Source organism: Atractosteus spatula, chromosome 5, assembly GCF_055471065.1.
Source record: "Atractosteus spatula isolate fAtrSpa1 chromosome 5, fAtrSpa1.hap1, whole genome shotgun sequence".
In the NCBI taxonomy this organism is placed as follows: Eukaryota; Metazoa; Chordata; class Actinopteri; order Semionotiformes; family Lepisosteidae; genus Atractosteus; species Atractosteus spatula.
Genome location: NC_142710.1, coordinates 51,524,535 through 51,668,713, shown reverse-complemented (window position 1 = coordinate 51,668,713; position 144,179 = coordinate 51,524,535). Strand labels below are relative to the sequence as shown.

The 144,179-nt window shown below is 36.4% G+C and overlaps 1 protein-coding gene across 1 annotated transcript; it reads right to left on the bottom strand.

The window, feature by feature from the left end:
- Positions 1–39,708: 39,708 nt before the first annotated feature.
- On the bottom strand, positions 39,709–142,322 carry srgap3 (SLIT-ROBO Rho GTPase activating protein 3). Its single transcript, XM_088917175.1, has 22 exons — positions 142,030–142,322; positions 106,316–106,511; positions 96,413–96,575; positions 84,128–84,190; positions 76,923–77,108; positions 73,719–73,847; positions 70,080–70,301; positions 69,443–69,544; positions 68,397–68,594; positions 67,828–67,912; positions 65,328–65,355; positions 63,250–63,352; positions 61,666–61,726; positions 60,418–60,495; positions 59,052–59,186; positions 58,009–58,114; positions 56,777–57,004; positions 56,059–56,138; positions 51,960–52,140; positions 50,434–50,583; positions 48,663–48,990; positions 39,709–47,426 (listed from the first exon to the last, which is right to left on the bottom strand). The coding sequence occupies exons 1-22, from the start codon at positions 142,094–142,096 to the stop codon at positions 47,010–47,012; spliced, it is 3,306 nt and encodes a 1,101-aa protein (XP_088773301.1). The 5' UTR covers positions 142,097–142,322; the 3' UTR covers positions 39,709–47,009.
- Positions 142,323–144,179: the final 1,857 nt, after the last annotated feature.

Here is a 144,179-nt window from a genome sequence, read left to right as displayed (position 1 = left end):
TGTTTTGCAGGAATCCTAACCCTAACCCTAGCTATGGGTTTGCAAGTTAGGGTTAGGGTTCAGAATTTCCTCAAAGAATTAATGCAACCCTTTGCACTCAATTGAGTGCAAAATATACTTCACTGAAACAAAATATTGGTCACAAATGGTTAAGCAAGCCCACCACACTAATGAGAACGTACCAACAAGAGTAAAATACGATATTTGGACAAGTATTCCTATATTGGAAATGTTGTTTTGGAAGGTGATCTCAATGAGCGTGCTTTCAGGCTTAACTGGTGTAAGAGTCAGCAAAACCCCAAGAATCTAGGCTTTATTTGACAATAAGCATGTGCACTCAATGCCAGGGGTAAGATTTTGAATGGTATTTCAAGTTTTTTTCAAACCTTTGCCGTAGTGCAATCAAGGCAAAATTCCCATTCTAAGCAATGCAGTGCAGCTAAAGATGCAAGAAAATAATTCTGCAGATATCATTGAAACAACACTCTTCCTACATATCATTTCTGCCCTAAAACACAGCCATGCCATCAAAAAGTATCTATGTTTTGCAGGAATCCTAACCCTAACCCTAGCTATGGGTTTGCAAGTTAGGGTTAGGGTTCAGAATTTCCTCAAAGAATTAATGCAACCCTTTGCACTCAATTGAGTGCAAAATATACTTCACTGAAACAAAATATTGGTCACAAATGGTTAAGCAAGCCCACCACACTAATGAGAACGTACCAACAAGAGTAAAATTCGATATTTGGACAAGTATTCCTATATTGGAAATGTTGTTTTGGAAGGTGATCTCAATGAGCGTGCTTTCAGGCTTAACTGGTGTAAGAGTCAGCAAAACCCCAAGAATCTGGGCTTTATTTGACAATATGCATGTGCATTCAATGCCAGGGGTAAGATTTTGAAAGGTATTTTCAGTTTTTTTCAAACCTTTGCCGTAGTGCACTCAAGGCAAAATTCCCATTCTAAGCAATGCAGTGCAGCTAAAGATGCAAGAAAAAAATTCTGCAGATATCATTGAAACAACCCTCTTCCTACATATCATTTCTGCCCTAAAACACAGCCATGCCATCAAAAAGTATCTATGTTTTGCAGGAATCCTAACCCTAACCCTAGCTATGGGTTTGCAAATTAGGGTTAGGGTTCAGAATTTCCACAAAGAATTAATGCAACCCTTTGCACTCAATTGAGTGCAAAATATATTTCACAGAAACAAAATATTGGTCACAAATGGTTAAGCAAGCCCACCACACTAATGAGAACGTACCAACAAGAGTAAAATTCTATTTTTGGACAAGTATTCCTATATTGGAAATGTTGTTTTGGAAGGTGATCTCAATGAGCATGCTTTCAGGCTTAACTGGTGTAAGAGTCAGCAAAACCCCAAGAATCTGGGCTTTATTTCAAAATATGCATGTGCATTCAATGCCAGGGGTAAGATTTTGAAAGGTATTTTCAGTTTTTTTCAAACCTTTGCCTTAGTGCACTCAAGGCAAAATTCCCATTCTAAGCAATGCAGTGCAGCTAAAGATGCAAGAAAAAAATTCTGCAGATATCATTGCAACAACACTCTTCCTACATATCATTGCTGCCCTAAATCACAGCCATGCCATCAAAAAGTATCTATGTTTTGCAGGAATCCTAACCCTAACCCTAGCTATGGGTTTGCAAGTTAGGGTTAGGGTTCAGAATTTCCTCAAAGAATTAATGCAACCCTTTGAACTCAATTGAGTGCAAAATATACTTCACTGAAACAAAATATTGGTCACAAATGGTTAAGCAAGCCCACCACACTAATGAGAACGTACCAACAAGAGTAAAATTCGATATTTGGACAAGTATTCCTATATTGGAAATGTTGTTTTGGAAGGTGATCTCAATGAGCGTGCTTTCAGGCTTAACTGGTGTAAGAGTCAGCAAAACCCCAAGAATCTGGGCTTTATTTGACAATATGCATGTGCACTCAATACCAGGGGTAAGATTTTGAAAGGTATTTTCAGTTTTTTTCAAACCTTTGCCGTAGTGCAATCAAGGCAAAATTCCCATTCTAAGCAATGCAGTGCAGCTAAAGATGCAAGAAAAAAATTCTGCAGATATCATTGAAACAACGCTCTTCCTACATATCATTTCTGCCCTAAAACACAGCCATGCCATCAAAAAGTATCTATGTTTTGCAGGAATCCTAACCCTAACCCTAGCTATGGGTTTGCAAGTTAGGGTTAGGGTTCAGAATTACCTCAAAGAATTAATGCAACCCTTTGCACTCAATTGAGTGCAAAATATACTTCACTGAAACAAAATATTGGTCACAAATGGTTAAGCAAGCCCACCACACTAATGAGAACGTACCAACAAGAGTAAAATTTGATATTTGGACAAGTATTCCTATATTGGAAATGTTGTTTTGGAAGGTGATCTCAATGAGCGTGCTTTCAGGCTTAACTGGTGTAAGAGTCAGCAAAACCCCAAGAATCTGGGCTTTATTTGACAATATGCATGTGCATTCAATGCCAGGGGTAAGATTTTGAAAGGTATTTTCAGTTTTTTTCAAACCTTTGCGTTAGTGCACTCAAGGCAAAATTCCCATTCTAAGCAATGCAGTGCAGCTAAAGATGCAAGAAAAAAATTCTGCAGATATCATTGAAACAACACTCTTCCTACATATCATTTCTGCCCTAAAACACAGCCATGCCATCAAAAAGTATCTATGTTTTGCAGGAATCCTAACCCTAACCCTAGCTATGGGTTTGCAAGTTAGGGTTAGGGTTCAGAATTTCCTCAAAGAATTAATGCAACCCTTTGCACTCAATTGAGTGCAAAATATACTTCACTGAAACAAAATATTGGTCACAAATGGTTAAGCAAGCCCACCACACTAATGAGAACGTACCAACAAGAGTAAAATTCGATATTTGGACAAGTATTCCTACTGTATATTGGAAATGTTGTTTTGGAAGGTGATCTCAATGAGCATGCTTTCAGGCTTAACTGGTGTAAGAGTCAGCAAAACCCCAAGAATCTGGGCTTTATTTCACAATATGCATGTGCATTCAATGCCAGGGGTAAGATTTTGAAAGGTATTTTCAGTGTTTTTCAAACCTTTGCCGTAGTGCAATCAAGGCAAAATTCCCATTCTAAGCAATGCAGTGCAGCTAAAAATGCAAGAAAAAAATTCTGCTGATATCATTGAAACAACATTTTTCCTACATATCATTTCTGCCCTAAACCACAGCCATGCCATCAAAAAGTATCTATGTTTTGCAGGAATCCTAACCCTAACCCTAGCTATGGGTTTGCAAGTTAGGGTTAGGGTTCAGAATTTCCTCAAAGAATTAATGCAACCCTTTGCACTCAATTGAGTGCAAAATATACTTCACTGAAACAAAATATTGGTCACAAATGGTTAAGCAAGCCCACCACACTAATGAGAACGTACCAACAAGAGTAAAATTCGATATTTGGACAAGTATTCCTACTGTATATTGGAAATGTTGTTTTGGAAGGTGATCTCAATGAGCGTGCTTTCAGGCTTAACTGGTGTAAGAGTCAGCAAAACCCCAAGAATCTAGGCTTTATTTGACAATAAGCATGTGCACTCAATGCCAGGGGTAAGATTTTGAATGGTATTTCAAGTTTTTTTCAAACCTTTGCCGTAGTGCAATCAAGGCAAAATTCCCATTCTAAGCAATGCAGTGCAGCTAAAGATGCAAGAAAATAATTCTGCAGATATCATTGAAACAACACTCTTCCTACATATCATTTCTGCCCTAAAACACAGCCATGCCATCAAAAAGTATCTATGTTTTGCAGGAATCCTAACCCTAACCCTAGCTATGGGTTTGCAAGTTAGGGTTAGGGTTCAGAATTTCCTCAAAGAATTAATGCAACCCTTTGCACTCAATTGAGTGCAAAATATACTTCACTGAAACAAAATATTGGTCACAAATGGTTAAGCAAGCCCACCACACTAATGAGAACGTACCAACAAGAGTAAAATTCGATATTTGGACAAGTATTCCTATATTGGAAATGTTGTTTTGGAAGGTGATCTCAATGAGCGTGCTTTCAGGCTTAACTGGTGTAAGAGTCAGCAAAACCCCAAGAATCTGGGCTTTATTTGACAATATGCATGTGCATTCAATGCCAGGGGTAAGATTTTGAAAGGTATTTTCAGTTTTTTTCAAACCTTTGCCGTAGTGCACTCAAGGCAAAATTCCCATTCTAAGCAATGCAGTGCAGCTAAAGATGCAAGAAAAAAATTCTGCAGATATCATTGAAACAACCCTCTTCCTACATATCATTTCTGCCCTAAAACACAGCCATGCCATCAAAAAGTATCTATGTTTTGCAGGAATCCTAACCCTAACCCTAGCTATGGGTTTGCAAATTAGGGTTAGGGTTCAGAATTTCCACAAAGAATTAATGCAACCCTTTGCACTCAATTGAGTGCAAAATATATTTCACAGAAACAAAATATTGGTCACAAATGGTTAAGCAAGCCCACCACACTAATGAGAACGTACCAACAAGAGTAAAATTCTATTTTTGGACAAGTATTCCTATATTGGAAATGTTGTTTTGGAAGGTGATCTCAATGAGCATGCTTTCAGGCTTAACTGGTGTAAGAGTCAGCAAAACCCCAAGAATCTGGGCTTTATTTCAAAATATGCATGTGCATTCAATGCCAGGGGTAAGATTTTGAAAGGTATTTTCAGTTTTTTTCAAACCTTTGCCTTAGTGCACTCAAGGCAAAATTCCCATTCTAAGCAATGCAGTGCAGCTAAAGATGCAAGAAAAAAATTCTGCAGATATCATTGCAACAACACTCTTCCTACATATCATTGCTGCCCTAAATCACAGCCATGCCATCAAAAAGTATCTATGTTTTGCAGGAATCCTAACCCTAACCCTAGCTATGGGTTTGCAAGTTAGGGTTAGGGTTCAGAATTTCCTCAAAGAATTAATGCAACCCTTTGAACTCAATTGAGTGCAAAATATACTTCACTGAAACAAAATATTGGTCACAAATGGTTAAGCAAGCCCACCACACTAATGAGAACGTACCAACAAGAGTAAAATTCGATATTTGGACAAGTATTCCTATATTGGAAATGTTGTTTTGGAAGGTGATCTCAATGAGCGTGCTTTCAGGCTTAACTGGTGTAAGAGTCAGCAAAACCCCAAGAATCTGGGCTTTATTTGACAATATGCATGTGCACTCAATACCAGGGGTAAGATTTTGAAAGGTATTTTCAGTTTTTTTCAAACCTTTGCCGTAGTGCAATCAAGGCAAAATTCCCATTCTAAGCAATGCAGTGCAGCTAAAGATGCAAGAAAAAAATTCTGCAGATATCATTGAAACAACGCTCTTCCTACATATCATTTCTGCCCTAAAACACAGCCATGCCATCAAAAAGTATCTATGTTTTGCAGGAATCCTAACCCTAACCCTAGCTATGGGTTTGCAAGTTAGGGTTAGGGTTCAGAATTACCTCAAAGAATTAATGCAACCCTTTGCACTCAATTGAGTGCAAAATATACTTCACTGAAACAAAATATTGGTCACAAATGGTTAAGCAAGCCCACCACACTAATGAGAACGTACCAACAAGAGTAAAATTTGATATTTGGACAAGTATTCCTATATTGGAAATGTTGTTTTGGAAGGTGATCTCAATGAGCGTGCTTTCAGGCTTAACTGGTGTAAGAGTCAGCAAAACCCCAAGAATCTGGGCTTTATTTGACAATATGCATGTGCATTCAATGCCAGGGGTAAGATTTTGAAAGGTATTTTCAGTTTTTTTCAAACCTTTGCGTTAGTGCACTCAAGGCAAAATTCCCATTCTAAGCAATGCAGTGCAGCTAAAGATGCAAGAAAAAAATTCTGCAGATATCATTGAAACAACACTCTTCCTACATATCATTTCTGCCCTAAAACACAGCCATGCCATCAAAAAGTATCTATGTTTTGCAGGAATCCTAACCCTAACCCTAGCTATGGGTTTGCAAGTTAGGGTTAGGGTTCAGAATTTCCTCAAAGAATTAATGCAACCCTTTGCACTCAATTGAGTGCAAAATATACTTCACTGAAACAAAATATTGGTCACAAATGGTTAAGCAAGCCCACCACACTAATGAGAACGTACCAACAAGAGTAAAATTCGATATTTGGACAAGTATTCCTACTGTATATTGGAAATGTTGTTTTGGAAGGTGATCTCAATGAGCATGCTTTCAGGCTTAACTGGTGTAAGAGTCAGCAAAACCCCAAGAATCTGGGCTTTATTTCACAATATGCATGTGCATTCAATGCCAGGGGTAAGATTTTGAAAGGTATTTTCAGTGTTTTTCAAACCTTTGCCGTAGTGCAATCAAGGCAAAATTCCCATTCTAAGCAATGCAGTGCAGCTAAAAATGCAAGAAAAAAATTCTGCTGATATCATTGAAACAACATTTTTCCTACATATCATTTCTGCCCTAAACCACAGCCATGCCATCAAAAAGTATCTATGTTTTGCAGGAATCCTAACCCTAACCCTAGCTATGGGTTTGCAAGTTAGGGTTAGGGTTCAGAATTTCCTCAAAGAATTAATGCAACCCTTTGCACTCAATTGAGTGCAAAATATACTTCACTGAAACAAAATATTGGTCACAAATGGTTAAGCAAGCCCACCACACTAATGAGAACGTACCAACAAGAGTAAAATTCGATATTTGGACAAGTATTCCTATATTGGAAATGTTGTTTTGGAAGGTGATCTCAATGAGCGTGCTTTCAGGCTTAACTGGTGTAAGAGTCAGCAAAACCCCAAGAATCTGGGCTTTATTTGACAATATGCATGTGCACTCAATACCAGGGGTAAGATTTTGAAAGGTATTTTCAGTTTTTTTCAAAACTTTGCCGTAGTGCACTCAAGGCAAAATTCCCATTCTAAGCAATGCAGTGCAGCTAAAGATGCAAGAAAAAAATTCTGCAGATATCATTGAAACAACACTCTTCCTACATATCATTTCTGCCCTAAAACACAGCCATGCCATCAAAAAGTATCTATGTTTTGCAGGAATCCTAACCCTAACCCTAGCTATGGGTTTGCAAGTTAGGGTTAGGGTTCAGAATTACCTCAAAGAATTAATGCAACCCTTTGCACTCAATTGAGTGCAAAATATACTTCACTGAAACAAAATATTGGTCACAAATGGTTAAGCAAGCCCACCACACTAATGAGAACGTACCAACAAGAGTAAAATTTGATATTTGGACAAGTATTCCTATATTGGAAATGTTGTTTTGGAAGGTGATCTCAATGAGCGTGCTTTCAGGCTTAACTGGTGTAAGAGTCAGCAAAACCCCAAGAATCTGGGCTTTATTTCACAATATGCATGTGCATTCAATGCCAGGGGTAAGATTTTGAAAGGTATTTTCAGTGTTTTTCAAACCTTTGCCTTAGTGCACTCAAGGCAAAATTCCCATTCTAAGCAATGCAGTGCAGCTAAAAATGCAAGAAAAAAATTCTGCTGATATCATTGAAACAACATTTTTCCTACATATCATTTCTGCCCTAAACCACAGCCATGCCATCAAAAAGTATCTATGTTTTGCAGGAATCCTAACCCTAACCCTAGCTATGGGTTTGCAAGTTAGGGTTAGGGTTCAGAATTTCCTCAAAGAATTAATGCAACCCTTTGCACTCAATTGAGTGCAAAATATACTTCACTGAAACAAAATATTGGTCACAAATGGTTAAGCAAGCCCACCACACTAATGAGAACGTACCAACAAGAGTAAAATTCGATATTTGGACAAGTATTCCTATATTGGAAATGTTGTTTTGGAAGGTGATCTCAATGAGCGTGCTTTCAGGCTTAACTGGTGTAAGAGTCAGCAAAACCCCAAGAATCTGGGCTTTATTTGACAATATGCATGTGCACTCAATACCAGGGGTAAGATTTTGAAAGGTATTTTCAGTTTTTTTCAAAACTTTGCCGTAGTGCACTCAAGGCAAAATTCCCATTCTAAGCAATGCAGTGCAGCTAAAGATGCAAGAAAAAAATTCTGCAGATATCATTGAAACAACACTCTTCCTACATATCATTTCTGCCCTAAAACACAGCCATGCCATCAAAAAGTATCTATGTTTTGCAGGAATCCTAACCCTAACCCTAGCTATGGGTTTGCAAGTTAGGGTTAGGGTTCAGAATTACATCAAAGAATTAATGCAACCCTTTGCACTCAATTGAGTGCAAAATATACTTCACTGAAACAAAATATTGGTCACAAATGGTTAAGCAAGCCCACCACACTAATGAGAACGTACCAACAAGAGTAAAATTTGATATTTGGACAAGTATTCCTATATTGGAAATGTTGTTTTGGAAGGTGATCTCAATGAGCGTGCTTTCAGGCTTAACTGGTGTAAGAGTCAGCAAAACCCCAAGAATCTGGGCTTTATTTGATAATTTGCATGTGCACTCAATGCCAGGGGTAAGATTTTGAAAGGTATTTTCAGTTTTTTTCAAACCTTTGCCGTAGTGCACTCAAGGCAAAATTCCCATTCTAAGCAATGCAGTGCAGCTAATGATGCAAGAAAAAAATTCTGCAGATATCATTGAAACAACACTCTTCCTACATATCATTTCTGCCCTAAAACACAGCCATGCCATCAAAAAGTATCTATGTTTTGCAGGAATCCTAACCCTAACCCTAGCTATGGGTTTGCAAGTTAGGGTTAGGGTTCAGAATTTCCTCAAAGAATTAATGCAACCCTTTACACTCAATTGAGTGCAAAATATACTTCACTGAAACAAAATATTGGTCACAAATACTTAAGCAAGCCCACCACACTAATGAGAACGTACCAACAAGAGTAAAATTTGATATTTGGACAAGTATTCCTATATTGGAAATGTTGTTTTGGAAGGTGATCTCAATGAGCGTGCTTTCAGGCTTAACTGGTGTAAGAGTCAGCAACACCCCAAGAATCTGGGCTTTATTTGACAATATGCATGTGCATTCAATGCCAGGGGTAAGATTTTGAAAGGTATTTTCAGTTTTTTTCAAACCTTTGCCTTAGTGCACTCAAGGCAAAATTCCCATTCTAAGCAATGCAGTGCAGCTAAAAATGCAAGAAAAAAATTCTGCAGATATCATTGAAACAACACTTTTCCTACATATCATTTCTGCCCTAAAACACAGCCATGCCATCAAAAAGTATCTATGTTTTGCAGGAACCCTAACCCTAACCCTAGCTATGGGTTTGCAAGTTAGGGTTAGGGTTCAGAATTTCCTCAGAGAATTAATGCAACCCTTTGCACTCAATTGAGTGCAAAATATACTTCACTGAAACAAAATATTGGTCACAAATGGTTAAGCAAGCCCACCACACTAATGAGAACGTACCAACAAGAGTAAAATTCGATATTTGGACAAGTATTCCTACTGTATATTGGAAATGTTGTTTTGGAAGGTGATCTCAATGAGCGTGCTTTCAGGCTTAACTGGTATAAGAGTCAGCAACACCCCAAGAATCTGGGCTTTATTTGACAATATGCATGTGCATTGAATGCCAGGGGTAAGATTTTGAAAGGTATTTTCAGTTTTTTTCAAACCTTTGCCTTAGTGCACTCAAGGCAAAATTCCCATTCTAAGCAATGCAGTGCAGCTAAAAATGCAAGAAAAAAATTCTGCAGATATCATTGAAACAACACTTTTCCTACATATCATTTCTGCCCTAAAACACAGCCATGCCATCAAAAAGTATCTATGTTTTGCAGGAACCCTAACCCTAACCCTAGCTATGGGTTTGCAAGTTAGGGTTAGGGTTCAGAATTTCCTCAGAGAATTAATGCAACCCTTTGCACTCAATTGAGTGCAAAATATACTTCACTGAAACAAAATATTTGTCACAAATGGTTAAGCAAGCCCACCACACTAATGAGAATGTACCAACAAGAGTAAAATTTGATATTTGAACAAGTATTCCTATATTGGAAATGTTGTTTTGGAAGGTGATCTCAATGAGCGTGCTTTCAGGCTTAACTGGTGTAAGAGTCAGCAAAACCCCAAGAATCTGGGCTTTATTTGACAATATGCATGTGCATTCAATGCCAGGGGTAAGATTTTGAAACGTATTTTCAGTTTTTTTCAAACCTTTACCTTAGTGCACTCAAGGCAAAATTCCCATTCTAAGCAATGCAGTGCAGCTAAAAATGCAAGAAAAAAATTCTGCAGATATCATTGAAACAACAATTTTCCTACATATCATTTCTGCCCTAAAACACAGCCATGCCATCAAGAGGTATCTATGTCTTGCAGGAATCCTAACCCTAACCCTAGCTATGGGTTTGCAAGTTAGGGTTAGGGTTCAGAATTTCCTCAAAGAATTAATGCAACCCTTTGCACTCAATTGAGTGCAAAATATACTTCACTGAAACAAAATATTGGTCACAAATGGTTAAGCAAGCCCACCACACTAATGAGAACGTACCAACAAGAGTAAAATTCGATATTTGGACAAGTATTCCTATATTGTAAATGTTGTTTTGGAAGGTGATCTCAATGAGCGTGCTTTCAGGCTTAACTGGTGTAAGAGTCAGCAAAATCCCAAGAATCTGGGCTTTATTTGACAATATGCATGTGCATTCAATGCCAGGGGTAAGATTTTGAAAGGTATTTTCAGTTTTTTTCAAACCTTTGCCGTAGTGCACTCAAGGCAAAATTCCCATTCTAAGCAATGCAGTGCAACTAAAAATGCAAGAAAGTAATTCTGCAGATATCAGTGAAACAACACTTTTCCTACATATCATTTCTGCCCTAAAACACAGCCATGCCATCAAAAAGTATCTATGTTTTGCAGGAATCCTAACCCTAACCCTAGCTATGGGTTTGCAAGTTAGGGTTAGGGTTCAGAATTTCCTCAAAGAATTAATGCAACCCTTTGCACTCAATTGAGTGCAAAATATACTTCACTGAAACAAAATATTGGTCACAAATGGTTAAGCAAGCCCACCACACTAATGAGAATGTACCAACAAGAGTAAAATTTGATATTTGGACAAGTATTCCTATATTGGAAATGTTGTTTTGGAAGGTGATCTCAATGAGCGTGCTTTCAGGCTTAACTGGTGTAAGAGTAAGCAAAACCCCAAGAATCTGGGCTTTATTTGATAATATGCATGTGCATTCAGTGCCAGGGGTAAGATTTTGAAAGGTATTTTCAGTTTTTTTCAAACCTTTCCCGTAGTGCACTCAAGGCAAAATTCCCATTCTAAGCAATGCAGTGCAGCTAAAAATGCAAGAAAAAAATTCTGCAGATATCATTGAAACAACACTTTTCCTACATATCATTTCTGCCCTAAAACACAGCCATGCCATCAAGAGGTATCTATGTCTTGCAGGAATCCTAACCCTAACCCTAGCTATGGGTTTGCAAGTTAGGGTTAGGGTTCAGAATTTCCTCAAAGAATTAATGCAACCCTTTGCACTCAATTGAGTGCAAAATATACTTCACTGAAACAAAATATTTGTCACAAATGGTTAAGCAAGCCCACCACACTAATGAGAATGTACCAACAAGAGTAAAATTTGATATTTGGACAAGTATTCCTATATTGGAAATGTTGTTTTGGAAGGTGATCTCAATGAGCGTGCTTTCAGGCTTAACTGGTGTAAGAGTCAGCAAAACCCCAAGAATCTGGGCTTTATTTGACAATATGCATGTGCATTCAATGCCAGGGGTAAGATTTTGAAAGGAATTTTCAGTTTTTTTCAAACCTTTACCTTAGTGCACTCAAGGCAAAATTCCCATTCTAAGCAATACAGTGCAGCTAAAAATGCAAGAAAAAAATTCTGCAGATATCATTGAAACAACACTTTTCCTACATATCATTTCTGCCCTAAAACACAGCCATGCCATCAAGAGGTATCTATGTCTTGCAGGAATCCTAACCCTAACCCTAGCTATGGGTTTGCAAGTTAGGGTTAGGGTTCAGAATTTCCTCAAAGAATTAATGCAACCCTTTGCACTCAATTGAGTGCAAAATATACTTCACTGAAACAAAATATTGGTCACAAATGGTTAAGCAAGCCCACCACACTAATGAGAACGTACCAACAAGAGTAAAATTTGATATTTGGACAAGTATTCCTATATTGTAAATGTTGTTTTGGAAGGTGATCTCAATGAGCGTGCTTTCAGGCTTAACTGGTGTAAGAGTCAGCAAAATCCCAAGAATCTGGGCTTTATTTGACAATATGCATGTGCATTCAATGCCAGGGGTAAGATTTTGAAAGGTATTTTCAGTTTTTTTCAAACCTTTGCCGTAGTGCACTCAAGGCAAAATTCCCATTCTAAGCAATGCAGTGCAGCTAAAAATGCAAGAAAGTAATTCTGCAGATATCAGTGAAACAACACTTTTCCTACATATCATTTCTGCCCTAAAACACAGCCATGCCATCAAAAAGTATCTATGTTTTGCAGGAATCCTAACCCTAACCCTAGCTATGGGTTTGCAAGTTAGGGTTAGGGTTCAGAATTTCCTCAAAGAATTAATGCAACCCTTTGCACTCAATTGAGTGCAAAATATACTTCACTGAAACAAAATATTGGTCACAAATGGTTAAGCAAGCCCACCACACTAATGAGAATGTACCAACAAGAGTAAAATTTGATATTTGGACAAGTATTCCTATATTGGAAATGTTGTTTTGGAAGGTGATCTCAATGAGCGTGCTTTCAGGCTTAACTGGTGTAAGAGTAAGCAAAACCCCAAGAATCTGGGCTTTATTTGATAATATGCATGTGCATTCAGTGCCAGGGGTAAGATTTTGAAAGGTATTTTCAGTTTTTTTCAAACCTTTCCCGTAGTGCACTCAAGGCAAAATTCCCATTCTAAGCAATGCAGTGCAGCTAAAAATGCAAGAAAAAAATTCTGCAGATATCATTGAAACAACACTTTTCCTACATATCATTTCTGCCCTAAAACACAGCCATGCCATCAAGAGGTATCTATGTCTTGCAGGAATCCTAACCCTAACCCTAGCTATGAGTTTGCAAGTTAGGGTTAGGGTTCAGAATTTCCTCAAAGAATTAATGCAACCCTTTGCACTCAATTGAGTGCAAAATATACTTCACTGAAACAAAATATTGGTCACAAATGGTTAAGCAAGCCCACCACACTAATGAGAACGTACCAACAAGAGTAAAATTCGATATTTGGACAAGTATTCCTAATGTATATTGGAAATGTTGTTTTGGAAGGTGATCTCAATGAGCGTGCTTTCAGGCTTAACTGGTGTAAGAGTCAGCAAAACCCCAAGAATCTGGGCTTTATTTGACAATATGCATGTGCATTCAATGCCAGGGGTAAGATTTTGAAAGGTATTTTCAGTTTTTTTCAAACCTTTGCCGTAGTGCACTCAAGGCAAAATTCCCATTCTAAGCAATGCAGTGCAGATAAAGATGCAAGAAAAAAATTCTGCAGATATCATTGAAACAACCCTCTTCCTACATATCATTTCTGCCCTAAAACACAGCCATGCCATCAAAAAGTATCTATGTTTTGCAGGAATCCTAACCCTAACCCTAGCTATGGGTTTGCAAGTTAGGGTTAGGGTTCAGAATTTCCTCAAAGAATTAATGCAACCCTTTGCACTCAATTGAGTGCAAAATATACTTCACTGAAACAAAATATTTGTCACAAATGGTTAAGCAAGCCCACCACACTAATGAGAATGTACCAACAAGAGTAAAATTTGATATTTGGACAAGTATTCCTATATTGGAAATGTTGTTTTGGAAGGTGATCTCAATGAGCGTGCTTTCAGGCTTAACTGGTGTAAGAGTCAGCAAAACCCCAAGAATCTGGGCTTTATTTGACAATATGCATGTGCATTCAATGCCAGGGGTAAGATTTTGAAAGGAATTTTCAGTTTTTTTCAAACCTTTACCTTAGTGCACTCAAGGCAAAATTCCCATTCTAAGCAATACAGTGCAGCTAGAAATGCAAGAAAAAAATTCTGCAGATATCATTGAAACAACACTTTTCCTACATATCATTTCTGCCCTAAAACACAGCCATGCAATCAAAAAGTATCTATGTTTTACAGGAATCCTAACCCTAACCCTAGCTATGGGTTTGCAAGTTAGGGTTAGGGTTCAGAATTTCCTCAAAGAATTAATGCAACCCTTTGCACTCAATTGAGTGCAAAATATACTTCACTGAAACAAAATATTGGTCACAAATGGTTAAGCAAGCCCACCACACTAATGAGAACGTACCAACAAGAGTAAAATTCGATATTTGGACAAGTATTCCTATATTGGAAATGTTGTTTTGGAAGGTGATCTCAATGAGCGTGCTTTCAGGCTTAACTGGTGTAAGAGTCAGCAAAACCCCAAGAATCTGGGCTTTATTTGATAATATGCATGTGCATTCAATGCCAGGGGTAAGATTTTGAAAGGTATTTTCAGTTTTTTTCAAACCTTTCCCGTAGTGCACTCAAGGCAAAATTCCCATTCTAAGCAATGCAGTGCAGCTAAAAATGCAAGAAAAAAATTCTGCAGATATCATTGAAACAACACTTTTCCTACATATCATTTCTGCCCTAAAACACAGCCATGCCATCAAGAGGTATCTATGTCTTGCAGGAATCCTAACCCTAACCCTAGCTATGGGTTTGCAAGTTAGGGTTAGGGTTCAGAATTTCCTCAAAGAATTAATGCAACCCTTTGCACTCAATTGAGTGCAAAATATACTTCACTGAAACAAAATATTGGTCACAAATGGTTAAGCAAGCCCACCACACTAATGAGAACGTACCAACAAGAGTAAAATTCGATATTTGGACAAGTATTCCTATATTGGAAATGTTGTTTTGGAAGGTGATCTCAATGAGCATGGTTTCAGGTTTAACTGGTGTAAGAGTCAGGAAACCCCCAAGAATCTGGGCTTTATTTGATAATATACATGTGCATTCAATGCCAGAGGTAAGATTTTGAAAGGTATTTTCAGTTTTTTTCAAACCTTTGCCTTAGTGCACTCAAGGCAAAATTCCCATTCTAAGCAATGCAGTGCAGCTAAAAATGCAAGAAAAAAATTCTGCAGATATCATTGAAACAACACTTTTCCTACATATCATTTCTGCCCTAAAACACAGCCATGCCATCAAAGGTTTCTACTTTTTTCAGGAATCCTAACCTCAGATATTGTTTTGTAATGTTTGGGTTAGGGCTCAGAATTCCTTCAAAGAATTAATGCAACCTTCCGCTCATTTGAGTGCCAGATATACTTCACTGAAGCAATATATTTGGCAGAAATATTTAAGCAAGCACACCAAACTAAATAGAATGTTCCAACATGGGTAAAATTGTATTTTTGGACAAATATTGTAGTATTGGAAATGTTGTGTTGGATGGTGATCTCGATGAGCATTGTTTCAGGCTTAACTGGTGTCAGAGTCAGCAAAACCCCAAGAATCTGGGCTTTATTTCCATAATATGCATGTGCATTCAATGCCAAAGGAAAGATTTTGAAACATGTTATCTGTTTTTTTTTTAAAAGTTACTTTATGGCGATTTTGGCAACATTCCATTTTTGAGCAATACAGTGTAGCAATATATGGAAGAAAAATATTCCTAAGATATCACTGAAATGACACTTTTCCTAAATATCATTTCTGCCCTAAAACACAGCCAAGGCATCAAAACATTTCTATGTTTTGCAGGAATCCTAACCCTAGCTATGGGTTTGTGCTTGGTTAGTGTTAGGGTTAGGGCTCACAATTTCTTTAAAGAATTAATGCAACCTTTCACTCATTTTATTGCAAAATGTATTTCACTGAAACATGTTATTGTCAGAAATGCTTAAACAAGCACACCAAACTATCAGATTGTCAGCTTACACTGCTGCAAATTATCAAAGAAACCCAGAAAATTTCTGCTATCTTTTAGTTTATTCTTATGTTGATTACATATGCTACAAACATTTGTTTAAATAATATGTTATTTAATATTTATATATTATTTAATATTATATCTTATTTTTTAATTTAGAAATTATTTACAAGAACAGAGTAAATGGCAAACAATTTAACAGGGGAATGCAATTCTGCCAGTTTTTTTACCTCAATGCAAACACGATCCACTGAAATCAAGTTTAAGAAAAACATAGCTTTCATATGACGATTGTTCCATGTCAGTTAGAAAGTAGAATCCAGGCAAATCACAAACTGTGTAAGACTTCTGCTGTTGTTTCAAGGGGAGAAGCAGGGGATAGTAAAGTAGAGAGAAGTTGCACCCGGACTGCACGGGGACCTTAAGTGGTCCGTTTGGCTTGGCTGACTCGGCAGCATGAAAACATAAACACCCCTGACTCGCTGAGAGTCACTTGAGAGGCGCTGCCTCACGACCAGGCGATGCCCTCAGGGGACAGAAAGGAAAAGATAATCCCTTGACTTGCTGAGTGTCGTTTGAGAGGCGCTGCCTTACAACCAAGCTATGTCCTTAGGGGACAGAAAGGAGGAGATAGCCCCTCGACTCGCTGAGTGACGCGTGAGAGGCACTGCCTCACAACTGGGAACAAATCCCTCAAGGGGAAAGAAAAGGACCACTGACTGGAGGAATCACTCGGTGCTGCCCGAGGGATTGAGAATGAAGACAAAGCTGCTTAAGAAGGAAGCAAAAGAAGTCCCCCAACTTGCTGAGAGTCGCTTTTGAGGCGGTGCCTCGTAAACGGGCTAGGCCCTCAGGGGACCGAGGGGAGGAAAATTATTAAGTTAGAGCTGTCAAGAATAAAGTGGCCTCTGGCTCACGGTACCTCAACCTCCCCAGAGGGGATCAAGGTGGCACTGCCATCCTGAGGTCGGGGAAGTGAGCTTCACTGACACCCCAGAGGGAATCTGGATGCAAAAGCAACACAAACGAAAGAAGAGGAGGAGGGAATTAAAAACTTTAGATGTGTGCGTTAGCATGGTTAGGGTTTAAATAGGAAAGAAAAAATTGAATGATAGAGGAAGGAGCAGAGCACCTTCTCCCCTTGAACCTTCACCTAATGGTTTCCATTTCAATCACAGCCTCCTGTAAAGTGTTATATAACTGTTAAATGATCTAGAAGTTACAGTACACTTCAAGATTTTGCTTCACGATTTTACAAATTTTTTTTTTATAAGGGAACAGCTGGGCAAGAAGGCATTAATGTAAGTTTTAGAGGCACCTTTCAATTTGCAGATGATTAAGAAACAGATTAATTTTCTTTCTGTCCACTTTAGTTCTGAGAGGGAATTTAAAGCAAGAAACGAATGTGGCACTCCAGGATCAGGGCTACTTTTTCCTGCCTTACTCAGCCCTATACTAGGTATTGCTCAGCCAGTGGTGGGCTACTGCTAGGGGAATCCCTGTTACAGCTGTCTAATGACATAACCGTATTTTGAACTTGGGACTTCAGGATCACAGAGGTTGACCTTTGCTTGGAGCTTCAGTAGATGCTTACATCATTGATTTTGTTGATAGTTTCAAATCTAGAAGTAAGTCACCATGAATAAAGGCATCCACTAAATGATAATACTGATATTCTTTGAACATGCAGAAATCACAAAGCCTTGGATTTAAAACTTTAACAGTGTTTACAGAAAGCCGAATTAAAAAATATTCTGCTTAAACTATCTGGAATTTTCCATAAGAAAAAAAATGTGGGAAACTTATTTTAAAATTATTTTGCAGCTGCATTTAATATTAAGATGATACCCGTGAAATCTGTGAATATTACTAGCACTCATTTTGATTACAGAGGAAACTCATGAAAATGCATTCTACATGTGAAACCGTATATCCTCTGAAAATCCCTTTGGGTTCATAGCTGTTTTATATAAAAAATGGCCCAGGGATGTTAGTCACAGAGTTCTCATCTTTAATCTAAAAAAGGGTCATTACACTAGATGAGATTGAAGTGATTCCAACCATGTGCTATTGCCAGTATAAGGGAGATGCCAAGCATGGATAAAAATCAAGGTAAATCGCTCAATGTACATACAGTATTCAAGGGGACATTTATCTAGTTCTCTTGTACTAATTATAGGAACCAACTGACAACTGTCTCAGTGTTCTGAATCACGTTTCTCAGTTAATTCAATAGATGCAATATCAATATCACAAGGAGTTAATTAACATTCATACTGATGTACATATAGGCATACCTAATTGTGCTTTGTGGGGAAATTCTAATGAAATAAAATCTCAATTTTAGGATACGGTTTTGGTCATAGTGATGAGAAAATGTTTAAAAGCTATTATACTGTATTTTCTGACATTACTTCAAGAACATTGCCTGAAAATGTTGTAACTATTAGTTTTCCCAACCTAAATGCAATTAAACTGCCAAACTGGAAGCTGACTAGAATAATCGCCTCACCTGCAAGGACATTTGCTTTAATTACTCCTCGTACTGTGAATACTGTTGTTATAATCAATCAATAAAACGTTAAATTAGTCAATACAAAACAAGAGCAAAGATAGAAAAAAAGGTATAGAATAGTGAATGGCAATAAGAACAAACCTGAATCAGTCAACCCAAGCCAGAATCATGATCTTAAACATAAACAAATAATTATCTCAGATTCAATTCTTTCTTTGAAAAAGAAAATGTAACAGACTCGATTAAATCAGTTATAATACTTCAAACAGTATAATCTTTCTTAAGTCAACTTCTATTAAGGCATATCCATTAAACAGTTATTTTTCCTAAAAAATGAATCTCAAAACTGTCCAATACTTCATCGTTTATAAAGATCAGATTAAAACCTGCTAAGTATAAAACAACAAATGTAAAGGTTTTAACACAATTATGTAATCCTTCCAGCACAGTAGAATCACATGCCAGGCTTTGCTTAATTGGCTGTCTGCATTGAGAATATCATGGGAAGTGATCTACTTGTTTCAAGTTAATCGGAAAGAATTTTGAAAAGAACTAATATGGAAAGCTTGTGAACTGTAAAAGAAATTCAGAGAAAAATCAAGAAAGCTGATCTGGTAGAATGGTCCAGAGTTGAGATGTTTTCAAACTATGACCTATCAGAGAACAAACAAAAAATGCCACTAAAGCCACTGAAGAGAACTTCCTTTAATATGATAATAATAATAATAATAATAATAATAATAATAATAATAATAATAATAACTTTTGCTTATAAAGTGCCTTTCCAAACCCAAGGATGCTACACATAGTGGTAAAGGAAGAAAATACAATATAAAGCAAAAGAAAAAAACAATTTAATAAAGTTTAGGGCATTCAGACACAGACCCTCATATTAAGGTAACACTTGAAGAGAGTCAAAGAATTTGTCTCTGACAGAGACAGAGGAATGATATTCCATACCAATGGAGCAGTGACAGAAAAGGCATGGTCACAAAATTATTTAGTCCTGGGTACAGTAAGCAAAGGAGCAGCCACAATTGAGCCTTTGGGAGGAAGTGGTAAACATGTAGGAGTTCAAAAATGTACTGTTTCCAGTGCATTAAATGGATCCAGACCATTTAAAGCCTTAAATGACAGGAACAAGATCTTATATTGATGATGTGACTATATACAGTAGGTAACCAAAGTAATGATAGAAGTGATCTGCTGTCAGGGTCTGGTGTGGGTTAGAAGTCTAGCTGGAGAAATCTGGACATACTGCAACTTATTGAAAAGAGTATTAGGGAACCCAAAGAGTTGCAGAAATCTAGTTGTGATGTTATAAAAGCATGAATTAAACAATCAGCATCAGACATTCATAGAAATTACCTAATGCGGGCAATATTTCTAGAGTGAAAAAAATTTCACATGTGGCTCAAAAGACAGGAGACAATTAAGTAAGACTCCCAGATGCCCGACTACAGTTGACACATACAGTACTGTACTTAGGGAAGCCATCCAATATTACTGTGAAGCTCTGTTTTGTTGCCCACCAGTAAAATGTCTATTTTGTCAATATTTAGCTTCAAGAAATTTGATGTCAACCAGAGCTTGATGTCACACAGGCAAGAGATAAGTGATGGGGGCGGGAGATCAGAGGGAGAAGAGGTTTTATCGTACAGTAAATCTGAGTCTCATTTCATAGCAATGACACAGACCATGTTTGCATATAATCTGACTGAGAGTAAATGTATACATAATAAAAAACAATAGGCCCAAGACTGAACCATGCAGCATACTGTAATGTGGGGCCATGTAAAACAAAATGTTTCCTGACAGTCAGATGTGAGTGGAACTAGTTAAAAACAATGCCATTGATAGACAAGAATGTTTGCAAGCGATTGAGCAATACTGAATGATTTACTGTATTGAGAGCAATTAAATGCATTGCTATGGCTAACAGTTACCAGGACTATGCAAGAAATCACTACATTAAAGAAAGCAGATTGTACAAATAAGAATTTAGACATATTTTTGAGGTTTCAGATCTTATTTGCACATGTGAGCAAATCCATGTCTAAACATGATCTTACAGTAAGTGTCTGCTTTCAATGATGTAGTGATGACCTCAAATCCCTTTTCTGTAACTGTTGAAAAGCATACTGTTTCCATTTCCTTAAGAATTTACACCTGGAATGAAAGTAACAAATTGAAATGTTCTCCCTATTTACTCCCTGTCACCACATCCAGCTGGGCATCTTATGGTGTTCTTTAGCTATTCACCCTTATTCTTCAGACAACTTGGTATAAATTACCACCAATGCCTATACAGTGCAATGTACAATGACAAAATAAGGTCTGTTATATATGGACTATCTGTGCTTAACTGTTTTTTAAAAAAAATATAACTTGGAATGCTTTATAGATGTACAGTTAAAGAGGTTTTGCTCAACTTTCTCCAATGACTCAAATTAATGAGCACATTTTTAAAATTTAAGTAAACAAACTTTCTTGCAATGGGTTATAAACCAGATCATAAAACATTGTTCACTAGGATTAACAATACCCGGGAATTAAGTGTACTGAAAGGATTATGGAATGTTTAGTGAAAATCTTGCTTAACCCACTTGGCTGAGGGCTGACCTCCTGGCCTCATGATTAGGAGGGTAGAACCCCCATGCAGAGTGAGGAGTGACTAAGTGACTAATTACTGACGAGTCTGATAGAACTCGGTTGATGTCATCCCTCCTGAACTTTCGTTACAAACTCCATATAATTCCGTGGACTGTGTGGCAAAGTTGAGTGGAAAGCTATTTAGTAAGACCATGTAGACTGGAAATATTAAACATCTGTTTTACAGTTTATGGATTATAGCTAAAGAGGTTTTAGCTGACTGAACTATGAGACCTGAACGTTTCAAAAATTCACTGGGGTTTATATAAACATACTGATGTGCAAAATAAACTTAGAAATATACAAACAAGAGGATACATACAATAGAAAAGAATTTTAAACTTGAGAAAGGGCTGTGGGAGCATGAATTAAGCTATGCAATCATTTTGATAAAGCCAATGCTCTGGCTTCTTTTGACAAATATCATCACCAGATCAAATAAGTTACTGCTAAACAGGCTTTGTTATCACACCTTTACTGCCCTACCAATTGTCAAGAACAATGTAACAATCAATGTAGCACATTTTCTCCATACATACTTCTATCCGGTCAGTTAAGGGTAAAATGGCATTCATTGGTGAATAATATGCTCTTCAGTGTTCTTTCCTTCCATCTAAGATGGGCAGCCTCTAAGTAGATTCTGATCTGCAGGTTATCTCTCCTTGGAATGCTCTAGACACTGCAGTCTGTGTACGTTTACACAGGTGGATCAGATTGGTCCTGGGCCAGTGTTGCGTGTTTCTGCCCGCCTCTCACAGAGCAGGTTTCTAATTTCTGAAGAGTAGTCTGTTGGAAAAGGACCTCTCCAAGCTCACTTGGAGACTGACCACAATTAAAGCAGAGAGGCGATCCTTGCTTTTTGAATTGCTATTTATAGAGATTCCTAATATGTATGCCAAACACTCAGCACCTGCTGTTTTTATTAAATCACCTAAGCTCAGTATTTGTATTTCAAGTACCAGTACTAATCAAACAAATTAATGGACCTACTGTATATGCTCTGTATGTTAAATACAAATAGAAATACGTGCTGAATGGCAATTTGATGTCTAACTTATACAGGTGTGTTTTCATTGTAAATCAGTATATACAGTATGGTGAAGAGAGTACATAACATTATATACAGTACAATATATATATAGTACTATATAGTATATTATGTTGATAACTCATATAGTATATTAATATATTATATAGTATATTAAGTAGATAATATATACAGTGTATATTAAGTTATCAACTTAAATACGGGAACACAATATCTTTACCAAAGGTATCTGTTAATTAAGTGTAATGATTATTTAAATTAACTCAACTTGTTAATTGAGTGAACTAATTGAGTATTGCTTTCATATTTTCAGCTGTGTAGTTGTATTGTTGGCATTTTACAGAGTAGATTGGAACCTTTTTTCAAACCTCTCGGAATTAATGTTCTTTTCTGATATCACCATTGCATCATACATAGTTTTGAACAACAGGTTTACTATGCTGTGGTTACATCTATAAACCTTGTGAACTAAATAAACATTTCCTTTTCTTTTTCATATAAATACTGTATATACTAGTTTTTAGAGTAACTTGCCCTGCAGTGTACTAATAAATCTGAAACTATACAAAAGTCCAAAAAGAATGCCAGTGTACAGACTGTATTTAATTAAGAAACACATAGGATGAGTAGGAAAATCTAAAAACTAAGGACCGACAGTACCATTCTGATACTGTAAGTACTGCTTAAAAAGAAAGTGAATGATAACACTATGATATACAGAGAACTGAAAGCATATGGAATGATTCCAGTTTCAGTCAGTGGACACAAACACTAAATACGGTATTGTTTCAGACTGTTTTCTTTTTTGTGATATACAGGTATCACAAGCAATGTCAAAACACAGTACATGTGCAGAGCTGTAGTTATGCAAGACAGTTGGCAGAGCAGTCACCCCAAATCTGTTTCTGTTTTAGGTTGCTGCAGGGAAAAAGATAACTTAATTTTTTCACATGACCCTAGAATGACACCATGGCTCCCTGCCTGCATCCTTCAAGGAGAGCATCTTAATGATCACCTTGGCATGATGGATCTTCATTTTAATGAGATGAGCACTCTAGTTAGCGGACACTGCTATCAGTACAAGGAATCTTTTTGAATTATAGTTGGGTACTGGAGTTTCAACATTTGGCTTTAATAGGACTTCCTATCACAAAAAGGAAAATAAATAGTGTAGACTGAAGTAATCTTTTTTCATTTCTGCACTTGCTTACATAGTTGAAATTTATTGTTCTTTTCCTCTCAGCAATATTTTTTACCAAAACATAATATAATAACCGCCAGAAGTATGAAGTTCCTCCGGTGTCAGTTACTGCTGCAACATGAGCAATATTAACTCTAGATAGGACTCCAGATATTCAGATGTCCATGGAGATATAGGACCACTCAACTAATGCATGATGTGGAATGGAGATTCAGCTCCTTCTTGTGGCCTGAAATGTACATTTCCTGTTGGAGTCTGTGCATGTGCCAACTACTGTCCTTAACAATAATACTTTGATGCTATCTTACCCACCCCGATCCCTCATCCCTCAAGAACTATTGCCTTGCCTCCCCTCTCCTCTTTTTCTTTAAAACCCTCTAGCAGGTGGTGCACCAAAAGCCCTCCAATTTCCTCTTGCAACACTCACTCACTCCAGTCTATTTTTTTGTCAACATAGTTGACAGATGCTAGAGGTCCACTCTGTTTCTGATGCCCTTCACTAATTTGTGCTGCCTTCATTTTCTCTGTCTTAATCCTTCTTGATCTCTTTACTCTTTTCTACCATCAACATTTACTAACCTAGTTATTTCTGGCACTGCTCACATCCAGGTCTCCTCCTACCCCACATACCACTCATGCTAAATCTCTTGGTGAGGCTTGCTCTCTGCTCCTCACTCTCTCTCCACTGGTGTCTCCGAAAGTTCTGTTCTCTCACCCAGGGACCTCTCATCTCTTCCCAAGGCTTTACTGTGCTTTGTAGGCTGATTATGCTGAAATCTTCTGCTTTTTTCCTCCCACTGATATTCCGGTATCCTGCTGTATCTCTGCCTATCTCACTGCCTTCCTACTGAATGAAATCCCTACATTTTAAATTTAATGTCACACATACAGTACCTCCTAATTATGCAGCTCTTCTTGTCTTTTCACTTCCTAATTTTTCTCCTAATACACCATTACACCAGTCTCTCCACTGGCTCCCTTTTGCTATAAGATTTAGTTCTCACCTGCTGTCTCAGTCACTCTGCTTCTGCCTATAGTATCTCCAGTCTCTTATTCCTCCTTACAGCACTCTTACTCTCTCTGCTCCGTTTATTCAACCAGATTTTCTGTATCCTCTGTTTTCCCACTTCCACAGCTCTTTTATTCTCAGTGGAATGATCTACCAACAAAAATCAGAACTTCTTAATCCTTGACCAACTTTTGGCACTGGCTCAAGATTAATCTGTTTAGACATCATCTTTGATCTCTCAGTTCTCCTTTACATGCTTCAATAACTCTTACATTCTATTGCACTGATGTGTTTAATTCATAAACTGGTCATGTAACTTAATAATTGCACTTAATTACATATAAACATGGAATAAACAGCAAGGGAGTGTTAAATTTGTACCATTTTAACTATACTGTTATAAAATTAAAAAATGTTAATTGCACAGCAATTGTCTTACTCCTAAAATTTATCAATTTAATTACTGTAACTTTCCATAGAGTATCTCACAGGCAAAGGCCAAGTCTATTTTACAATCCTCAGATAAGGCGGTACATACCATAAGTTGGACTTTCATGCTATTTTGGATGCTAATGTGCAACATACAGTGCCAAATTGGTCCAAACACAGTTCAGCAGAGAGGATGGCAACAGAGTTAGGCTGGAGACAGCTTCGCAATGACAGAGGGTTTATTGTCCTCTTAGTTACAAAGGTGTGATATTCACCAGGGAGAGTTAAAGGAAGAGAGAAAGGTGGAGAGAAAAGGGGAGTGCAGTTTCCCATAGCATGCCATGCAGCACAAAGAGGGTGAGCGTTAAGGGTGTCCCCCTTTTATAGGGTACAGCGGGGCAGGAAAGCTGCCACACACAAGGTCATGGGGCAAAGGTCAATAACCCGGGGGGCACCGGAACACTACATAGGCCCCCTCTCTGATTTCCCATCCTCAGGAACACTTGGAAATCCTGGAGATGGGCAGGTCGGTGCTTCCTGCAGATGGAGTGGCGCTAAATGAGCTGTTGGTCTGGTTTGGGAGATACTGTAGCTGGAATTCGGGCTGCTGGATACCGGTTGAAGGGAAAGACCTTGGAATCCTTGGAAACTTGGAATCAGTGTGCTCACAGGAAAGGGTTGAGGGGCAGCTCTCGTCTGTTCTTCTGGAACCTTCTTGGAGGTACAAGCATCACAGAATCAGGCTTGACTGTCTTAGGACTCTCCTCTGTAGATGGCTCTGGCTCGTTTGGGGGACCTGGGCTAGGACAGCAGGAAAAGACTGTTGGACATGTGCTCTGAGGGGGCCAGCTGATCCTGTTGCAGGATCTCCAACAGGCCCCTCTGGGATAGATAATTTGTAGGCCATCTCTCCCACTCACTCCATCACTTCACAGGGCCCCACTCATTTAACTCTAAGCTTTGGATAGCAGTCTCAGACTTAATGAGGTCCCTAGACCCTGTTCTTGGGGACTGTACAGTCAGTCCTTCTTCCTCACATTGTAGTGGTGCCTGAATTGCTGTTCTGCTTCATGGGTCTGCTTTACCAAGAACTGGTGTGCCACCTCCAGGCAATGTTGCAGCACCCTCAGTCATTGGCAGTTGGTCTGGTGGGGTGTCAAATGCCATCTCTGTGGGGTCTGCACCAGTCCTTCTGGTGTTGGCTCACCACGAGGGACAGTTGTTTTCCTAACATCTTCATAAAGTACTTTACTAAACCGTTTTCTTGGGGATGCAGTGGTGGTCAGAGTTTTCTTGATCCCTAGCACTGACACATAGTAGGAAACACTGTGGACTCGAAGTTCCTGGCTCGGTTTATGTGTATCTCTTCAGAGACTCCAAACTGACTGAAGAAGCCTTCTATCAGGACATTGCACACAGTCTTGGCTTTCTGGTCTGGCAGGGCATGTGTCCTAGGCAGACACCCAAGAATGTCTACAGCCACTCACTCCATCAGTGTACTTACAGGAAAGGGTTGAAGGGCTGCTCTTGACTGTTCCGTTTGGCCCTTCCTTGCGATGCAAGCATCACATCGGTGACAGAAGTCTTCTACATCTCCCCAGATGTACCCCCAGTAAAAGGCCACTTGGAAATGCTGGAGTATCTTGTTGACACCAAAGTGGCCCACACCCGGTGGCCTGTGGCAGGTCCTCAAGATCTGGGGTCTCTCCCAACATTGAGTGTATCCAGTGCAGAACTCCTTACTCAAGACATGGACCTAAGACCCGACCAGTGTACCCAAAGGGCCTCACTGGACAACGGTTATCCTGCCAGCTCTTCCCAGGCAGGGAGGTCTTAACCCACTATAGGATAAGTTGGAGCTCGGGTTCATTTTCTTGACACTTATCCCAGTCTGGGGTGAAGCCTGTTAGTTGGATCTGACAGCTCATAGTCAATGGGGATTTCACTATCATTTTGACTCCTTTGACTGTGCACAGTGCAAGTCAAGTCATCTGCGGCACAGGGTCGTCGAGACAGGGCATGAACTTTTTTACGATGCTGGGTTAGTGCTGAACCATAGACTGGGAGGCCTAGACTTTGGCAATCTGACCTTTGGGCTCCTTAAAAGACAGAAGCCAAAGAAGGGCAGCATAGTCCGTGCGGAGGATGAAGGGAAGGCTGCAGATATGTTATGGAAGAATTCTAATGCATTCACGACAGCCAGGAAATCTAAGCAGGTCACACAGTAATTGCGTTCCATGGGTGTCAGTTTCAGGCTGTAGTACTTTATGATTCTCTCTCCCTCATCTGTGTTCTGCGACAGTACGGCTCCCAGTTGTGCATGACTGGCATCTGTGTTGAGGACAAACTGTAGCTTGAGGTTTGGGTTGGCTAGAACTGGAGTGTCCTAGAACATTTTGACAGGCGGGGCATGTACTGTATCTTAGGATGCTGTTTATAGATGACAGCTCGGCCTTCAACACAATTGTTCCCACCAAACTGGTCCCAAAACACAGGAAACTGGGCTTATCCAACACTATCTGCAACTGGATTTCCTGACAGGCAGACCTCAGGTGGCGAAAAGTAGCAACCTTGGGAGCTCCCCAAGGCTGCTGTCTCAGTCCCAGGCTATACTCCTTGTTCACCTACAACTGTACAGCCACCTTACAGCAACAACCACATTATTAAGTTTGCAGATGACACCACTATTATTGGGCTGATCAAAAATAATGATGAGTCTGCACGCAGGAGTGAGGTGGAACATCTTACAAGATCATGCCTTGACAACAATCTGGCCCTGAATGTCAGTGAGACAAAATAACTCATTGAGGACTTCAGGAGACCCAGAGGGAGTCACGCCCCAATCAGCATTAATGGCACAGCAGTTGCTCCAAGTCATCGACCTGCAGATCTCCACCAACTTGGCATGGTCTCGCAACACTGTAGCCTGTCTGAAAAAGGCACAACAGCACCTGCACTTTCTGCGGTGCTTAAAGAAATGCAGTATGGGGAAGCAGTTCATCATGAACATTTACCGCAACACCATAGACAGTGTCCTCACTGGTGGCATCACTGTGTGGTACAGCAATACTACAATGCATGACAGAGGTGCACTACAAAGGGTTGTGGTAATGGCACAGAGGATTATACTATGTGATTTACAGTACCATCAGTCGGTGAGATTCACTCCATCTGCTGTTCCAATAAAGCCCAATCCACCATTCAGGATCCCAACCATCCCGACCACAAACTGTTCTCACCCCTGCGCTATGGCAAGTGGTTCCACAATTTTAAAGCAAGGACCACTAGACTCAAAAACAGCTTCTATTCCACTTCAGTACACATCATCAACAGCTAATTGCCTCAGACTCAATACACATCTGCACTATGCACTTTTTGCATGGTCTACCATGGTTTTTTTTCTCACTACTACATATTTATTTTCCACAAAATATGTATTGTTCCTGTTGTTATTATTGATTATGTTTGTAATGTACTGTCTACATTGTGTGGTATTGTACATTGTACTGTGTATGTCCCAAGAGATCAGCTTGATTAAGAATTCTAATGTGCGTGTACATATGGCAATAAACTACTCTACTCTCTCTACTCTATTATGTGTCAAAGGCATCCTGCCTAGCCTCAGTCCATTTAAACTTTACACCTGTTCAGATGAGCTACAATAAAATTTTCTTAGGAAAATGTATACATAAATGTGAGTGAAAGAGTTAAACTGGTCTTTTTAAACAGAACATTTGACATAACTCTTGCTAAAACTCACAATGACACATTTTAATTGAATCTTTCTATCACATATTGCATGTTAAAAATGATTCTCTTATGCCCTGATTACATTATTCGATGGGAATTACCATTTTGTTGTAATAATTAAGTCTTAAATTCTTCAGATGCTTCATTACTTTATGACTGTATTGTGAATGTGTGATGAATGGTAAATTATTATTAGGTAAATTACAAAGGAGTTCTCCAGTGATCAATAAATATAACAGGTCCTAAGCAATAATTTTTTAATGAGATAAAGTACTTTTTTAGAGCACTGGTGCTTCCTTTAAAACTGGAATATTCTTTTGTAGAGACTTCTGTAATTTAGGAAATTAAAGACTTCAGTGCTTTATTTTTTTATTTTTGTCTTGGACCTTTTGCTAAGTAGGTGATTGATGAAGGTACTAATGGCTGATGTAGCTTTAACCTTGCTCCACTCTGTCTGGGAACACACACCAACCCCAGATGTTGTTTGCAACCCTGGGTTATCAAATGTTCACCTGCTTGTACGCTCCAGCAGGCAATGTCCTTCATTTAGATTCAATTTAAAGAATTAACGCATCCTGACTACCAATTTCAGATAACACTCCCTCACTGAACACGCTAAACAACAGAATAGATGTTCTTACTGTTAACCCCTTACCGCCCAGATATTTTTTATAGTTTTAGTATTTCAAGCTTTGAGGAGGAACGGACCATACACTGTATATACAGTATATCTTTGTATCTTTGTATTTTTAGTAAGCACATGTTAAAGTTAAGTCATATCACTGATTGAGCACTGTAGTGCTAATGTAACGATAGCAATTGCAGAGACATTTTATAACCTGAGATATAAGTCCTGCTTTACATATTAAAGTACAGTACATGTGCTTTTTATAATAGCACACCATATATGTACATTAGGTTTGAGGTTCTCCCTGTGCATTTCCTACAAATAATTAACTGCTCATTTTGAGTGAAATGGTCTCTATAGCATACAGTATATGTAATATTAATAGTGCCAGGTGTTTTATTCCAGATCCACAAGGCATATTTTTTAATAATGCTTCAACCAAAGAGTGGTATTTGAAGAATCAGTCTGAAAAGACTGAAATAAGTCAGAGTGCTACTGGAGATTCAGCAGCATTAAGCAATGAGTAATGCTCAAGGCTACGACAACCCTTCTATCAGTCCAGAATACAGAGCAGGAAACGCCTGAAATTTGTTTAAGTGGAAAAAATAGGGGAATTCAGGCCAAAATATTCAATTATCCCCAAACAGTGTACCCCCTTTAATATGTAAAACATAAAAAGCACAAAAAAGATTGGCAGCCATTTTTTTATATTGCAAAAAGGCAAAAATGTCCTTTTCTAAACTGCCAATAATATTTTACTCAGTTTACATGGTTGAAAGCGTGGTTTATGGCCATTAATTGAAATTCAGTTGAAAAAGCACTGCCTGACAGGATTATTAAAATAAACAGGAAATTATGGGTTAATGATACAGTATATGAAAAGTATGTACGGTGATTCCAGACCAAAATATGAATGGCCTGGTGAATTTTAAATCTCCTTTCTCTTCACTGTCAGTAACCAATGTCATAATCCACCCATATTCTATTTGCTTTATCCAATAAAGGGCTGCAGGGGAACCAGAACTTATCCCGACAAGAAACTGGCACAAAGCAGGATATATCCTGAACAGGATGTCAGTCCTTCACAGGGCACACACAGACACAGAGACACATATTCATATTTCCTAGAAGCCAATTAACCTATATTTATAATACTTGTACTTTTCATAATTAAATTCTTTTTAATCTCTCACCACATGTATCACCAAGGTTGAAATTCTTAAAAAACCTTTATACTTGGTCAAGCAGGAAAGGTTTTGAAATCCATGTGTACAAGTTTTCTTCAACATTTGCATATTATTTTCAGGTCGCTGCATGGCTAAGTCAACTGGGGAAAGTGCCAGACACTGACATTGCTTTATCTGTTGTCACGCCCTTGAATTCTCAGCAAGAACTGCAGCTCTGAATGCATCCCTGTATCCCTGAATCCTTTGATAGAAAAAATGACATACCGTGCCAAGCAGAAAAACAAGGAAACCAAAAACTGCAGTAAGTGAAACTATTTACTTTTGTAGTTGTCAAAAGGGTTTATGAAGGTAGTAAGCCAAGTAAAGTAAATATAACCAAATATAAAACAAAAACTTACCACGCACATGTGTGAGTCAATGTGTATCACACCCAGGTGCAAATCCAATAACGGCAGGAGCCATATCTAAGAGCTCCTTGTCCCAAATAAAACTTTAATTCAGCTTCAGAGTTGTCACATGCTGCAGTACATTCTTCAGTGTTCATCACTGTAAAAACAACAAAAAAAACAATATAGTTAATATTACTGGCATTATTATATGGTATCAGCATGTTGAGTTCTCTGGATGCATTAAACAGTGCTGTGTATTACTCCACCACTGACATTTTGTAATGTTTAGAGCTATATAATGTTTCCATCAAGATAAGACATTTTGAAGTCCATTGTTTACCTAATGCAGAATCCTATAAAACAGGATACCTCTTTTAAAGAATATTTACAGCAAAGCAATACTCAGGTAATAGTGCCTTACAAAGTGAAGATTTACAGTAATAAAAATTTAATGTCACTTGTTTCCTACCTAAAATAACATATCAATAAACATTTATTAACAAAACTTATCATAAGCTGCTGAGGTTACACAACAGGGTGATGTATAGCACAAAATGCTTGGAATTTACTGAACAGAAATCCAGAGTATACTGTTATTGTCCTAGTTCAATTTTATTTTTCCTTATACAGACATATTTGGAAATTCAGATTTTATGTCAGTCATTATGTTGCAAAACAACAATTTGTAGAGCATAATGAAAACTGATTCTGATTTATGCTGCAATACATGGGTTCCTACAACATATACAGTACAATACCTCTTTCTTTTGTTGCATTCATGCCTTACTGCAGCTATTACCAAGTTTCGTGTGTGTTTTTACAAGGTGCCCTGGTCCCTGAGCACACATCCCTACTTCCCACTGGCTATGTTGAAACAGCTGAGTGTGTGCATCAGAATGCCTGTCCTTATTTATCTTACATTTTAAAAGAGTCATAATAAAAATGCCAACAGGAGTCTGCACTTCATTCTCTACTTTTACAAGTGAAGCACAAAATGTTGCTGAATTGGAAAAAAACATTAGTACTAAATTCTGACTTTTCCAGCCAGAAAAAAGAGACTGTTTTTTTTTGTAGCCCATGGTCTCGTAATTTGGCCCATGTTATGTCACAGAGTTTGATTCCAAAGAAAATGAAAATTAATTAATATCAATAAATGAGGAAAGAAATTGTAAAAATGGACAGGAAAAGCAACTTTCAGGGTAACACTGTCCTTAATATTCATTGTACTAATAACACAACATTGTGTTACACAGCTAACAAAGAACAAAGATGAAGACAAAAGCTAGCCCATGTACATGGTGCTATTAGATAACTGACTGTCTTCTGGGTGATTTGTTAAATTTGCATTCAAAGTGTTCAGCAAGTACCAGCTTAAAAAGTCAAAAACACCATAGTTTTATTATTATTGTTGTATTTAAACACATTAACTGGAAAGAAACAATATGTTTCCATTTAATCTTTATAATGATGGATTAGAGAACTGCACTCTCTAACTGTACATAAGATGTCTGCATTAAAAGGTGATTGGCTGTACTTTGTGCCTGATAGCTCCCAACTCCAGATCAGCTGCGACAGTCTCTTTCTTCTTTGAATACAGATGAAAGCTCTGCAATATTTTACTTATAGTACAACAAATTATTTATCTGGCTTCCTCGGGAGTTTATTGATGAAGCACAGTTAATCCTATTGCTTATTTGCATACTTTTGTCAGATTCTCAAAGGTCTATGGTGATCTCTTTGGAAATGTAATGTAGGATGAAATTAAAAACTCATTGTTATCACAGTGCATTTTTAGCTTTTGAAATGTTTTTTTTTTCTTTGTCATACCAATAGGGGATTAGTTACAACAAGAACAGCTGGAGATTAGAGAAAAAACATATGTAATTTGATTTTTATAGTATGTTGTGTACTTTTAATAAAACAGAAAGCTCTTGTTTTTTAGCTCGCTAAATAAGGACCAACAATCTATTGTAGCATTAGTATTATAATTTATGTTATAACAAATAATGTGGTTCATTTGTTCATATATGACAAAAGTATATTCTATTACATCCAATACAGTTCTGTAACTAGTGTGATTTAATGGTGATTATAATATATCCTTAATGCTTTTTTGTACATTTTTAGATCTATATTCATCAGATGTATTCATACCTCTGATGAAATAGGAACAATTGTTGAATCTAACACCTTTTTGAAGCATTCATTATGAAGAAATTAAAGGCTACTGGCAAGTTTATCTTGCCACCACAGGCTGTGATTTGAGATGCAACTGTAAATTCTAAAACAACAGCTGGAATATGTGTATCTCCAGATCACAAACTGCCTGCATGAATGTGGATGCAATGACGAAACCTTGAAAACACAAAAACCGAACCACAAAAAGAGGTGACTCAAACTTGTCAAACATCATTTGAATGATAATTGAAATAATGTCCAATGACCAGATGGAAACAGATGAAATTCATATTAAGAAAACACTCATGCCCATTATCAAATATTGTAGGGGGGGTCTATTATGTTTTGGGTTGTTTTGCAGTCCTCTTTGATCCCCAGTCAAAAATCATGAACGTGAGCACGTAACAGGACATTTTGGCCAGACGCTTCTTTTTATTTATGCCAAGAAGTTCTAGCTTGGCCAAAACTGGATATTTGCAGCATGATAATGACCCAAGCATGAACTCACATCAGCAAAAAAAATGGTTATCTGCAAACAAAATAAATATTTTCAACAATCTCAATCTCCAGACCTTACCTGCTTAGTGCTCACCTGTGGTCTCTTTTTTCACTGTGTCCTCGACTCTCAGATGCAGTGTGGTTTGGTGATTGTTCACTGTAGACATAGGGGATAGCTTGCTTTTGTTGCTGTTTGGTGTCCACATTATACTGTATAGTGATTTGTTTTGCCTCTCCCAACAAGTGGTGGCCATGTGTTCCATTTTTTGGAACTGTAAATTTCACATATGCAGTGTACAGGGACAAGTACTTTACATACAGTATGTGTATTCTACATCTGTATAAGACCCTGAATTAGGCTATCTGAAAAGTCAGACCTTACAGTAGTTTGCTTGTCCTTAGTTTGCTGCTGTAAAACCTTTGCCAGTCTCTATTCTTGCAGTGCCAAACTGAAAAAAAACTGTATCTTTGCATATTTCTGTCAGTGTTACCTGCAGCTTCTCCATCACTGCTTTTTGCATTTTTCTTAGTTTGTTTTTGTATTTTTATAATATCATGTCATACATGAGTTTAGCAAATACTTTTAGCATTTTCTTATTTGCCAAAAACATTACTTCTTAAACCTCACTTTTGCAATCATAAGCTTCAGAAAACATTTAACCTAATAACATTAAAAATGTACTGTACATAACCTCGATTGTTTACTCTGCAGAATACAAAGAATATTTTTAAATTAACCTATATGTAATTAACTTTTATTACAACACTTAAAAACTTAAAAATATACCTCCTTGTGCTGTGAACATACAACACACTGCATACTATACACACTGTAATGTAAGAGGTTCAAAACAGCAATATTAATATTTATGTCAGATTAGAACTTAATAGAGCTAATTGTAACTCTGAATACAGTAAGCACTGTGTCCTTGTTCCCTTCGTTGTGTGTAGAACTTAATGCAGCCATAACCTCTGTGCACTGGAAATGGTGACTGGGAGATCTGCTGTTTCCAAGCCCCACTGTGACGTTACAGATCAATAGATATGTTCTAGCCATTGGTTTGAGGATGAGCGGCCGAAACCCATTCATCAAACAGAGAAGGCCAGAAAGACACAATAAACAGCGCTGACATTTGGAACGTGAAAAAAGTAATGATGTGCACACACTTTTGCTTAAGCTGAATATAGTATTTCTAATCAAAACTTAAGTGCTCAAGCCGGACTACTTCCTATTTAAAGGGTGAAAGAAGCTACAGCAAATATCAACAAAACCTAAAAGAAAAACCAAATTGTTGATATATTGATAGCATAAAATATTCACTTCCATTAGTCAGTAAGAATAGGTCCTTTTCCAAGACAACGTATCTCGGAACAAACATTTCTGTTTTGATTGAAATAACATTTTTTCATATTGGTTAGAAAAGTTGCACTTTGGTGCTATGAGATTATTAATAAAACCTGGGATTCTCTAAACACTGCCAGAGTTGTTTAGGTCAAGTACACCCTTGTAGATCTTTATTAAAAAATAATTTCAAAATTATTTTCAAAATTCTGACTGCAATCTAGATCATTCTGTATTATCTATTTTTATATTAAGCATAATATGATCATATTAACATGTATGACTAACCTTTCTACCAGTAACCTTCTGTACTGTATGTACAGTATAGGATGAGGGGATTACTCTAAAACCATTTGCTTCATGAAAGGGGTTTTGCTTATTGCAATAATGTTTCTTAACTCATCATCCCATCCTTTTCTTCTTGAGTTATCACACACACGAACACAAGTACACTTCAGGCACACTGTTGTTGACTATCAGTGCAGTAATGACCCTTTTCATCTCATCATGTTCAAGTGTTTTCTGGCTTCAGGTTGAAGAAATATCAGCTGCCTCCTTTTTCAGCTCCATTGCTCCAAGAGGTCATCCTTCACTCTTATTACTTTAGAATGGATGCTGCTGGATTTGTTTCTTTGCCTGAAAGGCCACTCAGATCCTCAAAAGGAACAAACTGTATTCTTTGCAGTTCACTGTGGGCTTGCTAACGCACCCATGTCCTTAAGAGAGTGGCACAGTCTTTGATCTTAGCCTCTTTAAATCAGCAGCTGGGTTTTTACCCCAATAACACATTTTCTTTCTATGGAAACTGACGATCTCCATATGTTCCTTGATTTAGTGGTGCAAATTGAACACTCTTTGCAGTTAACAAAGATGCTGTTGGCACCTTGACACTTTAAAGGAGGAGAGGAACTCACAACATGATTTCTCTGCCAGACATAAGAGTCTGTAATAATGTGGGGGATTGTTGTTTTCTCTGAATATCAGTGACCAGAAAAGCAAGATATTGATAACCTGTCAAGTAATTGCTGTGGGTTTATACATACAATATGTCAGTATTATTAATATTGGTGCATATTATATTGGATTACGTAATGCAATGAGTTGTGTGCACACACTAACTATAAACATGTGAATTTCAAGTTCAGGAGATGAACCACTAATTGATCTTGATCATTACAGTTTTCTACCAATGCAAAACCAAGATCTAGCTCCTTTTTGATTCCCCGTTCCCCTTTTTTTCAGGGCCACACATTTTCATTACATTTTCCTACTTTGCTTCCTTTCACGGTAGAAACAGCCAGCTGGGCCAAAGTGTTATGAAGTTCTTTACAAATAAATTACTCTAGCAAAGCAGATATTAGTTGCGTTAAAACCACCTTTGAACTGCAGAACCCCTTGAGAAAACATTCACATTTTGTATCGGGTGGCCTTTACCCTTGAGGCTCTTCATCCTAGCAGTAATGTAATCACATTTTACCACACCTTAGCAAAAATACATAAACCAGTATTCACACTGCTGGAAGAATCGCAGAAACGAATACTGTGATGCATTTTGTTTAGAACATTTAGAAAGCTTGGCTTTCACGAAAAACAAAACATTACCAGTACGATCTTTTACCTTCTCTGTAGGACACCACGTTATTAGACCCGCACCTAGCTCTGTGAAGAAGTGTCGTACCTACTGTATGCAGGTTTTATTCTCCACTAGTTTCAACCCACCAATTTGCTTGGATAACATGTTAGAGGAATTTAACCCAGGGCCCCAGTGCTATGAGGCAGCTGTGCTAAACAGACCCACAGTGCTATCCTATACCCCATATTAAGCAGCCATATCACCCTGCAACTCACAACTGGCAACCCACGATAGCTACGCAGGTGTGAGCCTAGCCAGTACCTGGATTGGAGACCTCCTGGGAAAAACTGAGGTTGCTGCTGGAAGTGGTTAGCGGGGCCAGTAGGGGGCACTCATCTTGAGGTCTGTTTGGATCCTAATGCCCCAGTATAGTGACAGAGACACTATCCTTGGGATGAGACATAAAACTGAGGTCCCGACGCTCTGTGGCCATTAAAAATCCCAGGGTGTCTCTCAAAAAGAGTAGGGGTGTTACTCCCCCCTGCTAGCTGATGTGTGGTGAGTATACTGTGAGCACAATGGCTGCCGTCACATTATTCAGGTGGATGCTGCACATTGGTGGTGGTAGAGGGGAGTCCCCATTACCTGTAAAGCGCTTTTGAGTGGAATGTCCAGAAAAGCGCTATATAAGTGTAAGAAATTGCATTATACAGAAACACATTGATTATAACAGAACTGACAATTTATTCAAAGAGCAGTAATTACCTGCATGTCCCACTCTGGAAAACATATTGTAGTAGTGACCAACAACAGTATGTGATATTTCCATGTGCACAAAATGAAAATCCATTTCCGTGTACATTGTTTTGTCAGTAATTTTTGTTTGTACTGATGTGGTTGGGTTGCCACCTTGTGGTTGAAATGGAACTGCATTTGTTTTTCTAAACAAACCTTTTGTTTTAATCGTTTGGATCTAATTCTCAAACTGACTTATTCAGCAACATTAAGTTAATCAAATCTCATGCTAAAATACATACCGTAATTATAGCTAGACGGCAATTTAATTAGTTTGCTCATTTCTGATGGAGACCTCTTTTCTGTGTGTTCTCTTATTGTGAACTTTGAAGCAATACCCCCCAGGAGAATGTAACAATTCAATTACTCTTAAATCTTGGTTAAATTAACTGTCATTTAAACTTAAGACCTTTTCTCTTTCCCTTCTTTAGTATGAAAATACTTCAAGCACTTATATTCTGGGGACCTCTTTTGTACCACCCATGTTGAAACACCTCACAAACAGAATATACTGTCAACAGTTTTGTTTGTTTGCAAGCATTGACAAGCACTCTTTTACTTGTGACATCACACATCTGCTTACTACAAAAAACAGTTGTAGCACAACAAAGAAACCTCTTCATCACAAAATATTACTTGCAGTTATCCACAACACTTACTGTAGGTCAATGGTTTCAACCAAAGGTCTTCATGGAAGTCCTCATACTGCACAGGGGGCCCCCACAAACAACGTGAAACTTCAACCCAGTTGAGTAGTAGAATAGTCAACTATTTCACAGTGAGTTTCATTCAACAACACTTATGGCAAATCTGGTGATATACAAGTCTGTTACGATTAGCACTATAATAGTGATATTGTTTACAATATTTCCAGTCTATAATATGGCTACTTCATGTGGACATCCTTACTGAAAATTCTTTAAAACAGTGTTCTCCAGCTAGAAAAGATAAAAAATCCTGGGAACTCCTGCCTACCCATCTCTCGTTATGAATAAAAAAATGCTGCCACCTCCTGGCACTGTGCTGCTTAAAAATAGAACATCTCTCAAAATTAAAAAAAATATATATTTGCTTAGAGAACTGAACATTTAATTCAAACTGATTAAAATTCAAAAATGAATAACACCCTGCCAACGTTGCAGTACTATATTTTATAAACAAGCAGAATAAAATTACTATTTTGATCATAGATCTAGGTCATAGAGTCTTAGGTGAAATATTAAAAACACTGCAATTTGCCTGTATTTCTCTTTAGCTTGACCTTCTATTTGAAAGCAGCATGGAAGTAAACATGCTTCTCGTGCCATTTATACATAATTAAAATAACACATTGCAGACCTCAGTTTTATTTGCTACACAGCATTCCTTGTATTAAAAATGAAAAAAAATGTCCTTTAGGAAGCAAGGAACAATAAACCTTTTAAATATTCACTTAGAGCTTTACAAAAGCATGAGGAGTCATTTTGTCTGCTTTCATGAGCCCAATCTCATGGTTCGCTCTGTTAAAGCAATGACAGTGATCGCATTCAATAATGTGGGCATGGATAACAAGCCAATAGGTTTAACCTCATATTTAATCACAGACGGAAGTATGCAGGAGGAGGGTACATGGGCTATCCTGGCCTATTTTCAGTGAGGACATACAGTACACAATTACGCAATGAAAGCCATCACATTGAAGAGCAGGTTTAGCATAGAAAAGAAAAACACTGCTGATTTTCTAGGAATTTAGTGATGGTTTGGGCTTCAACGTGCATTGAAGTGTATATACAAGCCCCTATTAATTTGACTGACATACAGTATTCTTGACTATTTAGCAAGAAGGATATATTGGGACACTAGGAAATGTATACTATTCCCTTTCCTATTGTAGAAAACAACAACTGCACTGGGGACAAACTGTTTGGCAGCATTTGAGACGAGTGATGTTTTGCTTTCAGAGATTACTTTTAATCTTCCTGAGAGATAGCAGGCATGGCTTAAGAAAAACAGATTCAGACAGGAGGAGCTGCCAGGCCTCTCTGGAGCATAAGCAAGCTATCCTTATCAGCAACTTGCAAACCACAGAGACAATGTGATAGTCTGACACTAAAAAAATATGCCTTTGCTGTCTTTTGATGAAGCTACTTGATTGAGATTGGAAACCCCTTTGCTATGAAGTGTAAAGAGTGTACAGTACCTATTACTAGCCACACACATACTGTACATTACTGAAGAAATGAGAGTTATTGCTGTTTTAAAGAAGCTGTTTTTTTTACAAAAATGCAGTGTATAATTTTACCTACCATAATATACACCCCTTACTAAAACATCATTTTGTACATAGATCCTCATGGTTGAATATTGAAATGTGGTTAATTTTAAGCAGCAAAATCTAATCACACCTGAAGAAGGCTCCACAGCCGAAACGTTATGTTTCTTTTCAGCATGGAATAAACCTTTACTTGTTCCTTTGCAGTCTACACATGCTGATGCAGCTACCTACTTGAAGATCTAATCTTTACAGGCTGACTTAAGTCTGTATACTGTGTTTATAAGAACATAAATACGAAGCCATAGTAAGAAATGTAGAATCAACATGGGTAATTCGCAGGCATCTGGATGAAGGATAAATTATAGAAAATACTCCAGGAAAAAATTAAGCTATATTTATTTGGACATTAGGATTCTCAACATCCAACCAATGGCTTGGTGTACATTACATTACAGAAGATTCAGACACTCATTAATGAATCTCATTAGACATTACAGGAAAGAATATAATTAAATGTAACATCCAACATCATAGAAGGTCAGCCAATTATTTTCCTATATAAAAATCTGGCTGTGCCAGGCAAGAGCTGATGACAAGCTTATAACAGTAGCCAAGAAGTATTCTCTCATATCCTTTAAATACAATACTCCTAATTTATTATACATTCCTTAAATTAACGCACACCCTAAAGGTTACTTATAATTAAGAGAAGAAAAGTGCACTACTTCCTGTTACAGTTCTAGAAGACATTTTTAAAACAAGCCCACTGTGCATACAATACTGCAAAGCATCACCTTGGTAGAATGTAAATGTGGAAAGCAGAAGTCACACTAGGTTACCATTTTAAAAGCAGGCAGCTCATTTGATGAAAAAAAGTCTTAAAAGGGAAATCAATTTGTTCTGAATGGTGGACACAGCATGTATCAGAGACCTTTAATACTGGAAAAAAAGAACGTAATATATTTCCTATAACTTTGCCTTTTATACATAATGAGAGAGCTGCAGCGCTCCTCTTCTGATCAAATTAATATCCACATATACTTAACAAGAACTCCAGAGAGGAGTTTTTAAAACATGTTCATATGCGTTTATCCCCTTACCGGAGTAAAACATCTCAAGGCAAGAAAAAATGTTGATTGGCAGTTATACCAGAAAGCAAAAGGTTTGAAAAGACACATATTTGTCATTGATGTGATATTTATGCATAACATTGATGTTCACAATGATCTTTTGAATAGGAGAGATCTTTAAAGTGGGGCAGTAGTTCTGCATTATGCTCTGTATTAGATGTTCCTTCCTGACTTCAGCCATTTGCACTGGCAAGCAGAGAATGAATGCATACCAACATGGTTCATTACGTAACAGCATTGAAAGACTTATCCTTCAGCTGATGCATGAATAATGGCAGACTCTATAAAGATCCTGAAGCAAGACAAATCAGAGGAAGACAAAGAAAATCCATCAGCGACCACAGCATTCAAACATTACTGATCATGTAAACTGTAGTTTTAAAAAAGTAAGCTATTTTACGTTTGTTAAAAACTCATCTTGTGCACAAAATGCACTTTAAAAAAATACTTCTCAAAAAATTAAAAAGGCAATAAATTAGCAAAATACTACAGTAACAATGAATGTTAATAATACAGCATAATAAGGTTAAGTTTTTATATATCAAGAACAAAACATCCTGTGCTTTTTGTTTTACGCATTACTATTTTACATAACGTGCTTGCTGTTGGATTGTAGATACAAGAAAGAAAACAGCTTTTGTTTCTCATTTAATGACTGGAAATGGGCTTCAAGATTGTGATTCCTTTCATACCTATTAAAATTCTTACTCTTGGTTTATGGTGGCACTTTAAATATTAACAATGTGTGAAAAAATCACATTTAGAAAACCCTCACATACACGAGCCATGAGAAACTGCTCCTCTTAAAGGTTTTGCTCATTAATTTCTTTATTTGTGCTAGAAAGCTAGAGAGCTGTAATATTTATATTTGCCATTAGACAGCCACTATGATCTACTTAGCGACTCACTGAAAGCTACAATCAAAACATCAACCTAGAAATCTTAAAACACAGAATAAGATCCTTTTTAAGATATGCTCTATTCTCCCCAATCCCAAATCAAGGCTTCAAATGGTCGCCCTCGATATACCTAAGCTTACACTGCTTAGTAATACTCCTTCAAAACTGCCTTCTGATTGCATCACACAATAGATTTACCACAATTCTTTGATATTCATGAGGAACAAGAACATTTTAGGATTATATCACATAATATCTGATTAAAGTTCTTATACATATAGGGGAAGGCATCAATTACTCACACATTTTATTTTCTCTAACTCTATGGTGAGGAACATTCAGAAGTATACCATACAGTATGTTGTTTAATACACATATTTCATATTTGCTTGTCCCATATGAAACAATGATATATTCTAATTTTAAAAATGCATATCTGGTAGTTTCAAGATATGTGCAAGACAGTTTTGCTGCTCATCTGGGAAAGATCAATGTTGTGCTTTATTTTGTTGTGTTGTACCAATTTGCATGGTGCTGTAAGATTTTAAATTTCAACACATTTTTTCAACTCTATTTGTCTAATCCAAATTTCACATGAAAAAATCATTCTAGAGATGTCAGCTCACTGGAGGATTACTGGGACATACTGAGACTTTGTGTGGGAAATCTAGAGCCCATCTTAATCTTTTCACAAAAGAACTAACAGCTTTGCAGCACAAAGCTTACATGCAGGTTTCTACCAATTACCTACTGTAGATGTTTATTGACAGTGGGTCTACAGCTCAATTCTGTGATCTAATCAAACAGTAATCCTCTCACCAGCAAAAGTAAAATACACATAACTTTTAATATGTCAATAGAAAATAGTGGCTCCAAGGAATCCAGACTCCTACTGTACCTGCATCAAAATTAGTAATAATAATATGATCCTGATCCTGACAGCCATGTACAACCATACAGACTTGTTATAACAGCACTCAAAATGCAAATGTGAACAATTTCTGCTATATATCTTGATTTAATGTCAATTTACTATTCATTTGGAATGAATTTTAAATGTGAAAGTTTGCATTTTTTCAGTTGTACTTTTAAGATGTTAAATGAAAAAGTATATAACCGTATTGCTCAGTGATCATAGTAGGCATTATAGCACCAACCTCTTAGCTATTAGCAAATACAGTATATGTAGGCTATGTTAAGGTAAAAAAAAGATTTAAAAATAGGTCTGCCAAAGGTGGAAAAGCACATGAATTGAATTGAGCAATACCTGAACAGCAACTTTCGGATGACGAACTCCAGTTTTAATCCCAGCTTTTTTCCAGTCATCATAATGTAATGCTGAAGGACAGAATATGGGCCTCTAATAGAATCTGAAAATAAACTACTGCTGAATGAGCAATTTTTGAAATTCATTTAAAATTGGACAGCAATGTTGTCAGTTCTGACAGTAAGCTTTCAATGGATTCTGTTTGCACAGCTTCTCAAAAGCAAGGTTAAGGTACTTTGTGCGTGTTGAAACAGAAAGGCACCACAAACAGTCTGCGTCCATTGTTACATCAATAACATATTCACTTGCTCAAGAACTGAAGCACCTTCACATACTAATTAATGAGCACCCATAATGCTGTAAAATGGTGGCGTGAAGAAGGAAAGACGCTTTCAAACAAGTGTGAAAACTTCTTAATGACGTAAGTTCTTCAAAAGTGACATTTCGAGCTACGTGTCTGATCTAATTCTGATTCCCATTAGAACTATGCAATATCCCACGCTGAACGTTAAAGATATAATAATTGATGTCAGAGAGGAATTTGTTTGCAACACCTTGCATACAGGCAGTGAGGAGGATTGGTAAAGAAAGCATAACACTGGAATGTTAATTCATAAGCATTGTTTCATCATTACATCAAGCCTTTTAATCACTAAGTGCAAATTAATGGCATTGACTAGAATCTGTTAGATTTTGGGTTATTACTACAGTTAAAGAAAACAGGTGTAACAGTACTTTCCAGCATATTTTGCAGTAATACAAGCAATACATAAAGTTGACTAGAACAGGCAAGAAGCTGTTAGTAGATGGCAAAAACATCTTGTTTCACCAAACATTCACAAAATAATTTAAAAAAAAGTGGCACTTAAATAAGCATTAAACACAATGAGATATGAATCTTGTAAAGCTCTGGGGATATACTCTATGTGGAATATCTAACTTCATTTGTTTCTGTTCTTCATGCTAAACCTGATATGAATACAGACTGGTTCTAGGTCAAATGAACAACTGTGTAAATCGAATGTGTGCAGGAATAGAGGGGTCTCTAACCCTGGTCCCGGAGAGTGAAAATCCAGCAGGTTTTATTAAATCACTTTGTAAAGGCTGGGAACAATTTCCTTTTGACTCCTTCAGCAAGTGATTTATACAATTAAGCCATTTAGAGAACATTTAAAATGAAAATCAAAAACCTGTCACTCATAAGGACCACGGCTGGCCTTTCCTGACCTAACTGAACCAATTTACTAAATTGACCACAACTCATGTTTCAAGTCTTTAAGTCCTTTGTAAGGATAATGTGTAAGACCTGCTGAATTGTGGCTCTCCAGCATTAGGGTTGGCCACCCTAATCGTATACTAAAGAAGGTTTCTGAGCCCATTATGATTTAGCCCTTAATTTCTGTGGCAGAAACCCTAACAATAACTGAACCAGACACTTGTAAAAACAGACTTTTATAATCAAATTAGGGCAGAGCAAAGTGTTTTCAATGGGCCTATCACACAGCGTTACAGCTGCCACAAATCAACTCTGTCATATGTTATACACTGCTTTGCAAATGTCTTTTACCTTATCTGAGATACAATCTGTGGATACAGTGTACGTACACTGGGAGCTTCAAAGTTTCCTCAAAGACTCCACTAGTGTTGTTTATCAGTATACTAAATTTGGTAATAATGCAACTCAGTTTTGGTTTAGAAGAGATGAAGCTTGTGTTTTGGCATTCTTTTATTCACATTAATCAGAATCTCAAATACCCGATTACAACAAATATATAATAATAGCCATTTATCACTATACTGTACATTAGCAGCCAATAAGAAGTGTTGCAGCAGCTCATTCAAAACTACTGAATGTGTGAGCCCTCCGGTCCACTCTACTGCAGTACTTTGATACAAACCTCTTGATTACTTTATTGATCCTACTAATTTTCAAATAAATACTTAAAGAGCTTATTATATCAACATTAGATAATGTACTGGATTATAAGCCAAAGAGTAAGTACAGTAGCAGTGGGATCTATCACTAACGTAATCTAACTGACACACTATTATGTTCTAAAAAAATACCAGTCTATCCCAGTATTTTAACTGAAACAATGATTGTCTAAAACATCAGTAGCACTGATGTTTAATTTTCAATCATCATTTCACTGTGTTTCTGCATAAAAAAGGAAAAAATGACTAGTGAAAACAACAGAACATTGCAAAATGTCTAAAACTTTTGCACAGCAGTGTATTAATTCCCCTTCTAATTCCAGATCTGCAAGTTTTATGGCACCTGATCAGTACATGCACGGAATTTTGCTTTCCTTTAAAAAAATGAAATATTCAGTGTGAATTTTTTTTCCCTTACTTTGTTGCCAAAGCAATTGCAAAGTGTTCAAAAAGGTAGGCAATGCTTTTTTTGGGTGTATCTTAGAACTTTAAAAGGATCTAGCAAGTGACCCTAAATGGTCAAAAAGAAAGATTAGTGAAAGATACATTTCTTAAAAAGGACCTCTCGGCAGGTAAAACTGAAAGTTTAATTTCCACCAGTTGCAGCCCATGGAAAAAGACAAGATAAGATCACTTTATTTGCCATTTACAATTTCTTGCATTAGGAATTTGTCTTTTTCGCATACCCCAGCTTGCTCCCTATCAGACTCACAGAGACACAGACAGGGAGAGAAGCTTGGGGTCAGAGCGCAGGGTCAGCCATTTATGCAGCGCCCTTGGAGCAGGTGGGATTAAAGGCCTTGCTCAGGGGTCCAACAGAGTAGGATTCCATTGCCGGCCATGGGATTTGAACCAGCAACCTTCCAGCCACAGGTGCAGGTCCTTAGCCACAGTGCCACCTCTCCACCCAGGAAAGAAAATTTATGAATTTCACAAACCTGTGAAATACTTGGAAGCCTAGGCTTTAAAATGCATCAACAAAAGAAAGTATAAGACACCACCCTAGACAATGTTAGCTAGATTGTAATGCCTCCTTTATTTAGGGTATTGATATATTTTCTAGTCCTTGTGACTTTTTTCTCTTTTACAGAGATTTCCAATTCTCACCAACTGTGGGGATGACAATTCACCTGGACAGTGTTTCCAATAGTGTATAGACTACAAAAAAAATGTAATTCCTATTTCATGACTGATGAAATATATGAACTTGAAGTTACAAATATTGCCACGGTCAGGTAATAATTAATTAATAATATTAATGCTTAAATCTATGTTAAGTTTAACTTGAATAAAAATAATATAAATAACTAGTATAAATAAATGGTCTTTTGTCAGCGAAAGTTTAAGGTATGTTTTGCAAATACGTATTTTTAAATCTAAAAATACTGATCTTTGTTTTATCCATTAATTCTAAGTGCATCAAAACAAGAATATAATATATTCAAAATGCAGTTATTTGTCCAAATAGCAGAATATGAGGTTTTCTTTGTCGTGTGGTTCATGCTCCATGCAGAAACAAAAGTTAAAAAAAGAGAAAAAAAGAAACATGAACTCAGACCCATTTTGTTTAAATGTACACTATTTTTTGTATGACAAAATGCCATTCTCATCTCCTTGCCTGTTCAGTCTTGGCCTGTACAAGGTAAACACTTCCAAAAATTAAACTACTCATCAATATTATACAAGTTAAACTACATATCTTACCACAGGTTTCTGACTAATAGTTTGTATTTTGGCTTCTGGTTTGTATGATATCTGCATGTTTTATACTCATGCAGTTTTGCTATTCTGTCACTTGAATGTTTATCCCTTATGCCACAAACCAAAGGATTACCTCTTGTTTCTATGTACAACTCAAAAGCTGATACTGGTAAGCATGAAGCTCAACCTTTGAGACAAAGTCCTTAACATGTTTTCATAATCCAGTCTGAGATGGAAGTCAGATCCCAAGGATGCTTCTTATCTCTGCAAAGAAGGCTGACTGAGCAAGATAATGTGGTCAATCATCTAACTGACCAGGGCAGAACATGAAATAATGCCAGACTCATTTGTATTGCTTCATCTGCAGTACATGAAAAATGACCAGCCAAAGAAAATGTAAATTTCTGAGTTAAAATTACAACTAAAATGTGTAACGTATTTTCATACTTGTGCTCCATTGTCATTACACTGCATTACATGTTAATATTCAAAAAGTGTCAAATGGAGCTGTATCTGGTTTATTAGTTTGAAATGGATGTTAGATCTTGGACTTTAGAGCTGGTTATTGTGATAATTAAGGTTCAGTTCAGGTGCCTAGAGTCCAAGAGAAAGCAAAAAAAATAATAAAACTTGCTCAGCTTCTGAGCTACCACTGCTTGACAAAAATCACAGCCTTGAACAGACATTTATTTACCCTCGGCCACCTCACCCTACTGTGATCCGGTGTGATGCTATTCTCCAGCTACATTGTGCCAGATTTATCTGAGGAATTATTGGGAAATAGCTTTTCCGTGGGAGTGACGGCTGGGCTGCCCATGCCGGAACTGCTGCTGCTGCTGGAGCGGTGCTGGACCACGGGCCTGACGGGCCTCATGGGAGGCGGCCTAAGCTGGGCTCCAGCCAGCCTGGCAGAGAGTGCTGGCTTGAAGGTGGTCATCATCTCGGTCGTAGAGCTGGTACTGCGGCGCATGGCCGCGTCAGGGTCGCGGATCATGATGGTGTGCAGGGGGCTTGCGGGCTCCGAGTTCACAGAGCCCATCTGCGGGTTCTTCATGGGCTCCAAGGTGTCCAGAACAACATCGGGAGCTTGTTTAGCAGTGTTCTGTCTCTCTAGCTCCCGAAGCTCATTCAGTGCAGTGCTCATGGTCTTTTCAATGTCCTGAGAAGACAGAGATCTCAAAAGTTTCGAACAAAACTTAAAGCACCATTTAATGGGAGAAAGAAGCAATCTGGTACAGGTCTGGCATTCAGAGAGGGAACAACAGCTTGGCCATGAGAATGAGGCAACTAGAAACCTTAGCAAATGAAAAGATCCAAGGACCGAGGAAGATACAAATGGGAAATAATAGCTTTTTACTTGCATTTATACTTAGTAGAGCAAGGTCAGATTATTTCAGTCAAACCTTACATCACTGAATTCCATTTATAGCACCGCTTGCATGTTTTAGAGGAAATTACCAGAGTGTTAGCTTCATTTTACAATTGAAAATTACTCTTCATTACATAAATGAATGTAATCTAGAGAGAACAACTGCATGTTTTGGTTTCAACTTACAGCACTGACCTTGTACCTGCTGGGAGGGATCAAGGAAGAGAAGACTCTTCCAACCCATTTTCCAACAGAATCACTTATCTACTGACATGTGGCAAGTTCTGTAGTGACATCCAGAAGGGTCAATGCCAACTGGAAGAGTGGACAGTTCCACTTGACATTTCAATGGGTTTGCAGACACTTACAAAGTATTATGGGCCACCGTTTCATTGGTATTGAAGAAGAGTACTGGCTGACTAAGTGTAAGAAATTAAATTAATTTTACTTCTACGGATATATATTTACCATGAGTATGAGTTTACTCTGACATTTCTATTTAAAAAGTGGCATTACCCATTTGCACCAATCCCCCTACTCAAACAATTGACTGACAGGCACCATTTCTCTTCAAAAGAGGGAAACTGTGATCTTCAAGTGAAAACTAAGTTACCAAATGAAGATCAGCATAGAGAAAGATGCTTTAAAATAAACTGCTTTCATTACAAAACAATTCTAAACTATTTTTAATGTTTAAAAGCTATAAAAAAATCAAGGGCTATAATTCCCTTTAAGCAGTTTGCTCTGTACACTACTACTTTTCAGTTCACTAAATGCTACAAATATGGCCACTATTAAATCACTACTACAGTATGTTTGCAGCTCAATTAATTTTTAAGTCTGTTATTTATCATGACGTCACTTCAACCTGTAACTGTTACCTTTTTTAGAAACAGCAGTATTAGTTTTGGAGTCAAACAAAAGAAGGAGTGTGCAAATCCTGTCAAGTGAATGATGTAATTCCTTGTTCTTAACTGAAATAAACAGGCCTGGTCTACTTGAATGAACACACGTGTCTCTCATTACCTCTGCCAGGGCCTCTGCTTCCAGTGACTTGTGGTCTCCCAGGCTGCTGTGTCGCGTGGAGCTAGGCACTGGCCTCAGGGGATGGCCTTCGGGCAAGGTCTTCCTGTCAGGGTAATTGATGCTGCCGACGCTACCGAATGTGGCCAGTCTCCGTTTCTCAGGGCTCTCCACACGGCCCCTATTTACCGATATCTTGTGGGGGCTGCTTGGGCAGGCCGCAGCTCTAGGGGGAGTATCAATGACTGGACCACTCCCTCTGGGGGGGCTGTGGGAGTCAGTACCACTTCTGCGTCGAGGGATAGCAGCCCCATCAGATCTTAAACGCACCCTGTGGACATGAATGAACAAGGCACACTGGTATTTCACAGTGGTGATCTCAGATCTTTCTGAACCTCAAGCAGGTACAGTACACTAAATCTGTATATTGAGCTGGAAAAACCAAAGTGGAAACACTAAGTTATTCCCATAAATCTGGATCCTTGAATGATGAATTATGCCCCTTGCCTTTACCCCGAATGCAGAAGGCTTATTTATTAATGCCCCTTGGAGAGTCCTTAATGTACTGTTAATTTCCCATTAAGCCCAATGAGGTCCCTATGGAAAGACATAGAGGCTGCTTCCAAATCAAGCTGCACAGGAATGCAGTGGCCTTGATGTGTGCTGGTAAAGTTTCTGTTTCAGGGAACCAGGATTCTAACAGTCTAAACATTTTCTTTCAAGCATGTAATGCTACCACCACGCATGGTTCTGTGTACAAATGCACTTACTACGTATCACAAAGAAAGGTCCTATTTTTAGGCCCAGGTCTAGGATCTACAGTAGGCAGCTGAGGTTGTCTCCCCTGAGGATTCAGCCAGTAGCACAGGTCTTGAAATTCTGCACAGGCACGGAGTTGGCACTCACAAGATCCTGGAGTTGCAGCCATTCTTCATGAATGCAGCAGTACCCCTGTTGGAGTGTTTAATGAGCCCACCAACACTGAGCAGCCTGGCAATAAGGAAGGCCAGTCTCTACAATTCATCTGGATAGGAGCCAATTCATTTAGAGAGGATGTGGCCCTGGCATTTAAAACTATAACAAACATATTATGGTGAAAAGTGAGTCAAGGATGCACTAATACAGTACTGCATCCATGCATTTTCACAAGGTTGGTGGTTTAATATAAAGCCAAATGGTAACATTCAATTTATAGGAGATGCACTAATAAGCAAAACACTAGCACATCCAATGAGCAGGCCAAATTGGAATAAAAAAGGGATCCTTGAGGTCTATTGAGGCAAACTAAGCCATATAATGACAAGGCTTATAATAACAAGCCTTATCACCTGCAAAGCTGCACAATGGTGAGCAGCTTGAACATTTTTGGCTAAGAATCAGAATCACCCAAAGTCCAGAAATGTCCCAGGATCAGAGTGTAGACTCTCTGGGCTAAGGTGAAGCATATTTCATTTCTAAAAAATATTAATGAGGACTAAAAAAGGAAAGAGAAAATTCCACAATGAGAAAAAGAGATCTCAAAATCCACACATGATTTAAAAATGTAAATTTACAAATCAATATTCCTTTCATACTTGAACACTTTGCCATAGATTACAGCATACGATAATAGAAAGCTAAATAAAATGTGAAAAAAATATTTTTAGGTTTATCTCAGTTAACCATTTGTCAACTGAGATAAAACGCAAAATATATTCTTCAATCTCACTGACAGACATCAATGAGAACAAAGGAAAAAAGAACCAAGTCCTATACCAAAGTAATGTGTACACACCTGCCCATTACTCCACCAAAGCTGTAGTCTGGAGAGTGCTCGCAGGGAGACTGGATGTCATTCTTTGACGAAGCCTTGTCATCTAAAAGGGGCCCGCTGCTTGCTTCACTGTCTGCCTTTTGGCTGAGACTGTCAGAGAATGCATCATCCCTGTATACACATTATAGAGAGGGACAAGCAATTGTCAGGTTGGAGCACTCACATCCCAGACAATTCATCTCAATTCATTTTAGAGGAAAGTTAATACAAGAAAATATGTCCATCACGTGCTAATTTGACATCTGATTTCTATATTCACTGAGAAAGCTGCAAAACATTACATTTATGAGTAGCAAAGTTGCTCCACTATTTTACCAATTAAAGTAAATGCTCCTACTACAGATAAACCACAGTAAAATTAGATGATGAATTATCTTGAAATAAAGCTGTTCGTGATACAGTACATGTCCTGCACATAGGAAGACCAACAAAATGAATGCAATTACAAATGACATCAAATCTATTGCTCTCATTTGTTGCATAGCACTTATTTTATTTTTTTATGCAGGAAACTGATATAATACGATTTTCAAAAGATATTAAATTTAGCCTGAAAATTCTTAAGTTGTCATGATGGTCTTGTGCCAAAGCATGCTGGATCTGCATCTACATTTTTTTCTGCTGGCTTACAAATCATTAATCAAAAAAGTAAAGGCATAATTAAAAACCTTCAAATTGTTCAAGATGTTTATAAGACCTTGTCCTTGGAACCATTACAATTATTTTATTGATAATTCAAAAGCATTAGAAATGTAACAGACAAGGACTGGAGCCAATAGGATCTGTTGAATTTGATTGCCTTCTCAGTATGTAAATATATGCAAGAATTCTTTAGTTTTATTTCCTCATGAATAATGATGAGGTAGTCATCTGCACAGTCAAATGTCAGTGATTTTATTTCCACATCGCCCTAATTAGCAGGAACACATAAACCTGTTTTAATAACATTATCACCAGCAACACATCGGCATCACTGCAATGCTAATGAAATGGTGCAAATTAAGCAAAGCTGAAACAGATTTTACTTAGTGTATAATTATGCTGTCTTTTACATGACACTGCAGACATTGTACAAAGCAATGGGAAAACAAATTAAGACAAAAATACCTATAAATACATAGACACGCGTGGATAAAGATAAAATCAATGCCAGCCTTAATATTATTTTAAATAAATACCTACCAATTCCAAAAATGTCAACTGGTCTTAAATTAGACAAAATAGATGGGGTTTTAATATTGGACTACCAGCAGGTTTAGGCTGAGTAAGCAAAAAAATGCCTTTATAGCTGCAAAGAGAGAATCTTTTCTAAGCCATCAATTAGGCATCAACAACTATAATTAAAAATGATACATTTCCTTTAAAAAAATGTACCAGTGGCTTTAAGTTTTCATCTTAACCTTAGGTTCACCAGCCTGGCACATGCACCTTACTCAGGAAGAAAGGCTGAGTATCTTAAACGCATCAGACAATAAACACCAGCTTACATGTCTTGTACCACAATGTACTGGTGAGGTATCAAACCGTCCACTCCATTGTGACGTCCTTCCCACCAGTCCTCTGAAGCCCTGTGATACAGCAACAGGGAGGCACCTTTTTTGAAGGACAGCTCCCGGGGCGACCGGCCAATGTAATCAAACTTGGCAATTGCTTCAATCTGTTCCACTTCTGGAAAGAAGGTGGACAAGTTAAAAGTTAGAAAAATACGGGTATATGTTTGCTTTTATTTCCCATTTGAAACACAAACAAAAAATGGTCATTGGAAAATTCCAGTCCAACATACCTAGTTTTTACTGTGACATAAAACTAAGGAATTACCAAGATCAACATTTGCCTTTCAAATGGCATCTGAAAGAACTGTCACTTTTTTATTTTATTCCATATAAAATAAAATAAGAAATCTTCAAACTTTTAATGTATACTACAAAGGAATACAATACAAAGGAAGGGTAACCTGAAGATGCTGGAAGAGGATAATACTAAACAATGTTTTTTTACATGGAGTTTGCAGTCTATATATTTTCTCAGTGTAAAGTTGGTTTGGAACAGCAGAGGATCTGAGAAGCCGGGTTCCCTTTCAGTTTAATTGCTTTTTTTATAACAGTTGCAAGAAGAGCATCCCAGACGATTCTAGTATCACAGAAAAACATGTAGAGGACTGAATATCATTAACACCATTAATATACAGTGCCCAGCACATGGGAGGATTAATTAACAGAGGAGTTTTCAATTTCTCCAATCATTATTTGGATAATGCTGTGAAGTGGTCCTTGAAGGTATGATGTTTCAATCCATTCTTCTCCAGTTGTATCTTTTTGTGAAATATTAATGAAAGCTACAGATTACTTAGACTCCCGATGGAAAAACAGACGACACAGCTGCTGTATGTCGATCCCATTTCAAGCTCGAGTTCCCATAACTACATACAGGAAATACTGGACTCCCCTTACATCCAGCAGAGAAAGGCAACTGGATATTGTGAACTAAAGGCACTTTATTGCTTTAATTACAAACTAAATATCTTATCACATCCCACAAAATGAATATTTTATTTTGGGTGTGTGAACATCTAAAGACATTGTGGTTAATGTGATCAGAAAAATCCCATTTTTTTATGATCTAGGAAAATGCAGAGAAAAACAGTTTTTTTTTGTAGAAAATCTATCTAGAACATCAAACACAGAGGCGCATACACAAAACCTAGGCATAACAAGACAAAACACCTTAAGTCTAAATTTCCAAAATTTCCCTTTGAGTCTTTTAAATATTCTGCAATTATCCTTGAGAACAAATCTCAGCAAAACTACAGGGCTCACTTCTTTTTTTCTGTGGTCAAGCACACATCCATGAATCTGTGAAAAGATTTGGAAAACTAGCAGATGCAACTACACAGCAATGTCCATAGACACAGGACACTCCTCATCTAACACTATGTTCTCATAGCAGCTACCTTTTTCCGAAACAGGACAGTGATGTGGCCTGCACTGTCAATGAAATATTCATGCTTCAATGTTTTCAATTAATCAGTTGTAAGGGTCAAGGGGGTAAGCAGATGTATAAAATAAAACTGCTCTCTGCAGAGTATCTTTTAGTCAACCGGAAAGCGCAATCATTTCTATTAAGGCCTCCAGTGAGGGGTGAAATTGCCTAAATAGTAGGAAACAAAATGCAGCCTCGTTTCACTCTTAACCTAACTGCATCAATATTTAGTAACACACAGGCAATGTCATGTTTAAATAAAAATAAAAATAAACTAGCTACCATATAAAAGATGGGAGTGACAAAACTCGTTTTTTTTAAAAGAAATTAGTTTTAACACTTCTGTTTATTTTCTTCTTTTGAAACTATTCTCATGTACAAAAAGACAACAAGTTCACCTAGGAATGTCTGTTTCACCAGTTCCATTGTATCTCCATATCAAAAAATAATAAAATGTTACAATGATTAAGGAAAAACTGTAACTTTTAAATGGCTAGTGTTCAACATATAGTATAAGCAAAAGTAAAACTACCACATAAACGTGTATATCACATAAACAATTACAAATGTTTATGTGATAACCCTGATTTAGAAATATTTAAAAGTCACACTAGCAAGTAAACTATGGTTGAAATAATGACAAAAATTGAAGCTTGAATGAGTTAATATGCAATTTAAACAATGTAATGAGGTCTGAGTCTGCTCTCTGCTCAGCCATATTAGTTTCTCCAGTTTCAAAATGTGGATCCAATTAACGTTTGTCATGAAGAGCCTGATAAATGAAACCCCATATATGACCCGTAAATTCTTGTGACACTAGCCCACTTCTAAAGATCTCAATACATATGAAACAAAACACACTGCACACTTTCTACATACATTATGCATTTACAGCCAAGTATTCTGCATGTATTGCAGGCATTTTTAGACACTCTACATAATTCAATAGTATTGCTTTTGTTGCTGTAGTCAAGTGTGGTTAATATTCAAATAACACTGTCAGAGCATTCAGAAGAAAATGAAATGAATACAAAAAGGAAACTCAGACTGGGGAATGTATTGTTCACCTAAAACAACACAGAGCTGTGGAACACTTGGGACTAAATTCGAGGAAGATCCTGCCAACAGCCTGCACAAACACTGCCTTTTGTTCCAAATAGGGATTTGGTTATTTGTTATCTTGAAGCGCTAAACTACATTTAATCACATTATGTCTTTACATTTGTCTTTACATTAACAATTCTAAATTGCTGAGGGTAAAAGAACATGCGTATTTCATACACTACTGCTCTTCATATATCTGAGTGAGTAATCATACCATTAAATTATAGCTCATTACTTAATTTTCTTCTGCTGTAGTCAATTCAGTGTGAATCCATTCATACCCCAACCCACCCATTACCCAATACCCATTACCAGAAAGCCAGATACCATGTATGATACTGCATTGCAGAATTTAAGTTGACTTTTAAACCACAACATCTAATGAAGGGAATAGTTTACTCTTTTCACACTCACCTTTGTTGCTATTTTTTCAGTAAACTGTATTATAGCTATTACTGAAGATCCAGGATAAAACAGTTTTGCACAGAAGCACTCTCTCTTCCTACTGCTCCCTGTTGTCCCTACAGTACAATGCTTACTTAATAAATCACATACTATCAATATCCATTGAACTTGAATGTGAGCTAATGGGCATATCCACATGTGTTTTAAATTATGCTTTAAACAGACACAGTTGCAGGATTTGTTACTGTCCTCCCAAAATAGCTTTGCTGTGCCCTTTACAGAATGTGGGTCACATTCAAGAGAAGATGAGGTATTGCATTTGGCGGAGTCCCTTACTTTGCTGATTCCTCTTTTTTCACAGGAAACTGTGGTATTATGTGTTTTTTTTTTACATTTTTATAGGAAGACACCACAACTGATTAAAACAGACATTTAATTTCTATGCCATTCACCATAATTATCGGGTTACAATTAAGTACTGAAACTCTTCACAAATCCTGAGAATAAAGATTCTTAGGACTGCCAACTTATTTCCACTTATCCTGGGAGATAAATATGTTCAGTGACGTTTTAATAACTGAGGGTTATGAAAATGAAATAGCACGATTTTGATTAAAAAATGAAATTGCACCATTTATTTATCATAAAATACACAGCGAATACTCACTCTCAAAGTAATTCGGCAAAGATTTGGTTTAAACTCCACATGTATGATTCTTGTCACTATTCTAGTAGTTGTGCAGTGACTAAGAGAAGCAATTTGTTTTATTAGGTGCAATATGGTTAAGTGGACAGCAGAAGGCACTGTCCTTAAATGCTTAAATGAGCTGATGGTAAGTTGCTCATTACACATCTAAGAAAGACTGCAGAGAAACCAGAAATGCAGGACCTTTCCCATGAACAAGAAATTGGAATCATATTATATTAGCAAATATGTAAATAAAATCAATACCCTTTAGAAATAAAACCTTGAAACATTCTATAAGAAAACACAAAAATATAAAAATATATACTTTTATACAGGAATTGCAAGAGTACTGAATAGCCTTGTGATATCAGTCACCTGAATTTGCTTTTACAAGGTCCACTGGAACTCACCGTCATCACTGGTATGAGGCTCAGTGCCATTGTCATGGTCCACTTCATCAATAGTTCCTGGCTCACTGTGAGGACTGTCACTGCAGGGAAAACCCATGGAAATGGCTCAGACAACAGCAATGAAGAGAGCAACACAAATGGTATGCTAGGTTTTTAATTAATGGAGCCCATGAATCCTACATAATTGTTCATCTGTTTAATTTTGATAGAATCATATTTTTGATGCTTCAAAGTCCTATACTTATTGTGATCAATAAAAGGTAACTGCTCCTCGAGACATGCTGATGAATTCTGTACAATGGGTAGCACGTGTATTGTGTGCCACAACACACATGCAAGAAACAGCACATTGTACATCTGTTGACCATTAAAATGCTTCCTCTATTGAACTGATTGCTCCATAGATCCATCTTAAAATAGTTTTTGAGCAAGAGTTTTTATAAATGAGAAGTGATTCCATGTCATAACACAGAATGAACAGAATGTCTGGTATAAAACCATTAGGTTTCACCAGAAGTAAGAGGCACAAGCAAAAATTAGGAACGAAAGGAGGCAAATTGCTTCATCTTGAAGTTTAGTTGTTTGAAACTAACAATAAAGTACACCGACCATGAAAGCAAATAATTTGTCTCTTCTAAAAACATTCAAATACATTTTGAATACGGGTACACGTATTCAACGGGTACATACGGGTTCAAATACATTTCACTTAGCTTACCAGTACTCTTCACCTCCAGTCATGCACTTCTCATACACTGGCCCATCTAGCTCCCTATGGCTGGGAAAGATGGACTCGTGGTGAATTATAATTGTCTTGATGACCTCGTTGACATGGGCCTGACAAGCAACTGGGTCCTGACCATCAGGGATGGGCATCAGTGTGGGTCCAAAGCAAATGGCTAAGTTATAGGGATCCATCATGTTTTCATCACTGTATTGTGATAAGCTGGAAGAGAAGCAGTAACAGCTCTGGAAGTAGTATATTATACATACCAAGAATAAGAGCATATTATGGAACAGACCATCTTTCTTTTGCCACTACTTTTCTACTATGGCTCATACTCAAAACTGAAAAAAAAGTGTTGCTCCACTTTCACTCAGTGAAGTAAACACCATTTATAATGAGTGTCTATCCTGAATAAGAAAGTTTTTGAGGAGATGAACTGTAAGTTTTTTTTTCACAAGAGCTCTTATTCAAATTTATGAAACAACCAGACAAAAAAGAATGTGCACTGAGTCTTTGACAGCTTTAAATAAGGAATAAGACTCAAAATGTGGAAATAAAATCATCTTTTGCTGTGCAGACAAGTACAAACAGCACCAAGTCAATGAAAATGTAATAAAAATAAGGAGGTCTTCTAAGGCTGTAATTGATAGCTTTGAAAAAAAACAGGGAGGGAAATGCACACTCTTTGACAGCTTTAAGTAAGGAATAAGGGTGGAAATAAAATCATTTTTGTTTTGGTGTGCAGTCAAGCAAAGATAGCACTAGGTCAATGAAAATATAATAAAAATGAGGTCTACTATGTTTTCTACATGGATTACAACACCCATTTCTCTGCAATTGTTTTCTTAACAGTTTGAAAGTTATTGTATTTGTACTCAGCAGAAATTGTTATTTATAATTTGATCTTCCCTGTGGTTTATAATTCTACAAAACATTTTATCAAGAATGAAGTGTGTGATCTTTTCCCATTTATAAGATCATTCTGGGGCTTCAACGTTATACTCAAAAGCATTGATAAAATGCAATGTCAGATGGAATGCAGTGGCCTGCAATCTTTATGCTACATTTTCCTCTGCATTTACCATCATATCGTATCCCCTGGAAGCCCCAGAAAACTAGACAAAATCACATCAGACAGCAATAAGATGACATAGCTGGGAATCTAGTATGTGGCAAATGAATTGTTTTTGAGCTGCAGAAAATGAAATTAATTTCAATCTTACTGATTAAGAAATGCAAAAAGGTATCTCATGACAATGATGATAGTCCGAGGAAGAGTCACAATAATCTGTTGGATATGATGCACTCTTTCAGCAGGAGATTCCAGTTCTAGAAGACAAAATAATACCCATTGATTCATTTAATATTACACAAAAAGTCTTATAAAAATATTGCAGCTTTCATTCAGTCAAGTTACTACTTAACTGTAAAATAATGATCTTAACACAACCACACTTTTAGGGTAAACTAATGCCAGAATTCACATAAGATGCTGGGTGAAAGATGAGTGATTTATGTAAACTTGTCAAGAGAAATAGCATGACTAATACTCTTGCAAATCATTTACAGACACATGGTTTCCTTTCTGTAGAACAAACGGCTAATTAAGTGATAGAGGTAGCTGGGCCATAAAACGGTTTCTTGCACTGGATCCGATGAGAATAACTGATGTGCTCCCAATCTCCATCATAGTTTTCCTTATATGAAATCAAGAGTAAAGGTCTTAGGCTCAAAATAGTTTTCACAGGTTCTATGAAACATTTGTAAAGGAGCAGATTCCCAATATGTATTCATGAGCTTTGGGGTGCAGTGCATCTGGATTTTCTAGTGACTCCACTGTAATATGGACATCCTGAAAAGTTCTGTCTTTGCTTAGTGTTTACAGGTTTACATAATAAATAAAACTCCTTAAGAGCACAAGGTTACGGACAGAGACAAAGTACTGTGGCAATTCTTCAACCTTCTGGGGAAAAAAAGAAAAGTGAAGTTAAGGCTAAGTGTTATAACTAGAGAGATGTAAATGCAAGGAGACCAAGGAAAAATAATAATAAATACATAAATAGATAACCATCATCATCTGATGTTAGTCATATTCAGTTCTCTGGATAATATAGTATAGAAAAAGCAAGATGGACACTTTAGAGGAAAATAATGTTCATGACTATAGGAGGACTATAAGAAATCTTATAGTAGTTGTCAATTAAAGCCTTATAAGAAAATGTAGCAATTTATTTAAGATTTCCTTTTTGAGATGAAGAATACTTACTGATTGTTGACATCAAGTCCAGGAACCTCTCCTTAGGAAACAGTGGATTTTCCAGTCCCCTGAAATAAAGCTTCAGGACTCCAGCCACTGAGTTTATGTCATGTTCATTTTGATCATCTGTCAGTGGGTCCTCACCTGAGACAACCAAAATAACACAGAATAAATGTCTTATTTTATTGAAACATAATATTAATATATAGATTGCTTATTACATCAACAACATAGCAGGGTGTATATTTCCATAAACCCAATCAGAAACTACTAATCAAAGCCCTAAAAGTGTTATAATATAACAATACACTGCTGTATTCCTGAAAAATGTTATAAGGAAGCAATGGCACTTCTTGAAAGATAAATGGTACTGTAAGTACTACAGCCCAATCCCAAAAGAAATTATACAATCCGGAACTACTATAGTCTCACTAACTTTAACTGAGCGGACATCTACTGTATGTCCTGCCATCCACTGTCCCTCCTGGTCACAATAACCTAGAGGCTATTCCAGACACAGGTGGCACAGGGTTGGTCTAAACCCTGGACTCCAGGCCATTGCAGGGCACACATACACATACAGCAACAATTCAGAGATTAATTCACCCAGCCAGCATGTCTTCGAAATATGGGAAGAACACCTGGAGAAACCAATCAGAAACGTGAGGAGAAAATGAACAGAACCCTGGGGCAAAAAACTGATGTGAGGCAGAAATCCCAATTGCAAACAGAATTGGAAGTTCATTTAGATGGCTCTGTTTCTCAGTGTTGTGAAATGGTCAGAGCTGATTAACATTTCCATGACTCTTGAAAACACCAGAGGTTATTAATATTCACATTCCCATAAAATCATGATCTTACTGACTGGGATATTAGGAATCACTGGTCAAATGAACAAACTAAGTGAATGTCTGATTTGAAGACCATGAGGCAGAATCCCATCTCCTACACTAGTCAGAACAATCAAATCTCAATCCAGAAAACCGGACGAACCAGTGGAATATCTATGTCCCAAAACTCATGATCTCATTGCAACCTCAGGTGAAAGTAAATCAGCTGAATGAACTACAGGTCATTATATTATTTCATGGGTTCTCAATATTTATACCTAATGTGTAGGAAATTAAATCTTTTGGAAATTGGTACTGCAACACAGTAAATGTACTATTTTTTGCTGATTTTTTAATCTTCCTTTACATTCTTTCTTAACATCTACATCTCCCATGATAAATTAGTTTGAGAAAAAAGGAAAGAATAACATGGGAGAGTGAAACACTATTGTTCTACATTAATGGAAATGGAGGACTGGCATTTATTTTGCAGACAGACAGGTTTTGGAAATGAGACATACAAACCTCCTGCAGTGCAGACTAACCTCTTTCAAATGAATTTTTAATATCGTTGACTTCAACCTGAGATCCCGGAACTCTAAATATACCCTGCTGTTGAAGACCTGAAAAAAGAAAAATATTGACTCATGTCAACTGGATTATTATCTTGACACTGATGCATTTGACAATTGAAATCAATCCAGAAACCTGCACAGCACAGAACAAGAACTGAAAACTGCTTTAAATTGTTATAATCACATCACACAGGAGCTGGAAAATTACATCAAACTGAGAGACAGCTTCTCTCAATATCTCAACATATTCACCTGATATCAAAACATCTTTCTGGTTTAATTGATTATTTCTTGCTATTTTTAAGTGGGTTATTCTAAATCCTTTTAAATTATTATAGTTTAAGGTAAATTAAAGCTGAATAACAAAGTTAAAATACATGCACAAAAGATAATGCAGGTAAGGGCAAATGGGCAAAATTTATCTTCCAACTGACACATAACACATGCTCCAAGTTAAAAAATGAAGTCAAGAAAACTTAGGATGGTGGTGTTTTAATTTGAATTAAATGGATTTGAGGTTATATGATTTACTAACTGCCTTGTTGTGGAACTAAGGATATTTATCAATCTTTATAAGATATGAATAATCGTTAATAATAGATGTGAAGATGAAGTAAACTGGCAGGCTGAAAAGAATAAGTAGCTGGGAACACAAAATAAATATAAAAAGCAGTTCCACTATTTGAGACAGTAACTTTTTTTAATTAAGGTGACTGTCACCTTCTTCAAGGAGCACTCCTGACAGGCAATGTTTAAAATTTCGCCACCAAGAAGACGAATGAAAAAAGAGAATGGGAAACAATTTCAGAACCGTGTCATTTTACAGCCTGAAAATTTTTATGACTTACTTGTGACAGCAGTAATGTGAGTCTATGTAAATCTTTACACAGATTCTATCATTACTACAACATATGGAAAACACTCAAAAGCACAGATGTCGAGGTATGTAGACTAGAAATTTTTTATTACACTGAAATAGCTTGATTATTATCCCACAGGAACTTTTATTAGTTCCTAATAAAAGGGTCCTATAGATTATTTTTAAATACGAACCACCAGCAGTAACTCATATCTTTAAAATAATTTTTATGAAAAACCCTTACTGAACAATTCAAGGAAATTCATTCAGAATAGAAGATAATTCAAATATTAACTTCTTATGTCACATATTTACTTCTAACTTCTTATTGTTGCAATAGTGGTATTGGTTATGCTTACCATACAGATTGATGTACCGAATGCAGCTTTCCACAACAAGGGGTATGACTTGACCTGAGTCCTTAAATAAAAACATAAAGAGTTCAATAATTCTAGAAATGCAAATCACACTTTTTAGTTATTCAAATCCTTTTAATGCTTATTTATCTCTGCTGAATGAAGACACTTTATAATAAGTTACATTTGTATGCATCAGGCTACACTAAATGTTAATTAGCGTAATCACAATTAGCATTCATAGTTCTGCATACGAAGTTAAAAAAAATTAAAATCACTGTAAATCTGTTTAAGTTATTGCGCATTTTTTTCTTATGGATGTGCTTTCTAAGTTGCGGCAACCTTTATATTGGATTTTTTTTTAAATAGATGTTATTGTTAGATTCAGGCTTCCAAAGATCAGATCCACTGCAGATTTCTATCTGGAAAATGGACAAGAATTTAACGCTGGGATTTAATGCTGAAATGCATTATAAAATACACTTGGCGTATTAGTATGCTTGAATGAGACACAGAAAAGGCAGAAGAGAGTTTAGTGTCCTTGTTTAAACCTTAGCTTTCAACACTAGATTTCTCTTTCAGATAGTACCTGGTTTCTGGTACGAGCATTCCGTCTTCCTCTGGTAAAGAAAGCAGCACAGCAGGGGAACAAAAGAGGGGAAGCAAGAACCAAAAAAGTTAAAGAAGCAAACGGACCTTTCCCGTCAGAGAGGCCAGGAAGCTAAATGCAATGGCAGCTTTATGGCTTGAGATGCAGGGAAACGTGTTAACAGCTGATCGAAACCAGTCCTGCACTTCCAGAGTTATAATCGGAATCGGAAGTTAACTTTGTCAACCGGAAACTGCGTGCAGGAAAGCCCACTGCTGGGGTACATCCTTGGCTTAGGAGACATGAAAAATTTGCCAGAATCCGAAAAAAAAATCAACCTTTTTGGACCATTCAAGTCCGTTTACGAAACGGAATGGACAAAATCCATCCATAAAATACGCAATGACGGTTCAAATCATTACTAAACAAATGGTAAATCGCACTTCGCCGTTTATGGGGAAATGTCCATAACATTTTTATGTAAAATGTCATAACAGCATGCTTCTCTCTTGCACTCCCTAGCTTCTTAATCACTGTACTGCGCCATCCCCGTGCTCCTATTTTTTTTGGCTAGGGCGTCTGCAGAGAATTGCTTGTCTTATGGTTTAATACGTATGCAGAATCAGTCATTCTAAACTGGAAATGATTATAACGGGAAGGGATTTGAAAATCCCTCCAGCATACGCTGGGCATGCATTTTCAGTGGCGTCGCATTCATGAATGTACTTGACAAAAGTTATACTTTCGGCCTGTTGTTCAGTATCCGGTATAGAAAAGGCCGTAAACTACAAAAAAAAAGTACCAGTTTTGGGTTATCTCACTTTCCCTGCACAGAAGCTTTCCCAGCTGCAACCACAACAGCCTGAATCTGAAAAGCCATGGAAAGAAAGTGCAAGTGAGATTAATCAGAAGGCATAAGATGAGGGAGAGCTGTGAAGGTAAGTCTAAGCCACCAATCCATTTAGCATTCAGGGACTCTCAAGCACACCAGTGAGTACCTTGATGAATGTTTCCATATTGCCGTTAAACAGTTTATGATTATACACTGATCGAGGTCTAGGCTTCCTCATTTTCTGTGGTTTAGGGGGAAGTGTTGGGGGCCTAAGAAAAATGATGAAAACACAAACACCAAATACAAAAACACAATTACTGCAATGGGAAACAGATATTAGGTGAGACCTTTTCTGAGAGTCTGTCCTATGTGATGCTAGGCCTACAAAAATTAAATAAATCAGAATGAAAGGAAGATTAAAGACTGAAATGCAATGTCAATGTCAAATTAGTTTGAGAAAGCAGGACTGACTGGGCTACCTGCATGAATCTGTACTGATACTGTAACAAGAGTTTTAAAAAGTATGGCTGTGTGTGCTGCATGAATAATGCATTATTTGCCATGTAATTAATACAAAAAAGCCACTGAAAGCAAATATTTCTTGTTTGAACAGCAGAGTTGATTTCAAAATGATTTACGTTGTTGGCACATAATGGTAGTTCATAGAGCAAAACAAACAGTAATATAAACAGATACAAATTAATTTACTAAAGTACGCTTGATTTAGATTTAGAATAATTGCCATTTGAATCCAATTGGCCATTTTATCAGTGCAGGCAGCATTTGAGGCTCAAATGTGCAGAGCTCAAGCTTGCACAAAGCAATGCATAAAACCAATGACCTGTGAAACTGAGACCACACTGAAGTATATTTATGAACATTAAGTGAACATACAAAACTAGAGAAGACACACCTATACAAGGTGGATGAAAAAACCTTTAACAGAATTGCTTTGAACTACTAAAAGTAACATTAATTTCTTTCAAGATTAAACAACATTAGGTAGCTGATCAAAATTAAAGTTCTTTTCTAATTATAAAAATTATCAATAGCAGCCTCTATTAATTCAGGTTTGCATATTCCAGAAGGTACTGACACTAGTATTTTACATTAATATTTACTATTGTGTTTATTTTCAATGTACAGTTAGTGTATTCTGTTTGGAATAGGTAGAGATAATCTAATCTGTACTATCTATAGTATTGACTACACACTAAGAACACAACAGCATTCTTTGTTTACTACTCCTTGGCCTGTAAGAGTTTTACATTAAACAATATTTTGGTGACACTTTCATTTCTGCTATTCAGTTGAAAATCTGCATCTAGCAAATCCTTCACAAACATTTGGTGGTTTTGGCTCAAAGGATAGGGAGGTCTGGTTACTCGGTTGTGTACTTTTGCTGTGTGCGCCACTCACAGGTAAATTGGCAAACAACCCTTTATTAAATCCCTCTGCCCACTGTGACACATTTATTGTAGGTAAACTTGCAGCTGCTCTTGTATCCCACAAAAAATTAAAGTGAAACAAGGAAGACAGAGCGGAACAGTGCCTATTAAAAAATGTTAAGACAGACAAAAAAAAGCTTCACTGGAATACATGGAAAAGTCACAAGTTTTCCAAAAATTGGATTTTTAAAACTGAGGAAAAGATGCACAGTGAATGATGGTAATCCAAGTGGCTCTGTGGGATTTAGTGAATGTCCCTATTCTGCCAAGCTTTATAAGAAAGGATCAGCTTAATGAGCTTTAAATGTTCCAACTGCAGCACTTCACCTCACTAATAAAGGTGCAATATGGTGTATTCTAAGACCTGGAACCTTATTTTGGTTTAAAGTGAAATCTCTAAAGCTGAAAAACTTCAGTAAATTGAGCTGACACTGCACTTGCAGGCATGCGAGAGCTAGCCAAGTGGAAATATACAGCAGCAAGAAAATAACAGAGACCTTTTTAACATCAGGCCAATTATTTTTAGCAGCTTAGCAACAACAACTATGTTTTAAAGAGTGGCAACAACACTCCACTTCCATTAAAAAAATCAGGTGTTAGTCATTATTGGTCTCATTTACATTTTTCCCATAACATTTTAGCATTCTCATGACTATGAAGTATAATTTGGATACATGTTGGATGATTAAATTCCCTAGGGGAGATAAAAATTATCAACAACTAGTCAATTATTTTCTGTTTCATATTGAGAAGCTACTTGGAGCACAATAATCGGCGCTGCTATTTTATTTTTTACCTTGTTGTGCCACATTCCGCCCTTTCACCTAAAAAGCAAAAGCAAAGCATTAGCCTTAGGATGGCATAGAATTCTTATCCATTGATCTCTAAACCATTGACAAAAGATTAACAAACAATTTAATATGTCAATGTGAACAACTGAATATCAACGGATTGAGGGCCCGTTATATAGTGATATTTTGCAGTAGCCTTAGAAAACAAAAGTAACAATGTAGGGAGATTAAATGTAAAATAGAGAAAATAAATAGCCTAGAGTGAAGAAGAACTAATTCTGTCGAGCAATATCTGTTAGAGCACACTAGTCCTCTTGTAGGAGGTCAGTTGGTGTGAATAATCTAGCACTCACTCAAAAAAGAAGCATTTTACTTTTGATCAACATGTGACATTGAATTACTGATAATCAAGCTAAGAAAGATACTGGGTCAGTCAGCATGGGTCAGATCACTGTACCTCCCTGAATGCAGGAAGAGAAAAAACTAATGAAAATGAGAGTCTCTTGCTGTTAACAGTTTTTCTTAAACAGTGAATATCTCTTTACAGCTGTCAAATTACAACTAAAAATCAAAAAATAATTTCTATTGTGAATAGGAAGTCTTTTAGATTTTATACTCAATATAAGTTTCCATGCTAAAAAAGATTATTTCCCACAAACATGTGTTTTTGAAAAGGGAGCACACCTATGAAGTGCATATAATAAAATAGCAATAAGCAAATAATAAAAAGGATACAGAACTGCACACTAGCTCTTTCAATTCAAGTGAAGCTGGTGGCATTTTATAATATAACATTTTGGCATGGAAGTATAACTTTGTGGTGCCTAGTGCACATGAATGAATTTTCTCAAAATAGATTTATTTAAAAAATTTAACTACAATGCCACTTTGTTGTGTATATCACCTATTCAATGTAGTTTTTAATTGAAGCATTTTCATGAATATTTTAAAAGGAAATAACAGAATAATAACATTCAGTCAACATTTGACCTTGAAGTACACAATCAAAAGGACTGAAAAAGTGTAGAATAACTTTGGCTATTTTCTCCAACTCTTTTCTATAGTACATCTTTCTACAGCAATTTCTGCTTCCTATCAGAGTCTTTATTTCACACATACAGTGTGTCCATTAACTGCTTAAGAGCCTGCAATGAAATTTCAAAACAGTAAAGTCCTGTTTTAAACAGCACTGCAATTACAATGTTATAAGCATTCAAAAATTGTAACGCATGTAAATTACAATTGGCCTATTTCAACTGTCAGGAGTCCACAACTATTCAGGATTTAGTATTTCAACAATTGATGGATTAAATAACTCGGCAAAACAAATGGGAAACACGCTCTGCTCATCTACAACGGTGTCAACAGAAGAAAAATAAGAACAAGGAACATTTTTATTAACAGCAATAAACCACAGGCTTCCAGTGGGGACAATCTGATGAACCAGAAACCAAAAATACTATAGCCTTTGTCTGCAACATCCCCATTGGAAAAGATGGCTACACAATACATGTAATGGTTAAAGAATTGCACTGTTCACTCAATTGTCTTGCCTCACTTGCCTCTTGTCCCTATACTTGTAGTTTGGTCTAATATACAGAGAATCTAATATCTAGTAGAGCGAATCTAAACAGCTAACAATCTTTTGACAACAGAAGATTCTGTCTGAAAATAAAGAAAATCAATGTACTGAAATGCAATTGAAGCAGTTGAAACACAAGTACTGAAACTTGTAATCCTATAGGTTCACTTGACTATAATATGCCTACAAACCATGTACAGTACATGCTGTATTACATTTATGAATATCTAATTGTAAAAATGGTACCCAACATACAGTATCTAAAGAGCTGTCTGCGTACAACGTCACAAAAAAGAGATGTCAAAACATTTACAGCTGATGAAATGGGACAATAATTGACCATATGGGATAGTGTCTTGCTGAGGATTTTTGAATCTGTGTGGCTGGACTCAGCTGGCCGAAGGCTGGCATATTATCAATTAGATTAATACCTGTTATATGAACAGCTGCTTAGTAGTGTGTATGTGTGTCCATGGGAGCTTTTGTGATTTATGGGGCGTGGCTGAGTACCGTGAGGGGCCATAGATGAATCTTAATTCTTAATATTGGGGGATGGTGTAGACAGATCCCAAGTAAACTGGTCTTCACAGCCTTGAAACATATTTGCACTTCAGGCACCGGCCCACACAGGCTCTCTTCAGTAGTTTTCTCACTGACACTTAACGGCACATTTCCTTTGGCACTTTTTTAACACGCTGTCGCATTTTTATTAAAATATATATTTTGTTCTATCTAAAATATCCTGCAATTGCCTATGACCCCTCTGTCCTGTTACATTCTGTTCATCAGAAAGCTTCAAAGTTATTTTTATAAATATCTTTAGGACAATCGTTGGAATTCCGTGTATAATTAGGTAGCTACAGCACATGCCAAGTTTACTCTAGTATACCATAAGCTTTGATCTGTAATTCATTATGCCTTACCTTCTCCAAGGGTCTGTTTAAGGAGGTCATGTTTAGCCTGGAGTTTAGTGATGAGATTACTCCCGTTTAGGTATTCTTTGAATTTCTGTAAATAAAAAGCAAGGGTGAGAAGTCTGATATGACAAATGAAAATGAAAATATCATGGTGTAAAATTGTAGAAGCGTACAAAGCATCAGCAACTCAATCTGGTAAATATACCTGCAATACAGAGAAGAATCTGTGAAGAAAATAGCTTAGCTTTACCAATTCATTCACAAAAATAAACTACTGTAAAAAATGAAGCTTGTCACAATTTTAAGTTTTAAGACATTTCATTTTGATTCCCAAAATATCATTTCACAAAACAGATGACCATGTACAAGCTAGTGTACATGACCATCAGGTATGTAAGCTTCAGGTTAGTAGTAGTATTTAACCATCCTATATTTGAATTTCATTTAAAAGTAGTTTTAGATTTTGAGTTCCACTTCCTCATTTCTCAGGAGTGATCAACCATGGTACTGTATTTTTCCATTTAGTGTATTGTATTGATCATTTTCTAGAAAAATCAAAATAAAAATCTACTTGCAGTAAAATAGAAGACTTCCGTTTCCTGTTGGTTGGCTCTTCTTTTGGCAATATTAAGTTTACTCATGTATGTTTCGGAGGCTGCTGACTTGATGGACTCGGTGGATCTACTGTGCTGGAATGCATCGGACACATCAAAATCTTCAACGGTTAACATGTCCTGCAAAGTCTGCATTGTTGCATCCAGGGTTTTTCTCACCTGTGGGGAAAAAAAGTATTCTCTACATGTCATCTTTAACCATCACGGGAGCTGTTTATAAATATATGTGCTGTAAGTAGAGGAAATTAATGCATTTAAATTGTTATGATTCTGGCCCATTAGTGTTACAACACACAGCTATACAGTATGTGACTTTTTATACACAAGCTGTTTGGTTTCAACCAGTTAATACAAAGCAAGAGTTGTACTTGGAACACTTTGCAGATTTTAAAAGATATATTATTGTTTGTATCCCATGTTAATCTTGGTTAAAATTGGAGCTGGAGGTGATAGTACTGACCCATCTATTTTATAGCTGAACTGGCTACCATACCAATACATCACCTTTATACTGCATACTGGATTGGCTCTTGTTGGGTGACTTTGCTTTAAAAGAGATGCTCATTCCTTGGTTTAATGCAAGATGACCTGAGGTCAAACATTAGTCTGACTAACACAGCTGAAAATGAAAGCAGTGTGACAGTTATAAAGGCTGTGCATAAAAATAGCTCTAGGCTGCTTCAGGTTGCTATAAAGAGTAATGAACCATGTCACTGAAGTGAAGGTGATGATCAATTATATATCACATATGATAGACAAGGGGCTGTGGGTGAGAAACAGAAGTACATACCAAGTGAATTAACTTATTTTCAAATCATATCCAATCAGTAAGACTTAAATCACGAAACCATATTTAGAAAAAACTATTGAAATCCCTCCAGTCATATTTTGTTCTCCTCTCTGGGACGATAACATTTTTTGGAATATATTAAGCATGCATCGCCCACAATAAACTGCCTGAATTTGTTCACATATGCTTGCTCTTTCTCCCTGGTTTTTGGTGTTACCTCTTCATTCTCTATCTTGAGGGTTGCCAGTCTGGACTGTAGCTGATGGTATCGCATCAAGAGCTCAGTCTGAACTGGCTGCTGAGCGCTGACTTGGCACACCTGAGAAAAAAGCACCACAAAAAAGGAGGTATAAACTTCATGAGCAGTTTTCATTAGCATTTCACAGCATAGTTGTGCATGATACATATTAAACAAAACATATCTGAGTAAGTCTGCACATTAATTAATCTCATAAAATGTTTTTTAAAATCACAATCTATAAAAAAAGGAATTATCTGCATTATCTGGAGACTGCTTGGTACATATCATCTGCAAATATGGGTTATCATGCATTACTTCCATTTTCTGATAGCACTTCATCCATAGACACAGTGATGGTGGAAGATATGTGTGATAACCTACAGTCCCTCTACTTTGGAAGGTATTTTCCACTGTGTCTGGAGAACTGCATGGAGAATTTTCACTGTAAGTGGTCTTTAAAATCTAAGGAACTGAAATGAGCAAATGCAATATAGGAACAGGTAAGGACCCTTGTATTTCACTGATCATATTTCATTGTTGGGGGGGAGGGGAGGGGGAAGATATTATATCATTAAAATTGTGCATCTGAAAATCTGAACGGGAGTTGTGTCACCTCATCTCCCATGTGAGGTTGGTACTCGAATTTCATCGGGGGGCAGAAAACCTGGTTGTGCATATCCATGATTTTGTGTTTGTCGCTGCGTGCATCCAGGTTATCCACAGCGTTCTCGATGATATCCAGTCCCTCGTGCCTGGAAGTCTCCAGGTTGTACTCCGCAGAGAGGTAAGTTCTGAATGTGCGAGCCAAACTGGCATGGTAACCCAGGTCACAGCACTGTAAACAAACAGTTCCTTCACTGTTAAGCGATCTCAGTCTTCAAGACTTGGAAAGCCTTGAGTGACACACAAAGTATTAAAATTGACACCAATCGTGAGTCAAGCAGTTAATTGGAAATACTCAAATTCTTTATTCCTTATGGAAGACCATCATACCACCATCACATCTTTCAACCCATGAAGTGCTCAGAGATCTTCTCTTTGATCTTCATTGTGTGAAGTGTAGAGAAAAAAGATGCCATTTTTGCTTTTTTCAGGGTAAGAAGAAAGAACACAAACTCCTCCTTTAACCATAATGGTACTGTGGGTACCTTAATGCAGAGTAAGTCCTAGACAACAGGCCAAATCATAAAAAGATTAATACTAAAATAACATTCTTACTGAGATTAAAACTAACAAATGAGACAGACCTCTCTTAAGTTTGTTGAAGTATGTACAGTTTATAACAAAACAGGTTAAACTTCTATCAACACAGATAATTCAAATTCATTGGAAGATTATGACATTAAAATGAGTAACAGGATATTTTTTAACGATCCTTGTGAGCTGTAACTTAAAAAAATTAAGAAATCCAAAGCAAAATCACATGGAATGTGAATGTGAAAAGCGGTTTGTATTTTATTAAAGGCATACTCTTTAAAAAACGTTAGCATTTACTCACAATGACAACACAAATCTATTTTTGAAATTCAATTTAGAACTTCTTTTGTAATTCAACGAAAACAGAAAAAGACTTTCACATAGTTAGTCTACACTAAGATTTGAATGTTGATGTTTACACCAGACAAAAAAGCAGCCCCAAGAAATTGTTCAATAAAATAAAAATGTCCAATTACATTCTACTTTTGCAAGCCTGTTTCATACTGAAACCACTTCCTTTCTTTTTTATATATTTCATATAACTTGCAAATATTTTAACAGTATTTCCTACAAAGATCTGTGCAAATGTACACCCAGTATGCCTTTAGCCCTGTGTGGTAATTTGGGCAGAAGTGGGGAGAATTGGTTAAGTTTGAGCATTATCAAGAAGGACAGTGCTGCTACTGTATATCTCTGAAGCCAGCTACTGTATCCCAATAGCTTCAGCTGTATAAAAGCCAACATTTGTATGCAATTAAAAAAGACAAATATAAATCACTTAGACAAAGTGTATAATGATATTCAGGATAATATGTTCAATTTTCTTAATATAATGCTTAGAAAATGCATGTTTTTCTAACTCTTAATACCCTAAGTCGCTGTCATGCCAATTTATGAAACCACCTACATAGAAGCACAGTCACTTCATCATGTGCACATTACTGTTGGCAAGCTCTGAAAAAGTACAGGTAAATCACTAATCATATACTGTATGTAGGCAGATAACATCATAGCTGAAATGGATTTGTATTGATAAGAGCATCAGAACAAAATGTGTAAAATACATTTCAATGCAAGCCAAAACAGTTACAATCATCCATTTCTTTACTTTTAACCCCAGTTTGTATTCTGTGTCATTATTATTATTTCCCAGTGTCCCCACAAGACCTCCTTAGATAATAAAACTTGAAATCGTTTCACACTCATCCTCCAGATGCTGTTGTATCTGGCTGTCTAGTTTCTAGTTAAGAAGGCTTCTTTTTATAGTCTTCAGCATGTCCTTAAGTTCCCCACATGATAATACCTAGATGTCTTGCATGTCACACAAATCCTGTTTTTAACAAAAGACAGTCACTCTGCAGAATACACTAAGCAGGTTGTGTGGACAACGTCCAAGACAAGAATTAAAGGCATGGAATGGCGTCGTGAACACAGGTGTTAATACAGTACAACCCCGAATTTGCACAACATGAAATCAGGCCTTCTCAAATAACTGGACAGTTCATTTTCCTGCTTTACTCCTACATATATATATTGCTATATATTTCCTTTCCAACTCATCTATATATTTGCTCTATTAATATACCACTTAACAGAAAAAAAAAAATCAAGACCATGACATTACTGTGCCAGTCATGGATATGATACTCTGCACATACTTTGCTTGGCAGATGCATTGCTGTATATAATTAGCAGTGACAGAGGTGTATGACTCTGGTTCCTCGCTTTTGAATGCATTTCCCCTTAGGGATTTGTTTATCACCGAAGAAAATATTATTTCTGGGTTCATGACAAGCAAAGAAAAACCTACATGAACAACAGAGGTCAGATCACGTGAGCAATTATTTTAACAAACTTAAGCAATGTCATGGTTTTCCTCATCTATCAAAAGAAGAAAGATGGATGAAAGGGAAAAAAATCCAGACATTCTCTCAGAGGTTGTTTGTGGAGAATCATGATGAACAAGATATGGCATGCAAACTGAAAGATCCATTCACTAATAAAGTTTGCCCTTCAAGTCTGAATGGCAGTCACCATTAGGAAATACCACATCACTAACCTTTGCTGAGTTTACAGTAAATGAGTCCAACAGGATCATGCTGTCTCTCCAGACTGCTCTTCTTCTAGTCACTGGGTGACAGTTTAATCTACTCTACTTTTAACCATACTACTAGCTCGACAATTTGCTCACTGAGCTTGATTTTTTGGATTACTTTAGTTTTGGATATTAACTCGCCAGACACCACACTTCACACAAGAAATGAATTAAATTGAACTGGAATGATTCTAGCCACCCCTCTCCACTCTCGTGGGTGTTATATCTCTGGCTTTTTTGATTAAGTTCCTTTCTTACTTTACTGCTACAGCTTCTTATCTGCAGGTCTCTCAGGCTTAACTCAACCTTGTTGGCTTGTGGACTCTCAGTTACCAGAACTCGCAGAAATCTGTTAAAAAAAGATTTTAGTGCTCAAACAAATAAGTTAATGTTATTAGTCTCTTTAAAAAGTGGTTGCCCATGCCCATGTGCACAGCACCTGTTGTGTTAGTAGACAGCTTTTTTGCTATCTTTTGGGGCCGGACTCCTGGCACTGCTCTCCAAGCCCAGACTGTCCAATTGGAGAATGGACACCATCCAACTGGCATGTGAGGGCACTAGCCTTTTACTTATTGGGCTCCTCTAAGTGCATTCATTTATTCATTAATTCATTATGTAGGCTTCTTTCTGTGCTCTCCTTTCTGGGTTTCCCCTTCTACATTCATAGCAGCTTAATAACATTGATGTGACATATACTCTAAAACCATCAGTTGGCACAAGAGTTGCAATCCGCTGGCGACGGCTGCATTTATCACGGACCCTAGATGGTGAAGACAATCTAGTGTTTTCTTCCATTGATGGAAAAGAGTTGCACTGCAATGCTACTTAATTTATACATATTCACAGATGAAAATTAAACTGTGATAAAATGTGTCTTTTTCAGTTATAACATTATTGCCATGGAAAAATTCTAACTCTATCACAACCTTGCCCCCCCCAAAAAAATGTTTTATTACTTACGTCTATCATGTCAGAGACATCATGGATGTAGTATTTTGCCACAACTGCATTGGTTGCGGCCAGATTTAACAGGTAGTCATTTCTAGCTTTTGTGCACTTCAGCTTGTTTTCAGAATACTTGGCCTGCCTCTGAAAAACAGAAGGGCAATGTAAGGTTAAAAAAAAAAATCAGACCATTCACAAATGAAACTCTCCTTATGGGGTAATCTGAAAGCATCTGTACTGGTTGTGCCTAGCTTGATACCAATATTTTATTAAAATATTTTTTTTACATTACAACACACCTGCGCCCCTTGATGTATGCAGGCTTTGGTTACAAAAGACAATTTACTTTAGTAAGTGACATTATGGTAAAATGATATGGATAAAGTAATTTACTTTTTACCATCCATGAATTCGTAGCGCTTTACAATTTGTTTTAATAATGACAGCTGCCTTGTGTATTTTAGACCAAGGCTTGTCCCTAAGGACCTCTCTACTTCAGGTTTAGCTTCTCATTAGACACAAGTCACTACCTCCAGGGTTTAATGGGTTCAATTAAGCAAATGAAAACTGACATAGAAGAAAGAACTGAATTTAGTGTGCAACTGCTGACTTGTTTCAGACTTCTCCTTGAAACAAAAAACAAGATATCATTAGCTGTCTTAAATATACATTTTAGCAGGACAATTGCACCAAGCTTTTTGACCAGAAAAAAATGAATGTCCTTCAGGTGCCGTGTTAAACTCACTCCTGACTTAAATCCAACAGAAAATCTGTAGAGTAGCAAAGGTTCGACAATTGCAGTCCATCAGCTATCTCCAACAAACGTGTAATACCTGGAGAAATTATACCAAGAAGAATGGACAAAATTACACCATTCCACTCTCCTAAGCTGGTAGGAAATGCAAAATAGGGACAGTGGTAATTGCTGCCAAAAGTGTATCCTTCCAGAACTGACTTTCTGGAAGGAAAGTCTAGAACTCTTTACAGAGTTTTCTGATATATAACCTCCTTCATATGTAACAGAGCTCAGTCTGATTATGAATACTTGCTTGAATACAAAAAGTTCATACGAAAAAACAATATATTACTTGCAAATCATCACAATGTTAGATTATCGGTAGGGGATGAATGTTTTTACAAGGACTGAATACATGTACGGTGATTACAAGGGTGTTCCTTGATAGATACTGGTGAGTCTTAATAAGGGCAAAACAGATAAAAGCCCGGACTTCATTTGCAAAAAAGGTATAATTAGAAGTAATATGATTCAATTTCAGAAAAAATAGATATGACAAGAGTTAATTAACATTCATAACTTTAATTCTTAGGAACTACATACACTTACTGTATAAACTTACTATAATGTTAGAGGATATTCCTTGTAAGATACATTTATATACACAAAGACATATATTGTACAGTACACTATGTCTTAGAATCACTATTAATTGTGGTTCTTTCAAATCTCAGAATGAATCTTTTGTAAAATCACCTAAAAAGGACATGAGCATTTATCATAAACAAAATAATATATATTTACTCTTAAAGACAATTACGTTTCAGGAAGGTAAGCACATTGTAGTCACACAAACCTCATACGGTATGTACACTTCCAGGACAGCTTGGCAAGTTCAAGAAAAATGTCTCATTCAGTAAGCTAGACATTCTCTTTCCAATTCTCTCTAACCACTGCAGTACAACCAAGTTCAAGGATGAAAGACGGTATGCAGCATATTGACTTGGAAAAGCGAAACAGCTGCTAAGGCTCAGCTGGGAAATATTCTATTTTGATTAAGAAGTACAGTACATAAAGCAGGTTCAGATGTTCTTACCCACATTACAATCATAAATAATTTATATTAACTGATTGCTATTTGAATTGCATTGACAATAAATAAGAATTAATCCTCAAAAAAAGAAATGGCAGTTTTCCAAGGTCTGTATTGGTCTGTATTCCAAGATCACTGAGTTACTGTACAAATCATTTGACACAAGAAAAAAAGAAATATGGCACAAAAAAATACACACATGTATAAATATCAAAATACAGTGGAAAGTATTCCTAGATACAAAAAAATAAAGATGATTAAGATACACAGCACTTGGTACATAATAACTGAACGTTTATTTAAACTGAAACATTACTCCACAATAGGTAAAAACTAATTTTCCATATTGGAGTTTTATTTAAAGAACTGCTAAGCTTCTTTTATGCACAGTTAAAACACACTTTGTCTAAGTTTATCTGTCATTCAATCATGCTTGTCTTTAAAAAAAGAAAAAAATGATTGGTTTTAGACCAAAGCCACAATTTAAATCATAAAAAAATAAATACACACTCTTTGCATTTCACATAAGTATCAAGGGAAACATATAATTACTACTGCCAGCAAAAATGAATTGCTTTCTCAAATAATCAGCATCATTTAGGCTCTGTCCTGGAATGTACTGTCTCTTATCTATAAAGCACTGTCCGTGGCTTTGATATAACTGCAGTTGGAGACCATCTTTTTTCAGCATTATTATTGAGCTGTTAAATTATGCCATATCTCTACCCAGAGCACCTCATCTCATTTTACTGCCACTGTCAAACTTTACTGATTGGAACCTTCAAGCATCACAAGTGCTACTAGATCACAACAGGAAAGGGGCACTCACAGCCCTGGATTCCTCCTACCTCCAGTCATGAACTGGAAGTGACAGAAGAAAACCAGTGCAGGGTATTCTGGGTAAGCATGACAACAGACAATTGTACTGAGCAGCAAAGAAAGAACCATTCTTACTTCTTTAGATCATCTGCCAATTATTGTGCCCATAAAAACCTAAAATAATAATCCACCCAAGGGTGGACTATTTTATTACACAGTCTCCTTATAACACCGGAAATGGGGGTATTCATACAATGTGTCTACACTTATACAATGTGGGTATTTCTTAATGTGTCTTTTCACATTCTAACTTGTCAAGTTTCCAAGTTTCCAAAAATAATGTATTGGATGAAAGATAACAAAATTGCCTCCATTAATGCACAAAGGATGTCCTAAACATAATACTACTTGTGTTAACTTGTATTCAAAACTGTACACTGAAGTGAATAACGCTTTGGTTTTTTTGTATATCCATTACTGAAATTGCACTTCTTATGTTTAACAATGTGAGGATGGGATAGCTAAGAATTATTCAGACACAAGTCAACTTCCTAAAGCCATTTTGCCTTACCTTTTCCTTCATCTTCTCGATCTTTTTGACAGAGCTGCGTCTCTGCGGCCGGTCCTCATGTCGTAGGAGGTTGACGTTTATGTCTCCTGACTTACTAAACTGTTTTTCCTCCTGCTTTTCTGCCTCCTTCAGTTTGCTTTCAGCGCTGATGCTCTCTGTGTGGTACATGTGGTATGTTTTCATTACCTGTGAGGGAATGAAATATTTATTATTTAGTGTCTAAATCTATTTATCAGAGGACTATGAGCAAACGGCAGCAACTGAGATACAAAGTAAAAAAAAATGTTTTTCTGTTATAATACAAAATATGTACCAATGTTTTCCAACTCCAATCTATTTAAATGATTATGGGTTTATAAGCATTTGAAACAAAGACTGAAACATATCGATAATGCACACTGTCAAACAAACACTGTCTCCACTTAAAATCTGAAACAAAAAATGTGACTAAAATAAGGTAATGCATTATTACTTCTTCCTGGGAATCCTGCATAGGCTTTTAACTGCAGTTACAGAGCATTATCTCCAGAGTTTAAAATTATGCATACTGTACATCAATATTCTCATCATGGTCACAATCATGGTGCACTCCATTAATATTTATGAGTGTTCAGTATGCAGAGACAGTATGCCAGTCTCCTTAGCTTGTCTGGACACTTGCCCAGAATAAGAAGGCAGCCTTTCTCTCATTGAAATAAGGGCTCTGACCTTTCTGGGGGATCACCTCCTCCAGACCACACATGGTAAAACACAAAGCACACACCATTTGCATAGCAAAGGCGGGGTCTCAGCCAGCCACTGATGACACTGTGTCATTTCCTTTCAATATTTTACTCCACAAAAAATTATTCACAGACAGAAGCACCTTTGTCCATGCAGATGACAAAAAACAGTTTGCCTTCCTTTCAATTGTCAGCTTTTCTCCCACATCAAACCGAGCACTACAGATAATACCGAGGTCTTAATTTACTTCATCATGTCGATTTTAAAAAATGGTTCTATGAAAGAAATTTGACTAATACATCCCATTAACAAATAATGGGTTAATACATACATAAGGGATTTACTGACACTTTGTGATTAATACATCCCTAATTTACAACATTTTGTACTAACTCCATACATATAGTATAAAAATAAAGATAAATGTTGAAATTATAATTGAAATACAATTAAATAATACACGTTTTGGCAATGACTCACAGTAGCAAAAAAGCTGAAGGGATTATCTTGGCAACTTAATACTTAATAATGTATAAACAGTTTGAACAACTATTGTGTGTATATAACATAGTCAACATTCTTAAGATGAAATCAGAAACTCTTCTCCCCTTCATACACACTTGCCATTCTCACACAATACCACTTCAGATCCTAAAAACAACAGAACAAGTTACTCACAGAAAAGTGAGAAAACAACAGGAGGTATAAGCAAACAATGTTTCCAGGAAAAAATCCAACAACATGGAAAAACAATTTTAAAAGAAAAACTCAAAATTAAAAAGCTCATTTTGCCACTTCCCTCTCTGTTTGATCACAGTTTATACAAAAGGATTTAAGGTTCACTGGTAAACTACATCAAACCTCACTTAGTGAAACCAGATGCTAATCAGATGGTCTTCTGAAACAGAAATGAACTGAATACGTAGAGACTCAGGCTTCTTTTGGATGTATTGCTGGTAATATCTGAGCTACTCTAGACAGCATGTAGCCCCAAATGGCCAAGAATATATGTTTATTAAAAAGTATTAATGTAAACAAAAAAAGTCATTTAAACATATGCAGTCAAGTTAAATAGATCTATACATCCTATGTAACATACTGTACAAGCTAATGTATTACATAGTAGGACATACTGTAGTAGAGTTTCAGCATTGCCCACCCTATTTTATTCTTGCACGTCAATTAATTTTGATCAATATTATTAATCTAATACTGATAACATCTTGATGGATTGTTTTGTATTGAATTTTATAATGTCATTTTTAGGTGATGTTTTGTACAGTTTGATATTGACAATATCTCCTCTATCAAATTATCCATCTCTGATTCTGCCCTCAGTAATCTCCCCTAAAAGCTTTCAGGAGCTATTTGCGCTTCTAGTTATTGGGTCCCAGTGGCAAGGTGTTTCAGTAAAATTGCCTCCATTGATGTTTAATGCCTTGCAAAAAATATCCACTACTGCCTAATGAGGTTCACTTTTTCTCTGAAGTGTTTACTGACAGTTACTCTGACCCACAAAAGTATTCCGTTTGAGAATTCACATCTGATTAAAAATATTCAATGAAAACTGTTATACATACTTTGTAATTCAACAAAATAGGACATTGGAAATAGGAAATAGGACATAGGAAATTTGAAGGGGTGAAATACTTATATGAGGCAAAGCAGCAGAAGCAATTAGAAAGCATGCCATGATGTAAATAGGCTCATCCTATAAAGATGATTTATGCAGGATCTTCTACAAGGAGGTATAGTGTTCTTCACCTAAACAGCAGCATTCAGTAATTCAATCAAATTTCCCATTGGCCTTTACCAATCATGGCCTTATAGTAATCCCCATCTATGAAAAGGCTTCATCACTCTGTTCTCCTCCTCACTGACAGCTGATGTGTGGTGAGCATACTGTGTGCACTATGGCTGCCGACGCATCATCCAGGTGTGGCTGCACATTGGTGGTGGAGGGGAGTCTCCATTACCCGTACAGCGCTTTGAGTGGAGAAAAGCGCTATAGAAAGTAGCAATTATTATTACTGTGGGGCCCTAAAGAGCATCTCATTAGATTTCTACCAAGAAAATATCGGGCATCACAAAAAGATAGGTAGATCTAATATATACAGTACAGAAACGTAAAAAAAAAAATAATCTGATCCTAGTTTATAACAAGACTAATCGGTTAAACTTGTTAATTTAATGTAAATGCTAGAACATCTGAAGATATACATACATCTGAAGTGTAGGACCCACCTGATTGATGCACATCAGTCATCATGCAACCATCTGCTACACAGTAGATCAGGCAAAGTAGTTAAAAAATAATATTCGAATTAAGGAGGAAACTTAAGGAGGCCAGATGTACAAGCCCAAGCAAGAATTTAGCCAGGACCCTAGGTTTAACATCCATACTCTTATGAACAGTCACATGGGACCAATTAGTTAGGACCTCAGTGAAACATTTAAAGAATGGCACCTCCTGTGGTACAGTAGCACCAAACAAATGCATTTATTTGGAAATTCCTCTACACAGAGAGGAGTGCCACTAACTGACCCATCAACACCAGGAAACCTGGATTTCCTAAGTAATACCCCAATACTGACCGGGTCTAACTTTTCTTAGTTTCTGAAATTTCACCTGGTGGTACAAAGTAGTAACACGGTAAGATCATGTTTAACCAGGTAGGTCAATGTAGTAACAAGATGAAAAGTATTTTCTTTCAGCAATGCTGTATAATCAACCATGATACAGGAAGAAAGATGTCCTTTACACAACCCTGCTTCCTCTCAAAGGAAAAACATTGATTGTTGTTTTAATATATACTGCATAAAAAGACTTTATGTTTGAACATTGAGTATTTAGATTATTTTCAGGTTACAATCATGGCCTTTGTCTTTGTGATTACTAGGCTAAAAAAAGCATGTTTTTACATTTGTAAAACCATGGTACTATTAAAGAAGAAGCTGGGTGCTGTTGAGTTAATCCTTTGCTGTCAGCCTCATTCATTCTCATACTAAAAGGGTCTCCTAGCAACTTTGATGCACACTGCTAAAATGAATAGAAAAAAAAAAAACACCTCCAGCAAAGGACAGGAAGCAAATTTGCAAAAACAACAAGAGTAGTGGAAATGTACCTTTGCTTTGTTGCCCTCATTACTGGTCAATAGGTGCAGCTTTTTAACAGGAAAATAGCTTAAAGCTGTTTGATTGGCAGATCTGAGGTCAAGAGTGTTTCTTTAAAGCTCCTGTGGCAGGGAAATGTATGTTTCTATGAGGTTCTGTATGTTTTGTTTTAGGTTCAGACTTTGAGGCCTGTGGTTTTAAAACTAATGCTCATGTGGTGTGTGAAGATTTACAGCTTTACCTACACAACCTTCCTTTGTCTTGAGTCAAACTTGCTATTGCAGTTTTTTTTTAAACACAGGTCGTCATTCTTAGTACAGTACTATGCACTTTACTTATAGTGAATGTGTTCCAGTTCTTACGGTCACGTGAAATCACTGAGCTGAACACAAGTTACATTTTTTGATCTAATGTGATCAATGAATGCATGGATGCTCCCAAAATGAAAACAGGCATTATAGTACATATCATTCATATCAATTTCCTGATCACAAATCGATATTTCTTGACTGTAAAGCAAAAACAGCATTTTTGACTATCCTGTCCCAATACTATATACAATAATCCTAGGTCAATCCTGTTTTCATCAAGTTCAAGTTCAACCTGACACAATAATGTGCATTTTTGTAGATACTTAGAATCCTAAGGCTGAACATTGCTAGGTGTTTGAAATTAAAACTGTGTGAGCAGGTTTGCATTCAATTTAGAGAAATTCAAACGAAACCAAAAAATAATCTTAACTTAATTATAAGACCCTGCTGCATTTGGACTGATGAGTAAAAAAATATATTTGTGTGTTTATTTGCAGAGCCTCCTGCTTTCTGGTATTCCATTTTTGTTTGGTATAACATATCTCCATCAACATTTACAATGGATATAAAGTCATCACTCTTCCTGTCAAAAGCAGATGTGTAAAGGGCAGCCACAACTGAATGAGCTACAATCTTTTTTGTGGACTGTCATGCTGGAGCAAACTGTGCAGAACGGTATGGTCATCTGAAAAGAAGTGAAAGAAAACTACTGCATGTTTTCCTTAAATGCTTTCAGAACTTTGCAAATGTTACATTTTCTAATTGCTCTGGGACATGGATCTTTATAAAGGCCTCAGCTATCGCACAGTAGGGAATCGTTTCACACTTCCCAAATAAAGCACAGTTAAAGTCAGAACATGAAAAGAGGCAGAAAGAAAATGAAACTATGGCTATTTTTAATTTTGTCAAATATCACAAGCTGAAGAACATCTAAGCTTTTGTATCGTAAATATAGGATTTAGCACGCAGTTAAACTATCAACAAATCATCCATTAAATAAAACCAATTTCTACTGCAGTCATATCAGGTAACAGCATTAAACAAACTATAACCATGTTACAGTAGACCTATCTACCAGGTAACTGTACTCATAAACACTCTAATGAGATAAGAGGCACTGAATGGTTTAATGTGAATGATATGTTGCGACCAGGAAATGGAGCTTGATGAGGGATGCATACAATTCTATTCACATTAAAAATTAACGTTTCATTTTGGCAGCTGCCGAGATTGATATTCCACAATCCAGGATGACTTTGAAAAGGATAATGAGGCTCTTTTCTATCTTGCCCACTGGGCTTTTCTTTTAAATTCAGCTAATCTAGGAGTTAATAGTATTTCTACTGTAAAATTTAAATCTATGCAACATTGCTCTATAAATCCTATACAAAAAATGCAATAATTATAGGCAAATGAAATGTAAGAAAAAATGTACAGCAGCTATATTGATTTCTATTTTTGTATTTTGCTTATTTCATCACACTGAGCATGCATTTAAAAGATAGGTACTTCCAAGGCAGAACTGGACAGATATGTTATCATAGTTCTTAGACAATAAGTAATATTAGTGTTACAAATGCTAATCTTTTCCAGACTCTAGCCACTGATGTAGTAAGATACGCTGTATTGCTGCTTATTCAATGAATAAGTAATCCCCCCTTCAGTACTCTTGGAGTAAATACAATACTGAGGGGCCTTGGATCTACGCCAAAACGAGTACAGTATCTCCTTTGATGCGAATTTTTCAAGAAAAAAGGAAGGGGTTTTATCTTTCACTTCATCCTGGTCAAAAGAATATCTCTGCAGAGTTTTAATGCTTATGAAGCGTATTTGCTTATCCACAAGTCTCTGATTAGCCTGTGAAAAATATCTGAAGTGTCAGAAATCAAACAGCATTGCTCCCTCCAGCCTTCACGACACAGAACCATGCCAATGACTTATCCTCCTCTAAAAGCACTGACACTCGGTATGCGCTCGTGTCTCAGCTCAGGCAGGCGCAGATGTCTGGCACACATACAGGTTTCAATGGGTTGAAACATCCATCTCTGTATAATGGGCCTGGTAGGAAACTTAGTGACAGCACAGGATCTATTAATATCATTTCCTCATATTTATGTTTTTCTGTAATTTAATGAGGCAGAAAACAAAAGGAAAAAATAAGATGGCAAAACAAAATGCAGAGCTGTATAGGACATTATGATTTTTGTGCAATTGGAATGCTACAGCCTGCTTTGACACAAACAACCACTCCTGTGAAGGTGGACATTGTGCAAATATCCTGTGAAAGATAATGTAAATCAAATTAATACAAAATAAAGTCATTTAATAAAGAAAGAAATTGCACTCTCTATGATGCGTATTATCCATTCAACCATCTTTTATCTTTAATCTTTAATTTAATCTTTAATTCAGGGTCGAGGGAGAACTGGAGTCTATCCTGCTATACGCCTTGGATGGGACACAAACACACACACACTCACACCAGGGCCAGTTTTTCCAGAACTTGTTTAACATACCAGTATGTCTTTGGACTATGAGAAGAAACCCATGTGAACACAGGAAGAGCATACAAACTATATGCAGATAGCACCCCGGGTCCGGAACTGAACCCAGGGCCCCAGCACTGTGAGGCAGCAACGTTAAGCCCTGTAATACTGTGCCACCCTGATACTATACAATATTACTTCATTAATTGGTAAAAATATACAGAAATCTCTAGTGTAGTCATTCTGGTTTATATTTGAAATTGCCATTATTATTTTTTTTATTGTATCCCCTTCTGAACTAGAAAACAGTAACTGCTCATTAACTCAGCACTGCCAGGTAGGATGGTGAAGACCATGTATGCTGTCTTCTGAAATGTATACTTGTCAGAGCCATCTGCTATTTTATTGCTCTAAGAGATCCTCTCTGCCTACTGAAACCAGACTTAAGTCCACCTAACCCAACTGACAGCAGCCAAATTGTGATCACAGACTTTTAGTATAAGGCAACTCAAGACTCCAAACAGTTACAGGCAATCAAAAGACAAAAAAAAATCGACATGAATTTACTCACCGTGTAGAGCTCATTTGTGACTTTAAATAGCTCCTCATGCATCTGCAAGCCAATGTCTTTGCTCTGAAAAAGTTAAAAACACAGCTGAGTCAAATTCCATCATGCTAGTTTAAAAAACCTCAACTTCACTTTGGAAAATGGAGCAGTACGTAAGAGAAACAGGTATTCTACATACTGTATAAGAAAGCAGCTTAGATTTTTTCCCCCCAACAAAAAACCTTTTCTGTCACTTGAGTAGCTCAAGGTACAGTCTGTCTTTGTATTAAAAAAAATAATCCAGAAGAAGTAATCAGAAAGATATAACCCATAAGTGGCATTACAAGACCTGCTACCTTAAAATTAAAACTTTTTCCACAATGAGGATGGACTGTATGTAGAGGCATAACCTGAACAAAAAATATCTAGACTTTGAAATTACCATTGTACCCTTGTCCACTGAATGTCACAATTCAGCCAATAATAGTGAAGAGGCCAATCAAAAGCAAGGATGGAGCTGTGATACAGGTACTGTCAACATATTGTGCTACAATGTACAACTTATTAACCTTCAGCTATGTAGTTTGGCTTATACAACAACATAAAAAAGCAAGGAACCTTAGCATTACAAAAATCACTACATAAACATATAGACATGAACTGGACTGATATTTAATCTAATTCACTGACCACATAAAATGATCCTAGGACTTCTGATGAACATTTCAAATAATATCAAATTCAAATTATGACAATAATAATTCAAAATTGCAGTCAAATCCACTTAATACTGCTACTTGCTTATTTGTATCTGTTGGAAGTGCCCCAAGGTCAGTAGAAACATTCTTGATTCTAACACTTGTGTCATTTAAAGTAATTTAAACTGTTAATCTTTCACTAACGTTTTGTGTCTGGCCATTATGTCTGGCCTAACTTGGTCTTGAAAACCCTGACGACACACAATAATTTCTGGTATAACATGATTATTAAAACAAATTAAGCCTAATTTGCATGCCAATATAGTGCTGTACTGATTTCAAATGAAAATGGAAAAAGCTTTTAAGTAAACAGATGCAACATTAGCCACAAAGGCTGCTGTGGAATTACGGCTGACAATCTCTTCGGGCATCCATCAATGATTTCAAAGATTGCTAAAAAATGACATGCAATTTGATGTTCCTATCACAATTCTTATGTTCCCTCCACTACTTAAAGAATGCATACAGGAAAGTATCAGGATTTAGAAGAAGCACTACTGAACTGCTTTACATTCTTGAGTGGCCAAAACATATCTATTAGCTGGCTTTTGTTTCTGAACAGCCAGATGATTTTGCCAAGAACAAGAACTCTCAGACTTCTCTTGCTCAAGTGTTTCTTTGGAACACTTTAAAAAGAGAGACAGCAGTAAGATCAAAGTAGCAGCTGGTGAGTCTGCATCTGTTTTTGAGGATGATGTCTCTGAATTTTATACAAGATTGCCTTTAATACCAGATGGGTACTATACAGACAACATGTATAATACTGGATGAGACAGACCTTCTGTACAAAGCTATTCCGGACAAGACACTTTGCTTATGAGATGTAATTTTCCATGCAGGAAAATGGAAAGGAATAAATTGCTGTTACGGTATGGATGAACATTTCTGGGTCTAACAAGTATCAAGAAATCTTGTTTGACAAATCCACATTTTCAAGATAGGTTTTTAGCCTTGAAGTTAGTGGTTAACTTTTTGATAAAGTAAAACCCCCTTTGTGTCACAGTTTTTGCTCCCTCCACTTAAAGGACCATTAAGGAGGTTTAACTGTATGAAGTGGATCCTTCTGTATAAAAGGAAAATTACTAATGATGACTTTTAATCATGAATCTGTGACAGTGGGCTGCCAATTAGCTGCTATTTTAAAATATTAAAAATGTATAAGCCTCTTTGGGATTGTTTTACTGGAACACGGAGCATCCCTGAAGATCAACTTGTTCATTAAGATTATCTCTGTAAAGGAACAGAGCAACAATACCCTATGAAGATCTATAATAGCTTCAAACCCATGACCTCAAGTCTGAAGAGCCCTTATCTGAAATATCTGAAAAAGAGTCAGAATGCCAAAAATGTTAATACTGTACTTTAGCCAAGGAAAAGTAAAAAGAAAAAGCAGGCCATTTTGGACAGTAAACAAAAATATGTTTACTACTCATGTAGATGGCTGTGGCTTCATGGGTAGGAAAGGCTAATTTAGTGACCCTTGACTAGAATCAGAATCTAATTTATTGTCCACACACAGTGAAAAATTTTCTTTGGCCTCACTTCAACAATAAAAAAAACATTGAACAAAAACTAAACAAAACATTCTGTAGCTTTTACAGATGTATACAACTAATGTATTATAATTAGTAAAACAATACAGTACAAAAATGTAAGATTCAGCGTAAACTGCATGCATCTATATGCTGTCAATGCAATGCTCTAAAGGGGCTCACACATCAGAGTTTAAAAGAGTAGTGGCACTCAGAATGAACGACTTCTTAAATATGTTTTTTGTAACCATTGGTGCTCTGCAACATCATCCGGACGATAATTTTTCAAATTGGGAGTGTAGTGGATGTGAGGCGTCATTTACTATTAACACTGCTTTCCTGTAAACACTCCTAGTACAGATTTGGTTCAGCTGGTTCCGTTTCTGAACAATAATTTTGCTGCCTATGTTTATAATCCTTGAGAGCTTGTCTCTATCCCTGACACCAAGATGCCCATACCAAGTAGATATGTGAAAAGAGAGCACATTCTCCCCCAGACTTGTGTAAGCCAGCTCTAGGATGTGTTTGCTTACATCAAAGCTCCTCAACCTTCTTGAGAGAAATAATCTCAGCACGGCTTTTTTAAAACCACACTTTGTGTTGTCTGAGAAGTTTAATTTGTTATTAATGTATCTACCCAGATGTTTTAAACAGGGAACAAGCTCCACAAGCTGTCTATTTTTATTTATAGTGTAGGTTGAAGTGTGGCTGGCTCAAGTCTGCTTGCGTGTAGCACTAACTCTTGTTTTCTTGGCATTTATTTAAAGTTCCATATTGTGAAATGCACATGTGGCTTTCATAGTCCACAGCATTTAGTGGTTTCAGAGTATACACAACATATTTTTGTTTAAAAAAAAGATGTTTTCTCTTTCTGCCATTGCAAGCAAGCATATTCAGGAACAATTTTAAAGCAGTTAAAGCAGCAAAATGTAACCACCATGCCTAAAAAGACTGTTCTGTGCTAAAAACAAGTTGTAAAGTGTTGCAGAAAGTCACATCAAACATAGGTGTCTGTTACTGAATGATCAACAAAGAAAAGTGTTACAAAGTAGACTGAATTGGTAACATGGACAATAAAGTACCGTACAAAGCTGTTGTGCATTAATAATGTGGGCTATAGCTGGACTTACTCTGTCAAATTATCAATCCACAGAAACTGATTCTGTCTAAAAAATACTGTTTTTAAAGAGTTCTATTATCTGTTCAAGGACACAAGGACAGCTGGTGTTAATGCTTAGCTGCAGTAAATGACCCATTTACATTCTTTGCATTTGACAAAGACCTGCTTAATACTGCAGTACATGATGCTCTAAATTAATTAACTTCTCAATTGAAAAAGTGAGGACTTTAAAAAGTTCAAATGTATCAACTATTAGTTTTTCATCTCCTACATCCCAATCTAGTTATAAACTTAAAAGCTGGATTCTTTAAAGTTGGCAAATTCTTACATCCAGATTAATAAGTGGCACACCTTTTATGTTACGTTTTGGTTTCTGATAAAATGAATGGAATGAAGACAGAAGTTAATCTAGCCTTCAGTGTATCACTCTAATCACTGGAGAAGGAATTTTAGCTACATACAGATCCAGCCATTCAAAATGACCGGGGTACGCTGCATTAAAACACGGTGGATGTAGGATAACATACCGCAGCATACCGCATGTTTTTCTAAATAGGATAATAGTATCCTGAAGTACCTTGTAAAAACGCGAGGTGGAGCTAATAAAGCTTAACGTCTCATGCACAGCATTTGAGCCGTCGCCAGAAAACGCTCGGTTTCGAATCAAAGTCACTGCTGAGGGACAATTTTTTTCCAATTAAGAATTTAAGTTGTATACTTTTTAGACTTTTAATAATTTTAGACTGTGTATTACAGCATGTTAAACATTAAACATTAAAAAGTCAGTATATTTTATAAAAGCAAGATTGTTCAATTGGACAAAAGTACACAACCTTCCACCTCCATCATAAATAATTTAATGATGCATAAATATTTTATGCATCAAAGTCTTTAACTTGGTAACTTACAGTAGGTTCTGGTTTTAACGTGCTTGTTCTAACATTATTAAGCTTATATTCTGTATTTCATAAAAAAGTTATAACATTTTATACTTTTCTAAGAATACATGGTAAGAACACTATACAGTATGCTGTTATTGTAAAAAGATAAATGTTGTAGTGATTTAACATCACTTGATAGTTATATTAATATGGAATCGTGAGACTAAGCAGCTAAAGTATCACAAGTGGACGTCTTAGAAACATTTTGACATTCGTTTCTTTAAAAAAAAAATTACTGTCCTTGTAGTGGTAATGTGCACTGTAATGTTGCACCCAGGCGGTTCAAAGCCCGATCAGAGCATTACTTTTGGTTTGTTTCTCATATAGCCAAATGGATAAAAATAATCCACTATTATAGCTCATTCTGAACATGATGTGTCCCTTTCAGGTTTACATCCAAATGGAGAAAATCTATATTTTATCTTAATCCAAATGTCAGCAGCCAGTAATCAGCCAACAATTTAACTTGGAATTTAAAAAAAAGTTTAAACTGTACTATATAGTACACCACCTGGAATTGAACCCGGTCCATCAGCGTCATTTAACAGGGAACCAGCTGGATGAATTATTATACATGATGGTTTTGTGTTTAAGGATTTCTTCACGGAAATCTTGAAATTTAAAGAGGGAGCGGGAAGGCTTTTTATTACAATTGCCAGTAATCGGGAAACAGCTTATCAACAAAATGGGCAAACGATGATGAGTTCCTGCCTAACTCAAATATTGCATGACTTTAAAAGCTGTAAAAACTGGTTTAGATAGTTAAAAACCACTTTTTATGCGCGACAAACAAGTGATTTGTCTTCCTCGTGATCAGCTTAGAATCTCTGTGTACGCTGTAAGATTTTTACTTTTTAATTAAACGTTTAAAATACTTGAATTTCATAAAAGTACTGATTTAATACCTCTTGATAGTAATATTAATATGGAGTCGTGCAACTAAGCAGCTAAAATATCACAAGGGGACATTTTGAAAACATTTGATGTTCATTTTTAAAAAATATATATATTATTGTCCTTATAGTGGTAATAGTCAATGGACAGTCATGTAGTGTGCTGCACCCAGGCGGTTCAAAGCCCGATCAGAGAACTGCTTTGTTTCTTACAAAGCCAAATATATAAAAATAGTCCACCACTATAGCTTGTTGTTGGCCACAGTGTGAGTGTGTGTATCTGGATGAATTATTATAAGTGATGGTTTCGTGATTTATGAATTCTTCACAGAATTCTTTAAGTTAAAGGAGAGAAAAGGGTTATATTTACATGTTGTGTATCACCTCTTCTTATATTTGTAAAAACATTCCAATTTAAATGCAATACAGAATATATTATTAATAATATTGTAACGAATTCGGGTTCTTGGGCTTGTGCTCTCGCTGCTCCTGTCCCGGTTCATCCTTCACCAAATGGGCTCGAACCCGGGTCTCCTGCGTCGCTCAACAGTGGTTTTGCCGGCTAAAGACCTTCTTCAGCCCAGGCAGCATAACATAACATCCCTGTTATGCACAGGGGAGTAGAGGGCTGTACTGTCACTGCGCTGCAACCAGCTTGTACCATCTGTATGCCTGCCGTTCGTTACAATATTAATAATGAATGACCATGGATAAACTGAAGAGTTATGGAAGACACGCTGACTCTTGTCTTTTCAGCTTGGAATGTAACCTTTACAGCGATCCTTTTGGCTATATGTTTTTACATAGCAGGATGAGTAAAAATAGATTGGATTAATAACTGGAATAAGAAAAGATATTTTACACATACTTTGAAACCATACGGCTTTGGAACAGTGGGAGGGGAGACCCGGCTGGGAGGGGGGGCGAACTCTCTTCGCTACAATACTATAATGAGTCCCTGAGGCATATCGTTCAAATTTCGGAATTATAAAAAATAAACCTTTGTTGAGTTTGCACGAGAGACAAAAGGTACCCTTTGAGAAGTCGTGTAACTGCTTGCGAAGTAGCTGATTTTGACAAACAGCTAATTTTGCTTGAAGAATTTAAAATCTGTCTGTACTGTAGCTTTATTTAATTGAGCAGAAAGTCACCTTGCTCTTACAAGCGGCTCTGTTAAGCAGAGTTTGTGTTAACACACCACACCCTTTTGAATGAGTTTAAATCAACTTTGTCTGTCCAGTGGGGTTGGGCAGAGCAATGGAGAGTGAAATAAATGACCGCCGGCACTTTTCCTTCTCCCCTGGTGTGAGGTGGTAATGCGGAAAACGGGTTTTTTATTTTACTGAAAGTGTGATCATTGAGTGAGCACCGGGGCGTACAGTGAGATTACCGAGATGGATAATTTTAGTAAATATGTTGACAAATATCTGAATTTTTGCTTTCACGAGGCAAGATAAAATTGTAACCTTATGACGTTTTTGACTTCAAAAGGCTTCAACTGATGCATAAAAAATATAGCATAATGCCTTCTCACATTATGAAGTCACTTGCACCTGGGATCCGCTTTATTCAAACTAAGGTTTCTAAAAATGCAACCAGGTACTAGATATTGTTTAAATAAAAGCTGTGACATTTTTCACAAACCGCGATCTTTAAACATGTACTGTAGGTTGCAGGCTCTGTGTTATTTGTTCACAAAGTTATTGACATCTGAAACATTGTGTCTCATAAACAGGCGTTTTAATAAGTGAAGGTTATGAAAACCGAAGAAAAAAATTACTCTGAAAAAAGATACAAGAAGCTTGAAATTATTATTATTAAAATAATATTGTTAATAATGACAAGACATATTATGATGTTTTCTGTGGTATTTTTAATACCGCATTGTTATTCTCGATTCTAATGAATTGATGCAGATGTTTACAAAGAAAGTGTACTACGGTAATATTTTGAACTATATGAATATAATTATATCGTTAATAATTTCTTTAGATGCGTGATTCCATATTATATTCCCTATTAATCAAATTCTAAAAAGTATGAGTTTTTTTACTCTGATAACAAGTGAAAGTATTAATAGAAAAGGTTAAAACACTATTAAGTTTTATAAAGTATATAAACGTAATATATTTAGAAGGTACACATAAAAACTTTTCCAAAATAACCACGATATGTAACGGAATGAAAGACTTTGATGCTTAAAATGTTTATGAAGAAAGTGGAATACTGGTGTGTAATTTTTAAAGTACCAGCCATATACAGAGTATATAATATGTTTATATTCCTAATTAATATCGTTTATGACCATCAGACATGTTATGCTCCTCTTCTTTTTATGCTCAGCTACCACAATTTCCCTTTAGTTGTAAAATTCCATATTAATATTCAATATTAAGCAGATTTAAACATGCACAGTAAAGAGATTAAATGAAGCAATCGATTCACTAACACCCAATGCACCACGAGTGCTGCCTGTCAGTCATTTTGGCCAGCCAATCTTGTACTGCGTTATTCCGCGCTAATCTGCAGATAATTTCGCGCAGTACAGGGGTTTACCGCGCATTTTGAATGGCTGCATCTGTAGCATGTGTGTGTGTCTTGCATCTCACCTTTTGTGGCTCTCCAACGGTATTAACTTCCACAATTTTCCAATTATCCCCAAAATGACTAATTGAACAGCTGAATAAACACACAACTGCTCAATACATCAATAATCAAGATCTTATTTCACATTGTATTATATCAAAGGTAATTTAAATATGTTCAACTTGCTGATACATTTTATTTTGCCAGAAATCCGTTAAAGTCAGTTGAATACAGAGGTTACAGACCAAAAAATCAAGCCCTCATTAAAACAGTGTTGACAAAGCTGCTGCAGTACAGCTTCTTGATTTATTTTGATAAAGTACTGAGAACTGGCAAAAATGGGAAGAAAATGCATTTAATATTTTAAAGTAATACAAATACCAAGTATAGGAAACAAATATCAGGTCTGTATGTAAAACTAAATTGTTTTTTAATGTATATATTTTCAAGAGTTGCTATTCAGTTTTGCATTATTACTAGGTTAGCTATTGTTCAAAACCTGTTACAACGCTATGTATGTCTTCAAGTCCTACACTGCCACTGGCCTTAATAGTCTGCCTTACATCACACACTAAAAAACAGGGTGTATTTACTGCATGGTTTGTCAACAGTATTTACAGGAGTCTGGTACAGAGTCAGATGTGAAAATGCATTTCTCTTCACAAAGTCTTCTACTAGCTCATTACATTTGCGTTCTCACTCTTTCTTTTCCATTGGGGAAGTAAACAACAATTATTAATTATTAAGCAAACAAAATTATTAAGCTCTGTGATTACAAAATAACTCTTAAAACTAACATACTGATTTTGTACATTTGCTATGAAGGATAATATATTAATGTCAGTGTCTTTTTTTCAGGGCACAACAGGCAGAGTGAAAGGTCAGAAGTAGGAAGGTATGTGCTAATAATGTAAAGGAAAGGGTAAAAATGTCATTTTCACTACTCCCCAGCTCTCCCCACTACTCTGATACTGAGCAAGGAATGATCATGAAATTGGATAGAACTGAAAGTGTGCACAGTATGCACATTAATGTATAAATGCACATGAATGAAAAACAAAACAGTAAAAAACACAGTAAAAATCAATAAGTTTTGTATCATACCACACAATAACAACAACTTAAACTTACATTCTATGTTAAAATCAAGTAGAAATTACATTTAATTTAGAAAAATAATTTAAGCAATACAAAAATAACAGTAACACAGCACATTTTTGAGGTGGTTGAAGGATATACTGAATTATTCTAAAGATAACAGAACCCTCTCCCCACTCCTAAATCACTGATTCTTTAAGTTTCTATAAATATACATATGCATCATCTTTCAGCTCAGCAGGTATTGGATCCTTGTGTTACTCTGAATTTACTTTGGTTGTTTGAAAGAGAACCCTTTCAGTTAGGCCTCTGTCTAACTAGCTGCTCATCCAAGGAACCAGAGTTAATTATTTCTGTAAATTATGTCAGTACATAAATCACTGTAGACTGTAATATTATTTGATCAATAGGGAGAACAGCAGTCCTCTGCAGTCAGCACCAGGCAAGCTTTTTATCAATCGAAATGAATCACTTAAAGGTTACTGAAGTTGAATAGGATAGTGCAGCACCTGTGCAGTGTATGGAATACCATCATTTATTGAAACCAAACACTGAATGTAGAACAAAGAAATATATTGTTAAACTCCCTTTGAAGAGCATATCAACATTTGTTTAATCTAGAAAAATACTTCATGTAGATAAACATGCAAATTATATTTCTGAGCTAATTTCAAAGCACTAAAAATCTTAGAAAAAGGCCCCCTCAATCACAGCAAATTGCTTTCATTTTTTTCTGCTGGTTTAGCATATACTGGGCATAAATATTTTTCACCCTTAACAGAAGTTTCAAGTTACACTCTCAGTGATCTTTTCAATTTACACCATCAATCTGCAGTTAAATCAATCCATAACCTATTTCATTTCTACCCAGTGGAATGTCTGACGCTTAAAAAAAATGGAAAGACTCGAGTATTTCTTCCTTAGTTTCTGCTCCATCAAACCCAATACGAGAACGAGCATTTTTCGTACATAGAGGCCCAACAAAAGTGCTGATCAGCATTCTGCGCCAGGCAATGGGCCGCTCCCTATGGAACAGAAGCCTGTGATTCACTCAGGCTCTCCTGCTCCATCTTGCTCTCCAGAGACTGCGAACATACAGCTGGAGGACAAATGCTGCAAAACACTCCCAGCAGGCTCTCTCTCCTGTTCCTCTCTGGGTCTGTATGCCTCAAACTCCTAACAAGCGTGTCAATTTACGCTATTTATCCAAATATCAAATTGCATTTGACAGATTGCACGACGAGAAAATCGTGTTGTGGAAAATTCTTGGCAGCCAAAGATGGCAATCAGTATGCATCGCTGAAGCTGTTGTCATTTTTTACATTACGGGGTGTCTACTATAATGGCATAAGAGGAAACGATGGGAGGGCAATTTTCTGTTCCTTTAACAAATTTACTGAGTTCCAGGATATGACATTTCCGCTTGTGTTTGTAGTGCGACAGTGCTACAAAACTACTGTACATATACCAGTTATTTATCAGAAACAAAGGTTATTTAACCAAAGTATTCCAGCAGAATTTACCATCAGCTGAAGAATAAGTGACCTATTCTAAAGTTATTTTATATTTATATTTGAAGTGAAAATGGTGACTTTTTTAGTGAATGAAAAACAGACACAAAAACCTACACCAAACTAAAAACCACTGGCAAACAGATCTTCAATAGCTGTTACAATACACAATAATATAAAATTATGTAGTCATTTTACTTTTTTCATTTTATCAATTAAAATCAAATTAAAGAAAATGTTAACTACAGAAGATGTTTCAAAAGGCTACAAAGCCCTTTATCTTAAAACAATATCAACACTAACTTCTCCTTTTCCTTATCTGTATTATTACCCTACACCACGTGTTTATTTTGACTCATTCTGAAGCTCAGTTTTAATTGTTAAAAGCAAAAAGATAAGACAAGAGAAGACACATACAGATTTGCCATATCTGCAATAAAGCAGCCTTTAATTATGTATTTTTAATTATATCTTTTCATAAACATGACATTTCAACATTTGCACAATGCACAATTTGAAAAAAAGTCTATGCCTCTTTCTATGGGTATCCATAAGAATGCCATTTTAGTCTACTATATTGAAAAGTGCAGCATGTATACCACATACTGCATAATGTATATTGTATTTATCAAAAATATTTAACCAGAGATTTAGAAGTCATATTCATTTTGTCTTGCTGTTTATTCCACCAAAGTACTTTAGTTATGTTGCAAAATTTATACGCTCTTGGGAAGAAAAGACAAAATCTGTGCCAACAGAAACTGAACCTTTTTAAGTGTGGAACAGAGAAGATTATGAGGGAACCTAGGGTCCAGATGCAACTATTAAAAAAAAAACCTTAAAGGCCTCAAAAAAGACAACAGGTCCACTTAGCCGCACTATCTGTGTGTGAACACTATCTCCTTTATAATTCACAAATTCAGAAACTAGGTTTTTTTCTCCTGAACAGGAGTGATTGGAATAGTACAGAGAACCTGCGGCTAATTAAAAAAAATACTGCATGCAAAATTAAACACTCACATAACTTACTAGTAAGAGCATAAAGACAGCTAATAATTCCAGATGATCTATTGCAGATTATTGTAACAGACATCCCAGATAGCTCAGATACAGTAATTCAAGACAGATCACAAATAAGAAGTTAAACTAGCTAGTGGCTACACTTCTTTACACAAAGTAAATAAGCAAGCATGTGTGGAGTGATGTGCATATAGAGCAAACCGCTCATTAGGCTTTTTTGTATTTAATGCTCCAAGCACTAAGAAATCAGCTATCAGCATTAGGCAGCTAAGCAACAAGATGTATCCAAAAGGCATTCAGGAGTCCGAATGACCTCAAAATTGTAGGAGTGTTGCTTTGAGTCAGCATTTTGCTAAACCAAGGCTTCATGTCTGATTTGTATATTACTGCTGTAAGCACTGTGAGCACATTCCTTTTCTACTACTGGAAGAGAGGGTACGCGCTCTTGTACTATAACACACGGTAAGTGGGAAGAGAGAAAATGTCAGAAGTCCCCTGCAGAAAACATAACTGCTGTAACTTCAAATACAGAAGAATGTTTTGGTAAGACCTCAGACATCTCTGCAATGCACTTGCTTTGCTTTCTTCCTGGCTGCACAGTGGGGAAGCCGAATGAATATCACTGTATTGGAACACAAAACTTCCCAGGGAGATTAATAGTGACATAGTCGTTTTCATTGTTCTGCTCTAGGTGTGAAGAGCCAAAATATTTCAAATTAACACATAGTACTCGTCTTTTCTTCTTTACTAAGTCCATGACATCTCCAAAAAACAAGTTCATCTGTCTATATTTACTTTATGTGGTACATAGGAAAAGAACACATGAAAATATACTAATAATCGAACTGACCTTTTTGAACAACCTGATTACATCCTCGCTGATCTGAGACAGCCGAACGATCACATTGTTCATATAGATGTCATTGAGAGTGGCATGATCCCGGCTCTCTCGCCTTGTCTGATTGAGGACCAAGTACCAGCAGTTCACTGGGGACAAGAGGTGCTGGTCCTTCCTGCAACAGAGCAAAGTTCACAGCAATCAAAACTTCAAACAAGACAAATACAGAGTGCATATACACGTCCTATTATGTTAAAAAAATCCGAGATATATTTCTGAATAGTGCTTTTTAACAACAAGAACATGCCAGGTGTGGACAAGATAACAGCTCTATATGCCTACAATCCATCCAGGTGGAGTACACTGCGCATAAGCACAATTTTGACTCAAGCTCTGCTTTACAAAACAAGGTCAGGTTTAAAGACATTGTGCAGTCAGTGGTATGTGATTATTCATTAAGGTTTCAGATTTAGGCTAGATAGACAACTGTTTTCCAGATTTGGAAGGGTCAGGGATTGTACTGTCTAATTGCTCCTCACATTCAAACTTTGTCTTTGCCACCTGAATGTCATGCCAAAATATATGTTTATCTTATCTGCACCCCCATCCATTCTTCTACTGCCTCAGCCTTACTGCTCAGTGGGGGAGTGAACCACCTACAGCATTCAGGACTGCTCAGTCCCCAGTCGCCTTCTGGTGCCTCCTCAAGATGCATCTGTTAAACTGGCACCTGTGATCTCTTGGCTCTCATCTGCATCCTTCAGCAGCTCTTACGTTACGCTGTACTCAATTTAATTCTCAATTTGGTAATGTTACACACTTGTTGCACTAATTCTCTGGAAATGTGGAACACATACCAATGGGGGATCTACATTATTACCTTGTATCTGCACTACATGTGCCTGCTTGTAATTGTCAAGATACCTGCAACTTAATGTATGGATTTGGTCTTTGTTTAGCACTATGTACTACAGTACATCACATATACTAGTCTATACTAGCATTATTGTACTTGCTCTTGCATGGAATAATATCCATTTGGTTCTTTGCATCTGTATTTACAAGTTTAATGTCAAAGTTTGTAAATGTGATAAATCTCCCTAGAAAAGGTTGCCTGGAAAATAAAACAAATATAAATCAATACTTTCCTATGAAAAAAACTATGCAGTTTTCAAATTAAATGACTTTTAAAGGAAAAAAAAATGTTAGTGAATGCAATTATTTCAAAAAAAGGAAGAACAGAATAAAATAATTCCTTCTGCTGTTTTAAGAAATGTTAAACATTTAAAATCAATTTAATATCTAGCAGACCCAGACAGTTAAGCTCATTTACCCTTGTCTGCAATTAATTTACCTATCTCTACATAAAAATGCAAAGCCAAAAACAGAAAGTATCAATAAAATTCAAGGCTTGAACAAAAGCATTTTTTCATCTTCTGTTTATCGGGTTCTAGGCTATTTCCGTTTTATAAAAGCAGCTATTCAGATATTTTGTGCAACAGAGGCATATCTGTGGTCTGTAAAAGCCATAAACATCCAGTGAAGAGAGATAAACTCTTGAACTGACTCTATTTCTTTAGATTGCTTGAAAAAGGGAAACGGTGTAGTATTTTACTAATGTTTTCAAGAGAAACCACACCTAAACCTATAAATTAAAAAGGGCCTTAAAAGCCCTGATACTAATTAAGATTCTATTAAAAAATTAAGTTAACATTAAATTTAAGATTAAGTTTAGCAAGTGATTGACAAAACAACAGATTCAAAAGCTACAAATTAGTTACTGTTTCATGGAATTAGATTATGTTGTAGAGCCGATATTGACATGAAAATAAATATACCACTATCTTACAACCAGTTTTAATAAATGTAAATTCAAAAGACCCATGTTGATGAATGGAAGCAAATATTAGTGTCCTCCTAAAATACATTACTGAAAAACAACTTCACTATGAAGAGAAATTTTCCCTTAATTATCTTTGTACATTCCAGGTGAGTAAGAAAAGTGCAAGATCCTGTGCAAGATCAAAATTCTGAATTTACTAAAACACTGTCTTATCTCTTCTCTCATTTAGTCAAGACTCAAAGATGCATAGATGAAACCTTGGCAGCGGCATCAAGCCAGTTTCAATTAGCAATCCTTCCACTGGTATAGATGAGCTTAGTAAATTTTAAATGAACCCTAGAGAGCTATTACTCTGAAAAAATATGTAAAAAATGTTAACTAAATCTTTTTTAAGGAAGAGCACATTTTAAATTTTAAAGTTCTTCGGGATTTTTCTTTCATTAAAACGTCCACAATTTGATTTTAACCTTTCCATCCCATCTCTTCTGGTTAGATAATGGCTTTAAAATGTCGAACGAGCAGCATAATAATGGATTTTATTTGCCATTATATAAAGTATTGTACCTTTAACACTAATGTATGTTCCAAAGAACACAAAGAAAGCAAACAGACCTCTTACGGCTCAGGAATGCTTACATTCCCATGTAATTAAGCATCTACCTTAATAAAATAATATTTTTTGCATTCCACACTTATCAAGGTATCACCTACATTCATCTTGTTTAGCTTACTCTGATAAAAACAAAGCCATCAACTTACTTACTTTATTATTTTGAAATTCAATATTGATTTGCACATAAAATGGGTTTCTTGCTGTTACAAAGGTATTTTAAGCAACTACGATACAAAGTGATAAATAAGATTTGACTAACAAGGTATAAATATTAGGACTACCCAAAATCAAACATCAATCTGTGAATCTGCACTAATCTCCCATCAACTACAGGTAGATTCATGCACTTGTATTTTACATTTTTAGATCTGTATACTTCTTTATACCCTAATGCTAGCCTGTATCAAGCAATATCTTAATAGACCTATTTTCTTTTTTTAATTACAAACAATGTGGAAGCTGCCTGTGATAATAATCATAAAAATAATAATCACATCTGCTCTGTGCAATCTATATATATATATTAAAGTAATTAGTACAATACTAATCTATATGGTTTTACTGGTTTAGCTTTTTTATTTTAAAGCTAAATGAAAATGGTAAACTGAAAACTTTTACCATTTTATGTGAATTTATAAAAGGACCAGTAAAATAAGACTAGTATACTTATTAACAAGATATCTAGCACATAAGGTTAGCTACTCCTATATCTCCATGGATGCATTCAAGGTTTAGAAGCCATCATTCTTTCACAATACAGTATACAGTGTAGTAAAAAGCCCGTACTCAAATGAGATGCTTGCTTGTGTTATTTACTGTGTGCTTCCGTGAGTTTCTAACCTCAGAGGAAAATGGCATTAGAGAACAATGACTCCTCTGAAACGACAGGATATTGCACAGTGTAAAAAAATCTCATAATATAAATCTACCTTTCTGAATATCCCTGAACTGTTTGCTAAAAACTGTACAATAACCATTTTGCAATTACTTAATTTCCCCAAGCTGCAATCATATGATTTTCACTTTCTGTGGACACATAATACCAACTTTAATACCAATCTTGCTGTTAGTTGGAAGTCAAATAACCAAATAAAAATGTCTCAGAACAGAAGTGCTGTGTACATATAGAGCAATCAAGAAAGAAAAGTTACACACTTCCTGGGATGCACTAAACCCCAGAAAGAAGTTGCCATTCAAGATATTTTGAGCTTTCGTAATGTACTGTATTTCATATGTACATGTATTTGATTGCAACAAATGTAATATTAATCTATTCGGCTTCCTCAAGAAGCATGCATTTACCAAATGTGTGAGAAAATGAGTGCAAATCCCAAGAAACCTAAGGCGCTCTTTGATTCATCCTGACAGCCAAAGTCTCCCGAATTTCTTTGAACCCACGAGCAAAGAGGATGGCATTAATAATCAAACCCAGGGAGAAACACACTCGCACGTTGCCAACTTCACAGCTAAAATATGCTCCTTAAATATGCTGCCTGTAATCTGTGCATCTAGGGCACTTTTAGCTTGTTCTTTTTTATAGAGGGCTCCTGCCAAAATTTGATGATATCCAGCTGCAAAGCTCCATACTATCAGTCACTTAAACATGCGTGGAAGCTGCGCTAAATTGAAGGACCAGGCTGCTGGCTGTGGATGTTCAGGCCAGTGCAGCGATGGCACTGCCTATTTTGGCCTTGACAAACATCCAGCTCAGGCACAAGGTACAAAACTTAGCTTGCATGCCATGTGTTATCTGGCTCAGAACACTAAGTAGCACTACCCATGCTACTGATGTCAAGGAAAAGGATATAAATAATTAAAATTAGTAAATAACATGGATGGCACACATTAAACCCACTGCTGTCAATAACCTGGAAAAAAGTCAGGAGTTGTGGAAAGAGGCTGAGGCACATTCCTCTGGAGAGCAAATTCAAAAACAACAATCATCTAGTGGAAAACTGGATGTCTGGCTCAAGGCTTAGTGACCAGTGTCGGATACGTCTCATGTATAAGCATTCTCCACAGAGAAATATTTTTAGGCATGTTATTGCATGAAGCAAAAGGCAGGCTGTAAAGCAATTCATAAATTTCACCTCAGTTACAACATACTAAGATAATTGATTAATCAGTGTATATAGCAGGAATATGAAGGTTGCTATCACTCAGCTATTTCTAGTAGCTAGTTGTGGAAAACCATAAATAACTAATGCTTTCTACTGGGAGCCATTAGTGACTATATTTTCTTATGCATGAACATGCATTTATAATTAGTGAACAATATTGTGTCAGGTGGCTATGGTGAACTGCATCTCCCATTCCTACAAGGGGTTAGTTTTATACTGTATGAGGATGAAACCATTTAAAGCATAATAAAGCACTGTGACTCTGTTTCATACCCATCAAATTTCTCAAAGAGAGACTGAGAGACATAGAAAGAAAAACAGGGTATTAGTGTTAACAAAAGTGCTTTCTCAAACCTAGAGAACATTACACCGCACACGGGTTTCACACATTATAGTATCAAAACTAGCACGCATTTCCTGTGGCTAACTCCTTCACATGACTGTGCTTTCAAACAGAAGCTCAACAGCAATGCACTTCTGCTGCACATAAATGCCAGAAACACGTAGCTGATTCAGTGAAAACAAAAATGAAAGCATGAGGGGTTGCATTCAATACATGGTCGCTCCTGAGCAGTGACACATAACGCATTAACCTAAATGATTCAGTCTGGTTACAGAACAGTTACAATTTTATTTTTAACATGTTTTTTTTGGCAAACAAAAGTCCAAACGAATGTCACCAAGTACAACAACTCTTTTGTTCAACTAAAAGTTTGAACTTTTATTTAAAGAGGCAAAAGAAAGTACTCAATACCCTGTAAATACAAAAACTGTTGAAATGCACTGTATCTTAACTTGCTCATTCCTTTGTTACACTTCACCACCCAGAACAACAGGTTAAACGGACAAGATCTGTATACGTAGCCAGGAATGTCTTTTTAAAAGAGGCTGTGAAACTCCAGACAATCATCTCTTTTCAATAGTCTTCATACACATACAGTATAAAAGATCAACAGTGAAGTGGAGTTTGAGGAGGGGCTTCACAAATTAGGACAGGGCATGTTGAGAAAACTAAGATTTAAATTATCAGGAAACTCCATTACAGCACAGGAGAAAGGGACATTAAAAAATATTTTTTTTCTAGACAACCCAGAAAGTAGAAAACACAAATAACTAAGAAAAGGACAGTAGGCACTCATTTTTTGTAGTTTTGCACATTTAAGAATGCTTATGTTCTGAACTTAAGAACATAAAAAAGGCTTCCACCAAGAGAAGGAGGTCTTGGTATTCTCAAAATGAAGTTCAAGCACAAGTAACAAATGAACAATTAATGTTTTTGTTTTATTGAGAGAAATGATAGCTCAATCCTGTTCCTATTTCACACCTGAGGTAAAACGCTGCCTGGAATTATTTAATAGGTTCTGTTTTCCTACATCAGGCTAGCCACTAGCCTCTATTCACTTCATGAATTCAATTAATAAATAAGAGAGATACAGTATTACTTCATTAGCCATATACAATTTCTTGCTTTAGGAATTTGTCTTTTCACATACCCCAGCTTGCTCTACATGAGACACACAGACAGGGAGAGAAGCTAGGGGTCAGACACAGGGTCAGCCATTTATATGGCGCCCCTGGAGCAGTTGGGGTTAAGGGCATTGGTCAGGGGCCCAACGGAGTAGGATTCCTCTGCCAGCCGTGGGATTTGAACCGACAACCTCCCAGCCACCGGAGCAGATCCTTAGCCACAGTGCCACCACTCCATCTATATTTACAGAATGACTTGTTTCTCTTTCAGTGCAATTTCCTTTATTTATGAACTGTACTATGTCTATGAAACATAGGAACAGCATTTTGCCTTTTATAATATAATCAGCAGTGGAATATTAAAACTGCTCTGGAATTTGTTAAGTGCTTAATATCTCTAATGACTCATTTGACTGGCACCTTTTCATTTGTATCCATTTTCCATATCAAGGTACTACCTAATTTCTAACATGTTACTAAACAATAAGTAGAATACAGTTTAAGGAAGAGATATAAACAAGACACAGAATGTCATTTACATGTAAAACTAACAGTCATTTCAGTACTTGACACACTGGTAACTGACACCTTAGGAAGTGTTTTTTGTAGCACATTTACTAAACAATAAGTAGAATACAGTTTAAGGAAGAGATATAAACAAGACACTGAATGTCATTTACATGTAAAACTAACAGTCATTTCAGTACTTGACACACTGGTAACTGACACCTTAGGAAGTGTTTTTTGTAGCACATTTAAGAGTAAACAGCTGTAGGTGAATTCAAAAAAGAAAACTAATTGTGTTTTCTAAGAAAAGCAGAACTGGGTATTGCACCAGACCATGGTAAGATGAGATGTTCTTTCACTTCTGTTAGGTTTATCACATCTTAACCAAAAATAACAGAACCTAAAAAACAGAGATTACTCTGTGTCATGTTGAAAATACTTCAAAAGTGCCAATTCTTTAGAGGCTTTATCTGTTCAACTTCAAACCACGTCTAAATCATCAATTAAGCTGATTTGAGCCAAAGAAAGGAAACTGACTCAAAGTGTATGCTAGGCATTTTTAACATTAAAAGTGGTAGAATTCACATGATGTTTAATGCGAAAAGCCCCTCTATAAAACCAGGATTGCATTGAATATTTACGGATTAGTTGGTTCTGGTTAGTCCAGCTAATGAATGAGATGCATAAACAAAATCACAGATTATTGCCTGTAGTGTGTTCAAATAAACTGGGAGGATATAGCAGCAATGGAAGTAAAATAAATAAAATATTATTATTAAAATATATTTTTACATGCTATATTATTAAATACTATATACTGTATTATTATCGACATGCATTCGCATGCACAACTGAGAAACAGAAGTAAAGAACAGTATGTACAGTGCGAGAAATACCCATGGTCTTTTTAAAATTCATGCTAAATGCCTAATTCTACAAGGCTGCTAAAATCCTCTCGAATCTGTACAACCAGCTTATTACTCAGGCACCAACTTCTATTTAATGCAGACAACAAAGAATCCTAACTAGAGGGGCACTGAGGCCTCTCTGCACTGTACTTGTACATTTTGAAAGTTATTAAGGATAAGGGTGTCTGCTAAGCAAATAATAAAAACAACAATCAGACAATCAAAAAATACTTTTTTACAAACACTAACACATAAAATATTTTTTGTTTGATATTACAACTTCGAACAACAAATTTGAGAATTACAACAAATATAAAGAATATGATAAACATATATTGTAACATATATAATATTGTAATGCTCCGGGGTTCACATGGGTCTGCGCCCTCACCGCTGCCACCTCAGGTCGGCCCCCCACTGTCAGGGACTCGAACCCGGGCCTCCGGCGTCACTCAACAGGGACCCAGACACTTGCGCTAAAGGGAAATCTCCCGTCAGCCCGATAGCTGCAGTCCCTGCTATTCACAGGGAAGGGCGGTGACGTCACCGCGCTGGTAAGCCGGCTCGAACAATCTGCAACGGTGGCCGTATGCGTTACACTCTCCCCCGCTTAATTCGCCGTCCACGGCAAAGGGCTATCCCATCCCACTGCTGACACCAATGTATGAATACGGGTTCGGTGAGGACGAACACAGAGACTCAGACTTGTGGAGTTAAAAACGGCGCTTTATTTCTTTCTCCGTCACCACCTGCCAGCGAGCTCACCCGTGCCTAGCCAAGAGGAACACACAAGACAGCCCGACAGAGAGAGCGAGTGAGCGAGAGAAAAGAAAGAAGGTAACACCCAGGGGTGCGGAACCAGGAAACTATTTACACGGAAAACAGGCGATCTCCCCAGACTGTACCCCCGTTTCACTGTGGAACAGCTGCACTGGTCAGCGGCCTTCCTAAACCCTGACCTGACCACTTCCACTCCTGTCCTGCCCCTCACCGCGTAGCCCAGCCGGGTGCTCTTCGGCCGCTGTCCGGGGCGAATGCGCTACAATATTCACATATCACATAGATAATACAGCAGTTATTGATAAATACAGGTCATCTTAAGCGCACATTAGAAAATCTGAAACATATTTTGTATTACCTTTTTAGTACAGTTCATTTTTAATGTTTAGAAGACAACAATTCTAGAAAGTCTAGGCTTTAGAAAGAAGAATATATAGTAAGTTTCACTGTCAATCCTTTCCAACCACCAGCACTCAATCGACACCTTTCAGTATTCTACCATTATCATACTAATACATGATCCTATCTGGAATTCTCTTATACTTTCTCAGACGTAGGTTTATTCATTTCCTTCTGTTGTGAACATAGCAGAACAAACACAGCACAAACACTGCTCGCAACAGTTCAAACTTCCATCTTACGTTTTGTCATGGAATCAAAAATGAAGAATTTACCAACAGCATTAGTCAAAGTCCTGTGCATCTCTGTGCCATAAACAACTATTTGTTTCTGATAATGTACTTCTCAGGAGTACTGTTATTTTTTTCAATGCAGCAGAGTTGGACTGGGGAACTCAGTGGCAATTTTCTGAAAGAGATTTGGCACACAGCTATGTCTTCTGCAGCTTCCTACAGTATGCTTGGCTGCAGGATCCTAACATAGACTGCATGTATTCAAACAGCTGTGCTCAATTATACATGTAAATCCCCACTGCTTTAAGAACAGCTTTAACACTCTGGACAACCAAAAGCCATTTAAATTGTTTGTTTTTGTGCAATACACTTGGAGATGCAACATAGTTTCTAAATTTATGCTAGACTTTTGGTCTTTGTTCACTGGAAAATAAAACCTGTTTTCATTTAAAATACTAAGGTTAAAATCTGTTTTTGGCACAACAGACTCTGTAAACTGCTGAATACTTTAGCATGGCACTAAGCTCATTTACTAAAGCACATGAGATACAGTATACTGTGAAAAAAAAATATTTCTGGCATAATCGCAGAACAGTGAATTAGTCATCTATGTGATTCAAGTTAAACTAATTTATTATGTGGGTCTCATTATTGTACTGCCCTGCCTCAAAGGATAATCTTTTGCATGGTCTGAGTCTTCAGTCTAAACAAGATTGTAAGAAGTACTACAGTACAGTATATTGCAATTTACAGATTTTTCTTTCACTTTTTCTGAAACATTGGAGTGAATGGGCCTTTCTGTTTCTAAAATCTAATACCTTTATATTAATTAACATAGTCACATATCAAAAGATTAACAATATTAAGAGAAAAGAACAAAAATAGCTTTCAAAAGCATTAGAATCTGACTGTGCAAACAGACAAACAAGAGAAGGAGCAGAACTGAAAAATTCTGGAATTATCCTGAGTACACATTTTAAGATATGGTTTACCTATTTGAGCCAGGCAGTGTGGCTCATGATCCAGTCTCTTTAATTTGACTTACTTGAACTGGTGATGTTCTCTGGAGCTGCGGATTTTGGAGGAGAATCGTTCAGCGAGTTTCTCCAGGCTCTTGGAATACTCTAGTTCAATCTCAGATTTTCTTCGGAAGAACTCCTGTAGGTCCTGTAGCAACTGTATACGAGCCTCTGACTGTTGTTCCAGGCATTTGAATTGTTCCAGTAATTGGTTACGAATCTCTGTTTTGCAAAGAGACAAAAACAATGGATTGATTAAATTCACTTTCATCTACTTGTATACTGTAGCTTTACTTTATTTTTCAAATTAAATAAAGTTTCAGGACCGGTTACTAAAAAAGTAGCACAATTTTCCCACATTTGCAAGGTTTCATCTGAGATGCTACAAATTTACCTACGTATTTTACAAACATTTCACATTATTAGGCGCAGTGTGACCTATATCTCCACCCATATATTTTAATTATTTGATTTTGACACATCATGTATTGTAGGTTTAAAGTAAGATGAAATACAGTGTTAAACTATAAGTTTGTCATGGAAAAAGGAAGCTCACTGTGGCACTGCCTCTCTGTGCCCTGAAAACAACTGTGAGTGATAGGCATGCACTGCAATACTGCTTCCAATGTTTGCTATAATAATTGCCAGCAAATCTTCTGAGAAAAAGAACAAGTTAAACAAACGCTTTACATAATCCAATAAGCATTTGTGAGCCAAGAAGAGTCCTTATATAACAAATCAAAACTATTATATTTCCTTCATTTTAATCAAAACACAACAAAGGCATTTCAAAGTTACAGCACCTACAGCTAAATTTAATATTGAATAGACAGAAAACCAACACAAATAAAATTGCCAGTCATATAGCTGACATAATTCTTATTAAATTTACATAATTTTATATATGACGTTTATGTAGAATACTTTCTCACTTGTGTAGTGAGCTGAACAGAGCTTAGACAAAACACATACCTGCTCCAAAAGGCTTATAACGCATTTCCTTCATTCCTGAGCTTCTGTTTCTAAGAAATAATAACTTCAAATTTGACTCTTTTTAAAGAACAGCAAAAGAGAAGGCTTGCAAACTGGGCATTACTAAGTTTCCTTCACAACTTGCCATGCTGAAGTACAGTTCCAGGGCATGTACACAGACAGCTTACTGAAATACTAGACATATAATCATAAGCTCAAATGTCAATGAATAGGTACCATAATTTGCTGCTTGCAGCATGTCTGTACAAAACCTGTCCCCTTTAAAGGAACAGAACATAAATTTTGCTTTTATTAAATTGCATAGGGCCCTCAAAATGAAATCAGTCATTATCATAAAAAAAGAGAAAAGCAACTGCAGTACAGATGAGAGTTGTTTTAAGTGTAATGCACATCTACATGTACACTTAAAAGAAAAATGCAATTAAATTAATCTTTGGATATTAGACATTATCTGTATCATAAAAAAGCTTGAGTGCTGTTCTAGCTCTAAACAGAAGTGTGTGAACAGTTTCATGTGATGCTCTGCTATGTCAAATTTAACAGCGTACAGATTTTGGACGTATATGCAATTTATGCCTAATGATTATCAGTACCTTGCCAAATAAGCTATAAACCTGCTAGTTAGAACAGTTTGAAAATCAAAACTGAAAGTAAAACAAAAAATTAATCCACCAGTGATATATTGCAAACTGCAAGCCTCTCCTGTCTTGTTTAAGGGTCAGACTAAAAAGTCTGTCTTTACAGGTCTCATTTCTCAAACTTCTAGTAAGGTTCCTTAAACACATGCAGTATACAGTATGTCAAAAACACTGATCAGAATGAAGCACAAAGAGTTTCATTTTTATATACCTAATATAGGGAAGGGATATGCATAGCCACAGCTCGTCTTGCTTGGGAACTTCACCAAATTTCACATGCTAATTGAAAAGCACTAACGTGGCAAATATAAAATAAAATGTCAAGGATATGCTTTTTTAACAAATATAGCACGGAACAGGGATAAAAGTGGCTCCTTAGCATGGAGACTTTCTGAAAGAAACTGCCAATTATGGTTTAACAACTCAACCAATTTCTTTGGAAATTAAAGCCTTTTCTTTTTTTTCCATGACATGTCACATTATTGCTCTAGCAAAATGCAGCATTCTGTGGGTAACCACAATGTCCCAGCCCTTTCTTATGACCTAGCCACCATTTCATACCCTGTATCTGTGGTCTTAAAACATAAGACAGCCAGCACATCTTACCTGATCCTAACAACATCCACAAACATTCCACTGTGCCCTGCACTGGTGAGATGTCATGGTATTTTTAATTGAGAGCTTTCTTAGAAATTATGTATTTTGACAAAACAGAAAAGGCCAGCTGGAGAGCTAACTGGTCAGCCAAACATACTGTATGCATACAAAAAGAAAACATGCCTAACAAATAATGCACATTTCCATATAGATCATCTGGTGATTCACATACTATATGTACCGAAAGCATACGCATTTTTCAGAAGAACAGTGCCTCAGTAAGTATGGCAATGAATTCCTTGCATTGTGGTTACAAAGTGCAGGATTTAGGCAGATGTACTATGCACCTGTAACTCTGTAACAAGAGAGTTTCTAGCCCATTCAAAGTGATGCCAAGATTATCTAATGATGATAATCCAGTACCATGCAATCCTTTAAGCTGGAACATCACAGCAAGTTTCAGATGTCACAAGCACCATTAGTGTATTTATGAGACATGGCAATACGTTCAGGATGTTCATGTGCAATGATGGACCATGCCAAATACCAACTCTCCTTGTGATGATATCTGAACCAAGACGCATCATTTCTCATGAAGGCTTGAATGACTGAGCTAAACTATGTTCTGTATTAAGAATTTTTATTGTGTTATTGATTTTCATTCCATGCAGTTTCTTTTAGGGCACATATGGTAAGGTTGCAAAAAAGAGGAGGTTTATCTCAGTATTTTGCCAGAGAGCTGGTTTAATGACATTTTTCTCAGGGGAAGATTCCAGAAATGTTACACAATTAAAGTAAACAATTCAGAAGTAATTATGATTCCTTGAATTCAATTCCTCTGTGGTTTACTTGAAGGTTTTAAAACCTTGGTGATTGGTTTTGTCCTCTGAGGAACCAGAAAAATCAGCAAATGTCAGTTTGCCTTTATGAAACCTCGACGTTGTTCGATCCAGTATGCAATAGAAAAGATTTAGCTCCTTTAAGCCTAGCGAATCAATATTTATTTTGTGAGGAAAGTGCCTGGACATTTTGCTTTACAACCCCCTCCTAACAGGAACAATTTATTCCCTGTCTCACAATTATCCGTTTTGCTATTGTAAAATACTATAGTAAAACACATAAGAACACAACACAGGGACAACTTCTAGAACAATTAATTTCTTCCTCTATTTGTCTTGATAGACTTGCCATTACAATTACAATTACATGTTACAATTACATGCATGAATAAGATTGGTTTATCAATCCGGTGCTCTACTCTGTAATGGAAATCATCATTTTAAGTAGTGTATTTAGTGTATTTGCTCAATGCCTTGTGCGTACTTAAAGGCTAAGCAATAGGAAGTCTCAGCGGGGAAGAGAAAACAGCTGCAATTTAAATGCCCAAATTACAACAGTTCACCTAATTAGATGTTTTGTACAACCTGCAATTTTGGGTAAGCCTTGTTTATATATTTTTTTAATTCTTAAAAAAAAGCACCTTCTCTCTGACAACTGTTGTTTACTCCCACACTTCCCACTTTATCCTTTTATTACCAATTTAGTGATGATGTAGCTCTTGGCATATGATATTTGTTTGAGACAATATTGATGGTGGAAATGTGGTCGGATCCCTTAGGCTGGTGAAGCCAATTTCTACAATTAAGTTTCTGCCGCCCAACTTTGCCTGGGGTTCTGCCAGCTTGGATAGCTCTGCAAATATGACACTCTTTCAGTTCAACAGTGCCAGCAAAAGGCAAAAGGCCAGGATGGAAAGCACTAAGGCACCACTTCCTACCCAACTGCACAGTGGGCATTTGCAACACTTTAAGCCTTATATTTACCACCCTACTATCCAACTGCTGACAAAAGCAATCATATGTCCCTCCTAAATACAGCATGAGCTCATCCGGAGTGGGCATCTCATGACAGTGCCGACCTCATTTCTTCCTGACAGTACAGTATGTGCTTCTGTATTTTGTCATGATATTGATTTGGATGCAGGTGTTCAATTTACAGAAAAAAAATTCTCTGTTAATGCTTTTCACAGAATTTGAATATAGTACATCTGATTTCTAGGAGTCCATTTCCCATCATAGACAAAACAGAATTTAATCAAATATATTTCCACTGGAATTGCTTGTTTTCCCGGAGACTGGCATCTTTTTTTGGAATGCAGATGCCACATTCTCTTAATAATTAGTCATACTATAACTTTTTAAAGTAACTGCAGTTACCAACTTATTTGGAAGGCATTCTGAAAAGCTTGTGGAGTTTCTGGCTTTTACCCATTATGAGCATAGACAACCCTTTGTATAAAGTAGCCATCGGCAAAAGTTCACTCGCACAAAAGAATGCACTTGTTCGATGCTGAATGGCCTTTCTGTATTGACGAATAATACATTATTAAAGAAAATGGTTCTGGCTTGCGTACCACCCTGCTTCCAGTGCTGGGTGGTTTATTTTTCGTAGAGCATGTGTAATCCTGTGGCTGTGAGGAAAGCAAGTTTCACATCTTTAGCATGCTCTACGAGTTCCATACTCCAAGCGCTGAAAGAGACCACATTCAGTGTGCATTAGCTTAATTGTCTTCTTCAAGCAGCTGTATTCTCTGAATAGCCTGAAAATAAGGTTCTGTAGAAAAAGCTGTCAACAAAGTACCCAAAAGACAGTAATTGCTATAGTTAGTTACATTTTTCTTCTGCCTTGCACAAAAGAAACCAATGACTCGACATGCTTATGATGCATTTGTCCAATCAATATCTACAAAACAGGATGCTAAACGAGAGAGTGAATCGTCTTCTCAAAGAGATGAAATTGTCCTTTCAAATACTATTTGCTTGGCACATAATAGGCTTAGGGCTCATGTAACTGTTTCAGTATTGATATATGTATAAAATCTGTCTGATAGGAAATCAGTATTTTTCAACGGTTTGCAGAAGTGCTCTGTCTGCTCCAATTTACAATTTCTTGCCTTTCTGTTCATCTTCTGATGATGCTGGTCACTCGAATGCTCATTTTCTTCACTATAATGCACTGTTCATTCACCTCCCCAAAACCCCTGTGGTGGAATCAGATTTCTAGGCACTGCATCATTTCTGATCAACTCCCAATGCCTCTTCAATACCACCTATTCAACCTACAATTCTTCAATGGTCCTCACCATTATAGTCTTCAATACTTAACAATATAAAAGATCACATCTATCAGATGTAACATTTTAAATGTCAAATATATGATTAAATCTGGATGGCCTGTTCTTTTGTTTCCAAAACATGTTTGTTTCTTAAGTTTAATGTACTATAATCTTTCAACTATAGTAATTATTATTGTAATCAACTAATTTTAATCATTAATGTATTGTAAAATTAATTCCATTAGGTTGAAATCTATTTTTTTGTTACACTATTGTGAAACTTTTGCGCTATTTTTGATAGTTCAGAAACTGGTTTTATAGGTCACCTTATATAAATGCCTTTAATAATTTCATCATAACACAATTTGCTTTTATGTCCGTCAAAAAAAAAACTGCTGTGAATGGCTTCACCTCTCAAAGACATGTAACATTGCTGAAAACAATAGCAGGATATATGAGATCCATAAGGCCTCTGACCTTAACCCTCACAGCAGCTGCTGGATGTTACTATAGTTCACTATGCAGGAACACTGCAATAGAAGTAGGGTGACAATATTAATATACACTGCAAATCCCAGGTTTTCAGGAACTAATCCAGGGCTTTAAATGTTGTTCCCTCAAGTAATAAATCTCATATAATCGAAGATGTTCTTTATCTTCCTCTGTGGTTTCCTGAGTTTTCAGTGAAAATGGTATACAGCTGTAATATGAAATATGCAGTCCAGTCATAAAAGGCTGCACATTACTGAAGCCTATTTCCACCCTTAACAATCTTGGTTTTCAAGCACACTCTTAAAAAACATTTGTTTTACATTTCCTTTCCAGAATTACTGAGCAGTTTCTACATGTCTTATCACTGCCAGTGCTGAGAAGCAGCTCAAATGCTTTTGAATTCTTTGCAGGACATGTTTGGAGGCTTCCATTAAAATATGTTTCAATGAAAAAATAGAAACATGAATGGACACAAATTATGAACTACTGTATATACAATATGTTTCTACTTGTACTTGAAAACAGATATTTCTATGTATAAGACTATCAAAACAACGGATGTTTCTTCTTGGATTACCAAATACAAAGGTAGGCTACATTCGTCAATAAAAGCTGGTTTGATGTCTAACTAAATTGTATGGATTAATCGTGACAGTAAAATGTGTTTATTACAGCTCATATACAACAAGGTAACATTTTATAATTACAAGACAGTTTTAATAACTACTCCACATTAGATTCATGTCACAAGCAGAAACAAAAGAAAAAATATATTTTTTGCTTTTTGAAGACAACAACTTCCTTTCCTTGAAACGGCATTTTTTACTGGTTGCAAAAAAGATAACTGAAAATGCAGATCTGAATGACATTTAATTTCTTACTACTAACATAATTTAGTAATCCAGAACTTCTATCCTCTTTTGCTTTACAGGAGATAGAAAAATAAACCAATATCAAAAACTGTAAAACACAGTAAAAGTCTCCATTAAAACCGTAAGTATTATTCATAATGAAATAACAATCTCACTCAATAGGACTTCAATATTTTGGCTTCAAATTGTAATGAAAAGGAATTAACCTTTACATGCAAAAAAGGTACATGTATTTATGCTACGTGCATAATTTTACTATGAATTCTTGACTTGAATAAATGGCTAGTGTGCTGAACCTTAAATCAAAGGTCTTTTTTGGCTGTGACAGTAAATCCACATACCATCTGTCAAGTGGCTCTTTATTACTGCATTCAGTACAAGAGGCCTCTTCTCAACAGCTTTTTCCCCCCAAATGACAGTGCCATTTGAGTTCCCCTCATGTCTGTGACCTCTGATTTGCGAAAATGCAATTTAGACATCCACATGTACAAGATCTTTCTAATATGATCTGTGGTGAACGGCATTTATGCTTGAAATTTGGCCAGGATCAGCCTTGCAAATAGGAACTACAACTTTACATTTTTTACCAAGATTTTAATGAGCTCTCTCTGTCTCTATTCACGCTACAATACATTTTTATATACAGCAATTTACAATTTAATACTGTAAAACTCACCACTCTGTTCAACTGATCCTTGGTAGAGTACTGCTGTGTATCAGTCTCTAAAGTGCATTTTTAGAAGGTTTGGTAATTATGCATTATAGTTCATCACAGCCTTTTACTGTGTTATGCATTACAGATCTGATCTTGTTAAAAATATTAAAAAACTTATACCACAGGAAAGCACAGAGTTAAGGAAGATTTATATGCATTTCCATGTCTGAAAAGATGGATAACCTAAGTCTTAAAACCATGATTTGGCAAACTGACAAAACAATAGAGATTTAAATTAAGATCCAATTTGCCTCAAATACCAGTAAGTACTGGTAAGCTGTATCTAAAATTACAATACATACAGTATGGTATTCTGTTTGTGACTAATGATGAAAAACAGTAAATCTTCTTTCGTGTTCTGATGAAGACTGTTAATTCAGCCTCTACATTTGCTACAGTTTTAATGTATTTAATTTACAGTACTATTTCAAAAAGATACTATTCTGCACACAGAATTTTAGGTTTTGTTGTTAAATCCTTCTACAGTATGTGAAGGGAAGGGCTCTTGTAACTTTTAAAAGTGCTCTTAAAGTGGTTAATATCACAGATAAAAAAGCACATAGCTGAAATCCTGAAGTTCTCAATATTTAAGATGAAAAAAGTTAATTAATTAGCACAACGCTCTACTTTTCTAAGAAACAAATTCACTTTAGGTAAAACAATGCTTTCTCTGTCATTAGATGAAGACAAATTAATAGTTCACAAGTTATAGGTTCCAGCTATGCAATGCATAATACAAAACAAAGTAACACTTTACATTGAGTATACATATTTACATATCAAAAGAACACTACTAACTGGAATATGTCAATATTACAAGGACAGGGAAATGTTATACACAGGGTATTTAATTTTGTCAATAGAGTATACCTTCAGTTTAAAGGATTTAACAGACAAAATCTGCTAAAAGAAAACTTTGTAAAATCAGAAATATCTCATTTACCCACAATAATGGGGAAATTTCACAAATAATAAAACAAGGTGAAATTAAATTCTACGTAGGCTTAAAACTCAGTGGTGTCCTTTAATCTTTACCACCTGATCAGTTTGTTCAGAAAAAGCTAAGAATAACACAATCCTGTACATAACATGAACCATATTTAGAACGCTGTCTCAAAATCACAAGATATAAAATGCAGACCTTTGTACAAATTACTTAAGTTCTTTTTTTCTATTTCGATTCCATTAAGAAATCTGAATTCAGAAAATAATATATACATATACTGTATACGAAGTGAAAAACGAAGTGAAAAACATTGAAGAATGTCTAAAGGAAAACTTCTGTATTGCAGATTTCTTTGCTTTTGAGCAACTGCTTAGAAAAAAAAGTCTGGCTTGCTAGAGTGGGATAATACCAACAAGTCATAACTACAGAACAACACACTGCCTTCAATTTATTTAATCTCCCAAAAGATATTTTGACCTCAAAAAGCACAATGTAGCTTTCCATTGCCTGAGGATGCATCCTCAGTATTCCCATTTTTTAAAAATATTGCATCATAGTGGTTTTTACAGTTCTCCAGTTTCCATATAAGGCAATGAATTTTTGAAATTTTGCAGGTTACTTTAGGGACTAACTGCACAAGTACAACCCAACAATTAATCTGAGATTCAAGCCTTGCTGATTCAAATCTTCTTATTCTACCTCAAACCAGGTTCCACATAACGGGTGATAAAGCCTTTTTGCTGTAATACAGCGGTACTCACAGTAACAGTGAAGCGGTCTGAGGCTGGGGACTAGATTCAGATGTAGGTTCAGAACACAAGCAAAACAAAAATGTGATCCAAATCAAGCCAGGATCAGTAAGAAGTCAAAACCAGGAAATCTCAGAGTGAAGTACCACAGGGAAACAGGGAAGCAAAGTAGAAACAGCAAGCCAGAGTCAAAATTAAGATGAATCACAGAGCACAGAACAAGGGCAATCCAGCACATAGAGAAAGCAAGCACAGTTGAAACACAGAAGATAAGAGACTGGATAATGATAAGACTAGTACCTAATGACTAAGACTAAGCACTGGAGATTGCAAAGGCGCATATTAAATACCGGATGAGAACAGAATCTGACAGGTGGCACTGATTGCCTTCCATAGCAAGTTGTTGCGGCGACAGATTGAATGACAGAATTGGTGTTGTTAGTGGCAAGTCGAGCGTGATTGTTTGTAGTTCGATAAGAAAAGGTATGGCATCTGTGAAACAGATTCAGAATTATGGAACTCAATATGCAAATCCAATAGTAAAGAGTTTTAGGAAGGTTTGCATAGTCTATAAGTAGTATTAATATAGCATTAAATACTGAATTTTATTTGGTCATTTCGAATGTTTTGAACTTTAAAGTATTATGCGTTTCTTTGTACAGTGCTTAAAGTTTTTTGAAAACCACATACAAAAACCTTTGTCATTACTATAATGTTTTCAATGATTGTGACTGGAGATCACTGATCCATAAACAGAACACAACCTATTAATGACTGGAAATCAGTGAAACTAAAAGGACACTCAGAGAAATCATCTGTGTTCACGCTGATTGAAAGATTAATCAAGTTTTCTTGTATAAATGGATTCCCCTGGTTTGTCAAAGACAAGACAAGGTGTTTCCCCATCCAAGCCCATTTGCTTTCATTCTTAGTGCTGCTTTTCCTTCCTTGTGGATTTTCTCTACCAAGGTTTGGCCTCTGCTACGTCAGTGTGTGCCAGTTAGTTATTGCTTTGGAAAAACATGATCATTTTCCAGTCTGATATGCCAATAAACAGTTCTTTTCAGCAATAAAACATTGGCTGCTGGGAACCTGAAAAAGACAAGCTCATTGATTGTTTGATTGTGGCATTCAAAGTAAAATTTAAGTAAAAAATGCTTAAATGTGGAAGACCCTTCTTGGATATTTTTATTGAAGATTCTTGTGTCTGAACACCCTTACCAAGGTTCCACTTCAAAGTCATTATACAAAAACAAGTGATCAAGGCTGAAATTCTTCTTGAAGTGTAATTTAAATTGGATAGCAATTACCCTATTTTCAATCCTTGGTATTTAATTGCTAGATGAAATCTGCACAATTACCAACCCTCTGTGAATAACTGCTATTAAAATCAATTCCTACATAATACTGTATGCATACCAAGTGACAATTAAAACTAAATGCTCCTGAAAGAAAATAGGCATTTTGTTTGTGGGATATATATCCTTATACGATAGAAATTTGAAATACATTCTCTTGAAAGTCTCCTGAAAAGTGTATTTTCATGCTCTCTTTCAGTTAGTCTTTCATAATGTATTATTTGGTAAGCACATCTGTGAATTAAAACTTGTTCAGCTAATATGGAGAAGACAATCCAAAAAATGTTAAAATTCAATTTAAGAGGAAAATGTCATATGGTATTTCTACAAAACAATTACCTGCACTCATGGATAGATTAAATCAATTAAAACTGCAGTACTCCACACTACAGTCTTCTGTAATGTTGTAAGCAACCAGTTCCAGGCTGTAATGATTTCTGTCTTTTCATGGAGGTAGAAATATGCCCAAACAATTTACACTATACTGAAAGAGGAAAACAAAAACTGTTTCATGTCGTCTAAAACAAGGTAATAATCAAAGGTCACCACCATGAAGCCTAAACTGGAATAAGAGAAAAACAATACCATAAAATTGTGGTTAATCAATATATTAATTGATTTCTCATTACTTTATTTTTCCATTCAACTAACTATATTTTTCTTGAAAACAGTAAATTGTTTAATAAACAGTGTCAGAAAACAATTATTTGAAATTATAACAATTACATTTTTAAATTCTGGCAATATATTGTATTCTGTATTCTATACTTATGATGACACACAGAGTTTTTCAGGGATTATCTCTAGTTGTAGCATATACAGTAAATAGCTGTTCACTTCAAACATTCTATGCCATAAAGCTAAAGTTGTTTTTTTCCCCAACTCTGAAAAAAGGAAGATGAACAATGTAATTTATCTAATTTGTAAAAAGCAAAAGGAAACATCCTTGAAGATAGGATTTAAGCTTTTGTATTTCAATACAACGTTATAATTTGAGTATCAGATAGATCGGGTTCATGCAGTTCAATGAATTACTCCATATTTCCTGACCACAGAATTGATTTTCTTATACAATTATTACGGCTGATGCATGTTATATGAGCCTAATGCTTCAGGGAACCTAATGCACAGACATGCTAGATGTATGCTTTTAAAACAATTAGTCAACAATTTCTAGTGACATGATAAACAACTAGGCTGCAGGAGCTCTGGCCTATTAAAGTAGAATCCCTACTAAGCAACAAATTTAGAAATTGTTTTGAGAATGTTTCAAGGAACTCAAGTCTTTAATGCCATATCGCTTGACATTATAAGAGCAGGTGAACAACAGCTATCACTTGCTATAGAATAATCCCTTTAATAATAATAATAATATTAACACAGAAAGGACTCATGAATTACTGTACAGTACCTAACATTCTCACCACACTTAAAATTGAATGATCGGTGAGGTCTAGCCTCTGCATCTTGCTCTCTTCACAAGAAACCAGAGTCACATCTCTAACAGTGACCCATAAAGAAAATATAGGCTAATAAAATATTTAATCTTTATCAAAGTTTATTATATCAAAGCTTTATCTTTGGGTCCACTCTTACTTTGATATACAAACACAGGCTATTGCGCTGTGAAATCATAAGAAGAGCTTCAAAATGCTCACAAATGTCAGGTTTTCACCTTAAATAGCAGAATAAGCTATCATTACAGCACACATAACAAATATACTAATGAAATGTGCTCAACTCAGACATGTTTTACAGAATTTCCAGTGCTTCTTGTTTCAATGTTGCGGCTTTGATCAGAACAGTTTAATGAGTATAAACAGAATGTAATGTATTTCTATAATGTCTGTCATATTGCAGCATGTACATTTCATACCGAAACATTTCTATTTATTTACTTCCTTTGTCTGTTTAAATAGTTTGTGGCATGTTGTTCTCAGACAATGTTATTATAAGGCAACATTATGGTTTGCTATTGTGTGAGATTCTAATCCGTTGTCTCTGTTCATACTATAAATAAAGAGGCTTTCTGCTTGTTAAGCAAACCTAGCTAAATACAAAAACATCATCTAGAACAAAAAAGGTGATAGGTGGGGCAATTGCTGTTCATTATCACATTTGTATTTACATATATATATATACATAAGCACAGTTTCAAAAAGCAGAACACTGTCAAAGAGAAGACAAGATATCTTCTGCAACAATTATTCAAATGCAGTCAGCAAACTATACAAATCAGTATACTACATTCCTGTATAGAATTATTTTCCTTCTACTGTAATCATGGCATGTCTGAATAACTTTCTCCACATGCAAAATATTCTATTTCAGTAAAATGCTGCATGCACAATTTTTGCCAGAGAAAGTGTTTTAACCATCACACCCTCCGAAAAAATCACCTTGTATTCCATGGTGGCACTATTCAATGAAAATAATATATATCGGCACTATTCATTTCTGTTTTTAAAAAAAGGGCAGGATCACCTGCAACAGTAACCAAATACCTCAGCAGGGACCTCTTCTCAGTCTGGAAGTAATACGATTGTGATCTATACTGTCCAAGGAAAAGACAAGCGATTCACTGAAAGCAAGAGCAAGGAGACTGCATTTGAAACCTTTAAAGAATTAGAATACCATCTGTTAAAACTCGCAGTATGCTTCATACCACTCTGTTGGCTTGCCAACTTGTCAATGTGCATTACAGAATGCAAAAATGAGAAGGTTTTAAAACAAAGAGCTATAAGCCCAACAGTTTTCTAACAAATAGGAAGATCGGTAAATGCAGAAATGTTTCCGCTGGAACTATTGGACTTGCTGCTAAATATTAAGAGAATATGACTGTTGTATGACTGTATGTCTTTCCCATCAACAAACATCACAGGTGTAATGCTCTTCAAAATCCCAGCTAATCCACCCTTAAGACTTCATTTATAGCCTCCCTACATGAAATTCAAAGGCCAGATCGTCAGAGGGGTAGTACCAGACTGCTCACCAATAAAAGTTAATGCAACAGCCGTTTAAACAGGATGTACAGTATTTTTCCTGAGGAGAAGCAATATATTTTTCTTAAAATGACTGCATGTAATTTGTACTTGAAACATTAACTACAGTAGATACAGAAAACTGAAACTATATGCATTTTGTGCCTGTTTTAAAAAAGGAGTATGTTGCCTTTACATATAAAAAGATGTGGTGCAGCCAGAAAAATGCATCCATGTACAGTACATGCAGTATATTAGAGTCAATATATGGAAAGAAACATTCCTTTTTCTCTATTCTTTGAATAAGGAGCTGTTTTTGATCAGAGTAAGGAGCAACAGCAAAGTAATGTGTGAATATGATCTTAGACCAGCTTTGCCAGCTTTCCTCGTGAACTGCTATTCTTTTGTTAATGACTATAACAAAGCCTCATTTGCAGTCATTTGACATGGCACAGAGTGATACAGGCTTAGCTAAAATGTGAAAAACAGCAACAGCCTTAAGATCACACCCCAGGAGAACATTTTTCTCATAAACAGGTAAATTAAAATACTAGGCAAACCCTTCACATAAGCAACATTAGTTAGCCATGCATGATACACAAGGCTAAGCTGACATATAGAGCAGTGGTTTATTTTGTTTTGTTAGTAGCTTACCAAAGCATTACATCCATCCACTGTTTATCATGAGTCCTTCTATTTCCTTATCAGAAAACCTATTAGCCTGAAGAGTTACAGCAAGCTGAAGCATATACTGTATCAAAAACACAGGGTGCAAAATGGGATAGAGAATGCAAGACTGCTCTCCCTCTGGATAGGATGCCAGTGAATTACAGGTACACAGAAAAAGGAACACTTTAGAATACCGAGCAAAATCCAGACAGTATCACATGGTGAAGTGGGAGGGACCAATATAAACACAGAGAGAACATGCAAACGCCACACAGAGTGATACTTGAGGCCAGAACTGAACCCAGGAGCTCTGAAGATTCAACTATCTGGCCACTGTCCTACCTTGTGTCACATGATCATATGAGCTATATCAAGGCATTTTATTTACAGTTGCCTACACCATTGGAAATGACAAATTATTTTCAGATAAAAAATGGAAAGGCTATTGATTCCAAAAATTACACGCTAATTTAAAGCACACATATTTGATTTTTTTTCCCCAACATTTTAACATGCACTCAAACCAATCGTTTATTACTTCGACTAAACCTGCTTTATTATAAAGTACACAAAATTAGCAACTCCGTCATGACACTTGAGTAATTTGTATTGAACAGTATATTTCCATAGAAAGAAATAATTACCTAATTAAAGTTACATTATATGCAGATTATTTTATAACTGCACCACATAAAATAAACCTTTTTTTTAATTTATAAATAAAAAAAAGTTTCATTAGCATCATTTATTATTAATATACTGTTGAGACTAAGGAAATAGGTAATAGAGAGCTTGATGAGAATCGCTACAATATGTTTGCATTCACTAACTCAACTAAACTCTGACCAGATGTTAATTTCCAGGAACGTATCATCACATCTGAGTCTCGTCTATGCATATTAGTGAGGGAGACCAGTTCTGCCCGAATCTGGATTGACTGGTTGATTTGTAACATATGTTGTGGGGTCTTTTCTGTTGCATTGTATGACTGTAAAACAGAGCAGGGATACCGTAGCCACCACACTACTAATTACTGCCACTGTATGAAGGTTATTTTAAGGACCACTGTTAATTTCCCGTGGAAAACCTTTAATAATATTAGATTATGTATACTATATTGTACGTTCTCACTGAGTTCATGTGGGTTTCCTTCAGGTGCTCCAATTTCCTCTGCAGTCCAAAGACATACTGGTAGGTTAATTGGCTTCTGGGAAGATTGGCCCTGGTGAGAGTGTGCGTGTTTGTGTCTGTGGGTGCCCTGAGAAGGACCGGCATCTTATCCAGGGTTTATCCCACCTTGCGCCTACTCCCTTGTGACCCTGTATTGGATGAAGCAGTTACAAAACAGACTGATATATAATATAACTTATGATTACCACCATAAATGAATACATTTCATCAGTAGTTATAACTGTAAAGATCTGCCACTGATATATTAATATATTTATAAGTATTAAGTTGAGTGTGGTAAAATGTTCACACTATTCTGTGAAACATTTCTTATTTTAACCCACTTTCAGTTTCCTCATTTGGATATCTTTTCACATAAGCGGGACAAACTTTGAAAAAAACTGTTTTATCACTTCTTGTTTATTCTGACAGCTAATACAATCTTAACACCCTGTAAACAATATTAACTTGTAAATTTGAGAAAATTATAAACTTGAAAGAATACACTGATCACTTTCCTGCTTCTTTAAAAGCTAATGCTGTATTTTCATGTATTTTTACAAAGCTTGTAACTTATTCACTAAACTTCAGCAGGAGAGCAGCTTGTATGGGTGAAGAATTACTGTATGGAATGAATTATCTCTGAGAGATTACAAGCATTATCATTACAAATATACAAAACAATTGAATGTGTAATATCCAGAGGGAGGAATGATATTAGATGATATTCACTGAACAAGCTAATTTTGTGTGCCTGGCAAAAGAATCAGTAGATGTTTATGACGTTGCCTAAATCAGCTTAAGTATTCTAGTGCTCTTTTTTATTTTAAGGAATTAAAAATATGATTTTTTTAAATTCTGTTTGGAGTTTTTGTTTTAGAACTCTTTTTTTTCGTTGTAAAGCCAATAGCTACCAGTAGAGAAAAGTGTACCATACTGTTACTTTGATGAGCAAGAACCACTTAACAACAACAGTGTGCAACACGACAGTGGTTTAACACAAACCAAGCACAAGAGCTATTGATAAATTAAAATAGGAATCAATTGCTGTCTCTTTCTGATGGTTTTGACAGATCAGTATAGCTAAAGTGCATCAGTGAACCACACAAGAAAAGACCAAATGTAACTCTGACTAAAGGGGGCTGAAGTAAAGGCTCCATGGGACTTAAATTGTTCATTAACACTTTGTACTGCATCCATACACCCCAATTAGCACTAGACGTGGACTCGATCATCTAAATCAATCTTAAGCAGGGCAGTCTGTAATTAGTGCTAATGGGAACCTGAGACTACTGCTTAATGTAACTGAATAAACTACAAGCATTCAAAGGGGAACATGTGTTTTATAAGCCATAAAGAAATTATTTGCAAACGAAAGGGGTTCAGTGATGCTGTACATGCATTTGTCTCAATTTTTTTCCACATTCTGTCCTTTTATGCGTTTATGTTTTCCTATCCAGTAACATCTCTGTCTGAAATGGAGTACAGTATATGGTTTTTCCTTGCACCATCCTTTGAGGTTTTGGAAAAGGGGACTCAGAATACACTTCTTTTTTTCAACTCTTAGAGCTAATCACTGTCTGAACAGCTAGGTCTTTAACTTAATTGCAGTCATCCATTTGAACTTGTGTTAGATAAAGAAGAACACTACATTTAATTACACTGGTGATTAATGAAAGAGTTTCCTTTTGCTTTTCTTTAGTTATTTATTCTGCAGAAATGTACTAGTCAGGCTAGTCCAGAAAACACACAATGACACTGAAATGTTACCATCTTGTACGAACGTAATCATAGTTTTCAGTTGTTCCTCACAGCCGACAGACTGCCCACCATTTTGTGATTACCATAAGTTTAATAAATTTGGAAACTGAGCAACCTTTTTGGTTGCCTATGGAAACTCCTCAGCTAGCTGACTAATGTGGCAAAAAGAACATAACATCATTTTTTGTATGGCTTTCCAACTGTGTCAGATTTTCTAATTGGAACAGGTTTTGGTTAAAGGGTTTCCAGTGTGCTCATTTATCAGCTTTTTTATTACCTTAATTAAAAATCTTTGCTTTGAGTCACAGTGGATTGTTGCTTTAAAGGGGCCTGAAATGTTTGTTAAGTAAAAGGTGTATGAACATGCATCATGAATGCACACAGTTCCTTGCAAATGCTTTTAGACCCTTGCAGGGTTTTCACATATTGTGATGGGAGAGAGGAGATTAATACATTACATGAAAGAAAAATGGAAAAGCCACAGATGCAGAGGTATTCAACCCCTTTGCTGGAGCAAATCTAAATTAATTTAAGTGCACAAAATTACCTTAAGAAGCCACAAATTGTAATTAGTTGTGAAATAATAGTGGTTCACATGACCTGTCTTTGTGAAGTAACTTGGTCAAATTGTGAATTTCAAGCAAAGACTCAACCATGAAGAAGGATTTCAAAGGATTATCTGAAAATAATATATATTGGCAATGATCACTGAAATTATTATTACCATTATATCATTTCAAAGGACTATTTCATTGAAAGTCACAAATCAGGAGAAGGGTATAGAAAAAATCTCCCAATATTCATGAGAGTTGTCTACTCAATCATCAGGAAATGGAAGATGCTTTGATGCACGGCCAAGATCAGACTGTCCTTCCAAATTAAGCAGCCAGGCAAAAAGAAAATGAAGGATGCCACAGTGAAGCCATCAACAACTCTGAAAGAGCTACAGAGTTCAATGGCTGAGATGTAAAAAGTAAGTCATCAATATCCAGCATACTCCATAAAGTTGGCCTATATGGTAGAATGGAAAACTCATCTTATATCCTGCATGAAGTCTGCAACAAAACATCCAAGTGATCCTGCAAAAATGTGGCAAAAAGTATTGTGGTCAGATAAGACAAATGTGCAACATGTTGGTCTAAATGCCAAGTGTGAGGTATTAGTCAATACCATCCCTACAGTTAAGCATGGTAGTGGCAACATCACCATCAGGTCTGAATACGCATACTACCAACATATTTCAGTTTTTTCTCTTTAGATTTTGCTGACATGTACTGTAACTTGTTACCTTAACAAGTCTTCAGTTTGAGCTTTCAGGTTTTGAATAAAATTAACTTTAAAAATGTGTACACATCATTTTGTAATTTCTCAAAGTGGGACACCACAGGAAGGATCAGAATACATTTGCAAGACACCGTGCACTCCCATTCTACGATAACATAACATTTTAATTTTTAATAGAGACACTACGATACCATGACAAAAATCACACTATAGAAGTGGAAAATGTTTCCTGTCTAAAAACACTGTAATACAACAATGTAACGCCCGGCCTTGCAACAAGTAAAGCCTTTGCCTCCATCCACTTTCTACAGATACAAGTTGGATTGTGTCTGTGAATGAAGGCTGTAGGCTGTCTTCCATGGGTAGTAAACATCACTTAAGGACAGATTAAATGCAAGTTAAATTAGAAATAGTCACCGCACACACCATGGTGCTTTTAATGGACTGAAAAACTACAAAAGCATAATGCATAATGTCTCACAGAACAGACTTTCAATTCTCCAAATTTTAAACATATATTTATACTTCAGGTCTCCATGCAAACTGCTATAATTTATTCCAAACTGAATATATACTGCATTATATGGTTTATGTTAACAACGTGTATTGTGAAAGCACAACAATATTAGACCTGCATCAACCATACAGACTCTAAAAAAACTACCTAAAATGTTTGATCTTTTTTTTTATCTTGAATACATTTTCTTTAATGAAATGCTCAACCATATTCTTAAATAGAGGAATACTGAAGCAATATTTTGTTTGTATAACCTACATTCACTTGCATATGTGGACAAATTTATAATAAAACTGTAATCAGTATTTATCTCTGCATGTGTGGCCCGCAACATGATTAAATATTTTTAGTTTGGCCCCCTTACAAATGACTTTGACACCCCTGATATAGCATATAGCTCAACATCTAAATTAGTAGCCCGATATTCTTCTACAGTTTTAATTAATTGTATGTGCATTTTTCAGCTGTTGGCATACAAAACTTTTTAAATATTTTTAAATTCATTGCTCCATTTGTCATTTACAATCAAAGCAACTGGATTCCCTATCACAACTTACTTTCTAAACAGCAAATTACATTATATACATTACAGGTAGTTATATAGGTAGGTTGGGCCCTATTTCTCATCAAATTAATACTAGATCTTTAATATGGCTTATTCTCCTGAGTTTTAAAAAAGGATTATCCTTTCCAAGACACTGTTAAGACAGCAGTTATATTAACCCGGAACTCATAACTTGCAACCTGAAGCTACGCAGGTGTGAGCCTAGTCTATACATGGAAGGGAGACTTCCTGGGAAACCTAAAGTTGCTGCTGGAGGACGCATTAGTGGGACTAGTAGAGAGTGCTCACCCTGTGGTCTGTGTAGGTCCTAATGCCCCAGTACAGTAATAGGAACATTATACTGTAAAAAGACGCCATCCTTTGGATAAGATGTAAAACCAAGGTCCTGACTCACCATGGTACATAAAAACCCCACAGCGTTTCCTGAAAGGGTAATAGTATCAACCCTGATGTCCTGGTCTAATTTCCCCCCCAGTCTTTACCAATCATGGCCTCCTAATAATCCCATCTATGATATCGTTTTCATCACTATGTTCAAATCCCCACTGACAGATGATGTGTGGTGAGCATACTGGCACACTATGGCTGCCATCGCATCATCTACATGGAAGGGAGTCCCTGCTACCTGTAAAGCACTTTCTGTGGAATACCCAGAAAAGCAATATTAAGGGTAAGGACTTAACTATAAAGCAATAAATTCAAATCAAAATACTTTATTACAAACACATTTATACTAAAGACCTTATATCAAATGTTTAGTTTGATCACTTTCTCCAGCCTGAGCCATTTTAAAGCCTTCCTGGTGTACAACATGAAAAACACCATCTCATTCTATGAAAAAAAGTAGGTGATAGAATACTGTAGTTTCATTATGCTATGGTTCTTTATCTATGATGTCTGTATGGATGGTTAACCTCATTGATTTTCTTCTTTTCTAGGTGAAATTCATTGCAAATTAAATAAACACACTCAAGAAATGTTCGTTTCTACTCTTTTAATGTGATGTGTGTCTCATTATGATTCTGTTTACTCTACCCATTCTCGGGAAAAAATGAGGAATGAATTTCAAGGACAGAGCCCGTGTAAGACAACAATGTACAGGAAAAAACTTTGGGCATAGTAATTTGTTTAGATCTCTCTTAATATATAGGTCAAAGCTACTTAAATTCTGCTTTGAATAAAATGCCAGTCTTTTACAATCCTGTAGTAATTAAAACAAAAACAAGATCTTAATGAATTCAGAAATTGAAAGACAGGCTATTCAAAGGTACACAAATAATCTGTAAGGGTGACTGACATTTTACAAACATTTTTTGTATTATATAAAACGATATACAGTTATTTCAATAAGATACTGAATGTACTTTATTAACTCTCTTTGTAAAGATTAATTTAACATGAGATTGTTACCTGGGCAACGTATTCCTAAAGAAATTAACAGGAATCCCACAGATTAGTTAGACCGTAGTTAATGGGCAAATTTGGTGGCTCCTCTAGAAAACTAAACTAGTAGAACAGCACACAGCATTTTGTTTTGAATTGTTGAACAGAAGGACTGCAATCTAGTAAAACATACAGAACATCTCTGTGCTGCACGGACATACAGTAACTGCAGACCCAAAAGAAAAATATACAAAATGGCAGAATGTCTGAGAAGCGGATGTAAAAATATGGTGATAAACAGTGCCCTGCAAGATCATATGATGTCACCACACCAGTCTACATGGTGCAACTGGAGCTGGTGCTGGATAACAGGAGTGTTGATATGTAACACAAAGACTAAGCAGTGCCAATGCTAGAAAAGACCATTTCATCATTCATAACCTCCTCAATCCATACTACCGCAGTAACATTAACCTAAAGAATTCTTTGCTGCAGGAATACAAAATCCCAGTGCAAAATGGGACCAATAAAGAGTGAATATGGTAAAAAAAATAGGTATAATACTGTGAATTTGAAATCTGAGCTTTATTTTTTACTTATTTAAACATCCTTGAAAATAGGTAGTCTTTGCATTTAGTTTTCACAAAACAACTCTGGTATTATCATGATTCTAAGATGCTCTGAGAGTTCACTTAATCTCCTTGTGATTCAAAATTAGGGCATATTAATTAAAATTTCATTACCTTCATTACCTTAAAACATTTTCATTACGGTAAGCCTTATAAACTCTTCATACTGTGCAAAAATATCTTCTCTAAAACAAAATAATTTCAGACAGTAAGGTTTCATGCAGTTTTTATCACTCTGGCAAAACATCCACTAAAAAATTAATTTTACCGAGTAGATTAAAGTGCTTCACAAGGAACAATAACTGTACAAAACCAACGCATCTATCACTGTTCCATTCTATGTAATTGTCAAAATTCAAAATTGTGCTAATTTCTAAACTATAAATTTGCAATAAAAACAGTGTATATTGGCAGGCTGTAGTTATGCACCTCCTGTTACATGCAGATGACATACTTAAAATGAAGAATATTCATGATGGAAACAGTGGTTTCATGATCAAAGCCAAACTACTGTAATTCTTTGGCTGAATTTGTTAGATGATGGAGAGGAAAAAGGCTTAGTTTTCTATACACTGTAATTGTGTGCAAAACCAGTTATTTACAGTCATTCCTTCAAGTAAACAAAGCTCCCTTCTAAAAAAGTTATATCCTCATTTACCTTGCTTTTAAACTATTAAAAAAATAACCAGACAAATAACTATTCATACATGTGCATGTTAAATGTGCTGCTTGTATCAGGGAAAATCCTGACAAGGGTTTTTGGTTAATCAAATATACACAGATTAGTAGCCACCCTATTTCCTGATAGATCAATACTGAGGAGTATGTAGTGGGTTTTTAAGGGAATCACACAGAATAAAAAAAAAACATTGTAATCAGTTTATTTTAAAATTTTTAGAAGGGCTTTATCATCATGTGTATTGTCTCAGCACTTCTCTCTCTCAGTTTTCTGTATCTTTTAAATTGTATTTAATATAAGCCAACTGCTTTCTGCTGTCTTACTTGTAAATCCCAGTGGTGAGAACACAGTAAATGTAACTGGATATTATTTGTGAAAGGCTGTTCTATACTGTCAGATCTTACCATCAAATGTGAGGGATAGTGGTGCTTCCTATAATCAAATGAAATGTCCGATAAAAGTCATTTTTACATATATGCAAAGACATCTCCTTCTTTCAGTGTGGTTTCAGTTCCAAGAGGCTGAGTATAGTAATATGTGCTGTTTAGATTTGATGCCATGCCCTGGGTGGGGCTGTGGCGCAGGGGTTAGCATAGCTGCCTTTCAGTGCTGGAGCTCTGAGTTCAGTTCCTGGGATTCTGTCTGCGTGGAGTTTGTATGATCTCCCCATGTTCATGTGGGCGTCTTCCAGGTGCTCCAGTTCCTTCCATAGTCCAAAGACTTGCTGGGCAAATGGTCAACTCAGTGACTCAGTGACAACTCAGTGGTCAGTGGTCAAACTGTTAGCCACTGAAAGAAAGGCCTTGTTCTGTGATGTGGTATGGTCATTTTAGCAAGTGCAGGTGTGATTCAACCTCCAAAATGCAGGTTACGTGTTGACATTTATAAATCATTCAGTTAACCCTGCAGACTGTTTTTCAGGTTTTGGAACCAATTGAATCATCTGAAATCTTTTGGGGATCCTGACACATAAAATATTTATTATTATATCCTTGGTTTGTAACACAAGGGGAAACAAAGGGCCTGTAAATAATTCTTATGCACATAAACATGCTGGAGAGAAATATTGTCTGGTTTGAAAAAAAAACCAACTGTTTTATCAATCTAAGGCCTACAATTTGGGAACCTAATTTTTAAACCTCTTAAAAAACGTGTAAAGATGAGTGTTAGGCTCAGTCTTAATATGCAGCCTCTTATGTGTTATATGAACTTCAAACCAGCAGTGTTCAGCTTTAAAATAATAATCCATAACATGCTGGTTATATTCTCAGGAGGCATTAGCATGAAAGAAAAGGCTCTCCTCTTTGATGAAAACTTGTGCCTGGATGTGTGCCAGGCTTGTGTTCAGTTTTCTTTTATCGGGTGGTGGAGAGAGCCCCTTGAAAACGAAAGCTTTGTGTTGAGGAGGAGGAAGAGTTTCTAGCTGCTGCTGTCCCCAAAATCCCCCCCCCCCATTTTAGTGTTTTGTAAGGACAAGTTGTGCCTTTTCCTTTTGAATGAATCTTAAATGCATCATTGGATATCTAGTTTCATTTTGCAGGGATTTTTTTTTGCCTCCTGCAAGCTACTGGCCCTTTAGGTTTTTTATTTTCATCTCATAACCTGGATAAAAGAAAGATAAAGATTGTATTTCATACAGGACAGAACAGGCCTTTAGATTTAAAAGCATGTATTAATTTGTCACTAACCTGTCCAGTTCCTTTTTTTTCCACATGATCCATTTTACTTTAATTTGTTTTGTTTTTTTGCTCCTAGTCATTTAAAGGTAAAGGAATTTGAATCCAAATGAAAACTGATCCCACCTCAGAAAATACAGGTCTCGGGAATTCACAAAAAAAATGAAAAATCAAGATGTTGTATATACCATATGTAGGCACAAACTCCAGCTTTGTGCCAAATGTGGTAAAAATGATTCAGCCACTTGTTCAGAAAAGATTGATAGTCCCGAATCTGTATAGAAAGATATTTTAAGGTGTTCTGCTACTTGGACAGTGGACTGTCAGTCAGTTGCAGAAGAGAAAAGACATGATAACATTAAAAGATGTAGTATACAGTATAAGATGAAAGCATTTTAGTAGTACATGTTTGGGCTCTGATTATTTTGTCCACACCTATTTACAGTAAATCAAACTGGACATGGTTTTAACCCACTGTTAACATGTACTGTAAAGGCAGTATGCAACTGAAGTTAAAACACAGAGTTTCTAAGCAAATGTAACTTTTCTTTCTTTTTAAACTCTCATGTCAACCTTTTACTTTATTTTGAATTTTGACATCTCTGAAAATGGCATCTCACTGTCATAAATGAAATGGGCAAACCCTGATCCTGAACAGTTTGGTTCTAATCTAAGTTATTAAAAATGAAGATGTGCCTGCACAGTGAATCTCTAACACATTTTTTATAACTGGCTGTTCTGAATTACCACGTTGGTATGTTTCTTCATTGGCAACAGATGACTCTGAAGAGTCAGACTTCCTTTCAGAAAACACAAAAGCTTAATGAAAGGAAGATGTTCTAGTTCAAGAAATGACAGAGATGAAAAGATCAAAGGGGAAATGCCAGGAGTGCTGGCAATTGCAATTTATCTTAATTAAATCTTGCAACGTACCACAATACAGTTACTTTAATCAAAATTTTGTATTGCTTTCAATATCTGTAACTTTACAGGTTTCTTCAAAGTGTAACTGTTACAAGACAATCTCATTTTTCTAAATGTAAATTACTGACAAGCTTTCAGAAGCTAAAAGCTAAAATGGTAATTACTAAGATTGTTAAAGCATAAGTCGTACTTTGTGTATTTGTCATTTATTTGCAAGCTATTTAATAAAAGCCAGAGTTTAAAAACACATCCATTGTGCAATTACCAGGATACTCATTAGGGAAGTGGTCTAGCATAAACAGGGAGGGAAAATGGGAAACGTCACACTGCCCTTCTCCCAAGAACTTGTTTTAACAAGCCTACGTTGAGGAAGGCAGCCAAGAGGACAAGCAACCTGCTGTCCCGATGCCAGGCCCAGCAGGGCACAGAGACTTTGAGAGCAGCCGGAAGATAAATAATAGACAAATCTAATAAAATGAGCAATTCAAAAGACAATCGCGCCATGCACACACCACCATATGGCCACAATACACGACTGAATGGTTTAGACAGATAAAAAAAAAACAGGGCATGCAAATTCCAAATGTTTTTAGGCTTTATCTAGCCAATCTACCGCAGATTAGAAAGCTGAAGCCATCAATGCAGTCTACCCCGGTGGTTGTTAAAAGACAGTCCTGTGCCTGAGTCGAAACAGAAATCTGCAGTTATATTGTCCACGTGAGAAAGACCATGTGTGCTGCTGTCATCCCGTTAGTGTGTATATGACCGTACGAGCTGCTTATCCATGTGGGATTCCTAATTACTCTCGACTTTGTTCTTGCTCACTAGATTAAAGCATCTGCAGAAGTGGAGTTTGGTAAAGCTTAAGCAAAATCCACAGAGGGGTTTCTGAATGAAGGGGAGAGAGAAAGGGAGACACTGGCTAAAAGCATGGCTCGGATCCTTTCAGCCCTCTGCTACCCACAGCTCTTTTTTATTTTCCGTGAGGCTGAATTTAGACTGCGTGTGAGAAGTTTCATTTAGAGCCTTCATTGTGCAAATTAAAACTCGTGCTTTTGAGGCTCCTGGGTTTTACTCTGTTTAACATTTCTCCATTTAAATGCAAATCAGGCCTTTCGTCTGCAGAACAGTTTGAAAACACAAGAAGAACAGCTGACGCAAAGTCATGGAGGGCCTCATTTTTTTTTAAGTGATTCCATTTGTTTTTATGAACCATGCTGTGACACTTCACAAGGGGCGTGCTTCATAGCTGTGCTATGATTGTCATACCTATTTTTTGTTCAAGGCACCTGGTTTACTAAGTAAATCTAAAGCTATAGAAATCATTTACAAATATTGAATTTAAGCAGAATTTTTGGCATGAACACACTGCAAAAGAGACAAAGCAAATCTCCACTCTCTTTGGATGAAACCTCACATTTTCGGTAATAAGCAGTTATTTAAGAAGGTAACCGGTAACGAAATTGTTTTTTCTCTTGTTATTCATCAGATTACAAAAAAAAAAAAATCTTAGCTTTAGAGTCCTATCACTAGTACAATATTCATGGAAAAAAAGGATGCCATGGTCATTGTCCTCAGGCACCATGAAAATGCAACAAACAGACTTGACTTTAACTGTTCAGACCTGGAGAAAAAGCTCCAAATATAATGGCTTTTGGGAGATATAAATTATTTCAACATACACATTATTGCAAATATTTTCACAAGTATGTCTTTCTTACACCCTGCTTCAACTGAAGTAGTTAGCAACAATAAAATTATGACATTTAAGCAGCACATTATTTTTACAAGACCCAGACATGTCATGAATGTGTGAGATAGCTGTGAAAAGATTAGATCTAAATGAATGCTATTACATCACATTGTAGGTGTCGCTCTGAACAAATTCACATTTTAGTAGGTACTATAAAGCAAGTGTGGGCAAAGTTATGATAGTCTCTTTCATATAATGTATTGTGATTAATTAATATTAGTAATATTGCAAGGGAAAATATTTTTGTGTCTTGTTGAAATATCTTTGAAAATACAATCATTTCTCATATTGTTTTACTATAATCTCTCCTGTATGTTTACACTATATATATATTCTGGTTACTATTGATCTCCCTTTACTTTGGGTATCCCAACTCTTGATTGTGTTGAGACCTTTGACATTTTCAGTCTCCTAAGATTCTTTGTGCAATTGCTTCAATAGTAAAACACTATGTTTTTAACTCAGTGATGTTTTGGCTCACATACGTTATTTTTGATAATTACCATCTGTTTTATATATAATCCCTTTGTTGTACACATATTGTGTCTTAACTATGAGAACAGCCTTTTCAAATAAAAACTTCAACTGAAAGTTAGAATTTTGGATGGATCCTTCCTTTAATAGTGCTCTTTCTTTATATACTGTCAATTTTCCATTGACATACTTTCTGCCTATATATAACTGTCCTTCAGTGTACTGTCTACTTTATAACATTGGCTTACAGCCAATGTTAGTGCCTATCCAAGACTTAGTGAAATACTAAAAGGGAATTGCAGCTTATTACATAATATTAACCCATGAGATACAGTACTGTATATTGTCCACCCTAAGAAGATTGCTTAAAAACTTCAGACAATTTCACCATCCTTTGCATCAGCAACAACAGAACAAGTTCAATTTAAATTAACCACCAGGAACCATATTCTGCTTACTGTATTGTAAACACTAACTCTTATTATTATTAATAACATAATGAAAGCATAAAAGTGCCTCCCCCTGTTCTGTTCAAACTTGCTTTATCATTTTGATGTAAGGAGACTATTGTAAAAAAAGTTAAAAATAGAAAACTATGTTTCACTGTCACAAAAACAAGGATAAATTAAATTAAAAGACTAGAGTCACATCATATTATTTATTTACCTCTATTTTCTACAATAGAAAACAAAACAATCATTTCATGCGATGCTCTAGTACTCAAAGCAGGTGACATGGCCTGGTTAATACCTCTATCTACGCAGTCTTCTTCGGCAGTTTAGAGCTTGCTTTCTGTAGAAGCCCTTTAGTGAATAAAAAGCACATTCTCACTGACACCACCCAAGACCACCAAATCAATACTGATGGGCAAACCCACAGAAGTAAATTTTATGAATGAGATGAGCAATTGTTTATTTGCTGTGTACGAAGTGGGGGAAAAAGAAAATGGCTGAATTGGTTGAATTAACCAAGAAGCTGATTTGTTCTCCTGTGAGAAATCAGAGACTTTAAATGAAATCCATTCATTTGGAAACAGTGTTTAAGGCAGAGGCTTTAAGGCAGCTAATGTGAAAGATCCTATATGTGCAGTGGTCTGTTTATATACTAACCAGTAATTCTGTAACTTACTGGCTTTTTTTTTGTTTTTCTTTATAAAACCAATTCTCAGGAATTAAAGGCATCAATAAAGGATGAGGTAATTTGATTAGAACAGTAGTGTTGCTTTGCTTTTTTAAAAATATCCAAAATGTGTTTTAGAATATTTTAAACAATAGTGCACAAATATATATCAAGTTATTCTGTACATGCTTTTTTTCTGTTTTTCACTTACATATTGTACTGTTATCGCTGTAACCCTATGCGGACTGCTTTAGAGTAGTTGATGAAAATGTGAAAAATATTCAGTCAGAGGCAATGCACCATTCTATCATTAAAATAAATCACTACTGCTTCAGAAGAGTACATTGATTTTATGCATCTGCATGTTCATGGGTTCTATGTCAGAAGAGGTTTGTATGAGCACAGGGACTCCCTGCTATGCTCAAATTTGACTGAGAATCAATCTATCATGTGAGTGGTTGCCTGCATAGTCCAGTACAGTTCAGTCAATTTAACGCTTTTAGTCATATTTTAGCAATGATGCACAGAAATGTATATCGACATGTGCATTATCGTCTTCATGTTCACACAATGGTGAAAAATAAGTGCAATTTTCTAGAAACAAACATATGCTGTAGTTCACAATCAGTTGAATAAATCCTCACACTGTCTTGTTTTTACATTCCAGGCTTTCTTGCACCCATCCCATTCAGCTTATATGGAGACCTACCTGTCCAACCTGTCAGTTTTACAACACCTCCCACAAAACAAAAACAAGAGAGACAGCGGAAGGATGTTAAAAATGAAACAGCAGTCATTTCTGGACGCGTTCAAACATACTCCTGATTATGTTTCCTCATTCCCCAATAGTTTGAGAGCCCTCATTCACACTAAGCTTGTGTGTAAAATAGCAAAAAGCACTTCAGAAGGATGCTGCCTTAGTGTTGATGTGGCCCCTTGAATATGCACAGATAAGTCATTTTAACTTTCTTTTATCCCCGTGGGATGCTTTAACATCAAATAGCAAATTCATACTGATTGGCATACTTCAGGTTTCAAAATGATGCATTGTTATAATGCTAATGAAACCAGACAGTGTCTGTTAATTCAAAGACACTGTGCTTTTTGTTTGCAGAAGCCTTACAAGAAAAACAGGTTCCTCTCACAGAAACATTAATCTTTTTTCATTCTTACTGTAAAGGTCAAGACTGATTACAAAGTGGTCTGTTTTATTAAATAACTTCACTGAACCCATTGCTGCACTTTATGCAAACAGCATAATTGATGCTTGAATGCACAAAAGGACTTTTAGTCAGCAAAACAGTGTGGTAGCAAACTAAAGCAGACAAGCTTTAACTATTACACAAAGTAATTGTAATAAGCTTAATGCTCAGTTTTAAGAGTCAGAGACTAAATGCTTCTCATAAACAGCAACTGGTACCTCTGCAGTAATGCTGCACCGTAGTCACTGAACAAGGGTAGATACATTAAATAAATCTACAAGTAATGACTTCCATTTTTTGGCATTGCCGTTTTCACTTTTCCAAAATTAATTCCAAAGTGTAATTGTAATTCTAAGTAGGAAAAGATGTTCCTCGGTGTGCTAAAACAAGCTGACCCTTGATATTAGCCACTCTGCTATATTCAGAAAGCAGGTATCAACAGGCATTTTTGTGATCATTTAACTGCAAAAAACCTGCACCTTAATAGCTTGTCAGTGTTTAATTGGGGGCTACCAGCTGGTGATGAATGGTACAGTGGTAACTAAAATATTCAAGAATGATTTCTATACTAAGTACCATGACCTTTGAATGAACATTTCCCCTGTTGTTAAACTACATGATATTTAAATGCACTGTAATCCCATTAATCATGTTTAAAAGCACACCTCATAGACATGCTGTGAAGACAGATGAAGCTATTTTTAACAGTATTTCATTGTATAACAAACATCACTTGTAATGCATCTATAGCACTTTATAGCACATCTATATATCATCACACAAAAAACAAAAAATTGCCATTTGAATCTGGAGCTGATATTTTTTTCAATTTATTCCAATTTGTACGTTACTACCCTCGTCTCCGGTCTTTTATTCATATTCAGTTTACAATTTTATTTAATAATGATAATAATTTTATTTAATTAAACATACAAGATTATTTTTGAATTAGTTGTCATCAATCCCGAAAATGACCTTGGAATGCTTCTACATTAGACTCGTCATTTCATTCTGGCAAAACTCTTGCAGATTCTAAGCACATCTGCCTTATATCACTGGAAACAACTCAGACTCTAGAAATAACCCAAAACTTTCCTTTAACATACAGTATTTGGGATCTGGAAATGATGGGCAAACATCTAGCAGAGTTCAATAACTGAATACAGTTTCCTAATTCTGTATCGCAAAGTATATAAAGCAAAGAACTCGGTACTACTATGTGAAAAAAAAATACATTACATTGTTAGCATTGCAGACACCCTTTTGCACAGAGACATACTTTCCGATTCCTCTCCATCCACCTTCAAACCAAATTATCCAATTCAGGGTCACGGAGGAGCCGGAGCCTATCCAAGCAAGCACAGGACACAAGACAGGGCACACTCTGGATGGGATGCCAGTCCATCACAGTTCAAGTTCTCTCAGAAGCCAAATGGCCAAGTCTTTGGACTGTGGGAGGAAACCTGGGAGAAACCCATGCAAAGGGGAGAATGTACAGCTCCTCAGGTATTGAACCCAGGACCCCAGCGCTGCAAGGCAGCTATGCTAAGCGCTGCACCACAATGTCAGCTCCAATGCCTCTCCCCATCTACAATACCACAGTTCAAGCTCAATCTAGTTAAAGAAACACATTGGAAAAAAAACTGTATTAATCCTTGCCGCTATGCTTTTCAAATCCTGACAGTGCTGCATTTAAAAGAAAAGAAAATATAATTTGATCAATGAATAAATCAATTCCTTTTTCGAGAGATCTGAGCATGCCATGGAAGAAGTCAAGTGGTAACACAAGCTGTCAGAAAAACTATTTTATTCGGAAGATAAATATTTACCAAATATGCTGTTTAATTTCCTCACTTAAAAAGGCATTTTAAAGTCAAGGATAAATACGTCTGTTTACTTTCCAACCTCCTATAAAAAATAAAATGTTCTTCAAAGCAAAACAATACAGCACACAGCATAACCTGATGGTGGATATATTTTGCTTGCTTTTTGCAGGTTTTGAAAACAAATGCATTCTTTAATCTCAATAGCAATACATACTGCATAGCAAGATATACAGTATTAACAAAAGACTAGCAAGAGTTACTTTACTATAACTGGTGTGATGCTGTGATAAGCACAGTAACTCAGAATGATATTGGAGAGCCTGCAGATAACTGCACCTACTTCCTGACTGAAAAGTTAATTTAAAAATTGTTATAAGTTGAAAAAACAAATAATCTGGCTCAAGTACAGCACAGGAAATTAAAAAGGTGTTTTTTTAATACATGCTGGGCTAGAGAACTTCCTACAGAAGCTAATCAAACCTAATGCCAATACTGTCTTTTGCCTCCATTTACTGTTTCAAATATATTTTAAATCCCAATTTTAATAGTAATAAACAAAACAAAGATGGTAAAGTTGACAATACTACACATAGAATTTTTTGCTAGAATTAATTTAAACATGTATTCTTTTATAAAACTATATTGGACTTAATAAAGGCAGTAAAACATTTCAGTTGTATATTATTATTATTATTATTATTATTATTATAATGTTTCAATAAATAAGAATTTAAATTTCTTGCATTTATAAAGGCACTTAGGTATGAAAAGTGCTAATGTTTAGGAAGGAACTCACTTCATCTGTCACGGACGTATAACATTCACTTATGTGACATCGCACAAAATTATTTTTCACCAGAAACCCCACCACACAGCAGAGCAAATGGAGAAATGAGAAATTACTTCACCAACTCAATTAAGAAGAGACATTGTGAAGTTCAAGGCAGAAATTAGTCAAGACACTGGAGTTAACAACCCTCCTCTTACAAACATTTCCACGGAATATTTAGAGGCCATGAAGTAGACAACTTGGTTAAAAATCCATTGGGCATTATCCGTGTCTCTGTTCACCATATTGGGTCATCGCTTTTGAAAATCTGATCCAGAGGAAAAAGCACCACTTACTGGTCCACAAGCACAACAGCCACCTGGCATTCCTCAGAGCTCTCCAATCCCAATAATGACCGGAAACACCTTGGCTGAGCCTCCGAGATCTGACAAGATCCATGTACTATGCAAGTGCATTGTTCTTCATTCTTCTGCAGTCTGCCAGGATGCCATATTCTTTTCATATTCTTCTCATTTATGGAAAGTCTTTTGGACACTTGGTAATTATTACCTCAACTTTTCCCCAGATGGTAACTGGAATTCTTGCACTGAGTGATCACAGATCCCGTTCTGCCAGCTAAGGACCACAGAAATCATACACTGAACACTTACAACCCACATAACTACAAAAAGATCTCGTCTGTCATTGACTTTAACCTATCTATACTTCAGTGGAAACAATATGAATGCAGCCTTATTTACCTCATTAAAGACAGCCACATTTTCGAAACATACAACACACTCTCCTACATTTGACCACTTTTGGTTAATTGTAAATAATTTTCATTAAAAACTATCCATGGGCACAGCCAAAGGTTATTGTTTGTCACAGCTTGTGAAAAACTAAAAAAATATTGTCATTTTACGATAACATTATCACACAGAAAAGAAAAACCTATAACGTCTTTCCTTCTCTTTCTACCTTCCTTTACTGATTATTTCAGGCTTTTTTTTTCCCAGAAGAAAATATGAAACTTTAATAAATCAAACAAAACAGTTGAGACTTTGGTTTTCTGGACCTTGCCGAGCTCTGAAACAGTTTCTGTATGGACCTATCTCATGGCTGAGCAGGTTAAAAGGATTTGGGACCATTTCTGTGTTAGCTGTCCCTAGGGACACTTACAATAAAAAACGCTATTGCTTCAAACAGATGTACAGCAACATGGGTCTTCCAGATAATGCTGATAAAACATAGGAAGACCCACTGCTGTTATGGTGCATAAACTGCTTATTGTCCTCCTGGAGAAAACGATTAGCCTATTGTTTTTAAACATGCATGATACATCAATAAAATAAAAACATGTAGCCAGATACTAAAGAACATACAGTAGGTGATGGCTTGCAATGATAATTAGATAATGAAGGCAAATTATACAACCTATTATTTTATCTTTCATATATGTTGCATATTAGCAGTAATCTGAAATACAACAAATTGAAAATGAACATGGGAAAAAAAACATTTGTTACAGCGGTGACAAGCATCTTTCAAGGTCACTTCAAAATCAATCGCTGCATTAATTCCTTACGTGAACTGGGAGACAAAATACTACTATTTACATATAAAAACAGTGAAATATGTTTAATACAGTCATTTTAACCACAAGTATCACTGCTTAAAAAAACAGAAGTATGAAGCTGTATGAGGTATGCTACATATGAAGTATGGTAACATACTCAAACAGCTCACTTTCCAAAGCTGTTTATAATTTCCGATTTCTGCCCATCTGCGCACCATGTTTTGAAATTGTTCCTCATTTTTTCAACTTGGGAGAAATAAGTGCCCATGCTGATGAAATTGTTGCAAGCTAAAATGTTCACTTACTGTATATAGTTGGTACTTTATCCAAGCTCTACATAAGACAGCAGACACACAAAGGGAAACATAAAACAAAGATACAGTATACAGAAAAAATAAAATATCCGGACTTCTGTTTATTAAAGGACTGATGAAGTCTTCTAAAGTCCTTTGTTTTTTATATGCACAACTTTAATTAACATTCTAAGGCTCCTTTTGCGTGGTACCGCAATAACAGATCCATGGCCAAACCTGACAACTGCTGTAGTTGATAGGCCGAGCTGTGCAATAACCCTTAGGGTGCACAATGCCCATTAAGCATGGTTGTCATTTCTCATGAGTCGACTGCCACTGACAGCAGTAAAGCAAGAGTGAATGGTGTTCTCAATCTCAATGGTGATAGATGTCCTCGCTGGTGCTAGGCTTCTATAGCTGTCTGTGACTTCCTGACAGACACCTGCTTTCGAGAAGAATGCTGTCCTGTGGGTTTTATAAGTGACTATAGGAGACTACAGATTACACTAGCTCGGCCTGGATTATATTTTCCTTTCTTTTGAATATGCCATACCAGTCGAGTCTGTAATTGGAATGAGTTACTATTGGAATGAGCTACTGAAATCAGTGTTCAAAAGTGTTCTTACCCACACACTCTCTCCTCTCTAGTCCTCCCCTTAAACTTAATGGAACACAGTTCTTATTGCAGTCTTTATTGTCAAGTGAACACAGCTTTCAGAACTGTTCACTATCAGGGAATCAATTTCGAGATATTTAACCTAAACCTTATCTGTATTTTAAAAGCAATTCTCCATTTATGCTTAGAAAGGCTTTGCCCTGCGCATCAGCCAAGGGGTTCAATATACCACTAGTATCCCAGATGTTACTGTACATTTCAGTCAATGTTCCAAGATTGTTCATGCTGTTGTTTTCACAATGGAGTTTATGTGTGTGCAAAGACGTTTCCACTAGTCTAACACTCGTGTGTGTGTGTAAGGGTGGGTGGGGGGGTATTTAGTTTCTATTTCATTCCGCCTTTCTCGAAAGCCACTACAAAGGCTTTAAAGCGTAAACAAAGGCTAACAATTGAAGGAGCTCCCCCTCCAATTCCACCCATCTGGCTGCTTTCGGAGCCTCGCGCAGAAATGGACCGGCATTTCAAGCATCATTCTACCCAGCAACAAAGCCGCGAGATGCTATTCACGGAGATGATAGAAAAACACGAACCTTCACCACACTTCCACGGAAGTAGATACGAGGGGAAAAAATAACTCCCAGATTTACCATGACTTCGTAGAGTACCCTAAAACCCAGTTGTGAAATATGAATTTAATCACATACTGACTCATGCATGCGTCACACTACTTGAGGGGGCATGTCTGCCACTTTAGTATGACTGTTTATTATTAATATTATTAAGGATTATTACTACTGTTAATAATGGTCAACGTGATGGTATTCTTTTAGATGTGCATCCAGAACGACCTCAAAGAGAAATGCTTAGTCTATCATATGACATGCACGATAATATAGTTATTCAAAAAGTGATTTAAAGCCTGAGTTTATCTAATACAACCTGGAATATACAGTAACAAATGCGTTAGTGGAGCTGTTCGCCTAAAAATATTACACAAGATCACGAGCGATATTCACCTTGTAACCCAATGACAGTGTCAACATAAATCAAGACCCAGAATACACGAAGGAGGCCAATCGACCAAAATACTCAACGTTTAAGATAACATGAAACTGTCAAAATGATACAGGGACGTGTCTCAATGGGAATGACTCTCTAGCCAACCTTGTTTTACCGCTCTCCGCTGCAATGCAGCGCAAAGTCACACCAACGGCAGATGTGCGTTTCATATCCACCGGCAAGTTTTTTTTTATTAGGCTTTCCAGAAAGGGAATGACACTAGAGTCCAATTTTAGTATTGAAATAATAAACAAACAGTGAATGGGAAAGTTGCAATGCAAAGATACAACATGAGAATTACTATGTCCGTCAAATAATATTTTAGAAAAATACCGACCTTTCACTTGTGTTTCGTATTCCGTTGTGATCTCCTTGTCCTTCTTGAATTTGTTTTGAGAAGACATGGTTCTGGAAGTATGAAGTATACGATGCCCTACGATGTCCTGGCTCGGTCGATTTCAGTTGGAAAAATTCAGCTTCACAGTATTGAGATTGTCCTGTTTTCAGTTAACACCCCCGAGAAGCGCAAAACCTTGCTGTGTTCTGCACCCCTCGAAAGACAGACTCTTGTTTGCAAAACAGGGTGCTTCAAGTGAAAACTTTAAAGACGTGCACGACTGCTCACCTGTGTTGAAGATTTTAACAGTCTGTATTCTCAAACGTAAAGCACCACTACGCTACAATGAAAAAAACAACGACTCCTCCTTTCTTGTGATAAACGTGACATCCAAAAACCTTAACTGCAAACCGGGAGAAAGCCGTGTGGATTATATCAACCCAAAACAGAGTCGGTTAGCGAAACATCCAGTTTTATATGTCCTTCCATTATTGGTTCATTTTCTTGAAGTACAGACTCAAACGAACTGTGTAAGTGCGCAAAACAATCGCCTTGCTTCATTTGAATAAGTCTGTGCACACTGAAGATTTTTTGCTGCAGGGTGAATTGAAGCAGACGTCACCAGACTCCTCCCATCTTTTTTTCTCCCCTATTTTTTATTTTTGTGATCACAGAGTCATTGTAGTCTCAGGGGGACTAAGAATATGCTCTGCAATACAGAAAAAAAGTGTTTCTGAAATATATAATTCAAGTGAAAAATGTTGAAAGGTGAAAAGCAAAGAATAAATAACTTCCATTTTGTGAAGAGTTAATAGATGGAGCAGTTCTGCCCTTTTTTCATTCAATCATTATTCAGCGTGAATATATGAGAAAAAAAATCCTAAGGAGATGCCGTGTATATGAGTGCGGTTAGTGCGTGTATTGTTATTTTAATATATGAAAAGTATTGAGGAATTTATCTTGGTGTTATCTAAAAACCTTCTTGTAACTAATGCAGAAATCATCAAGACTTTGGGTTGAGTGCGGTCTGGTTACTAGGCTCAAATCTAATGGCCCGTTGAGGCAATAACATTTTATTTGACAATATTAAGATGTGTCTTTCGTGCTTTCCAGGGATGTGTCTTAAGATTTTTCATTCATAAGCACAGAACATACTAGTCACTAATAATCAAAGCATAGTAACTGTAACTCTTATTTTTTGTATCTATTAATTTACTTTATTGTGAGCGCTCCAGGTTAGAACCCAAAGAAAAATCAAATTATCAGAGTCACAGCGAGCTTAATGCTACATTGAGTTATTTCAGACTTCCATTTCTCACTTTGTTCACATGTAATTCTGTTTGGAACGACTCTAAAAGCATTACATTGATGCTGAGTCTTAATTCCAGCCTGCAAGCAAAAAGTAATAAAAAGGGCTTGTGTACAGTATGAGGTATGTACATCAATCTTCACATCAAGAGTTCATTGGGGTTATATATTAAAAAAAGACTTGGAACAATGCAATTTTATTTAAAAGGCTGGCAGGAAGAAAGAGGTTTTAATGCCAGAACTCTGTCAACAGGAGTATGAAATGTCTCTGAGATACTGTGTGACATTCAAGATGGAGGCATCTTAAGAAAGTCATTACATGACCTGTTTTTCAAGCCAGTGAGGTGGGACTATTGTTTCATCCTGTTCTGTAAGTTGCATCCTTTGGCAAACAACAAGTCATCTATCCATATAAAAGAGATTTTGTTTTCAATTATTCAGTTGGTGGCACTGTACACTACATAGTAGTAGTGAAAGATATGGTTAATTCTTATAAATTACTAGAGTGTTAATTTTCACATGTACTGTATCACATTGTTAATAATTATGGTTCAGAAGAATGTTACATGTGATTTGTATTGTGTGTATTGCTGTTCAGCCAAAAACACCTTTTGTCGAAGGGGAGAAATACTAAAAAAAAAATGTCTGCTATGCAGAGCTTGATGACACAATCACTGTATTCCAGAATTCTCTGTAGCACACCTTTGCCCTGCAGAGACTATTTTTTTCATGTATTTGTAAAAAAAAAAAAACTTGAACTGCAAACTGCAAGAAGTCAGCAGAGAGCAATATCCAAAACTACAGCTTCAGCACCCTGGCTGAGACAGACATTTTTTGAAAAA

Excerpts from the sequence above, each read along its gene's own strand:
- srgap3 (XM_088917175.1), bottom strand. The coding sequence starts at position 142,096 with ATGTCTTCTCAAAACAAATTCAAGAAGGACAAGGAGATCACAACGGAA. Across the intron at positions 59,187-60,417 it reads TAAAAATTCATTTGAAAGAG|GTGAGGACCCACTGACAGAT; the intron begins GTTAGTCTGCAC and ends TGGTTGTCTCAG. Across the intron at positions 48,991-50,433 it reads TTTGGTGGAGTAATGGGCAG|GGTGCGTTTAAGATCTGATG; the intron begins GTGTGTACACAT and ends TCATGTCCACAG.